This window comes from Ruditapes philippinarum, unplaced genomic scaffold, assembly GCF_026571515.1.
Source record: "Ruditapes philippinarum isolate M1 unplaced genomic scaffold, ASM2657151v2 ctg104_1_1_1_1, whole genome shotgun sequence".
In the NCBI taxonomy this organism is placed as follows: domain Eukaryota; kingdom Metazoa; phylum Mollusca; class Bivalvia; order Venerida; family Veneridae; genus Ruditapes; species Ruditapes philippinarum.
The window spans coordinates 926-145,104 of record NW_026855603.1 but is presented as its reverse complement, the minus strand read 5'-3'; the positions used below and the strand labels follow the sequence as shown (position 1 = coordinate 145,104).

Genomic DNA, 144,179 nt, shown 5'->3' with positions numbered 1-144,179 from the left:
ATGTGTAAAAACATTATTGGTTGCTAAGGCTAAAGAAGAAGAAGACCCTCGGGGCGTGGCCAGTTTTGACCCCAGGACTTTTATTTGAACACTCACAAGAAGATATTTCATGCTAAATATCTAAGCTCTAGCACTTTGTTTAAAAAAATACTATTCAAGTTATTACTTTATACATATATGGAAAATAATTTACCACCTTGGGCGGGGCCAAGTTTGAGTTAGGAATTGTCGCGAATATCGCGAAATAGGATGTTATTTTTTTAATTGTGATATTACTCCGGAGATAATGCTATTGTTAAAGTTGCGCCGGTAAATTGAAGTTTCTTAATTACTCCGGAATTTATTATTAATAACTTATACTCCTACTTATATAAGCAAATTTCTGTCACGATTTTCTTACATTTTATATATATCACGTGTTATTTGGCGGGAATCCATTCTATAAAAGATGTTACACTTTACTATTGATTAGAGTTCTGATAAAAGTCGTTCAGTGATACATGATTTTCTTTTCTGGATGTTAAATTGGATTTATTGTGAAAGTGAATTACTTTAAAATGTCTTATTTCTGTATTATGTGCTGATATTTAGAATTATTAAATATTCATCATCATTTGGACTTGTTCAATTCTTAAAACAAAACTATCATAAAATCTTCAGTGTTTGGCGGAGTTAAAGCACACAAAGATGATCAGGGCAAATAGAAATATTCTCCGCCACAGGGATTTAATACAAAATTGGTAGACAATCACTAGAAGATGTTTCATACTCAATATCTAAGCTCTAGCTCTTTGGTTTTTTTTAAAAAGATTTTTTTTGTTTTTACTTTATACATATAAGGAAAATCACTGACCTCCCGGGGCGGGGCCAATTTTGACCCTAGTGCTTTTATTTGATTAAACTCGGTAGACATCCTTGGAAGATGTCTATGCTAAATATCTAAGCTCTAGCTCTTTGGGTTTTTTTAACAGAAGATTTTTTAAGTGTTTACTACATGCATAAATAGAAAATCAATGCTCCCCCCCTGGGGCAGCGCCAATTCTGACCCAAGGGCTTTTATTTGAACGAGCTTGGTAGACACCAACAGAAGATGTTTCATAATAAATATGTAAGCTCCAGCTCTTTGGTTTTTATATACATATAAGGAAAATCAATGATTCCCGGGGCGGGACCAATTTTGGCCCAAGGGCTTTTATTTGAACACATTTTATAGACACTTACGAAAATATGTTTCGTTTCGTGCCAAATATATTTTAAAATGACTTGTTTTAAGTTTTTTTTTTTCATTTGCAATGGCAACCAGAGTTCTTCATGGAATTAAAGTATTTGAACAATTTTTAAAGATAAACACCAAAGAAACATTCCTGTGAAGTTTGAATTAAACTGGCTGGACGTTATGAGGAGATTTTGTGAACATAAAAAGTTTACAGACGGACAAACGGACGCCAGACGAATTGTGATTAAAAAAGCTTACCTTGTCACTTGAGGGGTTACGCTCGTCACGAATGACTGGTATGTCAACACTCGAAAAGTTACATGCGTCGCGAATGACTGGTTTATCACACTCGAGGAGTTACGGTCGTCACGAATGACTGGTGTATCAACACTCGAGGATCGAGTTACTTGGGTCACGAAGGACTGGTGTATCAACACTCGAGGGATTATTTGCGTCACGAATGACTGGTGAATCACACCCGAACAGTTGCGCTCGTCACGAATGACTGATGTATCAACACTCGAAGAGTTACTTGCGTCACGAATGACTGGTGTATCAACACTCGAGGAGATACGCTCGTCACGAATGACTGGTGTATCAACACTCGAAGAGTTACTTGCGTCACGAATGACTGATGTATCAACACTCGAGGAGATACGATCGTCACGAATGACTGGTGTATCAACACTCGATTAGTTACTTGCGTCACGAATGACTGATGTATCAACACTCGAGGAGTTACGATCGTCACGAATGACTGGTGTTTCAACACTCGAGGAGTTACTTGGGTCACGAAGGACTGGTGTATCAACACTCGAGAGATTACTTGCGTCACAAATGACTGGTAAATTACACCCGAGCAGTTATGCTCGACACGGATGACTGGTGTATCAACACTCAAGGAGTTACGGTCATCAAGAATGACTGATGTATCAACACTCGATGAGTTACTTGCGTCTCGAATGACTGATGTATCAACACTCAAGGAGTTACGCTCGTCAAGAATGACTGGTGTATCAACACTCGATGAGTTACTTGCGTCACGAATGGCTCATGTATCAACACTCGAGGAGTTACGGTCGTCACGAATGACTGATGTATCAACACTCGAGGAGTTACGGTCGTCACGAATAACTGGTGTATCAACACTCGAGGGATTACTTGCGTCACAAATTACTCGTGAATCACACCGAGCAGTTACTTGCGTCACAAATGACTGGTGTATCAACACTCGAGGAGTTACTTGCGTCACGAATGACTGATGTATCAACACTCGAGGAGTTACGCTCGTCACGAATGACTTGTGTATCAACACTCGAGGAGTAACGCTCGTCACGAATAACTGGTGTATCAACACTCGAGGAGTTACGCTCGTCACGAATGACTGATGTATCAACACTCGAGGAGTTACACTAGTCACGAATAACGAGTGAAGATGAATGACGATAAAGTTTGCAGAATAAACATAGTTTAAATGGAATTAAAATCATAGATTATAGCGAAGTAATATATTCTGTCTCTAGTGCTTTACGTGGGCCGTCCGTGGCAGCGTGGTTTAAGTTGTTGTATTAAAACGAACTGCACCTCTCTGCCAGGGACTTAAGATTATTTCATGTGTGGAATCTAACAAGCTGCTCGTGTCTGAACTAACACACGTAGCATTCTCAAACAGTAAAGCTGGAAGAGTGCCATATGACAATTTAGTGTCGGTGATTTAAAATATATCTATTACTTTAGTGTGTTACCTATATAGCAATATCGAATGTGTTTAACAGATGATAATTCCTACAATAAATGAACAAAATGATATACATGTATTATGTTAAATGGTATTGACTAAGATAATTTAAAATATATTTTATTCTTTCTGTAAGTAATACTTGTACATTTCTAATTTGTTTTCTTAAGAATTAAGAAACCCTTTGTTTATTCAATACATCGTTTATTTTACCATACCGTTGATATCCCTTATGTAAAATGTCCAATACTTTATTGAGTATTAAAATAGGTTGTTCGTACTAGTATGTTAAATTCAATGTGATTGTCAAATTTCATCTTTCTTTTTCAGTAGGCCTACCGGCATGTCATTTATTAGATCCTTTAAATAAGGTTGACTACATTTAGAATCGTCATAGTTTATATATCGTGTGAATTTAATGTAACGGAGATAATTACTGATTTGACAAAAGTTATCTGCATTTTTTTTTAGTGGTGTTGTCTCCCTTTATGCATACATCATGTACATGGAAAATACAAAAAATAATAATACATTTAGTCATTTATATGAACAGCTGTTTAAGAGATAGCGAAAGTACACGAATAATAAACATTTCAGTAATCAATACTTTTACATGTATATTTAAACACCGAGAAATGTTGGATAAAGTTTTAGAAAGTTACGTAAGTTAAATATATATAGCTTAATAGGTTTTTCATTAAATGTCAATTTATTTTCCTTATAGGATTTATTTTAAGTGTGAGGTTTTAAAAAACCCAACTTATTTAACTCAATGACAAAACAGACGATTGAAGTTAAACTGTCTTAAATTCCTTATTTAAAGTAAATAGTCTTTGCATATGTATTGTATATTTTCATATACATGTATATGAAACAAATAGCATTATTGTTTAATTCAGTTTCAATTTCATTTTCCGAGATATCTGCTCTAGTTATTTTATCTGTTTGTGTAAAACGGTATTAATCATAAATAATACATGACTAACATTACATTGTTACATGAAACTGTTTAAGGTGTACTATTACACTACTGTATATCACAACACTAATATTTGTCATCTGATACATTGATAAAAATAAACCGTGCAGTTTTAAAATATTTACTTCCTTTTTAGCGTTCATTAGACAATCTAACCAATGTAAAACACAGCTAAATGTGAACGCGATCTGATATGGAATGTTTACGTATGTACCACATAGCTCCGTAAAACGTATTACAAGTAGAGATGTCCGGACAATGGCACCAGTAAACTGTTTAAAGTGTAAGCAGCTGTGTGTCAAACCACTACAACTTCCGGGATGTGGTCATGTTTTCTGCAAGAAGTGTTTAAACGAGTATTTCAACTCCCTGAGTTCATGGACGGACGAGCCTGACTATTTTCCGTGTCCAGAATGTGGAGGAAAAGTCGTCAAGCCAGATTTACCTATTTCTAAATGGACTAAACAGTTTAGAATTTATAAGACAGCAAGATTTTTTACAAATGGTTCTGACGCATTACAAGATGAGGATAAAGAAACCGGAAGTGATTCTGTTACGTCGAGGAATATCCGAATGACAACAGGACATAGAGATGTAAAGAAATCTACATTTTATACCAGATCTAAATCTTTATGTTCCCAGGGACAGGTTTCGAGTAAACAGGAGGACGAAGATAAAGGAAGCGACGATGTTAGAATCAGAACCGCATCCAGTTTTAAACATCGGAGTTTTCACAGGACAGCTATGAGATTATCAATGTTCAGTTTCGAGAAAGCTTTTGAGAGCAAGATTAGCTCGGACAAGAATGATTGTGTTTATTTTGGTGGAGATACAATGCATAACGGGAACCTGTTGTTGTCTGATTGGCTAAATTTAACTGTCAAAATGTTCGAACCTTCGGGTCAATTTGTGTGCAAAATAAAGGTAAGTGCCCTACATTAGTTCTGGCATCCAAAACTTTATAAGCCACTTTTCCTGTCACAGTATAAAAACGGGTACGCTGAAGACCTTAAGCTATCCCTACATATACTTCATAAAAAATTCATCTTCTTAAGCTTAGATCTGAACATCCTCATTCTTTCAAAGTACATACATCTACATGTTCGGTGACGGCATGGCCGAGTGGTTAACGCGTCAGACTAGTATTGCTGCGTGGGTTCAAACCCGTCTGGGGCAAGTCTTCCATGACTCATTGTTTAGTACTGGTTGGTTCCAGGAACGGATTCGAGAGAATAAGCTTATAATTTCCAACACAATCGAACTAAAATAAAAGGGAACTATAAGCTAATTCATTGGTCAGTCATTGTTGCAGAGTTTAAATTGTTGTTTTTTTTGAAGTCTTAAGTTTGATATGTCATAAAATACTGCTGATGTAAATTAAAAAAAAATATGTTAAAAATAATTATATTCCTTTATAATCATTATGATACTTGACAACTTTAATACGCTGTGATGTGTTTGAACTACATTCAATTAATATACGTTAAATACATAGCTTGACGAGGCGCCATTAGATGTGACAGATGCTGGTAAAGACATGATTGTGGTCAGTTTTGGAAGTAGGTCAAATATGGTGTTATTTCTAAAATATAAAGAGTCAGAGGAGGAAAAACTGAAGCTAATGGGTGGGAACAAACTCCCGGGATATTTATACAGCACGACAAGGTAATGAATAAAGATCACACGTTTGTTTCCTTCTTGAATAGTTCTTAGAAAATTTCGCGGCTTTCTACTGTTTTTAAATATACCAATTGTTTTAATGCCATGTGAAATCCGTCTTTCAAATGCCAAGCTATGAGAATGCCACGGGTATTCGTGTTTTGGCCACGTGATATTAAATGAAATGATTTGTGTATGATGTGACTAATCTGTCATACTAAATGAGTTCTACTGAGGTCAAAAAGCCTAAAATATTCTTACACACTTAAAATGGAAAAAGCTGCAAAGGATAATAACTAAATATACTCAGCTTTAATTGAATATCGATTTTTAGGCCTATGCTTGATTCGAGTGAAAGTGTTACAACGCTTTCATTTTGGATGATCTGAAAATGTGCACATATGTTATTGGTGCAAACCTACATTAAAGGGTGCACAAATCTCGGAAGAGAAGGTTACCTAAGAGATTCATTAACATGATTTTGAATATCACTTTGATTAACAACGAACGGTTGTGCTTCCAAAATAATTCGCATACCAAATATCCAAATTATGTCCTCTCACATCGTAGTTAAATCGTACAATTGGTTTGTGTTTTAACTACAGAAGTTGCCTTAATGGTGTCGCGTATAAGTGAGCAATTTAATATTTTAAACGTTGAAAGAGGAGCGGGATAAATGAATAAATTAATGTATGCTTAAAAATGTCTTTATAGTATCTCAAGTTTCTTAATCATAGTTGAGAAATATTGTTCTGGATAAACACCGTGTATATTCAGTAACGCAGGATTATGTAAATAACGCAGTAACGCAGGATTATGTAAATAACGCAGGAAAAGTGCAAAAGTAACGCAGAATTGTGCAATTAAGAATTATGTGGTCGAAACGAGCACCACGGAAAGTTAATGAACCAATAATTTTGTGTATATCAAATTGAAAGAAATCAATAAGGCATACGGTTGCTTTACCTTATATTTTAACCTTATATTTTAAACCGCATCAAAATGTTTCCATGAAAGCGACTTTTGTATGTGATTCTTTTGTGAACTAAATATATTCCGTATGCGCTAAATCATTTCTTTTTATTTTGTTTATGATAAATATTTTGGTCCCTTTACTTACCTATTACTCGTTTTACCAATGATAACGATTTACGTTATTTGCACATTCCCGCGTTACTAGATCATGTAGATATACACTGTGATAAGTTTAATTTAAGTACTGAATTTCACTTTTCAAAAATAATTATCTTATAAAAAGTTCAAGGAAGTGGTTGTAAATTGAGGTTAGAATTGATACAGAAAATTATATATTTTACATTCAGTCAATGTTTATCTACTTTAAAAAAAGGTACGAGGGCACGTGCATAGGAATATTTGAAAAAGATGGGTGTAAAAGTTGTTCCATTGTTGAAGTTACCATAGGAAAATCTGGTAAAAAACCAGGCGCTCCAAGAGAAAGTGTGAAAGATTTTATAAATCCCGAGAAGAACTTTGAACTGTCATCAGAAAGTGGAATTTGTTACAATCACAATGACAGGCGACTGTATGTCACTAGTAGAAGAAAACTCCTATGCTTCCGAAAAGGTCATTTGATTTACATGTGTATATGATTAGTTACGTTGTCATACTTATATACCGGTTTTTATAAAGGCTCATATATTAAACATTTTGTTTACATTGTAATGTATTTTATTATGTTGAATTTTTTTTTTAAGTTTTTTGTACATGTATCAACACTTTCACAACGATGGCTACTTATGAAATAAATTGATTCAAATTTCGATATTTCTTAATCAAATATAAACTGATCTGAACCTAAAGCCGAAGTCAAAACCATAGCATACGTTTTCTAACTTATTTTCTATTTTTATTCTTTTTGTATTCAGACAGAAGACTTATATTTAGAGAAAGTTATCACAGAACAGAAACAGATTTGTATATTCTAGGATCAGTGACATGTGATGAAAGGGGCGTGGTCTATATAGCTTCTGACTCATGTATCTTACGTGTATCTAAAGATGGCGCCCTGATATCAGTGTTAGAATCGCCAGAAGATCCCTACCATATACTTACCAGACATGATCAACGTAAACTTGTTGTTCTTAGCAAACAAAGCGAAGTCTTATTCTTTAATATCGAAAAGAAGAAAAAAATTACATTGAGCTCATAGTAGAATCGCTATGGTACAATTCTTCACAAACATTCTATAATGAAAATGGAGTAATTTAAATGTATTTCATCCATGACAAACCTAGTGATACAAATTTGAACAGGAAAACAAAACGTTTTGTAAAGAAGCGAAGTGAATTTTTATGTGTCGATAAAAGAACGAAACGTATGCTACTGTCAAATATGTTCATGCTTATTGATAAACTTAAACGTTTAGATTATATTCAGGTTAATATATTTGCTTGATAACACGCTATATTGCTAGGTATTCAGTTATAAATATTGTTGTTTGATATTACATAAAATAATTAAGAGATAATACACTTGATATCATCATATTACATCCAAGGTATACTTCAGTACATAGATAAAAGCATGTGTGCGTGGAGGTATTAATTGGACTTTATTTGAAGTTAATTAAGAACCCAACCCATGTATCTGCTTTTTGCAACAATATAATGACATCTAATTTATACATAGAGTTTTCTAGTGTCAACAAGCAATATAGTTTTCGTTATTCCTGATCACTCATACATGTTGTATGAAATAAACATGCAAATGTAATGATATTATTCAGGCAGTATTAAGCATATTTCTAAAGTAAAGTTTAACCATTTTATCATAGCAATTAAAAGGCTGTCGTGAGAACGTATATAACGTTGTCAGTTAACAAAAATGCCTTTGTATCCCGTACGAATGTTTCATTTAGAATTTGGGCGTTTTTAAATAAAATCACATAAAATTGTCAAAAGATTCTACAAAATTGCATTTTATATGTAAAACATGTATATAGAAAATATATTTACAATTGGACTGTAGTCTATTTATAAAAACATAATTATGTCATAAATAGTTATATACATAAGTGCATGACTTTCTTTATCAATAAAACATAATTTTTCCACCTTAAAATGACATTGACAAGGAACAATTACTATCTTTCAAGTTCTGATTTGTCATGTATATTGTTCATATAAATCAGGGGATATTATGTTATTAATCGGACGAAAGTTCAGATTGATCTTATGTTAAATTGTTACGTTATTTTGTACAACCTAATCTATATAGACAATCAACATGCATATACAATGTATTTACAAGTATCGTTCTTGTGTAGATAACGTGGTTACTCTCATTTAACGTTAAGACATAAGGGGATAATGGGCAGCACGCAGATTTTAATATTGAACAGAATTAACGAAATTGTAGAGTCAAAACTTTCGCAATATTGTATTGTGTAACAATCGACCAAACATTCATAATGAAATTTGCAATTAGAATTATGAGCTATTAGAATGCTCTCAGGAACATCTAACATAAAGTGTTTTATAGTTATGCTCACTGTCGAGGCCATGCTATCCACTAGTGGCGTGATTGGTAATCAAACAACTAGACGACAAAGATAAACAATATGACAAGACGAAAGATGTGTTGATAATAAAGCTTTCCGTATAAGAGCACTGACGACTACCGACCTTCAACAATTTTTCGGCAAGTTTATTGATCAATGTCCCGAACTAGGGACAATATCTATTCGCCTTCACTCCAACAGTCTGAAAGATTCACGTCCTCAAAAGGTCTTGCCGTTGTCAATAAGGCATATTTATTACTGTTGGACATGCTGCAGGAAGTTGTGACGGTAGATAACCAGTGATCTCAAGTGATTTTCAGTGACTAATCCAGATTCAGCTTATACACTTTCATGATTGTTAAGTGTTTGAAGTTTTTACAGACGCTGCTTTGGGTTGTCAACGACCGATAAAGGGATGGGTCCGGTACGGCATCAATATGACTACCTGAACACAGCTATATATCAGCCTTGGCAGAGTGGCTAGCCAGTATTACCATGACAACATGTTTGTTCCGCTTGTTGTCCAGTTTCCTCAATGCCATGGCCAAGGCTTCATCTTTCAGGCTGATAACGCTAGGGCCAATAGTGCAAGACTTGTCACCGAGTCTCCAGAAGAACAATATATCCGTACTTTACCATGACCGGAGATGGGCTCGGTCATAAATATTGAACATTAATTGCATCTTCTCAGTCCTTTTCGTCAAACTTCGGATAAAAATACACAGAACAGATACGGCATTTCGGTCTAACGTACACTTGTTAAAAAAAAGTAATTTAATGCTTCGAGTTGTCCAATATATCGAGTAAAAGTTAATCTAAATTAAGTAAATTTATAGATATAAAAGTAAACCGCACAATATTTTTATAGTTGTAGAGAAGAGGTACAGCGCCATTGACAATTGAAAGGATTATATGATCAATCACAACGGTGACCTTCCCGTCCTGAAATCGAACCCGGGTCGCCTGATCCACATTCCAACGCTTAACCCATTGAGCTGAACGGACCGTTTCTCTACCACTGTGTTAAGTGTTAAAAATTTTCTTTCAATACTTTATATATTATAAAGTGAGATAATTCAAAACCTGATTAATGTAGTTATTGTTCTACAACACTGCATTTCCTCCCCTTATGTCTATAGGAGGATGAGCTATACTCCATACTGATTGAAGGAGGGATAAGTTGTAATTATATATATATATTTGCTTTGTTTTTGTTTTTTTTGGGGGGGGGGGGCGCATTAAAATCAAAGAAAGGGAAACTAGTCCATGAAAGTGGTTAACATATTTTGTATAACTGATCCCCTGCTGCATAAGTTAGTTCAAGAAGAGAGCCATATTCCATTGCGTAAGTCCATAATTAATCAATAGATAATTGGGTCATATTCAATGATATAAGAAGTTTTAATTTTACAACTTTAAGAGTAAAAGAGTTAACAGTTAAGGGAAGTTTGCCGTGAAGCAAAAAATACTATTGCTTCAAATGGATTTGGACTTTTAAAGCAAAATCTTAATAAATGCGAGATCTGCACAAGCAAAATATAGGAGTATAATGAATTAACTAATGTGTATGTATCAATATAGAAACTCATTGGAACAGTTTTTATCACTGATGTCTATGACATGTTGTCTTGCTATGGTGAACATTTGTGCCAAATTATTTCAATATCCCCTTGGACTAGACATGAAATACACCCCAATCAGAGCTCACTAATCATCAAATATCAATGTTCAATACAATGTATGCTCCCATGCAATATCTACCAAAGATGCATTGGGTTTTTACTTCATTCATCAAAATCTATTGGCATTGTAATTTCTGGGAAGAGGGTTTTTCAAAAATAACATATTTATTGACTTATTTAAGCTCTCACGTTAACTTCTCTTGTTTCGGACAAGAAATTCTACATAACAAGAAACCAACAAAGAACAATATGCCATCACAAAAACTCGCATGGGAGTACAATGTGCTCAGGTGAGCTAAAAAAAGTTTGAACCAAAGTCCAAAAAAATAAATAGAAGGAAGTAATTATTGATAACAAGATATGTTTCTAAAGCACGTATGCCCCCCCCCCCCCCTATCGGCAGCCAATAAGTCATGTGACCAGGTTACTGTGACTAACTTTTGACCTAGTGACCAAAAAAATCGATAGGGATTACTGGTCATGACTAATCACTGGGTCATTGTGACCGTGAAGGCTGTGTGCAGCAATTTTATGACAAAGTTATCACAAATCTTGCCAAATAATATATGCATAAACTGTATGAATCATGTAAGTCTCCTTAATGTCAGCCAATTTGTTATATTACATTTAACCTTGGAATGTGTATATCCAAAGCGTTTTTAGTATTAATAAAACATATCACCCAAGGCAACTTCAGTTGTTAAGTTATTGATCAGAAATCATTTTCACGTACAAGGTCAATGTGACTTTGACCCTTAAATCAGTAGGGGTTATCTACTGGCCAAGACAATGCACCTGTGGTTTGAAGGTAAAAGACACACGAGTTGTCGAGATATTAATCAGAAACCGTATTTCCCTTTAAGGTCAATGTCATCTGGACTTCTAACTCTAAAAAATCAACTGAGGTCATCTTCTGACCAAAAGCAATGCATTTGTATAGTTTGAAGGTCAATGGTCTATGGGCTGTCGAGTCATTGATAGGAAACTGTTCTGATTTACAGTCAATGTGACTTTAACCTTTGACCCCAAAATAAATAGGGGTCATCTACTGGCCAAGACCAATGCACATATGCAATTGGAGGGCCAAGGCCCATGGGTTGTCAAGTTATTGATTGAAAACCATTTTTACCTACAACGTCAAAATGGCCTGTACTCTTGACCGCAAAATCATAGTGGTCATCTTCTTGCCAAGGCAATACACCTACAAAGTTGGATACCCAACAGCACATAGGTTGTCAAGTTATTGATCAGAAATAGTTTTTACCATCAACGTCAATATGACCTTGACCCCAAAATCAATAGGGGTCATCTACTGGCCAAGTCCAATTTAGTTGAGGACGAAGGGCCCATGGGTTGACAAGTTATTGATCGCAGTTTTTACCTACAAGGTCAATTTGACCTTGACCCCGTGACTCCATAATAGATAGGGGTCATTCACTTGCCAAGATCAATGCAAGGTCAAAGTCCCATGAGTTGTTGATCTTTTAATTGGATCCCATTTTGACATTCCTTGAGCGTAAGACCCCAAAAAACAATAGGGGTCATCTTCAGGTCATGAACAATCCCCATACCAAGTTTGAGGTTCCTAGGCCTAAGCGTTCTTTAGTTATTGATTGGAAACCAACTGACCAAAAGACTGACAGACAAATGCAAAGCAAAATACACCATTTCTGGGGGGGGGGGGGGGGATTTTTAAACGTTAAGTTTAAATGAAAAATTAAATATGAAGAAAATTCAAAGTGCTTAACCACTTTATCAGGGTATGGCCCATTCTTTTGGCCCAACCTTTTTGTATATTGTGAAATTATGTTGAAGTAAAAGATTATATGTATATTTATACAATAATTATGCAATATAATGTAATAAACTTTAACATAGGGCTTTTTAATGGAAACAGGTAAAAATACACAACAAATAGCTTTATGTATTTTTGTGTTTTAATGACATAAAACTATAAATGCATGTACATATTTACAACATTTTTTTTTCAGAGAAATCAATAGACATTATATTAACTTATTGAAACACAAGTACCAGACATGAAATATTTCTTAGCCCCAAAGCAGTGGGGAAAACAAACAACAATATGCAACTTGTTTACAAAGCCACAAAATCAATGGAGCGAAATATCATATATTTCATAGCAAGTTATACAAATTATTAGTTGCCATCGTTATGAAATGAGCTTACATATTTAGGAAACAGATAAAAAAAACCATATTAAATCACATCAGGTAGAAAATGTCAACAAAATGCATGTACATCCTTCAATCATCAACATAATTACGGTAATTACCTCATGATTATAAGACATTCTTTAATTCAGAAACAATGTTTCATATCTTTCTTACAGATAAAAGTTAACATAAAGTAAAAACATATTTAAAATATGTTAGATACAACAAACAAAATATAAAATTGACACACTGATGTGTGAACTGGAAATATTTTTTAAGAATGTCCAAAAATGTATTGTTTAATGCCTTAAACTCAAAAAAAAAATAAAAAAAAATAAATAAAAACAAGAGGGCCATGATGGCCCTGAGGTCGCTCACCTGTATATAGGCCCCCCCACCCCCCCCCCCCCAAACGTTGCAGGGCCAATTTAACCCAAGGGCTTTTATTTGCACAAACTTGGTAGAATAATAAGATGTTTTATGCTAAACATCTAAGCTCTTGCTCATTGGACTTTTTAAAAGAAGATTTTTTTTAAAGTTTTTACTATACACATATAGTTAAAAACAATGACACCCCTGGGGCCGGGCCAGTTTTGACCCCAGGGCTTTTATTTGAACAAACTTTAGAGACACTTACTAGAAGATGTTTCATGCTAAATATCTAAACTCTAGCTATTTGGGTTTTTTCAAAGAAGATTTTAAGTTTTTGCTATACACATATAAAGAAAATCAATGCACATATAAAGAAAATCAATGACCCCCGGCGCTGGGCCAATTTTGACCCCAGGTCTTTTATTTGAACAAACTTTGTAGACACTCACTAAAAGATGTTTCATGCTTAATATCTTAACTCTAGCTATTTGGGTTTTTTCAAAGAAGATTTTTTAAGTTTTTGCTATACACATATAAGGAAAATCAATGACCCCCGGGGCGGTGCCAATTTTGACCCCAGGGCTTTTATTTGAACAAACTTGGTAGACACCTATTAGAACATGTTTGATGCTAAATATCTTAGCCATAGCTCTTTGAGTTCTTTAAAAGAAGATTTAAAAGAAGATTTTTTAAGTTTTTACTATATGCATATAGGGAAAATCAATGACCCCCCGGGGCGGGGCCAATTTTGACCCCGGGGCGGGGCCAATTTTGACCCCGGGGCGGGGCCAATTTTGACCCCAGGTCTTTTATTTGAACAAACTTGGTAGACACCATTAGAACATTTTTGATGCTCAATATCTTAGCTATAGCTCTTTGAGTTCTTTAAAAGAAGATTTTTTAAGTTTTTACTATATGCATATAGGGAAAATCAATGACCCCCCGGGGCGGGGCCAATTTTGACCCCAGGGCTTTTATTTGAACAAACTTGGTAGACACTCACTAGAAGATGTTTCATGCCATATATCTAAGCTCTAGCTCTTATGATTTTTTAAAAGAAGATATTTAAAGTTTTTTCTTTTGGTTGCCATGGCAACCAGAGTTCTGCAGGGAATTAAATTCTTTGAACAATTTTTAAAGGTGACCACCAAAGGAACATTCCTGTGAAGTTTGGATGAAATTGGCTTAGTGGTTTATGAGGAGATGTCATTTAAAGTAAAAGTTTACGGACGGACGGACGCCGGACAGACGCCGGACGAAAAGCGATCACAAAAGCTCACCCTGTCACTTTGTGACAGGTGAGCTAAAAATTAAATAAAAAAAACAACAACAAATGTTAGTAAAGTGGACTACAGAGAAACACTGTAAATTAATATTTTTATTATGTTCAATAAGCCTTCTGTTCATCAGGAAATATAGACTGAAGTATTAGACCAAAGTAGACCAAATATTTAATGTAAAAAGAGAAAAAAATAAATAAGAAAAGCAACAACTTATAAGAAACCTCTAGTATCGGATTATCAACATCGATAGGACCTGTTCATCATTTATACCATGAATTAAACAATTATACACTCGTTGATTTTACTTCTTAATAATTTAATACCGAGATAATCTAGTATTTGAAAAGACAATCTATTCATGTCCTTAATGTAAGGAAATAATTTATGACATGATTGTATCATCTACAAACTGAAGCAGTTAGTCTTTTATTTTCACTCCTAGTAAAACCAAGATAAAACACAGTGATAGAATTCACTTTATTTTGAGAATATCTTTATAATGTAGATTGTTTCCAGCAAGACTGATTATGTTCAAGGAATATCATAAAACACCAACGCCATGTATGTACTCAATTGCTAGTACATGTATATATCATATATTTTTGATGAACTATTGTCTCTTTAGTTCTGAAAAACAAAAATAAAGGAAAATTAGTATCACTGATAGTGAAAATAAGGCATGAATAGGCAGCAGTGTAGAACCACTGATTTATGTTAATTGCTCAAACATTAATATTAATGTTTTAAAGTGTATAAAGCTATAAATCTGTTGTCTGTACCTTACAAAGTTATTGATTGCATTTTTTTTTTACAAATTATAATTCAAGAATAACTGTATGAGAAGAAATGTGATTGTGAACTTCTCTTATTAAAAGCAAATGGCGTTCCAACATGTTGAACAAAGTCATTGCTAAACGGTGAAAAAAACTACTTATAATAGCAGCATAATATTTTGTTCTGTAACATTTTCATCTGTTAACATACCATAACATATTCATGTGTATTAAATAATAGAGTCATTCATTTTACAGATTTATCGAGAATCAACTATAACTTTATGGAAACAACATATCTACATGTACCTTCTACAAATGATTTAAAAATAGTTCATCATGTACAGCTAAACACGTTTAAAGTGACTTAAGCTATATCTCTGCTGAATGCAGTTTAGAAAAGTCTTGTTGGAGTTTTTTCTAAAAAAAAAGTTAATTCTAAAATATATGTTTGAAAGAAATAATTATGTTGGAAATTTTTTTTAGAGTGAATGGCGCATGCACAAAATCATTGCTGAGTGGTTCAAATCATTAAAACATCAGCATCATAAGTTTCATATGAGCCGCATCACAACAAAATCAACATAGTGCATTTGCGACCAGCATTGATTCAGACCAGCCTGCGCATCCGCGCAGTCTGATCAGGATCCATGCTGTTCGTTATCAGTTTCTCTACTTGTAATAGAGTTGGTAAGCGAACAGCATGGATCCTGATCAGACTGTGCGGATGCGCAGGCTGGTCTGGATCAATGCTGGTCGCAAAAGCACTATGTTGGTTTGGACGTGACGCAGCTCATATTTTGTTCCATAACATAATAATTCTGTTTACATACAATTACAGTATAATTATAATGTGTGTTAAATAACAGAGACATTCTTCTTCATATGAAAAGAAAACTGTATCAACTTGCTTGTGATTTTCATGTACATTTTAGGTATGGGGGCAGGATAGAACAAAGTGATTCCTATATGTAGCAACCCTATAACTATAGGAGTATAACAAAACCAGCTTACTTCCTGTTATTACTTTTTTCACATCAATTTTGACTGGCCTGTTCCTCTTCTAACCTTGCCTGTTCCTTTTCTAACCTTTTTTCTGTAAATGATAAAAAATAGCTGATGATTTTATATGAATATACATATGTATTCTGTTTTAAAGTCAGAGGAAAATAAAACATCAATTTGCCTAGATAGTCTTCATTTCAACTATGTATAAGGCTTGATTTGTGGTTGTTTTATTTGGTTATCAAACAAATTTATACATAATTACATAATTATCCATTTCCCCACTTAAACTTTTTACAATTAGTCATTAACATGTGTTTGTAAGTGCCGCCAACTCAGTACTTCACAATTATTGCCTTGTTTCACCTTGCAATTAATCTGTTTATCTTAAAATTCTCATCAATCTTTCTACAACTGTCTGAAAGCTGTGGATTATTGAATTTTACTGGACAATTTTCTAAAATAAACAAACAAACAAGAGCTGTCAATAGGACAACAGTTTGACTCTTGTCAGTGCTTGGTAGTAAAACAAAGAACCTGAATAATGCAAGAATAAACAAAGAGGAAAATTTCGTTCACAAATATACAAATAATGAACATGACAGTTATGAGTTTTGAATATTGACCAAAGAATTTATGTTCACCGAGGGCCTTATTCAATTCAAAATCTATGCCAGAGTAAGTTATGGGTCTTGGAAAATGACCTTGTATTGTAATTCTAAAATCAATTAGTAATTCTTTTGAAAGATTAGTGCTGCAAGCTAAACTTAAGCCGTATATTATCTAAATTCAAAAAGGGCCATAATTGAGTCAAAATCCATGTCAGAGTTATGGGGCTTGGACAATGACCTCCAATTATGATTCCAAAGAGGTATATCTAGAATTATGTGAAAACATTCAATTGTTACGAAGATTGATGTTGCAAGAAAACTTGAACAAGGGCCATAATCATGTCAAAATCAATGTAGGAGTTATGGACCTTGGATATTAATGACCTCCAATTATGATCCTGCAGACACATATTACGTTTTAAGTCATTTCTAAGATTAATGTTTCAAACAACATTTTAACCAAGAATGTCCCAATTTCAAAATGGGACTTAAATTTATTCAAAATAATAAAAAAAACTACAGCCGGAAATTGACCCAAAAGCCTTCTGATGCAATAATGACACAGGTGCACTGCATGTTTTAATGGTGAGCCAGGGGCAAAAAATCCTTCCTTGTAGAGGCCGAATATAGGCAGCTTCTCAACCAAACTAGCCTCTTTTTCCCACAGTTTGGTCCTCAAAATTCCCCAGTCTTCAAATTTCCCATAGAATTTAGAACAAAATTAAATGATGGTGTTGAATTAAGGTTGTTTATTATTAGTATTTCCCAGTGCTTTTTGCTTTCCTATTTGAATAACTTGTTAAAATTTTGTGTTAAATTTTAGTCCCCCTTTCCCAAAGTATGCCAAAATGCCTGCAGGACAGTGCGGACCGTGAGACAGGGCGGACCGTGACTCGAGACTAGGCGGACCATATTTTGGGACAGGGCGGACCGTCACTCGAGACGAGGCGGACCTTGATTTAAAAAAGTATTTATATGTGGGTTAATGTAATAAAAGTATTAAATTATTGATGTTTTTGTTCTTCGTATTAATATTTCAATGCAAATATAAAAGTAAAAATATAAAATAAGTTTTAAAAGTTCATGTGTAATTGTATATTAATTTGCTGAATGGACGATGTCACTCGAGACGAGGCGGACCGTGATTTAAAAAAGTATTTAAAGTATTTAATTGTGGATGATTTTGGTATTCTTTATAATATTTCAATCTAAACCTTTCTATGTAACATATGTAACATATACTGAACCAAAAAGAAACTTTCGCAAAGTATGTGCCAGTTGTTCAAGGGTATCACTTAGATCTACACACTTGTATACATGTAGTAGCTTGTAAACTCGTTTTGTTTGCAAAATCGGTCAGCTTATCCCCGTATAAAAGCCCGCTATGTTTATTCAACGTCAAAATCGAGTTTCAAAAGGATTGAAAAACTGTACTAACATATCTACATTAAAACTTGGAGAAAGTTTCTTTTTTGTTTCAGTATATTAGAGTAGTTTAATACTTTTTTCTCAAGAAAATTATTTGTAACTGTGTCGACTTACGCAGGTGATAATTGACCAATTATTGGGATATACAATGTTATTGTTTGTATAAGGCGCTAACGCTGCTAAAATTGATAATCTTTATTAAACAATTAGACACATAAAAAAACATATATTTTGTTGTACAATACACGGAATAGTTAACAATGATAACGAAACGAATTACATCACATTAAAATTATTTGCAATACAACACAATAACAAAAAAAAAATGAAGTGACATATTTAAAGAACAAAACTATTTTATTAAAATTTACATAATAAGCACAGACACATGAAATAAAAAGAACACTGAAATAGAATTTATTAAACAATAAGACACATCAAAGGACTTTTAAAACTTACTGTATTTAATATTTTTACTTTTATATTTGCATTGAAATATTAATACGAAGAACAAAAACATCAATAATTTAATACTTTATTACATTAGTCCACATATAAATACTTTTTTAGATCACGGTCCGCCTCGTCTCGAGTGACGGTCCGCCCTGTTCCAAAATATGGTCCGCATAGTCTCGAGTCACGGTCCGCCCTGGTACGGTCTGCCCCGTGTCTCACGGTCCGCCCTGTCCGTAATTCGCCAAAATCACGCATATTTTCCCCAAGGATAAGGCTGAGGCCCCTTCCCCAAAAATGGTGTTTTTGCTTAATTTACTTAATTTTAAAAGAAACATGCATTAATTGTTGATAAAAAAAGGGTCTGACAACCACTGAACAAAGAAAATACTAAATTAAGCCACAGATACTTGGGGTTTGGAGCTCAAAACGCCTTTAAAATCCAAATAAAATGCATATTTGTCAATCCCAGGACATGTACTGATCATATATATCAAAAAAATCTTAATATATGCCGTTTTGAAAAAAAATCATATTTCAACAACTATAATTATATTATAGTTGTTGAAATATGATTTTTTTTCAAAACGGCATATATTAAGATTTTTTTGATATATATGATCAGTACATGTCCTGGGATTGACAAATATGCATTTTATTTGGATTTTAAAGGCGTTTTGAGCTCCAAACCCCAAGTATCTGTGAATTAAGCATTTTCAGGGCCGTCCGGGTTTGGTGGTTGACCGGTTTTGGTGGTCCCCAACCAGTATACTCGGTTCCTATGATATCAAGGGTTCTATGATATCAAGGTATTTAAATTTTCTGTGACTGCTAGTAAAAGCAACACATGATGATGCTAATATTTGTAAAACTTGTAAACTAGATTCATTTTCATCTGCCAATAAGTTTAATTTGGTGAATAATGAATGTATTTGTGGCAAGAAAACTATTTTATAAAACCTTCATAATCATATTTGACTACCATTTTCCTTGATGTTTTTTACACAGTCAATTAAAATATGTTATAAACACATATACTGACATAGATAGTCTGTTCATATAGTTTTAATTTTATAGCAAGTTAAGTGTTGGAAGTTTTTCTCAACTTAACGTGAAAGTTTTGACCCATCTATCCTATCATACTTGCTTTTTTGGGGATTACCTTGATACCGTAGTCACCTCCTCTGAAATTACCAAAAATGGCAGACATTGAAAATATTCTAAAAAATGTCATTTTTATTGGTTCTTTTGAAAAAATTTTTTGACAAACAGTTCAGAAAAAGGTTCAATTATAAGATGGAAGAAAAATCTCATTAATTTATGATATTTATATTTAAACATTTTCTGATAAACGTTAAGTACCGTGATATCATAGAACCCCGGGCTACACAAGTTTATAGAATCTATATTCGTGATTGTTTTTGGTTTATTTCAAAAATGCTGTACAGCTAGTGCGTACAGGGTTATAGGCTAGTCGTATGTGACTCACGTATGGCTATAACTTTTGGCTATCAATACGGGCCCGTACAGCTATGGTTAAGTACATTTATGGAAGATTGAACTAGTGGGGTTCAGTCTTATGTAACAGAATGAGATTAAAATTAGCTCTATCATATGTGATTCAAATCCTCGGTAGTGGTCTTCGACATTCTCAATCCACACAGACATTTAAAGTTTTGGAAGCCAGAACTAAACATTATCAAGTATTCAGTATTCCTTGTGGTTCATGTGGTTATTCAACTTCAAATTATTCAAGGACAAACTTAAACTCACGAAAACTTACTTCTCCTTTCAATTTCCATAGGTCTATAACTCGTAAAATACGTCCAGGCAGCTGTCACCCCCATTAAAGCAAACGTTATATACCAAGCTTTTCGGGTTCCTTCTTTCGCTCCATCTCGTACATCGAATACCATGTAAGTTGGCTCTGCTTTCTTTTTTCTCCACAATTTCTGCATTTTTGTTTAATTCAGTGATTATCTCCCTTAGCAGTGTTTTAGGTTGAATGCTACTATTGAAAGAAAACCACTAAATATTTTCCTTCTCCATGATATCTGTATGCGTCTAATATGCTATTTGTTTCTCTTGTGTGTATATGAAATGACGATGAGAAATAAGAAAACCATCTATTATCATGTTCAATGCTTTTTTATTTAAGTGACTAAAATCTAAAATGCTCTAAATCCATTAAATATATATGCAAGTTGATAAATGTGATATCATTGTATGTGTTTATGACTATCCCCTGAATAAATCGATACGAATGTTTCCACTTTCATAAACAAGAGGGCCATGATGGCCCTGAAATTGCTCACCCCTGGGGCAGGGCCAATTTTAACCCAGAGGCTTTTATTTGAAAAAACATGGTGAAACACATTTGAAGACGTTTCATGATAAATATCTAAGCTCTAGCTGTAAGAAGATTTTTTAAGCTTTTACTATACACATATAGGGAAAAACAATGACCCCTCTTAGTAGACACCAACTTGAAGATGTCTCATGCTTAATATCTAAGCTCTTGCTATTTGGCCTTTTTAAAAGAAGATTTTTTAAGTTTTTACTTTATACAAATAAGGAAATTCAATGACCCCCGGTAGGGGTGTGGATCGTCGAATAAGTGACGATCCGATCCGAACCACGATTCAGCACTTACGATTCACAAATCGAACCACAGATCTTTTGTTATCAAGACACCCATAAAAACATGTACATTAGTTATAAAAACATGTTTATTTAAAAAAAAACAACAATACTAATCATTAAACATATAAACTATGTTTATGTTTTTATTCTTTGGATGAGTATTTTTGTTTTGTTTTTTTGAAACCAATTACTTCCTAGCTCTGCATCATGGTACATGGTCTTTAACCGGCAAATTGTATTAAGGTATCGATTTTAAGAGTGTTAGAAACAGTGAATGTATATAAAAAAAAATAGATCGCGATCCACGATCTCTGGGATTGCGAATATTCAAAGTCGAAGTTTTGCTTTGATTCGTGATTATCTCGGATACCCGCCCCAGCCCTACCCCCCGGGGGGTCCAATTTTGACACCAGGGCATTTATTTGAACAAACTTGGTAGACACTGACTAGATGTATTTCATGCCAAATATTTAAGCTCTAGTTGGTTTTCTATAGTAAGATATTTTAAGTTTTTTCTTTTGGTTGCCATGGCAACCAGTTCTGCTTAGAATTAAATTCTTTGATCACTCCTGGTTAGGGCCAATTTTGACCCAAGGGCTTTTATTTTGAATAAACTTGGTAGACTCTCACTAGAAGATAGTTCATGCTTAGTATCGAAACTCTAGCTCTTTGGGTTTTCTAAAAGATTTTTTAAGTTTTTACTATACACATACATGTATAAGGATAATCAATTGGCCCCGGGGCGGGGCCAATTTTAATCAAGGGGCCCTTATATGAACAAACTTGGTAGACACCCATTTGAAGATATTTCATGCTATATAGCTAAGCTTTTTCAAGTTTTTACTATTTGTATACATAAATGGAAAAACAATGACCCCTGGGGCAGGGCCAATTTTTACCAAGGGCTTTTATTTGAAGAAACTTGGTAGACACCCACTGGAAGATGTTTCATGCTTAATATCTAAGCTCTAGCTGTAGCTATTTCGGTTTTTCAAAAGCAGTTTTTTCTATATACAAATAAGGAAAGTCAATGACCCCCCGGCGCAGGGCCAACTTTGACCCCAGGGCATTTATTTAAACAAACTTGGTAGACACTGACTAGACAATGTTTCATGCCAAATACTTAGCTCTAGCTACTAGAGCTCTTTCGGTTTAATATAAGATTTTTTAACTTTTTTTCTTTCGGTTACCATGGCAACCAGAGTTCTGCATGGAATAAAATTTTTTGAAAAATTTTTAAAGTTGACTACCAAAGGAATATTCCTGTGAAGTTTGGATAAAATTAGCTTAGCGGTTTATGAGAAGATGTCGTTTAAATTAAAAGTTTAAGAATGGACGCCGGACAAATTTAAAAGAGATCACGAAATGATTTTGAGTATTAAGTGACCTTTAAATTCATCAGATAATGATGAGAATATACAAGTATCGATGCAGAATTGTTTTATTCCAATAATTCATGTTAACACACATTTATAATTTTATACAAAATCACAAAATAACAAATAACTGTTTTCTTAGAAAACAATTTAAACACTAAGGGCTAAAAATAAGATAATATGTATCACTATTTGATAAAGGGAAAAAACCTTGTCCCCAATTTGAAATCTTTGTTTGGGGTAAATTTTTTATGTTTACAAATCTATAAATATCTTTTAATTTAAGTGGGCCATTATTAATAATTTTTTACTTAAAATTATTAAATGTTTTTTTTACATTCCCTTTATCTTGCTAAAAAAGATAAAGGGTTTAACTGTTATTTAAATTTTTAAATGTTTTAAAAAACAATCTTGAAGGAAAGGGCCCCAAAACCATCCTTTGATTTTTAAAAAATTTTTCTTTTATCAGTTTTTTTAAAATTATAACCAGGTCCCGGATTTTATATAGTGTTATATACGTAACCATATAAAAACATATTAAAAGCAAAAACTGTAACCTATTTTAAATTTTAGCACTCATGATTTGTTAAATTACATGGACTTAAATGTTATTTGGGGTGTTTTAATTAAAAATTTTTAATTTCCCTCCCCACAAAAAGGAACCTTTTATTTCTATTTTTATTTAAAATATTTTCCAATCGGGGGGGGGTTTAAAAAAATTGTCCGGGCATTTGTCAGGGGAAAATACTCCCCCAGAAAAAAAACCATCCCTATTTGGGTTTTGGGAATTTAAATTACCTTTTTCCCAAAAACTTTTTTAAAATTTTATATGTTTTGGCCTTTTTTAGAAAAAAAAACCAGAAAATGTTTAAATTTAACCCAATTTTCGATTGAAATTTTTTTTCCAATTTGTTTATTGATGGTTTTATTGTTTGAAACCCGAAAAATTTGAAAACGGGGTTTTAAATTGTTTTAGGTTTTAACTTTTTTTTAAAAAAATTTTTGTATTCTTTTGTTTTTTGGGGAAAGTAAATTTTTGAAAAACCCATTTCCCCTTGTTTTTTGATTTTTTTTCCCAAAAGGGAAATTTTTCTTTTAGACATGTATTTTTACATGGGGGACTTGTGTATAAAATTTAAATATCCACACAAAAATTTGTCTTGCTAAATTATAGATAAATCATTTTTATTTCTAAGTTAAAATCATGAACCCCCAATTTTTTATATCATCCCCCACAATTTTCATTAAATAAAAATTTGTTTTAAAGCCAAAAATTTTTCCCCTATTTTGTCATTATCCTTGCCCTTTTAAATACGGATTTTTTCCAAACCCTTTCCCATTTTAAAATTTAGAAATATTGTGTTCATTTAAATTTTAAAAAATTTTAAAATTTAATTTTCCAGGGGATATTTTGGCTGTTTTTTGGGCCCAAACATTGGGAATATTAATTTTTTAAAATTTAAATACTTTGAAAAAATCTCCCCAATCTGTTTTGTGAAGAATTCAAACTGTACCCATCTTTAAAAAAAATAAGTAGAGTCTACATAAAATTTCAATTTTTTATATTAAAATTTTACAATATTCACCTCCCTAAATGCCAAAAGTGACAGCCATTTTTGGGGTCAATATTCTATATAAATGACATAGTATGAAAAAAGGCATTATACCCCGTTAAACAGCTGATTTACATAAATTTTCAAGGTGAAGTCTGTTTACCAAATTTTTTTTAAATGACCTTCAAAATGGTGGCCAGGGGGGTATAATAGATGTACTGATACTGTAAGAAAAGCATTTACAGTCTTATTAAGCCTAACATACTTTATATTAAAGGCACATTATGCTTCAGAAATCCATTTTTTTTATTCTTTAGAAATGTCAAACAATCATATAGCAAATTATTTTTTTTTTTTTGAAACTGTAACAAGATACCAAAACTAAAAGGATTTTGAGAAATAAAAATGATAGCATTTTCGAGCATATTTGGAGATGAGAATTTTTGTCTATTTATGCAAAATTGTTATCTCATATTATTCCCATTAAAAACAAGAACATGTTTGTTAAACACAAATGCCCCCGGCTCAGATTCTTGTCAGTAGCAATATTTCAAAAAATGTTTACCCATTCACTCAGTTATGGACAGAAAAATTGCCAAAAAATTGTAAACACAAGTTATATAGCTTGACAAAGTCATGGCATTTTGTAATTGTAAAAAATATAAGTTGCCAAGTCATTGCTCTGACTTGTGAAGTTGAAAAATATTCAACTTCAGCCAAGTTATTTTCCTACCAAATATGAAATACATCTGTCATTAAATAAAGGCTGTATGGGCAAAAGTGTAAAAATCTATTTTGAGCACTGGTGACCTTGACCAAACTGACCCCTTACTCAATCCAATAGAAGAACACCATGTAAGTTATCTTCCTACCAAATATGAAATACATCTGTCAATAAATAAAGGCTGTATGAGCAAAAGTGTAAAAATCTATTTTTAGCACTGGTGACCTTGACCCAACTGACCCCCTTACTCCATCAAAAGGAAGAATACCATGCCAGTTATCTTTCTACCAAATATGAAATACATCTGTCAATAAATAAAAGCTGTATGGGCAAAAGTGTAAAAATCTATTTTTAGCACAAGTGACCTTGACCCACTGATCCCTACCCCAATCAAAAGGATGAATACTATGCAAGTTATCTTCCTACCAAAATATAAAATATATCTGTCACTTAATAAAGGCTGTATGAGCAAATGTGTAAAAATCTATTTTTTAGCTCTGGTGACCTTGACCCAACTGACCACTAACTCCATCAAAGTTTATGTTTCTATCAAATTATAAATAACATCTGTCTATAGAATAAGTCAATACATCTGTAAAAATGTAAAAATCTATTTTTAACATTGGTGACCTTGACATGGTAACATTGACCTTGACGCAAATTCCCCTTACTACACCCAAAGAAGGAGGACCTCCTTGCATGTTTGTATTTAAAACTAAGACATCAACTAAAAAATAAAGGCTGTATGAGCAAAAATGTTTATATTTATTTTTTAAACCAGTGACCTTGACCCTAGAGACCGCTTACTCCACAAAAAATTAGAGGACCATCAAAGGTATCCACCTACTAAATATGAAAGATATCATTAAAGAAATTTAGCAATTTGGAGAAATTTTAGATAAATCCAACTTGCAGAAATAGGTTAACCAGACAAGGCCCTATTTTCAAAGTGAACAAGGGTGCCATAGTCACAAAATACGCCCGTTCACGAAAGCTTTAGATTGAGATGGGGGCATTATGGATAAGTGTTATCTAGCAAGCAAGTTTTTATCCTTGGCACTGTGTTGTTAAATGAACCTTAAAACAAATCAGTAGGGAAGATATGCACAGGATGTGTGACCTTGACCTTGGTCGCAGGGACCTGAATAATGCACGGCACTCAGCCTCACAATGATGAACATTTGTGCCAAATTATATTGAAATCTCTCTATGCATGTAGAAGTTTTGCTCCAGACAAGCGTTTTGCTATGAGCTCTAACTGTGACCTTCACCTTTGACCTAGAGACTTGGTTCATGTGCAGGGCACTCATCTCATGGTGGTGAACAATTCTATAAAGTAACATTAAAATTCCTCCATGCATGTAGAAAATATGCTCTGGACAACATCTGGATATTTAATCATCTCCAGTGACCTTGACCTTGCAAATATTAACCTAAATTAAATGTGTCACACATGTAGTCATGATAGTTACCATTTGTGCTACAATCCATCAATAAATGATGGCTAAATGGTCTCTATACACATCTTCAAATTTTTATCTAAACTTTGACCTCTATTGTGTGGCCTTGACCTTGACTGCAGGGACCTGTATTTTGTGCGCAACACTCCGCCTCACAATGGTGAACATTTGTGCCAAGTTATATTGAAATCCCTCTATGCATGTGGAAGTTCTGCTCCGGACAAGCATTTTTCAATGAGCTCTAAGTGTGACCTTGACCTTTGACCTAGAGACCTAGTTCATGTGCGTGACATGGCTTCTCATAATGGTGAACATTTCTATGAAATTTCATTAAAATCCCTCCATGCGTGTAGGAGATATGCTCCGGACAAAATCTGGTTATTTCATCATCTTTAGTGACCTTGACCTTGTATATATTGACCTAAATTATATGTATCACAGCCATAGTCTTGATAATGACCATTTGTGTTACAATCCCTCAATAAATGATGACTAAATGGTCCATATACACATCACCATATTTTTATCTGAACTTTGACCTCTATGTGTGACCTTGACCTTGGCCGAAAGGACCTGAATCTTGCGCACGACACTCCGCCTCACAATGGTGAACATTTGTGTCAAGTAATATTGAAATCCCTCTATACATGTGGAAGTTTTACTCCGGACAAGCATTTTTCAATGAGCTCTAAGTGTGACCTTGACCTTTGACCTAGAGACCTGGTTCATGTGCGCGACACTGCTCCTCATAGTGGTGAACATTTCTATGAAGTTTCATTAAAATCCCTCCATACATGTAGGAGATATGCTCCGGACAAAATCTGGATATTTCATCATCTTTAGTGACCTTGTATATATTGACCTAAATTATATGTATCACAGCCATAGTCTTGACAATGACCATTTGTGTTACAATCCCTCAATAAATGATGACTAAATGGTCCATATACACATCTTCATATTTTTATTCTGAACTTTGACCTCTATGTGTGACCTTGACCTTGGCCGCAAGGACCTGAATCTTGCGCGCGACACTCCGCCTCACAATGGTGAACATTGTGCCAAGTAATATTGAAATCCCTCTATACATGTGGAAGTTTTTGCTCCGGACAAGCATTTTTCAATGAGCTCTAAGTGTGACCTTGACCTTTGACCTAGAGACCTGGTTCATGTGCGCGACACTGCTCCTCATAGTGGTGAACATTTCTATGAAGTTTCATTAAAATCCCTCCATACATGTAGGAGATATGCTCCGGCAAAAATTGGACGCCGCCCGCCCGCCCGCCCGCCAGGGCGTTCCCATAATACATCCCGTTTTTCAAAGGGGCGTATAAAAAAGGGAATAAGTGGGGAAATATGGATGACACAATTATATAACTTGGCAATATCATGTACTTTGTATTGATAAGTGTGGAAATTATAAAGCCATTAATATAGATAGAACTTAAGATATTTCCAACTTGCCGTTTTCACGGTGCATATCCATATCGGTGCCCTCTTTGCGAAATCTGCTGAAACGGTACCCTCTCTGAACATACACAGGCCATTCTCTGCTAAAAACAAACCAGCAATGGATACCAATCCAGTAAAATTTCATTGTAATAAGGAAAGGAGGTATGTCACGTAGAAAAGATGTATACCACGGAACACTAGGATGTTTTATTTATGTGCTGATTTGTCATGTGCCCGATTTTCCTGTACTGCAACTTCACAATAAGCTACAAAAAATCGACGTGTCTTGATTCGCCCATCACCTGGACATATTTTTCGGGCTGAAATGAACCTGTGGTTTGATTATATATGCATCATACATATTTAATATGTTCATATACATATCATCTTCGGACAAATGGCAGTATATTGTCAAAAATAAATGTAAAATTCATAAAAACACCCTACTTTCGGTTTTGCAGCGGCACGGGCTACCTCTCTTCAATTGAATTTTTATATCACAGGTACCCTCTCATTATTGAACACATGGGTACCCTCAAAGCACGACATATGCTTTTATTTGCGTTTATCGTTAAGTATGTAATATTTACATAAAAGTAAAAAGTATTACATACACACTTAACGATTAACGCAAATAAAAGCATATGTCATGCTTTGAGGGTACCCAGGAGTTCAATAATGAGAGGGTACCTGTGATATAAAAATTCAATTGAAGAGAGGTAGCCCGTGCCGCTGCAAAGCCGAAAGTAAGGTGTTTTTATGAATATTACATTTATTTTTGACAATATACTGCCATTTGTCCGAAGATGATATGTATATGAACATATTAAACATGTATGATGCATATATAATCAAGCCACATGTTCATTTAAGCCCGAAAAATATGTCGAGGTGATGGGCGAAGCAAGACACGTCGATTTTTTGTAGCTTATTGTGAAGTTGCAGTACATGAAAATCGGGCACATGACAAATCAGCACATAAATAAAACATCCTAGTGTTCCGTGGTATACATCTTTTCTACGTGACATACCTCCTTTCCTTATTACAATGAAATTTTACTGGATTGGTATCCATCGCTGGTTTGTTTTTAGCAGAGAATGGCCTGTGCATGTTCAGAGAGGGTACCGTTTCAGCAGATTTCGCAAAGAGGGTACCGATATGGATATGCACCGTGGTTTTAGGTTAACCATTATTCATTTTCTAAGTGCTAAAAAGGGCAAAAAAGTTGGTAAATATGAAAGCCAGAGTTATGAAACTTGCCCAGATCATGTACTTTGTATTGATTAGTAATTGTGTAAACTTAGAAGCCATTGGTACAGGTAGAACTTAAGAAAAATCCAACTTGCCGTTCTAGGTTAACCTTGTACGGACAGACGGACGGACAGACGGACGGACAGACGGATGGACGGTTCAATTACTATATGCCCGGGGGCATAAAAAAAAACCCCAGAAAATATGATTAATGTCAGACAGCCTATATATACCACAGGAACTTGAAATTCTATCAAATAACCAATATTTATTATAATATCCAGATATACCCCCTATATACTATAAAAAAACATAGTATATAGGGGGTATATTTTGCATATTATCGTTAATAGTTATAGAATTTCAAGTTCCTGTGCAGGGTTGCCAGCATCATAGATGAATAAAATTCCCTGACTTTTTCCTGACTTTTCACTGACCAAATTAGGTTTTTCACTGACTAAAACTACCAAACTTAAACGGTCTCCACCTCCCCTACAGCCGTCCAATTCACCCCGGGGCTTTTTTGCTTCTATAGCAGGGGCCATTATAGGACTGTTTCCCCCCCAAAAAATCTTTAAAATCATGCAGTTTTCCCACAAAATATAATTTACAGCAAGTTTTTTCTTCCCCTTTTGCAAATATACCATTAATATATCCCCAAAATTAAGGGCAGGGCTGCTTCCCCAGCCTGTGAAAAAAAAGCCCTGCACCCGTAAGTTTTTTTGTTGGTTTTTTTTTTAATGCTTTAACAAACAATATGGTCAATTAAAACATGCTTTATACATCTAAGTTTGGTATTTTGTGTTCAATAAAATGTTTTTGATAAGATCAAGTCTGAAGCAAAACTATTATCTTGAGCTACAGAGTACTGCCATAGCAAATATAATTAATAACAAAGAGGGTTTATGATGGCCCTGAAATTACTCATCTGAATATAAAAACTCTCCATGAACAAGAATAATTTTGACCCCAGGGCTTTGATTTGAACAAAGTTGGTAAACACCCACTGGAAAATGTTCATGCCAATATCTAAGCTCTAGCTCTTTTGTTTTTTAAAAGAGACTTTTTAGTTTTTACTATATATAACATATAAGGAAAATTAATGACCCCCATGACTGGACCAGTTTTGACCCCAGAGCTTTTATTTAACAAACTTGGTAAAGACACTTACTAAAAGATGTTTCATGCCAAATATCATAGCTCTACCTCTTTGGGTTTTTCAAAGAAGAAATTGTTATTTTTTTTTACTATGTACATAAAAGGAAAATCAGTAACCCCCTGGGGTTGGGCTTATTTTGACCCACGGACTTTTATTTGAACAAACTTGGTAGACACACTAGAAAATGTTTCATGCTTAATAACTGAACTCTAGCTCTTTTGGGTTTGTTAAACATATAAGGAAAATCAATGACCCCCTTGACTAGGCAAATTTTGACCCAAAGGCTTTTATTTGTACAAAATTGGTAGACCCTCACTGAAATGTTACATGCTTAATATCTAAGCTCTAGCTCTTAAAAGAGGTGAACATGTTTTTTTTCCAGTTTTTACTTTATACATATAAGGAAAATTCTTCAAAATTATTTTTCCCTGACTTTTCTCTGACTTTTTAGGATTTTTATTCTTCACTGACCAATTTTCAAAATTCCCTGACAATTCCCTGACCTTGAAAAAATATCAGATTTCCCTGACTTTTCAAGTCTGCTGGCAACCCTGCTGTGTATATACACTACTGGTTACAGGTAGCTCAATTTTACCATTTTTACCAAATTCAAAACAGGGCAAATCTATTAAACAAATTCAACACATAAAAGATATGTCATGGTGAAGTTTCATATATGAAAATATCTACATTATTGCTACAAATTGAAACATGCAAATCAGTTTACACAAAATGAATAAATAGTGTCAATGAAACAAGAGCTTTCCATAAGACAAAATGCATGAATAATCAGTGCTTGACAGTTAGAAAAGAGGCATAACTCTGTAATAAATGTAACTCAGAATTTAGGACCAGTGCCCATTATGTAATACAAACATAGACAGCAAATGTGTAGACTCTATGATGGATAGTTCGTAAAGCCCTTTGGGACTGAATTGTCTTAATGTTCGTCTTCTGCCTTGCTTCGTCGGGCCCTTGTAGGTGATTTTCTTGTTGCTCTGTCTTCCTTTAGGACATTGAGTACTTTTGTCATGGTCATTGGGTTTACTTTTATATGTTTCTACATGATCATTTTAGTGTTTTACTTATTTAACCTTTTGTAACCATTACAACTGTTAGAAATTCACTTGGCGGGGATTCATTTTATTTACACTGTCTCGTTTATAGGAACATGGTGGGGCTAAGAGCGAGGTTTGGTGCACCATTAACCGGTTTAAACTCCCCAGCAGTCATTATTATGCTGCTGACCGTTCCAAGGCGGCGCCCCACTGTGTTCCTCAGATGTATGTCTATGTTGTTTCATACTGTTTTGGTGACACTTTTGCTTGTGTCCCTTGTTGTTTTCTCGTCTACGGTAAGTATCTTCCCCATTGCCTCTAGTTTTTTTATTTCTTTGATTACCCCCCCCCCCCCCCTTTCCCCCGGTCTCCTGTCCCCTTCCCCTTTGTGGGCCTATTATTATTTTCTTTGAATTCCTAATCAGTTACAAATTATTTATCATTTAATGATTAACATGTCGTTGCCCTGTCCTTTTTATGTTTGGGGTCCACCTGGGCTCCTTGCCATTGGTTCTTGTTGCTGGGTCATATGGGGGGTTGCGTTCATTGAGCGCCGCCTTTCCTTGTTGATCTTGTTTTTTCATATTTTAATCCCGTTTCTTTTTTTTTTTTTTTTTTTTTTGAGAACATGCACACAAACTTAACTAAAATGTGAATACTTCAGTGATATTAACATCAGAAGCAGTACAATATCTCTCCATGTTTTTCAAATAAAATCTGAAACTTTGTTAATAAAGTGGACCAATTTAAGATGTTCTGTATTTGGGAATTATTTATGCAGCTTACAAAATATAGTGTGTGAATAACTTTCATCACATTTTACATATCGAGTTAGAATTTCCTAGATTTCAAGTAATTTCTACAACTGAAGTATTTCATTCAAAGATGAGCATAGTATATTCAGGGACACAGCTGTCTTATTTAAAGGAAACCAATGATGGCACTTTTTTATGATTTATGTAATGATTGAAAGTAGCATACCTCCTGGCTGTATTTTACTCTGGTCAATGCCTTTTCTGGTTACTTCCTGAATTGCTTCTGAAATGACAAACATTTCTATAGTGATTAACAAGTGCCACTGTGGAATGTTCAAAGTTAGTTTCTCATATTGCCAATTGGTGCAGTTGATAATGACAATTTCAACAGTTAAAGATAATTCAAGAACTTTACTGAATGAGAAGATATAACAAGAGCTCTCACCCAAGTCACAAATGCCCCCAGCATGCAGGTATTATGAAAAGAAAAGAGAATGAAAGTCACTAATAATTATTGCTGAATATTGTTCTTTGTATTATTGTACCTGTAATCTCTAAATGTGATAGCATAAACCTTCAAAATATAAGTGTGACCTTGACCTTTGAAGAAGGGAGGTGGTTCCTGGATGCGACAAAATGTTGTTACGAGTTAGACATTTGTGCCAAATTATTTCACACGAACATGAGCCTTAGCCACGACACATTGTCTTGATGTTTTAGACATTTGTGCCAAGTTATTTTAAAATCCTTCCATGCATGACAAAGTTATTGTCCAGAAATGAATGTGTACCTTCAAACTATAAGTGTGACCTTGACGGTAGGAACATGGGTCTTTGTCGGGACATGTCGTCTTGATGTGGTAGACATTTATACCTAGTTATTTTAAAATCCTTCCATGTACCTATAAACTCTAATTGTGATAAAGTGAACTTCAAAATGGTAGTGTGACCTTGACCTTTGAGGTAGAGAGGTAATTCTTGGACACAACACATCATGTAGACATTTATGCAAAGTTACTTTAAAATCCTTCCATGCATGACAAAGTTACAGCCCAGAAACGATTGTGTGTACCTATTAATTCTAATTGCAATAATGTGAAACTTCAAAATGTAAGTGTGATCTTGACCTTTGAGGTAGAGACATAATTCTTGGACACAACACATCATCTTAATGTGGTAGACATTAATGCCTAGTTATTTTAAAATCATTTGATGCATGACAAAGTTACAGTCCGGACACAATGTGTGTATGAGGGCTGTGAGGTAGAGACATAATTCTTGGACACAACACATCATCTTAATGTGGTAGACATTAATGCCTAGTTATTTTAAAATCATTTGATGCATGACAAAGTTACAGTCCGGACACAATGTGTGTATGAGGGCTGTCCAAAAAGTTCGTGCACTGCAGTTATTGTCGTGAGAGTTATTGATAGAAAAACATGAATTATATATCACTTGAAGGGGAGATCTGTCTCAATTGAGAAAACAACAGAAAAAAACGTGTAATCGGCATGTCGTGAAAACGAATCGTCATACAGTTACCTTGGTAACGTAATACCGGCTCACGACAAAAAATTATGTTAGTTCATTACTTTGATGCATCATGGTATTCTTTAAACACTACATATAAACGTTTAAATTCAGGGGAAAATATGTGTACGTATTCCTACCGTCACTAGAAAATTTGATGTCATTTGCCCTATTGTAACAGTCGTAAACAAACATTTGTGTGAGGTCGTCAATATTGTAATTACGTGAAAATGTCAGTCGCTAAACGTCTGGAAATATGGACGATCATTAAAGTTTGTGCAAATATTGGTAAAACACACACAGATACCTACAAAGAACTTAAAAGGGCAAGCGGGGACTAGATCCGTATTACGAAGACTGGTTTTTTAATGGCACAAAGGCTCTGTAGAAGGGCGAGAGTCGTTAGACGATGACAACCGGTCAGGCAGACATCTGTCTGTAATGCCGGACTATGTGACGAGGGTTGTCCAATATATTCGTTCACTGGTGGGATATGTTACATGTCCGTTGCATAAAAACAATAAAAACTACAAAATACTTTGCATCAATCATTCCTCTTTAGACAGTAAAACAAATTATAACATAAAAAGCAAATGCCACTTTACAAGCAACAAATAATTAATACAATTACAATAATGAAATAACCCAATTTTTGTTGTGCGCCGGTATTACGTTACTAAGGTAACTTAATGACCATTCTTTTACACGACGCGCCGGTTAGCCGGCTTTTTCTTTTGTTTTTTTTATTTGAGACAGATTTCCTCTTCAATTGATATATAATTCATATGGTTTTATTAAAAACTCTCACGACAATAACTGCAGTGCACGAATTTTTTGAACAACCCTCGTACATATTTACTCTAATTGCGATAATGTGAAACTTCAAAATGATAGTGTGACCTTAACATGGTTCTTGGACGCGACACATCGTCTTGATGTGGTAGACATTTGTGCCAAGTCCGGACACAAATGAAGTGGGACAGACGGACGAACAGACGGTGCGATTATATTATGCCTCGCTTCAGGGACATAAAAAGTCATACTTAAAAGCCTTTTTACATGTACTAAAAACGAAGATATTCCAGCTATAATATCATTAATTAAGTCCACTCATTCAGTCCATCTAAAAAGAATTTATAATTACTCTTTAATTACTCATGTAAATTGTTAACACTGTTATATGATACAAAGTTGACAGAAAAAATGTAAATTGGCATGTTGCCATTTCTAGCTGTAAAATTAGAAATTATTTAATTTGTGAATAAAGGTCAATCAAACATACATAACAAAATACCTTGACCACGAACAAAGTGACAATGTGAGGTTCTTATTAAGGTATGGCCATCCTAATCATAAATGCATGTCAAATGTGGCTAAAAACTCCGACCAAAATAACAGAATGGTGAGAACCTACGATGTATTCAACAACATTTTTTTTTGGTTGGGTTTTAGGTCATACCAACACAGTATAGGTCATCATTATGGCGACTTTCCAACTTTACAGGTGGAGAAATTTGCAGGTGCCACTCGATCTGTACATTATTTCAGGCCTGAGTAGAAACATCGAGAAAGTGGATCAAGATCACAACATTGACCCAATGCAGTGACCTTTTTGACCAAACCACCACTAAAGGAATGTTTCTATTCAGAAAGGTATTTATCTAGTCTGTTAATAAAACCTATTTATATAGAGCAAAAGTGTAAAAAAAGTATTTTAGCGGGGAAGTCAAAAGCTGGGTCTGTGAAGTCAGGGCACAGGCTTTGGATTGCCCAGCTATACTAGACTACACATGTATATCTAAAAGGACAATTAAAACATATATAGATTTCTATTCCTATCAGTGAAATTTTCAGTTTCATAATTAACTTGTTGGGAGCCCCAATTTTCAATGAAACTAAATGATAATAGATGGGGTATTCCGATAACGGAACAATCACTACTTTTCCACTCAATGATAATCATCGTAGAGTTTCAGTAAAACGTAAGAGGTGCATAAAATACTGAATAACGCTTTTAAAACAGAAAATGTAAAATGAACAATTATTTTAACCGACTTCCCCATTCATAGGTTTTGCCTAATTTTATATTAATGTGAAAAAAATAGGTTCTTATTAAGGTATGAACATCCCAAAGTAAGTCAAATGACAAGTTCACAAATGCTGTCAACTTATTGAAACTGAGGGTTGTGTGTTCAAACCCCAGTAGGACCAACTTTCATTCTTTTATCATTGGTCATTTTATGTATCATTGAGAACCATTTTTGAAAGAAAATAAGTGTTTAATTTTAATTAAATTTTTCATGTATTTAATGGCTAAGTAATGCTAGATTACAATTTAATTTATGTGGTACCTTATATTTCAAAGTCCGTCCATGGTAAAATGATTTTGCACAAACTTACTTAAGTTCTTTTTTAGATAAAAATTAGCAAAAAAAGAACTGAAAGTTAAAGTGATCTCTCTTGACACTTACTATACTTCTCTGGTTCAATAAATAATGGCTTGATAATTGCAAAATACGTAGCCAAACCAAGTCCAGTTAAAATCGTTCCAACAAAAACTGACCCTTTGATAGATTTGAACCTTAAATGATCTCTTTGGTCGAACTCCATTTTGTTTGTTTATATAATAGTAGTCTCCCTTGATAGTAGTGCTTGATTATTTTTCTCAAATTTGACAGATGGTAAGAACTATTCTTTTCAGGCGATTCTACTTATTTGCGGAAACGTCACTTTCTGCAATAATAGAAAAAAATATAACGAATCCACCGTCTGAAAACTTTTGTGAGCACAGATACCTAGCTCTGAGACGAGTATACTCGGTTCCTATATCACGGGTTCTACGATATCACGGTTTTTACATTTTCTGGTAGGCCTACTGCTATTAAAAGCAACACAGTTCAAAAATTAAATGGAGAAATAAATTCTGGGAATACAGGGTCTTGCATTTTATAACTCTTATCCATATGACAAGAAGTTACAGTAAAAAATAACATTTTTTAACATAAATTCCAAGTTCAAGGGGGAATAATTTTGGAAATAGTCACACTAGAGTTATGAACCTTGTCACAAAACATGTGTGTAATGATAAGAAATATATATATATTTGAAGTTGGAAGTAGATACTTAAAGCGTTTTTCAATGGCCTCTAAGTGTGACCTTGACCTTAGACCTGGATACCTAGTTCAAACATGTATGCATGAACAGCTTTTCAAAGTGGTGAACATTTGTATGAAGTTTAATTAGAATCCCTCCATATATGTAGGAGATATGCTCTGGACAAAATCTTCATATTTCATTATCTTTAGTGACCTTGACTATCATCTTTAGTGACCTATAGTGATGCCAGCACAATTAAGTGTTGAGAATTGAGTACTGCTCAAGCCAATGCTAGGGGACGTGAGGGATGTTGCACTTCTTCATTATCCCTCATGTACAGACTCAATAAAACCTGGGTCTGTAATTTTCATGTAATTTTGTTGTGATTAATGCTTCCGAGGGATCACTTTGTTTCCAGATTTTTCACACTGGATATATTAACCTAAATCACATTTTTCACACCAGTAGTCATGACAATGACCATTTGTGTATTCGTTTGACAAGAAGATCACATGTTGAAAATTCTATTTTACACAAATTTATTGAAAGTTATTTTACAGAATTGTTCCACATATGTTGGTATTTTATTTGATTTATGGACTGGTGTATTATTCATCAGGATTTTATAGTGCATACCAAGAGGAGTTTTCGTATTCAGTAAATAATATTTCGTTGAATACGAATAAACTTTATTTCGGTACTTCGTGCCGCGTAAGCTGTTTGTATTTTGGGACTAACATGGCGTCCAAGGAACTGGAGAAGAAAAAAATATTACCTTCTAGAGGTAAAAGAGTGGACTATAAATTGTTAAATGACGGATTCGGAGATGAAGACCAGGAATCCTTCTGGACAGAGGAACACATGGAAGATATTAAATTGTTTTCCGAGGAAACTACACAAGCGACCTTGTTGCCAACTTCCGCTTCCGCTAAAAATGTCAGTTTTCACGAGGATGATGAATTTTCTGGGGATACAGACTTGAATAGAAAAAGTCGTCAGACTGATTTTCTGGTATCATTCAGATGAAGAAGGAGCTGAGCGCCTTACAACAAGAAGAACGTGTTCTTAAGGAACAGTTATCCGAAGCAGACGTATTGAGAAAACAAATTGAACAGAAGAAACAGGACGTTAAAAAATTAAGAGGTGAGATCGTACGAGGTATCAATTTGTATTCTAGTAAAAAAAACCAGTTATTGATGATTCAAGTAAAAATGTAGATATTGAGCATGTTACGCTTAATGACTTGAGAAAAAACACAGATCTACGAAGGAAAGCAAAGTCGAAAATTAGTAAAATTGGTTTGGATATTTTTTCTCATTCAGATTCAGACACTTGCAGTGATGAAAGTTTGAATAAGATATCAAAGAATATGAAGAAAAAGGTGTCTAATTGTTTAAGTTCATCAGAAGATTCTGATGTTGATACTTTTCATTATTCTAAGAATAAAATTAGGTCTGGTATTTTGGCTAAGGCTGGGGATAAAGTAGTCAGTAGACAACAATATCCTCAATCCAGTCTAAGATTTGAATATGTCACTAGCTCAATTACATTTGACAAATTAGAATGGAATTTGTTTGTTGCAGGGGAATTAGAAATTATTTCATCCCCGTCTATGCAAGCTTCTGAACGTAAGGCTAGACTTGAGTTATTAAAGAAACTTATGTATCTTTGTTCTTCCTATGACTTTGTAGTTGTTAAGAATTTGTATGCAGCTGTTTTAAGAGAGATTGAACTAGGCCATCTTAAATGGGGAGATTCGTATCAATATGTTGAATCGGCAATTTTATCTAGTCATGTGAGTAATGTTAACAAAAAATCAATGAATGTTCGTCATAAGACTGAAAAAAGTAGATCAGATACTAGTGTTACTACAGAAAGAGTTTGGTTCTGTAGTCAATTTCAAAGAAATAAATGTCAGCAAAAAGCGCCTCATATTACTGTTGTTAAGGGCATTGCAAGATTATCTCAACATATCTGTGCATCTTGTTGGATAAAAGATAAGGTCAAGTTGGAACATCCAGAATGTTCAAGTTCATGCCCGTATTCCACAAATTGACTTGTGGATAGATATGATCATCTTAAAAAAAATGTGACAATTAATGAAAATGTTGTAGATCTATTTTTTCCAAAATTTTGTAAAACACAGGGTAATAATATTGTTGATTCAGCAGTTATTGAAAATACTATTTGTAAACATTCAGTTAAATGTAACATTTGTAATGTCACTAAAAAAGATTTGATGTTTATTTATGATAAAGTTTTTATTCATGAGAAGGTATGCCAATCTGGTCTTTATAATTATGAAGGTTGCAAAATTCAGGTTAATGATAAAATCAATACTGAATTTATGAGACGTATGTTAGGTACGGATTATAGGGATTTGTTAGTTTGTGATCTTTTGAAATATGGTTTTCCGATTGGTTTTATTGATAAAGGTTTCCATTTTGATCATTTGGATTCTTGGAAGTACAAGAATCATTCTGGCGCTAATGATTATCCAAATGATATTAATAATTATTTAGGTAAAGAAAGTGCTGATTCATGTATTATAGGCCCTTTTAAGAAAAATCCCTTTACTTCTGAGTTAAAAATTTCTCCATTGAATTCAGTTCCAGTTAAAATCCACCAATGAAAAAGAGTTTTTAAAAAGGTCAAATTCATTCAACCTTATAATTAAGTTATTTTAGTTCAAAATAAACAAAATTATAAGTTATCATTTAAAAGAAAACACAAGAGAAATTTTGATCTTGATATCATATTATTAGGTAATTCGAGATCACATGTTTCACATTCATATTAAATGATTATATTATTCAATACAAATAGAAATTGTTTCATCATGAAACTCAATCAAAATGTCTTTGTCTATCCACATGACAATCCATTAATCATTACAGAAGTAATATTCATAATCCAGCCGCACCCATGGCCATGAAAAATACAAACAAAAAACATTACAAATACAAAACATCAGCAAATATAAGTTCAGATACATACAAATCTACTAAGAGGCTTTCATACCACCTCCTTAGTAGCATAATCTCCAAGTCTGGTCATTACCAGCTTACGAGACTGAGCCTTTCTTGAGAAACAGTGTGTCTCAAGCAAAGGCATAAAGTACATATATCAACTAATGCATATATTTGAATATAAAACATTAAATTCAATATCCTGAAACACTCTAGAACAAGTGTATACACAATAACAAAAACACTAAGAGGCATTCTTTTAACCTCCTTAGTAGAAAGTAATCTTCAATACTAGCCATTTGCCAGTTTGTAAGATTTAATCTTTCTTGAGTAACCAAGTTGCCTCAAGCAAAGACATAATGACATTAGAACATGACACTATCTTACGAATGTATATTCTAAAGATTATAATAATTACGAATTACATATTTACTTAACAAGCTGTCTAGAAATACAAATATTTGAAACTTGCAGTAAACATGTAGCGCTCATCCAACACTAAGATGTAATTACTTTTAAGTGAGCAATGGTATTAATGAAAAATTCTTTCAAACGCCTTGTACCTTCTAGATTAAGATGTAAACCCACCGTCTTTTATAGCATAATACTCACGACGGGGCAAGCCACATTTAAGAAAGGTTTGAAAGTTCTAATGAAAATAACATTTTCTAGATTTGCATAGTAGAACCAATTTATTGTTTTAAATTTTTAACTCTATTACCAGTAGTATCAAAATCTATAGGGCGTGGAATAATTGCAGATACAATAATGCTTCCAGAAGATTGTTGACGAACATTGGAAATCAAATCGTTAAAAGATGAGATAATCTCATCTTCTGAACGAGGGCCAGTTACATCGTTGGTACCAACATGTAATATGACATAAGCAGATCTAAGATCAACTTGACCTTGTGAAATACGAAAACTTAACCTTGAAATATTAAATTCCAGGAAAGGCTGTTATTTGAGTATCCCAAATACCTGACACATTTTTGGCAATGGAGTCTGAGACAATTGTACACTTGGTGGATGAGCTACATGTTCTGAAAACATACAAAGAACAGTTTTATTAAAGACTATATTTAAATCAAACATAAAAAACATGAGAAATATCCTTCATAATTTTACACTTATCTTCAATATATAGTGAAATATAACGTTTATAAACGTCAGAATGCCAATCTCCAAGAATTTGAATTTCATCTGAAACTAATATTATTCTTAAAGGCAAGGTAGCAAAACCACGCCTAAATGAATGAGAGGAATATAATGATGAGTCAAACCCAAGATCATTTAAAACCTGACGCAATTTATTTTGAAATAAATAATAAGTTACCGGTTTTACCATTAGGTAAAAGAAATAAAGCATCTGCAGATTTCCCAGGAATGACCTTTAACATGTTATCATATGCAGTAACCGGACACAAACAAGAGCCTGGTAACTTTAATAGAGGAGTCTGTAAAAGACGTTTCTCCAAACTGAATTGTTTTGGTCCAATTCATAGTAAATATTAAGTCACCATGAAAACGAGTAACATCAGACCTAATCAAACATTTATGATTAATTAAATCTTTAAGTGTAGTTGGAACTAATTTGACTTTCGTGCCACAGAAAAAATGCAAATAAAAATAAACACCAAAAAACTAAGTTTTCTGGATCTTTAAAATTTCAACGTCAAGTAAATCTTAGAAAGAATAAAAGGAGTTATAGGTTGAGCTTGTTTTACACAATGACATTTCAATCGGGGAAATTCCACGAAGAGTGAAATTTATCAAAACGTATTCATTTCATTCAAATTATAACCCAATAACTGATGAACAGTTCTTACAACCACTTAAATAATTTCGAATACTAGCCACAGATTTAAAAGATCTACTAAGAAATTGGGAATATAACTGAATTGTTTCAGTTGAAGCAGGTAAATAACAGAAATTGAAATACAAACAAAATAATATAAATGATTCCATTGAATTTTTAAATTTTTTCTACTATTTTCTGCATATGCTGAAATATTAGACAGTTTTAAATCTGTCTTGAGAGTCTTCAATTGCAGATCTGCAAAATAAACCAGAGACAAAAAGAATTACCAGTCATTAACAAAAGCAAAATCTTGCTGTAACACCTCATAATGATCTAAATGAAAACCAGATGTTAACCGAAAAAATTCATCTTGAAATTTTTTGTGTTGATACCAACGAGATAAGCAATCAGATATACGATTGTCCGTACTAGATAAATGTACAGCTCTTATCTCACATTCAGCTTTGGCCGTCAAAAAAAACAAAATTCTCTTAAACCATCTTGCAAAATAGGGCATCTAGCTTTGCCAGAATTTAAAACTGAACAAACAACCTCATTATCACAATTAACAATTATTTTCTTACCCTTGAATTCAGGAGACCACAGTCTTAGGGCCAGAATAATACCAAGTAACTCGAGAACAGCTATTGAGTAATTTTGACCTAGTATGTTATCAGGGAAATTTGAGTGAAAATACTTCCCTTTGAAAAAACCACCACAGCCTGTAAGACAGGAATCCGTCGAAAAAATTGCATCAGGTCTTGACCAATTTTCATATATCAAAATAGACACTCCATTATATTCTTGTAAAAATTTATGCCACCATAAAATATCTTTTTTTAACTTCTGATGGAATTATAACATAAACATGAGGAAGATAATTATACAATTCTTTAAGCCAATTTATGAGTCTACTTATAAAAATTCTGCTTGACCGCACACAAGAAGCCACAAAATTTAATTTACCAATAAGAGACTGTATTTCTCTTAGCGTTGCCTCTGTTTTAATTAACCATACTTTAATTAAATTTTTGATTTCAATTAAACGCTCCGGTGTTACTTCCATTGTCATAGAATTTGTATTAAATAGAACACCCAAGAAGGTCATTACTTCTGAAGGTGTACAAGCTTTATTCACAGATTCAATAAAACCACATTTACTAAGAATTTGTCCTAAACAATCATATGCAAAAGGAGCATTATTTTTCGTTTCAGCCCCTGCTAAATCATCAAGATAATTGAGAATACAAAAACCTATCTTATACATAATAAAGGCTATTGCATTCGTAACCCTTTGACATATCTGAGCAGCTGATCTAAGCCCCATGCTTAGAACAGTGTCACAAAAAATATGTTTTTTTCCAACTAAAAGCCACCAGATTATAGTTGCTAGGACAAATACTGATTTGTCTATAAGCTTTTCTCAAATCCTTTTTAAACAAAAGACAACCTTGACCTTTTGATTTTATTAAATGAACAAAATCATCAATTCGAGGAAAAACTAAATCAACACGTTCACCCAAATAACAATCTTTATTAATAAAACCATTCACAGCCTGACCTTTGGGCATACTTAAATCTAAAATAATCCTTCTTTCTTCAGTATCCTTTTTTGGAACTGAATTCAATGGAGAAATTTTTAACTCAGAAGTAAAGGGATTTTTCTTAAAAGGGCCTATAATACATGAATCAGCACTTTCTTTACCTAAATAATTATTAATATCATTTAGATAATCATTAGCGCCAGAATGATTCTTGTATTTCCAAGAATCCAGATGATCAAAATGGAAACCTTTATCAATAAAACCCATCGGAAAACCATATTTCAAAAGATCACAAACTAACAAATCCCTATAATCCGTACCTAACATACGTCTCATAAATTCAGTATTGATTTTATCATTAACCTGAATTTTGCAACCTTCATAATTATAAAGACCAGATTGGCATACCTTCTCATGAATAAAAACTTTATCATAAATAAACATCAAATCTTTTTTAGTGACATTACAAATGTTACATTTAACTGAATGTTTACAAATAGTATTTTCAATAACTGCTGAATCAACAATATTATTACCCTGTGTTTTACAAAATTTTGGAAAAAAATAGATCTACAACATTTTCATTAATTGTCACATTTTTTTTTAAGATGATCATATCTATCCACAAGTCAATTGTGTGGAATACGGGCATGAACTTGAACATTCTGGATGTTCCAACTTGACCTTATCTTTTATCCAACAAGATGAACAGATATGTTGAGATAATCTTGCAATGCCCTTAACAACAGTAATATGAGGCGCTTTTTGCTGACATTTATTTCTTTGAAATTGACTACAGAACCAAACTCTTTCTGTAGTAACACTAGTATCTGATCTACTTTTTTCAGTCTTATGACGAACATTCATTGATTTTTTGTTAACATTACTCACATGACTAGATAAAATTGCCGATTCAACATATTGATACGAATCTCCCCATTTAAGATGGCCTAGTTCAATCTCTCTTAAAACAGCTGCATACAAATTCTTAACAACTACAAAGTCATAGGAAGAACAAAGATACATAAGTTTCTTTAATAACTCAAGTCTAGCCTTACGTTCAGAAGCTTGCATAGACGGGGATGAAATAATTTCTAATTCCCCTGCAACAAACAAATTCCATTCTAATTTGTCAAATGTAATTGAGCTAGTGACATATTCAAATCTTAGACTGGATTGAGGATATTGTTGTCTACTGACTACTTTATCCCCAGCCTTAGCCAAAATACCAGACCTAATTTTATTCTTAGAATAATGAAAAGTATCAACATCAGAATCTTCTGATGAACTTAAACAATTAGACACCTTTTTCTTCATATTCTTTGATATCTTATTCAAACTTTCATCACTGCAAGTGTCTGAATCTGAATGAGAAAAAATATCCAAACCAATTTTACTAATTTTCGACTTTGCTTTCCTTCGTAGATCTGTGTTTTTTCTCAAGTCATTAAGCGTAACATGCTCAATATCTACATTTTTACTTGAATCATCAATAACTGGTTTTTTACTAGAATACAAATTGATACCTCGTACGATCTCACCTCTTAATTTTTTAACGTCCTGTTTCTTCTGTTCAATTTGTTTTCTCAATACGTCTGCTTCGGATAACTGTTCCTTAAGAACACGTTCTTCTTGTTGTAAGGCGCTCAGCTCCTTCTTCATCTGAATGATACCAGAATCAGTCTGACGACTTTTTCTATTCAAGTCTGTATCCCCAGAAAATTCATCATCCTCGTGAAAACTGACATTTTTAGCGGAAGCGGAAGTTGGCAACAAGGTCGCTTGTGTAGTTTCCTCGGAAAACAATTTAATATCTTCCATGTGTTCCTCTGTCCAGAAGGATTCCTGGTCTTCATCTCCGAATCCGTCATTTAACAATTTATAGTCCACTCTTTTACCTCTAGAAGGTAATATTTTTTTCTTCTCCAGTTCCTTGGACGCCATGTTAGTCCCAAAATACAAACAGCTTACGCGGCACGAAGTACCGAAATAAAGTTTATTCGTATTCAACGAAATATTATATTTACTGAATACGAAAACTCCTCTTGGTATGCACTATAAAATCCTGATGAATAATACACAAGTCCATAAATCAAATAAAATACCAACATATGTGGAACAATTCTGTAAAATTTGTGTAAAATAGAATTTTCAACATGTGATCTTCTTGTCAAACGAATACAGAATGAACCAAAAAGGCAGAAGCGCAAGAGACAAAAAAGTTTACCGCCAAAAATATAGGCGACCAATAGAAAGTTGTTTACTGCCTACGTAATGCATAAATTAAAATCCACCAATGAAAAAGAGTTTTTAAAAAGGTCAAATTCATTCAACCTTATAATTAAGTTATTTTAGTTCAAAATAAACAACATGTACAGACTCAATAAAACCTGGGTCTGTAATTTTCATGTAATTTTGTTGTGATTAATGCTTCCGAAGGATCACTTTGTTTCCAGATTTTTCACACTGGATATATTAACCTAAATCACATTTTTCACACCAGTAGTCATGACAATGACCATTTGTGTTTCAATGTCTCAATAAATGATAACTAAATAGTTCGAAATACACATTTTCATATTTTAATCTGAACTTTGACACCTATGTTTGACCTTGACCTTAGCCACGACATAAATTTTGCACAGGACACTGCCTTATATTGGTGAACATTTCTGACAAGTAATATTGAAATCTCTGTTTACATGTCTACAGACGTTGCTCTGGGCAAGTGTTTTTCTATGACCTCTAGGTTAAGTGTGAATTTGACCTTTGACATAGAGACCTATTCCATGCGCATAACACTGCTTCTCATATAGTAGAATATTTGTATGAAGTTTCATTTGAATCCCTATAATATATGTAGGAAATATGCTCTGGACAAAATCTCTATATTTTATCAATTTTAGTGACCTCCGGACAAATGTTTATTTCAATGACCTATTGACCTCTATGTATGACCTAGACCTTTGACATGGTTCATGTGTGCGACACAGCTTCTCATAATGGTGAACATATGTATTGAGTTTCATTAGAATTCCTCCATGCATGTAGGAGCTATGCTATGGACACATATTGGACGCGCTCACACACCCACCCGTAGGAAACTATAATACAACCCGTTTTTAAACTCTGGCGTATAAAAATTATGATGACTGTTAAAGTTTGTGGATGGCAATGGCAACATGCGAGGCAACGGGAACGCCACCATGATTGTGACAATAACTTTTCTTTGCCTTTGAGAAAAAGTTGAGCTAAAAAAATATCATTGATTCATACTGCAATACATATTACCTCAAAGCAATCATGTATTTACCTATTTTATCTAGAACTGCCACTGTCTTGGCGTGAATACCCACGCATACCACTTTGTCAGAATCAACCTCCCTGCCAAATCTGAGGTAAGTAAGCCAGTGCATTGCTAAGTTATGTATTCTAAATGCGTAAAATGTCAAAATCAATACACTGCAGACAGGCATTCTTGTAAAAGCCCGTGACCTTGACCTTTGACACAGTCTTCAAAAAATCAATAGGGGTCATCTACTAGTCATAAACAACCTCAATGCCCTATATGAAGACCGTTGACCAAAGCATTCTTAAGAAATTGAGCAGACAAGCTTTTTATAGTCAAGGCCCTTGGGACAATGACCTTTGACCCAGTAGCCGCAAATTCAATAGGGGTCACTTAATGGTCATGATCTCCATGCTAAATATGAAGACTGTTGGTCAAAGTTTGTTTGTTTGTTTCATTTTACGCCTTTTTCCAACAGTATTTCAGTCATATCGGCAGGTAGTTTCCTAACCATCTTTCCTGGAGAGTTACACCAGTACTAGAATACCTTCCTCCGCGCCAAACTACCAAAGCATCTCCCGGGGATTCTTAAGTTATTGGGCGGACAAACTTTTTGAAGTTAAGTTAATCAATATTAATAGTGGTCATCTAATTATCACGATTAACCTCCATGCCAAATATAAAGTCTGTGGGTCATAGGATTCTTAAGTTATTGGGCGGACAAGCCTTTTTTTAGTCAAGGCCCTTTGACCTTGACCTATGACCTAGTGACTTCAAAATCATTGGGGTCATCTATTAATCATAACCAACCTCAATGCCAAATATGAATACTGTTGACTGAAGCAATCTTAAGCAATTGAGTGGACAAGCTTTTTGAACTTTAGGCCCTGTGACCTAGACCTTTGGCCCAGTGACCTCAAAGTCTATAGGGGTCATCTGCTAATCTTGACTAACCTCCATGCCAAATATGAAGACTATGGGTCAAAGGAATCTTAAGTTATCGGACGGACAAGCTTTTTTTAGTCAAGGCCCCTGTGACCTTGAACTTTGACCCAGTGACTTCAAAATCAATAAGGTTCATCTACAAATCATGACTAACAACCATGCCAAATATGAAGACAGTGGGTCAAAGGAATCTTAAGTTATTGGGCAGACAAGCTTTTTTTAGTCAAGGCCCCTGTGACCTTGACCTTGAACGGACGGCCGGATAGACAAGCTGATTCCAGTATACCACCCTTACAACTTTGTTGTACAAGGGTATAACTAGAAGGATGCTGGTGATGTGCACAGCTAGGGATGGTACTGATCACTCCTGTAAAGTTTGGTTGAAATCCTACCAGTAGTTTGACCTGTGAAGGCCGGACAAGATTTTCCTCTGACTGCCATTTTGTGCAGTGAAGCGGAACATGCCAGTGATGTGCACAACAAGGGATTGTACTGATCACTCCTGTAAAGTTTGGTTGAAATCCAACCAGTAGTTTGACCTGTGAAGGTCAGACAAACTTAAAGTTGCCAGACAAGCTTAAAACGGACAGACATTCCAACATTTTGGGTTTAGGGGCTATTTTCTTTGTTAATTTCTTTTGTCTGCTTAAGGGCTACTAGCCCATAAACACTTTGATCACATAATGAACTTATTGCTCTCTTTACCGTTATAAAGCCCCTAAACCCAAAATGTTTGCTTGGACGGACAGACAGCAAATGCAAAAATAATACATATCCCAAAAAATTTGGGGGACATAATTAAATTGTATTAACAAGATTCATCATTGATAGTTGGCCACCTAAATTTTGCTAAATAAACATTTTTTTTATAAACAATAATTGCGAAGTTTTCCCTTTACACATATAGGGTAATAAGATCGCATTTGCCAGAAGCCAGCTTTTAACCTAATTAAATTGATTTGAACCAACAGTTTTTGATGAGAACAAATTTTTAAATTCTTTTCCTGTGATCTGCATGGAATGGAATGAAACTTTGATAATATATTATTGACACAAAGGTTTAAGAGATATTGTTTACACAAGTATTTGTCTACACAAGTATGGGCAATAGCCAGCCAGACAGACAGACAAACAAACAGAGACAGTGATTGATCGCAATAGCTCAGTGGATATTGACTGCTCTGGTGAGCTAAAATAACACAAATCTTACATTTGTTGTTTTCATACATTTTCTTATTTCTATCTCATTAAAATAAAATATTCACAAATACAAAATATTAATTCTATTTATTAGAACATTATGTGCATATAATTTCTCCTTGCTCCTGTCAATTAACAAATTATCACACTGTTCCAGTCAAATATTTACAGATATTTACATTTTAAAACTTCAAACCAATGTATAAAACAATGCCCACTATAAGTCAAAGTTCAATGAAGATAAGTCTAAAACTTAATTTCACACTTCATTCTCCATCCATTCATCCATAGTTGATGTTTTCCTTGCAATGATCTGAATAAAAAGAAAAAGGAAAGCTTGGTTAATTTTCTGCAACCATACAAATAAACATACGAATATATAATCTACTATTTAGTCTAGAAGCTATTTTCATTACGACCTTGACATTTGACCTGATGATAATGAAATAAGTCAATGTGTAGTAACAATGGACAACAATGCTTAGGTAATCAGGACAACCAGTGTTGCTATAGCAAGTTAGTGGATGTTATGGAAAGTCACTGGGTGCTAAAGTAATCTATGGTTGCTATGTGAGTCACTGGTAACTATGGAAAGTGTCACTGGTTGCTATGGATGTCATGGGTTGCTAAGGAAGTAAATGGCTGCTATGATAGTCAGTGGTTGCTTTAGGAATTTACTGGTTGTCATTGATGTCTAGGGTTGCTATGAAGAGTCACTTGTTGCTATGGAAGTAAATGGTTGTTTGGAAAGGCACTACATGTAGCTGCTATGGAAAGTTAATGGTTGCTATGACAAGTCTGTAGATTAAAGAATTATATTGTTGCTATGGAAAGTTACTGGTTGCTATGAAAGTCAATGGTTGCTATAGAAAGACACTTGTTGCAATACTGGATACTGGTTGCTATGGGAATTCAATGGTTGCCATGGAAAGGCACTAGTTGCTATGGAAAGTTAATGGTTGCTATGGCAAGTCATTCAGGGTTTGAGAAGTCTATTGTTTCTATAGAAAGTCACTGGTTGCTATGGAAGGCTATGGTTGTTATGGAAAGTCACTGGTTGCTATGGAAAGTCAATGGTTGCGATATTGCTTACTGGTTGCTATAGAAAGTCATTTGTTACCATGGAAAGGCACTAGTTGCTATGGAAAGTTAATGGTTGCTATGGCAAGTCCTTTAATGTAAAAGAAGTCTGTGGTTGCTATGGGAAGTCACTGGTTGCTACAGAAGTCTATGTTGCAAAAGAAAGTCACTGGGTGCTAAGGAAATCAATGGTTGCTATGGAAACTCACTGGTTGCTATGGAAAATCAATGGTTGCTAAGGAAGTCACTGGTTGCTATTGAAAGGCACTGGTTGCTATGGAAAGATACTGGTTGCTATTGGAGTCACTGGTTGCTATGGAAAGTCAATGACTGCTTTTGAAATGTCTGGCTGCTATGGAAAGTCAATGGTTGTTACAAGAGTCAATGGTTATAATGGAAAGTCACTTGTTGCTATGAGAAGTTACATTTAAGGAAAATCTATGTTCCCTGGAGTGGGGTCAATTTTGACTCCAGCGCTATAATTTAAATAATTTTTGTTGTCGAGGTTCACCCTAGTTTCAATCACTGTGACAAATTTTATCCCATATTTTGACCTAACTATCGTATAACACTAAAACAGTTTATAGACCTAAAAATCCAGAAAAAGGGAAATCCCCTCATAAGCATTGTGAAAACTACAAAATTAAATGAAAATTGGTTTGATTCTGTTCATGAGATATATATTGTAAAAGTGCAACTTATTTCATGCCCCTTAGGTCTTGCCTAGACATTTTAAAAAAATTGGAAAAAGATGTGATCTCTTGGAAGCAATGAAAACAAAAAACTTAAATGTCAATTGCAGACTCCATTTGAATCTGTTCATGTCATAGGGATAATGGCAAGTATAGGTTCATATATATATATATATGATTTCTATCACGTTGATTTGGAAGAATTTGAATTAAATTGTGGATAATGATACACTTTGAATATCAGAGCATTAAACTTACATACCTTCTTATTGCCTACTTCTTTCCTCCTCTACCAGACCGGATTGAAATTCAATTTTCTGAAAATATATGTGAAAAAGGAATAAATTATTTTTTTGTTGTATTTTTTTTTCATTGTAATAATTATTTCAAACATAGCAATCATTTATTTAAAACAAGATTTGGGGTGTGACTCCTGTCTGAAGTGATTATGATACAAACAAGAGATAGAGATACAAACAAAATTTGGTGATCATCCATTAATTAGTTCTGTAGAAAGAGACGTTTAAAGTTATTTCTGTTTTTAGCTTTAGCTAAATCAATATGAGCAAACTGGATAAAAGACTACCCAAGAATGCTACAGACAAAGTTTAATGATCATCCATGAATTGGTTCTGTAGAAGAAGATGTTTAAAGGTTTTTCTATTTTTAGCACTGTTGACCTCTAAAAGGGGCCAATTGAAATGACATGAGCAAATTTAAGTGTGACTGTCACAAGGATGCTACAGACCAAATTTGAGGTAAAATGCCCAGCAGTTTCTGAGAAGAAGATCAATATTCGGTGATTGTTGACGCATGACGACGGACGACAGACGCTGAAGCATCCCCCTTTGATACTAATAGCTCACCCTGAACCTTTGGTTCTGGTGAGCTAATAAAAACCTCATAATTTATAACAAAATTAGGGCAGTCATTGATTCACACTGAATCATTCAGTGTAAAGCATAAAGGCTATGATTATATTGAAATAAAATGACAAATATCAATGATACACCGATATATTGATAATTACCTATAGTGACTAACACTTGTTATAAATTCACTATCACACCTGTTTAAATGATTTCAATAAAAAGTATAATTATTCTGTTCATATAATTATGACGTGTCTTGTTCACAAAATGCCAATTTCAGGATTTGTTTTCTCATCATGTAACATACTAGTAAGCATAGTTAAAAGCATAAATACATCAATCTGCTTCTGTATTTGTTTTGGGTGATTTTTTTTATGATTTCTAGACATTTAATATTAGTTAGTCAAATGAAAATGATCAAATATTGATCAACAGAAAAATATGGACCATGCATCTACATGTATATCTTTTCTATTTAATGACAGAAGCTGGCTCTAAACAAAATGCTGCTTTATAAGTTTATTATACAGATCTTTTAAATACTATCTCCTGCAAAGTAGTAACAATCATAAATAACTTAACACAGGAGGAATATACATATTTATCATGTTTATAATGACACTGCTCCATTTTACTTATGAATAAACAAACTAATCAATTCATTTAAAGCTCAGCCCTAAATTTTTTTTAATTAACTCTAGATGAACCACTCTTCTGGATATTGATGAATGCTCTCTCTTTATCTAAAATTCTAACCAAAGGCAGACTATTTTTGCATTATTGAGGTGTTCCACACAATTTTCTGACATAACAGTGGACCATCTAGGAATGCTACAGACCACAAATGCAGGATAATTGACATGCCTTAATAAAAATTTGTTTGAGTAATCAAAACTAATTTTTCAATAAGGGACTATTCACAAAACTTGGCCAAGAAAAGTTATATTTTAGTCATGTTTCGGACACTAATTAACCCCAAGGTGGGGCCATTCTTTACCCTACATGTACTTTTGTAGGGTCATGATTCATGAAAAATTCAACTTTACATCTAAAACTGCTCTTTGTCCAAATTTCATAGCTGTACATCTGGACAAGAAAGTAGGTCACAAAGTCAAAATCTAGGTCAGCTGTTATCAAAGTTCAATTTTATATCTTAAACTGTGTACATGGTCCAAATGTCTTAGTTAAAGGATAAAATAAGCGAATTGCAATAATTTGACCTAACGGTCAATTAAAGGTCAAGGTCTCATATGAATTATTGGACATGTTTGTTTGGTAGCAAGTCTTGTTTTATCCTAAGTATAAATCGAATCTGCAACCAAAATTCAATAATTTGACCTTCACAATCAAGGTCATTTAGAGGTCACGGTCAGTTCAACCTTATCCAAAATGATGATTTGTTTAAGTATGAAGATTATAAATCCATATATTCATTACCATGTTACAGCAAGAGGGATCTGTATAGTGATCACATGTGTCCCCTCATGCAACCTTAAAACCTGTGTAATATGTACAAGAACTTGAGCTACCGATCAATCCTGTAAAGATTCATTGAAATTGCGTATGTGGTATTAGAGGAGTAGTCCGTACAAATTTTAAAATTATTAAAGGGCAAAAACTCTAACCAAAAAATGTTGATAAGATGCATAACGAGACAAGCAGGGTTTTCATTTTTATCTGAGGCACCAGTTGCTCCAAAGAAAATCCCACTGAATTGAAATTTTCTTTAAAATCATGCAGTTTTCCCAAAAATCTGAACTTAAACCAGCTTTTTTACTTCCCAAATCAGCAATTTAAGCGATAATTTTTCCCAACATCAAGAGCCATGAAGAGGCTAAGTCCTCTTTCCAATTAAGTGAGAAAAATCGCTGGACATATTGTTATGGAAGCTCGAAATATCCAATTATACTCAAATGTATCAATATTCATTTTTGTTTGTATAAAATACAGATTATTATGAGAAAATGAATTAATATTTGCAAAATAATATGACTTAGCCGACTATAACTTTCATTCATTCCGTTGAAATGGGCAGTTCAGATGTTGCAAGACACTTGCTTATCTATAGGTTCGTTTATTAATATACTTGCAATTTAAGAAAAAGATATGATGATATTTGTTGTCTACATTTAAATTTTAAGGAAATCTTTACACAACTGTCCATCTTATTATCATTTTTTAAAAATTTAATATCCTTTTAATGGAGTATACTGTATTTGGGTATATTTTGGTTCAAAACACAATGATAGGAAAATGTATAATTGGGTACACAAAAAAATGTACATGTATGTTTGATATTTTCTTGCATCTCAGGTAGGATAATCTACCGTTTACACTGGGTGCTAGAAAACTATGTTATACACCCCAAATTGCCATATATAAGACAAGTCGCGTACTTTAAATGACTTCATTGATGCGCATCTTTTATGAATGAATCGCGTTCTTAGGATGACATCATTTTTCCATTATGAATGAAGTTGTAAGTTCATACGCTTAGAAAAAAGTGCGTAATGAGAATATCAGTTTTCATAATTTCTGTTCCGAAAATAATTGATATGTAATATGCAAGAAAAAGAATCAAACACCGGCTATTGGTACAGAAGGGAATATACACTTTCACTAAGATTATAAGAATCTTACACTGGCTGCCGGTACAGACCAGAATATCTCGCTCGAGGGTAACTGTTTAGGGCGGTAAGGAGGCTCTGCCAAGTTTCCGCTAAACAGTTACCCAAGAGCTAGATATTCCCTTCTATACAGTATTGTAATTCATAGTTTTAGTATATTTGTGAAATATTTGTGTGTATTTGGGCAATGTGTGGGTATATTTCGTGCTGCCCGTTTTGACAAGTTTTGTTACGGACGGAAAGACAGGCGGACAGACGACGGAGAAGTGATCCACAAAAATCAGTGAAAAATCAATAAGTTAAGTAAACTGAAAGTAGAAAATCGTAAAACATGGTAAACATTCCTTACATCCAGATGAAAATAGGTATCCCAATTACCTATCACATCAACTAATAGCCCACCAGTGACTCCGAGAACAATAGAACTAATTATAAATCCAAGATACGGTATACCAGCTTTTTTAGGCACTGGGATGTAAGAGTATTTCCACCACATTATTTTTGGAAAGTCAACAATTGACCTAATTTCAAGTTCAATAAACTTGATTCCTGACTTGTTCAAGATTTTTATTCAGTAATTTAATCGAACAATATTGTTCTATTTAACGGGGCAGATGTGTTCCGCGGAAAAAATCCCGAGGAAACCGCGGGAAATTTTTTTTAGATTTCCCGGAAATTGTTTTAATGTTTTTGCATAAGCATTATGATCTTACAGTTTCACTCCCAAGATATTTCATTATTGAGACGTTTTGACACTCCTAAGACATTTCATACCCAGACGCTTTTTATTTCACATGTTTTCTTTAATTTCATATGAAAATAAGATTAAGTGTTTCATGTTTTTTTTTTCAATTTAAAGGGTTGTGATTTTGAAAGGTACTGCACTATGTGTGTCTGAATTATCTAGCATTGACAGGTTACCTTCTTTCAAAGTATCTGGTTACGAAGTAACTGTGATAGACCGTTTGTAATTAATATTCAATACTTTTTATTCATGAGCTTTTAAATTTACACGATGTTGATTTCTGGTTATAGGAATCGTTTTAACCCATTTCGTTTATCATTTTTATGACAGTTAATATGCAATGTCGGGCTATATGCAATGATACACTTCTTTTAGGCTAAGTAAGTAACACTCGTTTTTAATTAAATTCTTATTCTAATTTTTTGGTATCTTGACATACGTTTTAGCAATAGGTTTAAGTTTTTGACTGTGATTTAATAAATTCTACTATTGAATAGAATCGTATCTATCTATCTATTTTATGAAAGTTTGTCTTCAGACAAAATAATTAATGCTTATTAATTTTATCATTTGCTTCAAAGTCTTTTTTTTTAACTTGAATAGTGTGATACAATGCTGTAATTTTAGTTAAAATTATTGAAATATATGATAATACGCGGGAAGTCCGAGCGGGACCTAAGGCCCCGCGAGGGCTGTAGCGCTCTTAGATAACATGTATGACGCGTATCAATTGGAATTAAATCAAATTAAAACTAAATGAAAATTTCAAAAAAATATATATCCTATACCTAATGAGCTGTGAAATAAAGTTTCCTTTTAAAAGGAAAGGCTTGCACAGTTGTGCCTTCATCCCAACCCTTTGAAATTGTTCTTTTTTTTGGGGTTTCAATTCATTTTCACTTTTTTTTTGAATTACGGTATTTGTATATCATAAAGGGTTTATTTAGTTTTTTTGCTTTTTTGGAAAACCGAATATTTTTTTGTCAAAACGATTTAGATCTATTCTTTATTGTATAAAACTAATAAAGAAAATGCTCAATCGTAAAAATATTAACGTGATACTGAAGGAAAACAAGTGTGCACATCTCATTTCCCCTTAATTTTTCGCAGCGAAATCATTCCTTTGCTTTATAGACAAGTAAATGCACTAAAATACTTCGTTACGTGGCATGTTTCAACTATGATACATAGATCAGCACGTGGCAAGGTTAATGTTATGCATGGGCTATTTTTAGATTACCTCACCAAGAAGTTGAATTGCGTTCAGTAGATCTAAATATAACTCGATCATGCGTGATTTGGTAAGCAGGACCACCCTTTGAAGACGGAATAATACTACAGTCACCATTCTATATTGTATAAAACTAATACAGACAAAAAACAATTATAAAAGAAACTGACTTTTGCGTCTTGAAAAACAAATAAAACGGAACAATTTCGTTTATAATTTATTATGGTTTAAACCGATAAATCAAGTAAAAATAGAAATCCTATTTATATACACAAACTGGGATTACCGAAGTAACTAAAATAGCTTAGATTTCCGTAATTTTACTCCCAAGTATGACGGATTCGCCCGAATTGTCACGATTACATCGGCTATTATCATTAATCCGAAGACTGACGGAAAAGGCCGAAAAGTTTCGATTGGCACGATTGCAGCTTGTTTCCCGTTCAATCATGCACCAACAGATGTAAGCAGGAAACCACCTAACCGGAACAAGTTTTCCAGATGAAATCAAAAATCCTTAGTTAACTGGGCGCCGCCATTTTGAAATCCTTTTGAGCTAAATATAGATATCAGAGCGCTTTTAATGAGCGTCTCCATAATTCAGACTATTGCTAGCAGACGCATGCTAAGTAACACTTCCGGTAAAAGAATTATGTACAAAATCAGAAAATAAAGCTACATTTCATTGATAAGAATTATAGTAACGATTATAAATATAAAAAGTTACTTTTGATAAATAAGCACATTAAAAATAACGTTAAAACCAAAACTGTTATTAGAGATTAACAAAAATGGCGGACGGGATTTTCCAAACGCCGACGCATGCGCAGTGGTCCCCCTTTACGTTCGGAGATTTGCGGAAGATTCCGATCCCTCCAATGACAGGTTGAACACCACCAAATTATTCGTTTTGTATATGGTACAAAATACCTGCAAGAAAGATCTGGTTTACATGTACACTAAACATGTTATGCTAAAATCATAATTCATAAGATCTTTCCGCGCCATAGGTAGCACCTAATTTCATATTATTTAATTGAAACTATTTATATATATTTTGTTCTCTGTGTCATGCCTCCAACATGGGGGTCTATCTGTCCGGCTGTTTGTTTGTCTGTCTGTCTTTCTCTCCGTCCGTCTGTAGAAAATTTGAATAATCAATCAAGACGAAATAAAAGTTATTACTTGAAAAATGATCATATTTTGTACAATTTGAATACCACCAAAATTAGAAAAGTAATGTTTGATAAATACAGGGAAACATTTGTCAAATGCTACAAAGAAATGAATTGAACAACTAAACATTCTATACGCCCAAGCTCATATTTTAGAGGAGATTTTTATCACGTATGAATAAAACACGGTTTTATGTAAACTTTCGATCTTTTTTGTGGAGTCAATATTTCCAGGTATGTTTTTTCATTTTTTTTCTCCCGAAAAGTCAAGTAATGTTATTTGTTCTGCTGGATAGGAAGTTAAACACAAAGGGTTTCTAATATCAACGCTTTAATATCATTTGAACATTTGTTTATTTGATAAAAAGAAACAAACAAACAACTTAAAGAGAACTTGCATTTATTCAATATAAATACATGGGGCTTTAAATTATTTTGATTTACGATTTATTGTAACTCCTTGCAATCAGTGCATACTTTACATACAATGTCAGGTAGTGCATTTGGTTTATAGCATTGAAGTTGTAGGTATAAATGTAACATGAATACAATAGATACAAAGAAGATATTATTTGTTTTGTTATTTGTACCAGATAAGCGTTCAATACGGAAATAATTTAATCGGCAGTCAATCGTTTAAATCAGAGTTGCAATATTTATTTTTCTGCAAATATATTTTATCAAACGTTAATTTTCTTTATTGTTTTCTATCATTTATAGTCATTTTTTATTACCCCATAAAGTCTACTGATCCTTTAGTAATTGTCCCATTTTTCACATCTGTCACCTCAATGTGTAATTCAGTGCCTCCAAATATCATTTTAACCTTTAATTTTGACCAAATATCCCCTTGAGGATCAATGTCTACCTTAATTAATCCAACAAACTCACATCCGAATTCATCAATGAACATTGGGTCCCTTTGTTTTGACTTGTACACCTCTAACACAGCCTGCCTCTGGTTAGCAACTGACGGAAAATATTCGTGTTCTTTGAATTTATCTGGATCATGCAAACTTACTTCAGTTCCTACCTCTATATGCTTACTGAAAGCATCATCACAATATACATGCTTGCCAATATAAACTCGCTTGAATTCAGGATGCAATTTATGATTAAAAGTCCCCTTTTTGAAAATCCCAAGGGGGTACCGCATTCCGATCTATGGCCCTTTTTTCGTGTCCGTAGATAAGCACCTTTCAAAAGGGCTGCAGCCGGCCCCTTTTTGGGAAAATTTAATTTGTAAAACCTTTTCCGCTTACCTTTTCAGTAAACAGATTTGAAACCCAAAAACTAGTAATACACAATTTTCGGTACATTTTGATAATTTCATCGGTTTTTCAATTATACCTTTGAAAAGCTGTGCTAACATCTTTTTTACAAGCGATTCAGTTAAAAAATACTTTCCCCTTTTAAATTTCTATTCTTTTGCAAATTTTGATTGAAAAGGGTTTTTCTTTTTACAGTTTCCGAAAAATGACTGTGAAGTTAAAAGTACTGATTGGGAAATTTTAGAACCCCCTTTCCCTTTCCCTTCAAATGTTCGTTTCTTAACCGAAATTTTTCATTAGCTCCAGTATCCATTCATGCATTGTTGTTTGAATTGTTTAATGATATCTGCACCAAATATGCGAACCAGCACGTTCATAAAGGCGTTATCTACATTAGTGCCGCCAAAGTCACCACCAGTTGGCGGATGTAATTCCTTCAGCGTTCCATCAGTGTTGACTTCATGGCATGTAATGTCTGCTGTACCTCCTTTATATACAAAATAAATAACAGGAAATAAATTATTTAAACAGTTATATTGACTCAGTCATAATGGTATTGAATTTTACAATACATTTTTGTTATAAATGTACATAATAGCATTGCTGTTGACAAGAGACGATTTTGCATATCCTTGTCAAAATATGGAGATGCATTATACAATTAGATATCTAAGATAATAAAGATCGATATGAAGGTTTTATTATTTTTTGCATTATCATAGACATGCATATATAAATTGTGATTGACGGCCGAAATGTTGACATTGAAGTTCCTATTTAGACTGCAGTCGTCATTACTGTTTTCGACAATAAAAGGATTGTGATCATCGGAAAACTTATTAAACACAACCTTAAATTGAAGCTAATCGTTTGTCTTATTTTGTAATGAGATGTTTGACATATACTTGTCTCACCTCCTAGATCTAGTACCAGATATCGACAACCGATTGGTATTGTATCAGTCCCTAATTCTCTCTTACAGTACAGAGAAGCTGCTTCTGGTTCCAAAGCTAGCAATAACATGTGGTCAGGGATGCCAGCCTGAAAAAGTTTCATTATAAAGATTTTATAAATTGCTCTTAAAATAACCATTCTATATCATTGATCATATCACTATTAGAAACGTATTTTAAAAATGATACTAATGAAACAGATATATAATTACGAGCACTTACTCTTATATGGTATTCATACTGAACTTTATCGAAATAACAAAGAAAAAAATGAAATAAAATAAACAGATGAATAAATTAAAAATGAAATAAAATAAAACAAATTCAATTTGCACGATTTAAAGCTATACATAAATAAAAATGTTCGGTGTCGATGTGAAAGGATTATACATTATTTACGTTAGCTGCTGCCTCTCTCATAAACTTCTTTGATAAGTCATTCCATATGGCAGGTACTGTGAGGACCCAGCGAATGTCAGTATCCGGTTTGACTGACAATTGATCTTCCCTATCTGGATCATTTAATACATTCAACAAATGCTCCTTTATATATCGTATTGCTCCAGAGAAGATGTCGATTGCTTTCATTGGTTTCCCGAGTATATCTTCAATTTCCATATCTTTATGCAGTGGCTAAAAGAAATCAATACTGTATCATATTGCATACTGACACTTAAAGAGAAAAAAATTGGAATGACTGGACATTTAAATGTAGAGCATAGTAACTCAATGATTCGTTTTTAAATACATTTGACGTTTATTTCTCTTATTCCTGCCAACAACTGATACGTAATTAGAAATCTTCATAAACAAAAACCACAAGACTCACCAACCCTTTCACAAATAGTTTCATTTTGAATCGTTCGAACAAGTACCATTCTTTTGGGGTTTCCTTTTTTTTTATCGCCCCCTTTATATTTTTTTGCTGCTTCCTCCCCAAATGAAGAAATTTCCCTTTTTGGACCATCAGACAATGTAGGGGTCGTAATTATAAAAAGGAAACAAAATTTTTTACAAGAAATGTTATTCAGAAAAACTATGGGGACAATTTACACGGCTATTTACAATGAAATTACAAATGAAATTACAATTGCTTAAAACTGCATCCCAACCCAAGATGAGCTAAACTTTTCAAGAAAAAAAACTTGTATTAAGATTTTGAGAAAATTTAAAGATGCAAGTTTCACGTAATCATGTATATATTTTTAGGTAATTTACGTGAATTGTAGTACCGTGCACGCATGGTATAAATAACTTTTTTTATTCACTTCAATATCATGAACGTGGAGGTATTCTGCTTTAAAAGAAACTGTAGTTATAGCTGACTAAATACTTTAAGAGAAATTATAGAAACAGTTTAATTAATTCCGCTTGGTATTGCAAAATTTTTATTTTGATCCTACAGTTAATTGCAATTAAATGTACAACCATTGTCTATAAGCATATCTGTTTTCTACGAAAGTTTATAAATACATGTACGTAACTATTATGACTATTATATAACTGATTACAATGTTAATGTTGATTTCCAACAATAGATAAAATCATATCCCGTTAACAGAATGTGTTCGTTCTATATTTGATTTGTTTACCTTAATTGATACTCTATTCCAGTATGTTGCTAAGATATTGTCTGGCTTCGTGTTAAAAGAATAAGCATAGCCACTGTATGTTGTTCCAAAGTCTACTGCTGCTACAAGCAATGCATTGCTTTTAGACTGTTGGATAACCTAAGACAATGTTCATAATGCATATTTAAATGATTTGAATCAATAATCTATATGAAATAGATTAAAATTATTCGAATCTTACAATGAGGTTATACTTCATGTGTGAAAACATCGAAAACAAATAAATATTAAAGTTATTATGCTGAGCTCATTTTTAATAAAAGCAGTATTCTTCACTGACATTGGATACTTCATAACTGACTTGCTATACAGAAATATGAAAAGAAGAGTACTTTATTTATCTTAATACCTGTTCAAAAACCATTGTAATCATTAAGAGAAAAACAAAATATAAGATAAGGTACCGTTTGTTTCCATTGCTTTTGTTTCGGATATGTCCCTGTAAAAGAAAAACATAATTTTCTTGAATAATGTAATAGTTCCAATCAGCTGTTAAAACATTTAAATTAAAGTTCCACAAGGAAAAGCAAATTTAACGGAATACAGTATGACAATATATAGACATGACGGATCTCTGGAAATACTAACAATAACGAACAGGATCGGGTAAATTGAGAAAAAGGAAGTCACATGGAGCAAGTCATGACAGAGAACACTAAGACACGTACACTAGATGCCTTGAAGGATGAGGCATTGTCATGCGGCAATCTGGCATTAGCCAAACCTGATAAGGGTCTTATAAACTACTACTTGAGTTCTGTAAAACTTCGCACTGACATACATCAACCATGGCTTTTGAGTTTTGTAAAAAAGAAAAAAGAAACAAACAAATAAAAAACAACCGACATAATTATATAACTCGCTTGAAATTGATGGTCCGCATTGGTATTTATGTTATAGCTCATATTGTTGTGTCATACATGAATTGAGTATAAAAAAACTGGAACTTTGACATATTGTGTTGCCCAGTAATTGTCCTGTGTCTGGAACGTTAAGTAGCAAAATACAACTCGACTTATACACCCCAAGCTCAGCCATGTAACATAAAACGAAACAGAGCAATTGCAAAAGATTCCGCAAAACGACTTCTAACGATTGTAAGGATTAATGCAAAATATCCTAAACATATACGCCGTATAAAATACGTAACTCAGGAATTATAACAAAAATATACCACCATGGCAAGGACAACAAAAAACGTCTACAAATACCGGCGGAAAAACATATAATTAAGGCACATTATGTATGAGAAACGAATATATTTTTCTTTAGAGGGAAACATGAGTATTATAACGTTCAGGTACTGGTTTTAGTGCATGTTAGCTGCTTGTTATCCGAAAGAACAAGTACTTCATTTGAAATTATTTGTCATATAAGTAACAAAATGTAAACAAAGTAATATTTTGACTTCCATACAAAATATTAAATCACTAAAGTTGTTTTGCCAGAAAGCAACATGTGAAAAAAATACACTTCAAGTGATTGGCCAAAAAAGAACCTTCTGGAAACAATGAAAGTAAACGAAGATTAAAAGCTGTTGTGAAATAGAAATAAAAGTGTTTTTTTCTGAATCATAATGGGCCTTAAATTTCCAACAGGATATTTACTTTATTTCAGGTTTTCAGTATTGAAAAATGTGAGAAGTATTTTTCAACTTACAATGTTTAGCAGGTGTTGCTCTTTTACCACTAACCTCTCCATCCAGAGATTCTAAACAAAGAAATAAATAATATAATCATTTCTTCGCAATTTATCTTCTAACGTTATTTTCATTTTTTTATTTTGATGTAAATTATTTTCAGATGTTTTGTGAAGCGATTGACTAATCACATTAAAAATATTATATACATATTTCATTATACATGTAATAGTCATTTAGATATTCAATCTTGATACTAATATGAATCAAAATTTATCAATGCATTTAAAGAAGTACACAATAATAATAAATTAACGCATGCATTCAAAATAAAGCTATATTTACCTTCAACAGGTTTCGAAGCTCCAGATCCCATTTCCAGTCACATATGTTACAACTTTACAATAAATGGCAGCACTCATAATAATACAAAACGTTCTCTAATTATTTGTTTATATTCTTTTTACAACGCCGTACATAACCCTTACACATGCTTACACAGCGACAATGCTCGACTACAATGAAACTGAAAAAGAATTTCATGAACTAGGAAGTCGACAATTGTCCAAGCCTGCATTAATACATGTGATTTTACTTTTCTTTCTCTAAAGTTATCAAATCAAATCGTTTTGAAGTAGTTTTTAAAGTAAAGGCACTTCAGTAACTTGAGATCTCCATTTATGAAACAAGTTTTACCTCTATTTTGATATTGATTATTTCATCTTGTATTTCAATCTCGAACGATGTGATTATAAAATTCTGCAAGCAATTTATTAAATACTATAAACTTTGTTCTTCCTGCTGGATAGTTTTATTTAATTTTTCTTTTCATAATATTTTAACCATATCTGAACAATATAGTATTGTTATTGATATATAATTGTGTAATTTATATCTACATCTATCTCATTGTTTTATAAAAAATAGTTTAAAACAGAAAACGAATAGATGATAAAAATGTTAAAACATAATCCTGAAGATGAAGAGATGTAAATAAAGTTACTAATAAATGTTTAAATTCCATTTTTATACATACACATCCCCGAAATATATTTCTGATTTTCTCTTCCGCCTTGAGACTCGTACAATGATTAATAATACAATGTGATCAGTCAAGAGTGGCAACTTATCTAACTTAATACACAATACTTGTTGAAATTACTTGTTTGTCGTTTACCGGTATAGTTTATATTTAGGTACGTTTTATACCCAGGTATGGTCTGTCAATTGCATACTAATTATACGGTCAATGCACAGTTAAGTTTCCTGAGATGTACGCAGATGTGATCAAATTTATGTCAACTGAGCGTTACAGCGCAAATATTCTACGTGTCAGATCGAAATCTCGTATGTCCATGTTTTTCTTATGTATATTGTCAACACTATTGAAGCTATGATTTTGCTATGTGTTTCGGTTGTTTGTTGTTTGTTGTTTGTTTTTAATTTGCTTTACTTTGCTTTGTGTGTGTATGTGTTGTTGGTGTTGTTTTTGTTGTTGTTATTTTTCCCCCAACTATTTTGCACTTATTTTGGTCATGTCCATACTCTTTTTAAACAACTTGGTTTAAGAATTAATATTTGAAATTCATTCGGATATAAACCAATTAATGTCATGTCAATGCCGCAAAATTCGATACAAAACGAGACAAAACAGTGTTTTTAATTTGCATCATATCTTTATAGATGATTTTACATGCGGTTATACGTTATTTTAAAGGGTAAGTAAATACATCCCAAATTCAGTGGTCCTATAAGTGCTCATCAAGATGGGCTGGAAGCAACTGATAATTCAGCAAAGGGGCTCTGAAAAATAATGTATTCATTTAATCTATTTTTTTCGTTTTCATTTCATTGATTGTTGTTTTGTACATTATTTTGCAACCTACACATTTATAATAAACAAACCAAGGTGTTACTAGATTAGGCTTTTTGTTAAGGCCTGCAGGTTCAATAACATATGAGACACACCATCAATAAATGTTGTAGCTTATTGAAAATTATGGGTAATCAGAAAGAAAGTTTTGAAAGTTGACCAGAGTGTATTTCCTCATTATTTCTAGACCCGGTATGTTTATAGGTTGGATATCTAGCACACAAAATACCTTCGGCGTCCTTATAATCATCACTGCTCACGTTCTAGAACCTTGGTCAGCTTGATCATTTCGTAATAAAATTTGATTAGCATATTTTTTGAAGATAATTTGGCCAAGTAAAAACATTGGACATCTTTGATCAAACAAGGTAACACTAATGATACAGATTTATTGATATATCATGGAAGTCATTATTTAAAGGCACGTACAGTACGTATGCCTCAGAAATCAATAATTGTTTAATTCTTTAGAAAGGGCTGATATGTTTATAATAATATTTTGTTAATGATTTTGGAGTCTGTCTCTTAGATGTAAAGTAGCGTGGATTGTGCAGTAATGTGTTGTAAAGGTAGCGTAATGTAAACAAAATAGTATTTTGACTTCCATAGAGAATACTTATATAACTCACTATAATTACACACATAGCCAAAATGAAAATAAGCAAAAGTTCATCTATATGGCCAATAAGTAATTATTTGGCAACTATGATAAGATACAAAAAGCGATGTTGAGAAATAAAACTGATTTCGAGAGGCTTAATGGGTTTATAACGTCATTTATCATGATTCGAAAACGTTTTTATTTATGATTTACAGTATATACCTCGTATTAAAACAATGGCATTTGCTAAATTGTGTTAAATCTCTAGAAACCAGCAATATTTGTATTGTAAGTGGACACTCATTGTTAATTTCGGATATCTTATACACCAAAGTAGATATAATATAGACCGAATCATGATACACTCAGAGGCACTAATAGACAGACACTTTTTTCGGTATAAATTGGTTATTTGTGGACGTATTTTGTTCAAATTTGGGTCATACTAGATTCAACATATCAGTCTTTCTTGTTAGAACTTTATTTACTATGTATTGACAAAAAAAAAATATATGAAAAAATAACAAATTTAAAGCAAATAGGCTATTGAAAAATGAAAATCAATGAATGGCTGTAAAAATCGTATTAAAATGAACCCCTCTGAATCCCACTAAATCTGTATGTTAACCAGTTCTAATACTTTGTGTCCTCCCGTGGCTTTAACAACAAGAAAGTGACCAGTAGCCAGAGCTACTTGTCGCTAGTTCTTTTTGATTTTTGCTAGATCGTTTGGGGGTTGCGTTCATTGAACGCCGCCTTTCCTTGTTGATCTTGTTTATCATATTTCACGAGAAACTACGTCATTTCAATGAGACAATGATTGTTTTGATATAAAGATTACATTTGTATAATCCGATCAATTCTATGATATAGCGGTATTGATGCATGGTACTGTTTAAAAAGTGCTCATATATGGAACAAAAAAGACAACATTAATTAACAGATTAGCCGGTGTTCCGTACATTACGCTACGTTCTAACGTAGGGCAAAAGAAAGAGAACTAAGACTTCACAAGTAATATATGACTGAAATACTGAAGAACAAAACATAATATTCTAACATCTTTTTCACCAACAATGATGTAATGGAAACAAAACAGACACGATGTTTCAAAAGTATGTTGAGAGTTAAGCGAAAATCATTATTCACCATTAAGTGCACTAAAGATTACTACAGTCCAACCCCGGTTATTCGACAACCCTTTATTCGAATACCCGGCATTATCCGAAGTAGATCGGCGGTCCCGTTTTTATCTCTATATAAATCAATATAAATACGAGCGTATTATTCGAAATGCATTATCCGAATACCTCCTATTTTTCGAAGTAAAATTTCGGTCCCGATTATACAATTATAAAAGAATTTCACACCTATTATTCGAAGCCAGCCTAATTATCACTCGAAGTCAGACTATTTTGCGCAGATCCACTCGCTGACCGGTCGACTTGTGAAAAATATCAACAGTCATGCGTGTATTTAGACAATCGTGATAATAACTCTTTGTATGTTCTTTAATCAACTTTTATTACCGAAAATGAAAAGCAATGCACCGTGTCCGATTTTATGACTGTTATTGCTTGAAGATGACAGCAATAATTTTCATACATACCGTATAGGTAAATTTGTCAAAACATCCAAAACATTTTTTTCATTAATTGTAACGCTACATGAGAGCCTTTTTCCTAATCTAAAATGCCAGAGTTTAGCTGTAAATACCGTAGTGACAACACGGCCATTATCAAGGCTTTGCGCGAAACGAAACGATACATAATCTGGAATAAAATGCAAGTATTTATGTGTTCAATGTCAATACAATAATTTTACGCATCTTTTCTTTAATATTTATTTTTCTCAATTGATTACAGGAAGTAAGTGTGTTGTAAACGGTAGTTTTGCTATGATTGGTCAAAGTGGAGTAGTGTTCGTCTATCACAATATTCCGATTTCGATTATTCGAACCCATCGATTATTCGAAGTAAATATTCAGTCCCAGGCACTTCGAATAAACGGGGTTGGACTGTATAACAAATAAAAAGCTGAGATTTAAACCTTATAAAACAAAATATAGTTACGTTATGCAAATGTCCTTACGTACTTAGTTAAGGGGGAGGCAAACACGATACATACCAAATTTGTTACAATCACATTGATGGGATATATGTTAAATAATATCCACCTTAAATGTTGATATATGACTTTTTAATGTTGTTATATTTGTATTACGGCATTGTGAACAACGACATTAATAACAATACTTTTAGTTATGCCATGTTTTAATGTGTCAAGGGCTTGTGACTTATATCACGGATGTTGAGTTGAGAATTGAGTTGATAAGGTGCTATTTGAAAATGTTTATCCCAAAACAATTGTTGAACAGAACCACATATCATTTATAAAGTATGAAATTAAATTTACACATGTCATTTATGGTGATAATGCATATTTGCAACCTAAGAAATGAAATAACACCCTAGGAGCCGAGGGTGGAAGTTCAGTTCAAGGGTTGCTAATATGCTCTATTACACTCAATGAGAGACATGTGTTATTTTTACTATAACGAATCAACATTTTAATATTGTAAAACAGTTTGCTATAATATTACGTCAGCAGAGCGACCAGGGGAGAAAACTCATTATCTCGATATGGAACATATTTTTCTAGCAACGGAATTTTTTATTAAATGATCATTCAACATTTCTGTAAATTGGTAAATTATAATGTCAAATAACGTACATTTTTCATCTAACACGAGTAAATATCTCTGATTATTTCGCGATGTGCTTTAAAAGCAATATAAACTCGAGAATTTAGAAAAGAAATCTGTTTGTGTGTTAGTTTGTTGTTTCTTTTTATGGAAAACTGGCTGTAAGTTTAAAAAATGGAGCATATTTATTATCAACTTTTGCAGAAAAAAAACGCATTTTTATCCCTATGTTCGGCTAACATAGATTACAATCAAGTCTAGTTTTTCTGTACAGAATAAATCAAATTATAGTAATACACACATCTGTTAAAGGCTTGTTCTCCCATATTAAATCTTGCATGTTGTAAATTACCAGAACATAGATATCTCATGAACAAATCAAATTCTTGCTGATAATGAGCAGGGATTACCAATGGTTGTTGATGCTCATTACCGTACGTTGCTTGCGCGGAAGTTTGCATGCTAGGAGCTTGACCGACACCAGTGTTTGACACCTGTTGAAGAAACTGCTGCTGCTGCTGCTGCTGCTGCTGCTGCTGTTGTTGTTGATGATGATGCTGTTGTTGTTGTTGCTGCTGCTGTTGTTGTTGATGATGTTGTTGCTGTTGCTGTTGTTGATGATGATAATGCTGCTGTTGTTGATGCTGCTGCTCCGAAATACCTGTGTTTGATTGGTACTGTTTGAATGTTCCACAATGTGGTTGAGAAACGTTTTCGTTGTTTGGAAAATTATTATGGAAGTTGTTCGGTTGTATCTGCCTGACGTTACCGGCATGCGGTTGATACTGTTGAAAACTAGCAGCTTTGAATTGAGTTTGTGGAGAACGATCCTCATGTCTCTGAAATTCATGGACGTAATCGGAAGCTGTCTCATTTTGATGGATATTTTCGGAAGATTTCTGCATATCATTGACAACTTCACCGGTTGCTTGTTTTGAGTCCCGGGATATTTGCTGATTTTCTTTACATTGGCTGTCTGTCGGTATAAGCTGATGAGAGCTCTTCATAGTTGAGTGCTGGTTATGTAATTGCTCATTTTCCATTGGTTTCTCAGTACTGTCAGTTTGCAACCTAAGTTTCACATTTATTTCACTGTGGACCTTCTCCGTTTTAGCTGTCTGGTCTCGTTTCATATTATGTCCATGATTTTGATTTAATTCAGATTGCGCCTTAGTCTGCCGCAGGTCTGCTACACCACCTTGTGCTACTGTATTCGTTAATCGTAAAGAACCAGATGGTACATCCATTCCAGTGGCAGTAACCTTTTTGGACCTTGTTCTCACAGATTGTGAGCCTTGAAGTAATTTTACGCATTGAACAACACCTTTTGAAAGAACAGATCCATTTTCGCAAAGCAGGAGAGCAGGCCAAACGACGAAGTCAACAACTGTTCCAGTCGTTGTATAGTGTTTATACATACTGCCATCAAACTTATCACCATCACGTACATTTAGATGAAGTACAACAGGGGGGTTTTGATTGACCATATGCCAGCATAAATTAACGCATTCGTTCACAAAATCCCTGGAATTTTCGGTAAACTGTCCAATTTTGTTTGTCTTGTCGCAGTTTCCAAGATATTTCTGTAAAAATGAGATTGTTGTCCGTAAAATAATGAAATATTTAAGACAATATTGCGAAATTTGAATTTTTTCCCCATTAGATATTGTGAAAACTATCTTTAAACATATCAGGGGAACTGTCTTTAAGGCAAACCTCTTTTTGCAACTATTTTAAACATTATATCTAATTAAGTGGTATAAATGTCACACTGAGGTCGAAATGATAGATAATCAAATCTGATAAGAGTTCTAAAGTGTTCAATCACAAATTTACGATACTTATTTACAACCATGGGTGCATAATTTGGTGCTGTTGCTAAGGCTGGTTTACTTTTATAGTTACTTAAAAATGAAAATATACCCGCTTATCACGCGTACTATGGTGTAGTTTCAATTTAAAACTGAATCAATACAATATTTTAAACTAGACATCATTCTTTGCAATTTCAGTCTATAGTATATATTTCGACAATGTGAAGTTGAATAAAATGTGTGTTATACCTAACATTAGCATTTTCACAGTTGATATCGTTTAAACAATGATTTGTATCGCTTGTGTGTGAACAGTTTAAATATATGCAAATCTTTATATTAAACACAATTTTGTATCACCTCAAGCAGATTTTCCGTAGACTTTGACACTGCATACCGTTTCAGTTCTTTAATTTTTGTTTGTATGTTTTCTGGTATTGCAGAGCTTAACTGTAAAATAATTAAATAGCTGGATAAAAGACAATGTGTAAAAGTTTGCTTTCGCACATTAATTTAATAAGCTCATTTTATAAACCTAGCTAGTGAAATACTAGTAAATGTTGTCAACTTGACTTAAGGGAAGCACTGTGAATTTCATGAGTGGCGATAGCTACGAGTAAAATATGATAATGTCCATATAAGATGATGAAAAAAAATCATGTATTTGTAGTGAAATAAAAAAAAACAACTTGAATTTTCGGCATATTATATACATTTTTCTGATTTTTTTACCTCTTTCGTTTTGTGTGTTCTAAACATTGCCGCCATAAAGTCTGTATCTTGATTCACGACCTCATCTTTACAGAATTTATACACATGCTGGAATTGAACATAAATAGAATAACTTACTAGCTTGCATTGTCAATATCCTATGGCGTATGATAGGAATAATACAGTCATGTCATTTAAACATTCCTATTCGTCACGATTGTCAAATAAAATAAAAAAGAATAATAGAAAAAAACAAGGAAAGCGCAAAACTGCAGAATTGGAAATGCTGCATGCTCAGTTTGATTGAGCTTGCTCATTTACGATATTTGTAATTGCAATTAACCGTCCACACACCCTCGCACGGCTTATGCAGAATGTGACACGTTCGTGCCATTCCATGAAAATCAGTGCACAGTCCCCAAATAAATGTATGTGTGTTATATAATCTTTGATGACTGGCAACAGATCTCAACTCACAGTCTCTCAAAGAATTTGAGAACTTGAATAAAGCCATTTGTTCCATGCAGTTTACATAACACACATGTGAAAAACATTATATAGACGTCGACTTTTCAATGAAATATTATCAGTTGTTCACCATTTTCTTTTTTATATACTTGGTAAGTAAAGGCTTAAAATGAAATAAGATTTATACCTGTAATATTTTATATAAAACAGTAATTCTTGTTTTTTCCTTCTCATTCAAGAAAAACTCCTCAGCCTTTTCAAAAGCATCTGTCCACTGATTATCATATAGCTCCTGATATTTCTCGGCAAGTTTTGTTGGTCTAAAGTCATCGCTTAGATCTGCAATATCGGGATTGTTTTTGGATAGTTTGTCACCCATCAGTTTACTCAACCTCAAAAGTAAAATAAAACACGAAAGTACTACATTGACAATATGTACATAATTATATATTGTAAGGTAGACCTTTGTTATTTTCTATTCTATTTAAATAAGCATAAATGCAACATGCATGTATTTACCTTTCCGATACAATCTAGTGTTAAAATGTAAGCAAAATGTCAAACAGTACCTGGATTTTGTTTCTGAAAGCTCTTTTTCTGCGTTGCTTTTCTCTACCTTCAACTGTTTTGAAGATTCGTTCAATCTTGTGATTTCTTCCACTTTGCCTCTTATTAAAGCATTTGCATTTTCTACCAGTTCATCTTTGGATCTTTTCAATTCATTGGCTTGTGTTGCCTTTTCTTTCAGCCGCTTCTCTAAATCATAATTAACGTCTTTGTATGCATCAACTTCTTCCTTATGATTAGCTTTCAGTTCATCCTTCTGTGCTGTCAAACTTCGGATTGACGATTCAAGATTTTGTATTGTTGCATTAGCACTATCTAGATCTGTTGATTTCGTCTTGTATGACTTTCGAATCTTTTCAAGTTGTTCGGCAAGCTTTGAAATCTTTTCCTGAGCCACATGAAGTTTTCTTTGCAAATCAAAGATTTCACTGCTATCATGTTGCGACTTAAAATAAATATAAGTTGGTAAAAAGATTTAAAATTCTTAAATTTAAAAGATGCATTGCTGTTTTGAAACAGTTACGAAAACGATTAACTTAACACCAATTTTGGTTTCGATTATTACATTGTATTACTAATTTATTATTTCTTTTAAGAAATCATAGTTCAGTATCTTACCTTATTTTCTTGTAGATAATTTGGTGCATTTTTAAGTTTAGTAAGTTCGCCCCTTGCAGGATCTACTAGTTCGATGATTCGATGAATCTCTGTTATTAAATGATCAGTGGCTGTTCTCGTATCTGTTTCCATCGGGGTTGTGTCTCTCCTGCCTTCATTATTCGATGACCTTGCATCATAACACTCCGCCATTATAATCTATATGGATAAGAGTTTAAATTTTACATGTACCGATAAAAACCGTAAAAAGTCAAAAGCGAATAGTCACTGTTTGCGTAGAAAGATTAAGTTACGTATCTGATAACATTTTCATAATACAGTAAATTAGAAAATAAACAAGTCCACACATTTAAATGTTTTCATGTAGAAATCCCATTAACGGTAAAAGAATTTTTATACTTAAATGATTAACTATACACTCCTTATATACAAGTATACGGACATTTTACAACTCTCTTCAATTCAAACATTTCCCTTCAATTAACTTCCTGTTTTGATTTCAGCGAAGCATTAAAACGATATTTATGGACGAAAAAAAACTAGAGTGTACAATAATTCGTTTTCATCGTATATTTTACTAAAAACATCCAGTAATACGAAACATATACAGTGTATAAATCACAGAATGCTTTTTATATATTACTATAAACACATTCTTCTTACCTTGTCAATGACGAGCTGTTTCTGTATTAGTTAGTGGAAATATTTGATCTTCCTGGTAATTTACTTCTCGTTTCGTTTTAAGTATTCATTATCAATCTGGAGTACCATGCCAAGATCACTCGAATAGTGTGTAAACTTTATCGGAAAAGATAGAGAATAAATATTTACAAAACTTTAACTTGATATACTTTAACTGAATACTTAATAGCTTGATCAGATGTAAATATCTCGTTTAAATCAATTATTTCAATTTATACGATCTTTAATAACCGCCTTGGAAATCAGGTTGCAGTTCGAATATGAATACTTTCATGCTGCCAGAAAACGGTTGAAATCTTTAAAAGAGGAGAGCAGTATTTCTTTTAGCTTCCAATTTGAGTTAGTGTTTTTTTCTAATTTATTGTTTATATACGACTATTCCTAAATTGATCTTTGGAAACTCAAGCAGTTTGAATTGTCATTACTATTATAATAATGGTTCAATACTGAACAACGGGTGGTTAAATACATTATTTTGATATTCACAATAAACGATAGAAAAGTTGAATTTACGTTTACATTTGGTGTCTATTGCTATTATGCATATCATATGTCGGTTGACCTCTTATTTTCTTGTGTATAATTCATACAAGGATATTGATGGTTCTGCAGGGACACGTTTATATCATTAGTATGAATTTCAGTAGCATTTATACATTTCATACAATATGTAAGCCATTAAGCATATAAATTTAATATACATTAACACAGTTTCAAAATTTTAATAAATATCACACATGTACAAGAACAACACACTTATTAAACCACACTTTCCTTCACTGAAGGGAATACATCATGGCATCATTACATCAGTGACATATTTATAAGAGTTACAGTGCAAAAACGTGATAAGTTATAAAATATAACCGACTTCAACAGTACAATGTATACAATAAAGAACATCATCCCCGTAGATTCAATTATTCGTAATATAAGGTTAATTAATAATGAATGTGTCTATGTCAAAATATTATTAGTGATAGTTTGCCTGCTTTCAAAATATTACATGTGTATAATGTTCAACCTTTCACCTCCTCGATCAGCCAGATTCAAAGGTATCCCCTAATCTGTGAATATCCTATGCAGAAAGATATCAGAAAACAAGATAAAAAAATTAAACAAGATAAAAAAATGAATATTCAACTGACACATACGTTATATTTCTTCGCATCAGCTGCCTTAACAAAACCTTACATGACGAAACGAGTCGCTAAAGTGACTAAAGGGTAAGCGATAGCGACGATACCAAAACTAGATCTGAATATCGTGCCTTCTCATCATGTCGCCTCTCTGTTGCATTGTCTTACCACCTTGTTGCATCGGTGTATCATTTCATTGCTTCGGCTCAACTTTTTGCTACTTTTTTCATTGGTCACTCTATTTCTACTGCCGTTTGTAATGTCAAAATTATTGTCCTTGTTCACTGTGTGAAAACATTGAAAATAAATGAATAACAAAGTTGTATATGGTGACCTCAGTTACAATGAAACCATATTGTACATAACTTACAGCGGATACTTCATAACTGACTTGCTATACAGACATATGAAAAGAGGAGTACATTATATGTCTTTAAACCTGTTCAGAGAACGCAAAATATAAGATATTCCATTGCTGTTGTTGCGGATATGTCCCTGTAAAAGAAAAACATAATGTTCTTGAATAACGGAATAGTTCAAGTCAGCTGCTGTAAAACATTTAAATTAAAGTTCCACAAGGAAGAACAACATTAACGGAATACAGTAAATCAATATAAAAACATAACGGATCTCCGGAAAGACTACCAGTAACGGACAGGAACGGGTTGGGATTGAACAATGAAAATATTGCTCTTTAAAGTTCCTCAATGTTTTATGAAATAAATATTTAAAACATAATACACGAATAGATTATATGAATTATTCTGTAGACGATTTTGAACCGAACACATGCCCGATTTTCTCTTCCGCATTGAGACTGGGGCATTGATCGATAATACAATGTGATCAGTCAAGAATGGCAACTGATCAGAACTTAATATACTTGTTGAAATTACTTGTTTATCATTTAACTGATTTAGCATATTTAAGTTGACAGTTTGTATACAATTTTATACTCCAGGTAGTATGTTTATGTTAATATGATATATTCACCTCTTACATATTTCACTATTTTTGGGTACTTATTATTATTGTTATGTGTTTCTGAGTGTGTTTTGTTTTGTTTTTTAATTGTTTTGATATTATGTTTTTTGGTGTTAAGTCTCACCAACAAAGTTATTCATTATTTCAGGCACCTTGACTATAACTTGAGTAAATATTAATTTGGCAAAAAGCTCATAAATTCATATAATTTTCAAGCTCACAATTTTCAGTTATTGCTTCATAATCCATGATCTGACCAGCGATTTCTTTTTTGTATCATCCGAAAAATATGGTATTTTTTTATTTATTTATATTGCATTGATTGTTTTAATATAACGCATTTTACAATCTACACATCTATTATTCGTAAATAATATATAAATTATGCGTTATTAGGAAGACATTTTTGAAACTTGACCATAGTGTATTTCCTAATAATTTCTAGACCAAGTATGTATATACCTTTGACAATTTTTAAATCATCATTGCTCACATTCTAGAGACCTTGGTCTGTTTGACAATGTCGTAATAACATTTATAGCTATATGGTACTTATGTAGTGAACTATGATATAACATTGCATGCAGAATAATGTATATTTATGCTTTCCCGCTGTTAAAGAAGAGAGTTGCCGGCTAGTTTTAAGTGACTTCCTTCTACTGTTGTAGATTTGTAAAATATATCATACTAGTTTAAACCCATCTTCACCATCTGGAATGAATATTAACTTTAACAGCTGTGCTATATTTCAATCTCTTACATGCATCATTGTGGAAACTGCGAGAAGTGTAGTGTATCGGCAACGGTTACTTCCCTTGGTCAGTAAGAGTGGTTAGTGTAGCAGACGTAAAATACTTAAAGAAACCGTCGACTTTATACATGTATTTAGGGTGTAATAGAAGGTCTGAGTAGAATTAGAAAACAATGCACAACTTTTTATTACCTAAAGCATACCTTTGGGTCTATATTGCGGCAATGTAAAACTATCGGTTCGATATTACATGTAATTCATTAATGGGTATAGATCAATTTCTATACACACCATACTAGTTTGTAAAATGAGCATTATCATGGGACAAAAACATAGTTTAAAAAGATGTTTCATTTTGTTGTAGTCTCGACGGACATGTCGGACTCCGACCACGTAGACCCACCTGCTGGAAGTTTTTGTCTTAAATTTTCGTAAAACAGTTTCCTCTCCAACATTATCTTGACTTTCTCGCCGAGGTAGTTCGCATGGTCCCAAACTTGGCCATTGTATGCTTTTGAATTCATATTTATGTCGCCTGTCAGAAATATTGTTTCCACTAATCGTTTCTCTACTACAAAAAGACGTTTAATTAAAATTTAACTAACCGTTGAAAATGACCCCTGATCAGAATGTAACGATTGGTCATTTTTCAACGACTTTTTATTTTAATTAAAATTCAATGTTGAATTATTGTTAACGTTGCAAAATGATCCAGGTACAGGTCTCAACATTGAAAAGTAACACATGCGTCATGTTCAACGGAACCAAAATTTGATGTTACACCATTTATTGTATATTAATGTGTCAAGGGCTGATGGCCTATATCACATAAGGGTTTAGTTGAGTGTTGCGTTGATAAGGTACTTTTTGAAGATATATTTCCCGAAACAATTTTTTTAATCAAACCACTGATCATTTACTTAACATAAACATTACGTTAAATTACGCGACAAATATAAATTGATATTTACAGTAATAAGTTGCAATAAAGAGTATACACAAACCATATAAGAGTTTAGTTTAAACATATTTGTTTCCCGAATATTTACATGATATACATAATACAATACAATCAGAATACAAATATGTAATATATTCAAAGGAAAGGATGAGAACGAAAGACTAAGTCTTATAAAATTCTTCTCCTTTTAGTGTAACTTTATAATGAGTCGATTTTATAATATTTTGTACAATTATCAAAAAAGTTGAATGTAAATATTTGTGACGAAGTAAACGTTATATTTATAAGTAATCATCGGGATAAGAATTAGAAATTATAATACCGAAAAAAGAATAAAGGAAAACAAATAATACAATAGGAAGAAAAAAGAAAGAAAGAGAAAAGAAAGATTTTATAAAGAGTTTATATAGCATTGCAATTATATTGATAAACACATTATCTTGCTAATAAACATATTTATTCACAATATAAAAAAGATAACTTTATGATATAATAAGCGGAATAAATATGTACAGAAAATATTTATACACATTTTGCTAATTTTATTGTAGTTTTATGATAAATGATAATTCAACATTTCTGTGGATTGGTCATATAAAGTCAAATAACGTATATTTTTATCTAACACGCATAAATACATCGCTGGTTATTTGAGAATATGTCTGTCTTCAAAGCAATTTTAACTCTAGAATTTAAAAAAAAATCTGGTAACGCATACTTAAACCAAACACGTAGGGATTTCATGATTGTTTGTTTGATTGTTGTTTTTGTTAAGGTAAACTAGCTGTAGTTTAAAGATTGAGCACATTTATTAATGAATGTGGCAGAAAGACGCATTTCATCCCTACATTTGGTCAACATAGATTACAATCAAGTCTGGTTTTTATGTACAGAAGAAAGCGATTTCCGAGTCTGCAACATTTCCAATGTGCCATTTTGGCCTTTCTTTGGGGACTTCTAGTATCTGTATTTATAGTGCATGTAGTTCTTTAATCTGTCAACGACTTTGTCTCCCAAACACAATCTTGCATGGGCTTCACTTCTAGTGCGTAGCATTCTGATAAAAAAGTCAAATTCTTGCTGATTAGGAGGATCGTCGATTACCAACGGTTGTTGATGCTTATTCCCGTACATTGCTTGCGCAGACGTTCGTTCGCAAGGAGCTTGGCCGACACCAGTGTTTGACTGCTGTGGAAGAAAATGTTGTTGTTGCTGCTGCTGTTGTTGTTGTTGTTGTTGATAATGACGATGCTGTTGTTGTTGTTGCCTCTGCTGATGCTGTTGTTGTTGCTGCAGTTTTTGTTGTTGATGATGGTGCTGTTGTTGTTGCTGCTGCTGTTGTTGCTGCTGCTGCTCCGATATACCTGTGTTTGATTGAAAGTGTTTGAATGTTCCACAATTTGGTCGAGAAACGTTTCCGTTATTAGGAAAATAATTATGGTAGTTGTTTGGTTGTATCTGCCTGACGTCACCAGCATGCGGTTGATACTGTTGACAATTAGCAGCATTGATCTGAGTTTGTTGAGAACGATCCTTTTGTCCGTGAAATTGATGGACGTAATCGGAAGCTGTCTCATGATGATGGATATTTCCTGATGATTTCTGCATATCATTGACAACTTCATCGGTTGCTTGCTTTGGACAGGAGTTCCGGGAAATTTGCTGTTTATCTTGACGTTGGCTGTCTGTCGGTATAAGCTGATGGACATCTCCTTGAGAGCTCTTCACAGTCGAGTGCTGGGTATGTAATTGCGCATTTTTCATTGGCTTCTTAGAACAATCAGTTGGCAATGTTAGTTTAACGTTGAATTCACTGTGGACCTTCTCCGTTTTCGAGTTCTGGTCACGTTTCATATTCTGACCATGATTTTGATTTAATTCAGATTGCGCCTTAGTCTGCGTCAGGTCTGCTACATTACCGTGTGCTACAGTACTCGTTAATCGTGAGGAACCAGATGGTATACCATTTTTAGTGGAAGTAACCTGTTTGGACATGGCTCTCACAGATTGTGAGTCTTGAGATAACTTCACGCATTGAACAACGCCTTTTGAGAGAACAGATCCATATTCAAAAAGCAGGAGTGCAGGCCAAACGACGAAGTCAACAACTGTTCCAGTCATTGTATAGTGTTTATACATACTGCCATTAAACGTATCACCGCTGTTAACACCTAGATGGAGTACAACTGGAGGATTTTGATTGACCATATGCCAGCATAGATTTATACATTCGAGCACGTAATCCTTGCAATGTTCCGTAAACCGTCCAATTTGGTTTGTTTTGTCACAAGACATAAGATATTTCTGTAAAATAATAGTTGTTCGATAATCCTACTTTTACAATTTTATGAAATAAGATAAAACTGCATTTACCGTTGGTACATGAATAATAACATTTATCTGAATATACAAATGAATTAAAACTCAAGATATCTTAGTACTCATATAGTAAATACCATCTTGTCCATTGTAATTCAAGAACATTTGACTGTGCAGAAGTTACCTAAGTCATGAAGTATGATCGTGCTTTTACCTCTATTTTTACTAAAATTTTCATGGTTCAGTTTGATGTGAACTGATTTGATCAATGCATTTTGTGGATTGGACTTGATCAATGCATTTTGTGGATGTGACTTGATTACGTATTTTGTGGATGTGATTGATCACAATAATTTGAGGTTGTGACTTGATCACTTTATTTTGCACAGTTCTTTATTGACTTTGACTTGAGTGGATGTTTGGTACTCTTTATTAAAATGTTGTGCCACTGTTCATTTGTGTTAACTAGCAGTGTTCTATTACTCTTTTTACATGTTTTAGCTGTGTCTTGCCAACTACTTTTTTATAAGTTGACTGTTGTTTTCCTTATTTCTCGAATGATTTAGTGTCACTAAACTGCTTGTTCTTTAATAACGTTGGTGTAACTGAATTTGTGGATGTGTAGATGTACATGTTCGTATCAAAATTGTCTTTCTTAATAATGTCCATTTAATTCATACATGACATAACGTTAAACATATGCATCAAGGCAAACGAGTACTATTTACCGAAATCATCTGAATTATTCATTAATAAGTCAAAGGTAATTATGTTGTCCCTATAGAGATAATAATTATTAATAATAAGAACGATTGAATAACATACTTTGCATTGTCCATAGAAATATATGTGAAACTTTAAGCTCAAAACAATATTTGATATTTTACCTCAAGAAGATATTCCGTAGACTTTGTCACTGCGAACCGTTTCAATTCATTTAGCTTTATTCGGATGTTTTCTGGTATTGCAGAGTGTAACTAAAACAAGATGTAGTAAGTTAAACAAACACTGTCTGACAACGAGAGTGACAACGATTTATTCGTAAACTATTTATTAACTTTTATTTTATAACAACCAGTGTTCTGGTTATTGTTAGTAAATTGTATTATTTACAATATAATCATGTAAATAGATAACAACGTTTTAAACAGTAAATATAAAAATTTACCTGTCCAACGTATGGTTATAAAGAAGCGAATACAAAGTGAACCATTTCTATTCACCATAATACAATTTTCGAACAAAATCGAATTAACCTGACGCAGTTTACCTCTTTCGTGTCGCTTATTCTAAACATTGCCTTCATAAAGTCTTTTTCCTGCTCGGCGACCTCTTCATTACAGAATTGATAGACATTCTGAAATTAAATATTTAATGTCAGATGGGGCATGTACGAAATCAATGCCAGTCAGTTAAAACCTTAATCTAAATGACAGCATAATATTCTTATCTGTATTATTATATTCTGTTTTATTACAAATTTAACTTGTATTAATGTAGAGAATTTCTATGCTACAACTCACTTGAAAGTTGACGACGACATCATTTTTATCGTAACGATATATTCCATTCCATTAGACCTTTAACGTTTAAGCTCTATTAATATGTTACAGGTATTCATGGCTTGGTTAAATTTTTAGTGTAAGGAAAAAAAAATGATTCGAGTTCAATATTTCCTAAAAAGTTACCAATCTGTTAATCAGGCAACGTGTAATAAGTAATTTTGCAGAGGATAGCATGCACGTGAAGACAGATCTCATAAATTGGTAATGTTAATTATTTGACAAAGTAACAAATATGATAATTAGGCAAGCGTAATAAGGAAGTTTGCAGAGCAATATTAAATGATAAAATACCATGCACACATAAATATGTATATTTAGCATAGGAGTTGGCATAAATACCTGCAATATTTGCTGCAAAGCAGTTATTATTGTTTTTTCCGTCTCATTCAAGAAAAACTCCTCAGCCATTTCAAAAGCATTTGTCCGCTGGTTATCATATAGCTCTTGGTATTTCTCAACAAGTTTTGTTGGTCTATATTCATCGCTTAGATCTGCAATGTCGGGGTTGTTGTTGGATAATTGGTCACCTATCAGTGTACTCAACCTCATAAATAAATAAATCACTATTACATTGACAATTTGTACACAATTCTATATTTCAAGTAGACCTTTGTTTCCAGAGAATTTTGTTCTACCAAAATTTGAATCGACATAAATGCAACATGCATGTTTACCTATTTCGATACAATAAATTTTTAGTGTTAAAAGTTTACCTGGATTTTGTTTCTGAAAGCTCCTTTTCTGCGTTGCCTTTCTCTACATTTAATTGTTTTAAAGATTCGCTCAACCTTGTGATTTCTTCCGCTAAAGCCTTTGCTTTCTCTACCAGGTCATCTTTGGAGCTTTCCAATTCCTTGACACGTGTCGACAGTTTTTTCAGCAGCTTCTCTAAATCATAATTAGCATCTTTGTATGCAATAACTTCTTCCATATGATTAGCTTTTAGTTCATCTTCCTGTGCTCTCAAACTTCGGACTGACGCTTCAAGATCTTGTATTTTTGTAGTAGCAGCATCTAGATCTGTTGATTTTAATTTGTATGAATTTTGAATCTTTCCAAGCTTTTCAGCAAGCTTTGAATTGTTTTCCTGAGCCACACGGAGCTCTCGTTGCAAATCAAAGGTATCACTGCTTTCATGTTGCAACTTAAAAATAAATAACGGTTGATAAGTAAGATTTATATTCTTAAATTGGAAAGCTGTCTAATTTTTTAATCAGTTTCGAAAACGATTAACTTAAAAAAAGTTATGTTTCTATCATTACTAATTTTTTACTCATTTAAAGAAATCATGTTTCAGTATCTCACATAATTGTCTTGTCTATTTTGGAGAGCAATTTTATGTTTAGTTAGTTAACATAGTTAGTTAGTTAGTTAGTTAAGTCAGTTATGTTTCATCTCTTACAGGCTCTGCTAGATGAAGCTCTGCTTTTTCCATCGGAGCTGTATCACTCCTGCCTCCATAATTCGATAAAGTTTCATCATAGCCCTCCGCCATTACAAACTACATGAATGGAAGTTTACATTTTTACATGAATAAATAGAAATAGATAGAAACCGTAGTCAAACGCGAATAGTCAATGTTTACATAGTAAGATTAAGTCACGTATTTTATTACATTATCATAATACACTAAATTAGAAAATGATCTGGCGTAGTCATACCATTTACAGTAAAATAATTTTTATGCTTGATTAATTAAATATACAATCCTAAAATACAAGTACAGTAAATAATTATACTGACATTTTACAATTCGTGACCATTCCATTCATTGAACTTCCTCTATTGATTTCAGCAAATCGTTAAAAAGATATTAATTAACATAAAATCTTATTTGTACATTAATTCGTTTTCATCGTATATTGCACTTAAACAGTCAGTAATACGAAACATATACAGTTTATAAATCACAGTATATTTTTTATATATTACTATAAATACATTTTTCTTACCTTGTCAATAATGAGCTGCGTCTCTATAAGATAGTGGAAATGGTTATTTACGTTGTAAGTTTCAAAAGATTTAAACAATATCTATCTAAAGTACCATGTCATAATTAGTCAAATTGAATACTATGTAAACTTTATGAATAGATGTTTACAAAACTGTAATTTGATATACTTTAACTTGATACTTAATTATGGAACGCCATGACTGTCTTATGTAATCAATGTTTTTGTTGTCTTGTGAAACGACGTTTGAGCATGTTAACATGTGCAATTTACATCATGTCTTGTCAAAGGACCATGCTGACTTGTACAAACAGCATGTTAACATGTCCAATTATTATGATGACATGTGCAGACAAAATGCTAACTTGTAAGTATCGTGATGACTTGTGCAAACAACATGTTAACTTGTCAAAGTATAATGATGACTTGTGCAAATGACATGTTAACTTGTCAAAATGTAATGATGACTTGTGCAAACGACATGTTAACTTGTCGAATTATAATGATGACATGTGCAAACAGCATGTTAACTTGTCAAAGTGTCATGATGACTTGTGTAAACGCCATGTTAACTTGTAAAAGTATAATGATGACTTGTGCAAACGACATGTTAACTTGTCGAATTATCGTGATGACATGTGCAAACAGCATGTTTACTTGTCAAAGTATCATGATGACTTGTGCAAACAGCATGTTAACATGTCGAATTATCATGATGACTTGTGAAGACAACATGTGAACTTGTCAAAGAATCGTGATGACTTGTGCAAATGACATGTTATCTCTTATCATGCTGACATGTCAAAACGTATTGTTAACTTGTCAAAGTATTATGATAACTTGTGCAAATGCCATGCTAACATGTCAATATTCCATGATGACATGTGTAAACAGCATGTTAACTTGTCGAATTATCGTTATGACATGCGCATACGGCATGTAAACTTGTCCAAGTATAATGATGCCATGTGCAAATGCCATGCTAACTTGTCAAAATGTCATGACGACATGTGCAAACAGTATGTTGACTTGTCAAATCATCGTGATAACATGTGCAAACAACATGCCAACTTGTCCAAGTATCATGGTGACTTGTGAAAGCGACATGTTAACTTGTCAAAATTTCATGATGACATGTGCAAACAGCATGTTAACTTGTCAAGGTATCGTGATGACTTGTGCAAATTACATTCTAACTTGTCAATGTATCATGATGACTTGTGCAAATTCTATGTGAACTTGTCAAATTATCATGATGACTTGTGCAAATGTCATGTTAACTTGTCAAATTAACATGATGACTTGTGCAGACAACATGTAAATTTGGCAAAGAACCGTGTTAACTTGCTAAGGTATTATGCGCATGTCATCATGATAATTCGACAAGTTAACATGCTGTTTGCACAGGTCATCATGAAATTTTGACAAGTTAACATGTCGTTTGCACAAGTCACCATGATATTTCGACAAGTTAACATGTCGCTTGCACAAGTCATCACGATTCTTTGACAAGTTAGCATGTTGTCAGCACATGTCATCATAATAATTGGACAAGTTAACATGCTGTTTGTACAAGTCAGCATGTTCCTTTGACAAGACATGATGTAAATTGCACATGTTAACATGCTCAAACGACAAAATAATATCATCGTTTCACAAAATAACAAAAACGTCGATTACATAAGACAGTCACGGCGTTCCATACTTAATAGCCTGATCAAACGTTATTATCTCGTTTACTATCAATAACATTTGTATCACAATTTATACAGGTTGCAATTCGAACTGATGAAAACTGTAACTTGATATAGATCTACTTTAAATTGATAATCAAGGTCTGATCAAACGTTAATATCTCGTATTATATATTTATACAGGTTGCAACTCGAATATGAATACGATCACTGTGCAAGAAAACGGTTAAAATCGTTGAAAAAGAAATATTTATTTCAGTTGCCAACTTAATCTGATATTATCTCTAACTTATTATTTATATACGACTATTCCTAAATTTAGTTTTAGAAACTCGAGCAGTTTAAATTATCATTACCGTTATAATGGTTCAATATTTAACAACGGGTGGTTAAATAAATCTTATATTCACAATAAACGATAGAAAAGAAGAAATTACGTTTAAATTTGGTGTCTATTGTAATTATGAATCATGTATGTGGTTTGACGTTTTATTTCACTGTGTGTTATTCATACAAGGATATTGTTGGCTCTGCTGAGACATGTATATGCTATCAGTATGTATTTCAGTTAGCATTTATACATTTTATACCATACAGAAGTCATTACGCATATAAATTTAACATACATTTACACAGTTTCTAAATTTTAATATATAAAACACGTGTACAAAAACAACACACTTATTGAACCATACGAAAGACTGGTGGGGACATTTAAGCTTTATGATTTCCCTATTTCATCTACATGAAATCCTGATTCCAACTTCGTGAATTCCCGATTTCAACTTCATGAATTCACGATTTCAACTTCACGAATTCAACGTCGTAAATTCAAGTTGAAGTTGAAATCGTGAATTCATGAAGTTAAAATCGTGAATACATGGAGTTGAAATCGTGAATTCATGAAATTAAATTCGTGAAGTTAAAATCGTGATATCATGAAGTTGAAATCTTAATATCATGAAGTTGAACTCATAAATTCGTGAAGTTGAAATCGTAAATTCGTGAAGTTCAAATCGTGATTTCATGAAGTTGAATTCGTAGATTTGAAATCGTGAATTCATGAAGTTTAAATCGTGAATTCATGAAGCTGAAATCGTGATATCATTAAGAAAAAAATCACGAGTGAACTCTTGAGATTGAAATTGTGAATTCGTGAAGTTGAAATCGTGAATATACGAAGTTGAATGCATGAAGTTGAAATCGTGTATCCATGAAATTGAAATCAGAAATTCATGAAGTTTAAATCGTGATATCATGAAGTTGAAATAGGGAATTCATGAGGTTGAAACCGTATATTAGTGAAGTAAAAATCTTGAATTGTCGTAGTTGAAGCGTGAATTCATGAAGATGAATTCGTAAAGTTAAAATCGTAACATCATGAAGTTGAAACCGTCAATCCATGAAGTTGAAGTCATGAATTCATGTGGTTGAAATCGTGAATTCACGAAGATGAATTCGTGAAGTTAAAATTGTGATATCATGAAGTTGAAATCTTGATATCATTAAGCTGAACTCATGAATTCGTGAAGTTGAAATCGCGAATTCACGAAGATGAATTCGTGAAGTTGAAATCGTGAATTATCATAGTTGAAACGTGAAGTTGAACTCATAAATTTGTAATTCATAAAGTTGATAGTTGAAGTTGAAATCGTGAAATCATGATGTTGATATCGTGAAAGCATAAAGTTGAAATCGTGAATTCGTGATTTCCGTATGTTAAAAGCGAGAATTCACGAAGTTGTAATTGTGAATTTATGATGATGAAATTGGGAATTTATGGAGTTGAAATGGCACTACCGGTCTTTCGTAGAACCACACTTTCCTTCACTGAAAGGAAAACATGCATCATTTAATCATTACACCATTGACTTAAGTTACAGTGAAAAAACGTGATAGGTATAAAATATAATCGACTCCTACAGTACAATATATACAATAAAGAGCACTTAAACACTATCTCTGTTGATTCAATTATTTCCTCTAAAGGCAGCCCCCTTTTTTTTTGGGAACATCCTGATAATATCAGAAGCAATTAAACAAGAGTAAGAGAAAATGAAAATTGAAATGACACATACGGTTCTGTTTCGTCGAATCAGCGGATCTTAAAAAAACTTAAACGTCGAAACTGTAAAGCGACGAAACGATACGCTGAAGCGATGATACAAAACAAGATATAAATATTGTGCCTTTGTATCCTCTCGCCATTCGGTATGCATTATCTTGTCGCTTCGGTGTAACGTTTCTCCGCTTTTGGCTTATCTTTATGCAACTTTTATCACTGATCACCCTACTTCTACTGCATCACGAACGCAGTGCGGGCGATTTTGTATATTCTGACATCCTTTCGGTAATTTACGATGAATGTAAGTACCGTTTGCAGTTTTTACCTTCACAATTCATTGTATTTTACTTTTAAATACATTCGCAAATTTTTCATGATAATTAGCATAGGTCATTTGGTTTGCTGCTTTAAAATATCTTATCGTGTTATCGTCTCACTGCGTTGGTAAATCGTTTGGTCGCGTTGGCATCTCTAGTCGCTCTAGCCGAACTTCTTGTTATGTCTTCTCGTGCATGTGTAATGTTCCAGATAACATACGATCGATGTTGATCTTGATTCATATGTAAGGGAAATATTTTACTCCTGTTTTAATTTTAATTGCAAAGTTATCAAGTTGTCAACATGGGTGTATCAATTTGGATACGCATGTGCATGAGTGAAAGGTGTAGTCGCCACAGAAATGATTGCTTCAATGGAACATGGAAGACACAAGTGCATTTTAAGGTATTCACCATTTTGGAAACAGTACGACCCTGTCGGTCAAAAAATTTACTCAACCTAATTATTGGTCTGGCTTTGGGTGTGGGGCGAATCCACAAACACAAAAGAAAATAACCAAGAATAAAAAGAAAGACAGGGGAAATAACACCCGTGATATCATATCTGCTCTTTTTGCCGCCGTTTGTCCGTCAGTCCCACTCTTGTTAAATGGTTTCTGAAATATAAGAAATTATGTTAATTTTGTTTTAACTTCAGTATGATATGAATACATATATATATTCTGTCTTGATACTAACTTTTGGACAGAAATTAATGAATTAATGATCTAGAAGTTCAGTTATATCAATTGTCATCTTCATATTTTTGCCTTGATTTGACTTTATCAAAAGTAAATTGCGAAAATCATATTTATAAAGAACCTGATTTCTATCTATTATTAATATTTTTTCCAAAATATTATTCGCATTATATCATCGTGTTTTTACCGGATGTTCTCGCAATTTTCGAATTTTGATTCTCGTAGACAAATAACGTAATATCATCTTTTTAATAATGAAGTAATGTATACATAGTTTGAATCGTTTTTGAATAGTATCATATATTGCTACATTACATACCTAAATTCAAGACGAAATATGACAAATTGACTTTTAGTATTTACACCGTTTCTCCCCTACAAACAACTTTGATAACAAGATACAACAGCAGTTTCATTTGTATGTAAAAAAAGAAATACCGTCAAGAATGCTATCCATGCATTCGTTTTCGGTTTAGGCTCGTCCTGTCTTTTTTGTTTGCCATCCTGAAAGAAACAGTTATTTACTATATCCTCGTTATCAATATGGTACCTTTTTAAATAATACAAAATAAAAGGATAAAAATGATGGTAAACAGTCAAACACATTTATTTTACACGCTAAATAAACATACCATATCATTCTCTTCATTACTGACTTCAGATCTTGTTGTTTTCTTTGACTTTGCCCGCTGTAGAACATTCACATACGCAAATTCAAGTAACGCAGCAAACACAAAGAGTAGACACACGAACATCCAAATATCTATTGCCTTGACGTAAGACACTGGCGGAAGTGACTGTCGTATACCGGAACTTTGTGTTGTCATGGTAAGCACGCAGGTTACTCCTAGAGAAACTCGAGCAGGTACAGCATTTGGATCAACCCAGAACGACACCCAAGACAAAACAACAAGTAAGATACTTGGTACAAACACTTGTAGAAAATAGAAACCGACTTTTCTCGTCATCACAAGATTTGCTTTTAACGCCGAGAACGTTCCGGCTAAAAATTTATAAAAAAGTAAATGGATTAATATTATTGATATATATTTTAATTATGTTGTAAGTGATCTGCGTTGCATAGTTCTAAAATGTAGTTTTTCTAGATACCTCCTTTGACGTGTATAAACATCATACATTATTAAAACTATAACTACGACTTTAGTTCTTATCTTTAAGACAGTTTGTATTTTCAGTTTTTGAATTGATTGTATCTTAAGATAATATTCAAGGTATTTTTTATCGTATTTTATTACATTGTTGGCCTAATCGTGTGCCAAAGTGACAATATAGTGTTTAATTCATATAGAACTGAACGAGCATAACTTATTTATCACACTAAATAACATATATGTTTCCCCATGTAAACGTATATTCCACATAACTATAGATAATTTTTTGACAAGACAATAGTTTGTTTCTAGAAATCTAAATTGAAGTAGCAGCATTTGTGAAAGCTAGTTCCTTTGGCAGTTATGAGTATAATTGTGCATTCTCTTTTTTTTTGTCGTGTCATATTATTCTTATCACGAGAGAACGTTGAAAGATTTATTTTTTGTTAAAACATCATACACCAGGAGAACTTACTTGCCGAGTAACGATATTCATAGTCATTGGTAACTATTTCATCTTCTAGTAACGTAAACTGTGGCATCTCAAGATGATCTGTGATAATACCCTGTCTCTCGTGCCAGTGTAACTTTATGTTGTCATTCGTGTAGCCAACTGAATATAAAATATCAACAACACACAACTACCTCCTTGTTATTATGTAAATCATAGCATTACGTTATATTAATTTACAAAACATAAAACTTTTTACTATAAAGATGTAAAAATCTGTATTATGATTTAACAACAATTCATACAATACATTTTATGAATTATTAAGAGTGTAAATTCAAGTGTTGTTCTCAGCCACACTTAATATTTAAGTATGACATTTATCTTATTTCACGGTAATTATTTTTTTAACTCATAACGAACAAAAGAAGATATTATTTCATATTTTTGTTATATTCAAGAAATCATGCTACCTTACGAATTATTAACTAAAATACGGCATAGCGTAGAACATGTAGAATAATATAGAACAGTTACTCTGGTGTACTATGGGAGTAAACTTACAGCTCTGTATATCAATAGAGCATTGCTGGCTATCAAATGGGTAGTACTGTAACAACATTGTACATCCCAGGGACAAAGACAATCTGCAACAAAATGTTGCTTATATTACCTTTTAAACAATTCAACAATGTTGAAAAGTCAGTACTCATGTTTATTTTCAAGCATTTAGTTTTAGTTTTTATATTCTCTAAACATAATAAATTTATAATATTTTCTTTGCAATTTAAACATACCTTTTAAAGTGAAAGTATGCCAATCAAAAGGTATATAGTGAGTGAACAGGGGAGAGTCCAAATAAATTTTCATTTTGCCATAATTCCTTTTGATTTAATAATTTACTTCGCATAAACAATAAATAACCCTCATACCATCTAGAATTTACCTGTAACGTTCAATTTATAATACGAGTGGGACAGTCTTTTAATATTTTAGGCAGATTTTGAATTTTATAATAAACATTTCCAATATAAACTGTTGGTCAAACACCAATCAAACAGTCAATCTTTTGAAAAATAAAGTTAATTCAGCTCAACTTGACTATAAAAATATGAGCATAATGTCACTTTAAAATAGTGTAAAACAATTGGTTTCAACAAAATGAAAAAAGTGATAGATACTTGAGACGCATAAGAATGTCTGCATTTCAAGAGACGGTAATGATGACCCATTTATGAAAGTATAAAGAAAGCAATACAAAAATGGAAGACCGGATACCTGACGCTGTATACCACGGTTCCATTCCGGAAGATATGCATCAATTTGTTTGTTGACGTCACGGTATGTACATATGCTCTCTTTTCATTTGGGAAGAAGATATCCGGTTGCCATACATTGTCGGTATTCTTTGAGTCAAGTTCGAGTTTAGTATCACTTGTCGTGTTTGCAGTAAAATCTAGACGCGGATCTCGCCACCACATACGTAGATACACGTCTATAGAATATTCCTGGTGATAAAATATCAAATAAATAGAGGAAAGGTACTTCTACAGGTGACTCAACAAACATAGATGAAAGACTGTTTAAAAACGTAATCATTTTAACCTGCTTAAAATATTTACGGTTCTTCACATAAAACGTTTTAAGGACACTTGGAAAAACAATGAAAATCGGAAAGTTGCACCCATTCATTTAACATTTCTGGTTTCTGTGTATCTATAGCAGACATATATGATTTCAAAAAGTTTTATTCAAACAATATAAGGTGCTAGAAACGAAAAGTATAAAGAATAGCATGTGGTTACTCGCATTTTGCACGAAAAATTACCCTGAATATTTTTAACTTCTATGATTGAAACATAAAATAAACTAGAATAGAGGATCTTTGTTGCAGCAGTAATACAAATCTTAAAATAAATCATGTTTTGTTAATTACCATTTTTGCTTCACTGATAGAATGCATATCGTGAATAGTGATTTGTATGGTAACATTTGTTGGAAATTCTGAAATGATCAAATAAAAAAAATCATAACAACAATCGAGTACAGATACGGTCGAAATTATCATTCGGATTATTTGTATCTTTTAAATTGTATTTTGTATTACAATAAAAATTGAAATCGTTTTAAGATAATATGACTGGTACGAAAATCATTCTACTTTATGTCAGTAACATACAATATGTTCATCTTAAATCCGTTGAGAAGATGACTTCTTGTTTTAAGAGATAAACTAAACAGTTGTTTACTATCATTTTATGGTTTTAAACACTTTGAACGATTTCTAACGCTAATGTAAAGTATGTTAATCCATTACCCCGGATAACCTTGTACGATTTTAGTCATGCAGATGCTTCTCTGTTCCGTGTGTGATCAATAGCTCTGTCGGACAAATATTCAATTAAATACAATGGCTTAATGCGTAAATATTTAACGAATGTAAATTAGTTGCTTTTAGACGTTGTCAGTGAAATACATTATGTAATGAAATATTCATGAAAGTTTGCTGGAAATACCATATCACATACCTTCATCAAAGTCAGGAACAATATTAGCATCATATCTAGAGGCGTTTAACAAATATGAAGTGATCTCTCGTCTGTAAATATTGAATTATGATTAATTTCTAACTCTATCAACTTGAAAATATATGTTCTTGTTAAAACACAAATGACAAAAATGACATTTAAGATCCACTTTAAGTCTGTATTAGACGCCGTAGTGGAGAGTCTCCTATTTTTGGTTTGTTTCCTTAAGAGTACTCTGCTAGTGTGGCTGGGTTGTGTTGGGTCTGCGTTTTGTAAACGTCGCCTTACCTTATTGATCTTAGTTTTCATTTTTGTATTTTTCAAACGACTTTTATCATCCATATCTTGTGATTTATTCATAATAATGAGAATTATTTCAAGCGAGGAAGCTGTTTATTTATGAGATAAATTGTTTGTGACATGTAAATACATCTATGTTAATCCTCAGAAGATGCTACTTTACCTTCACAGTTTTTATAAGGAAGAATGCTAAAGAAAAATACAACAGTTGTTCTCTTAAGCTTCGGTGAAAAATATTATCCAACATTTGCTGATGTATTTCACCTACCCTTCATCTAATGAAATATCTTAATGCTAGTTTTTTGTTTGTTTTGTTTTTGTTTTCATTATACCTCTTAAATTTAGATGAGTAGAGCATGCTTCTTTACCTTGACAAAGCCTCGCATCTGGTTGATGAGATAAGAATTCCAGAAAACACGATGATTGAAGTATATATACTTATATACATCTTCTTATATTTACATCAATTTAAACTAATCTGGAATGAAACAAAGATCATTACAATAACACACAAATAAATCCTCTATTTTTTTTAACAACAATGACATGAGTTGTCCATCGCTGAGCGGTGAGGGGCAAGTGATTTGAAGTCAATGACCACTCGGTCATGAAAACCCCTAAAAAGTCATTTCTAAAATAGATTAAGAATATTCAGATCCTTTCCTGTACAAAAAATATAAACAAGTTCTAAAGTGATGAATACGTCATTAAATAACCAAATAAAAACATTGAAAAATATAGGAACTCCACAGAGATCTAAAAATTTGAATTTTTTACATAGATCAACTAGGGGACTTCAAACACGAAAATAAGCTATAGATAATCTAGAAATTACCAAGGAATAATTTAGAAATCGTCATTTTGTGATATTCATAGATATTGGAGCGAAAGGTGTTGCTACGCTTTTCATTTTATGCGTCATTTTTCACAATAAGCATAATTATTCTTGGAAAAATGAGTGATCTGAAAATTTGCGCGCTAATTCTTAGTCTAGACTTACATCAAATGGGACATAAGTCCTCGGAAAAAATATTTTTAGTCCTGTCAGGTAAAAAAAAAACTCAGTGAAGACCTTTAAATTCAATTTACTAAAAGTATGTTAGAGTTAATTAATTGATGTTTTATCATTTAAAGGGAAATATAACTTTTGTCAATATTTCAAAAGCAGATATATTCTAAACCTCAATAAATGTATAATCCTTAACACTGAATACATATACTACATGAAACTATAAAACTGATGCAGCCCCTTTTCTTTTTCAAATCTTATTACTTATGACATTTTTTTATTCCAACCATCTTAAGTTATCAAAGAAAGCCGGTTTGACTGATCAACAGCCGGGATATGACAAAAACTGTATTAATCAGCTTACAAATCAGACAATTATACCTCAGATATGTTTATATTAATTATTATTGATAATCATATCGGACATTCATTTATCTGGTTTAAAGTTTGATTTGTACTCAAAATGAATTGTATTTTTTCGTTTTTGAAATATTGAACGTTTGTTCCTAAGATGTTTTACATTCATAAAAAGGCTTTTTAGAAATATAAACTAATAAAACAGCATTGTCGATTGTTATCTATTATAACTTTTTAATTTTACTGGTTTGGTATGCGTGGTTGCACATTTCTAAACTCTTTTCTTTGGTACAAGTAAATGGTTAAATGTCTATATAGATCAATACAAATGGATTGATAAAACATGCTTGCATCAACTTAATATTTGTTGTGATAGACAATACATTTGTAATAGTTATTTTCAACATTTTTACACAAACATTGATTTCAAGTTTAAAGTTTAGGAAATAAAAAACATGTATTTAAGATCACTAATATTTAAGAGAATCAGTGTAAATTTTCAAGAAATAACTGAGTAATGCAGGGTCAATTAATGTAATGCAATAAAAACGACGTCATTTATTCCATAATGAATCTTATCTAAACTTAACACTTTGAACGCAATGCAACGCCGCCTTGTTTATCATATTTTAAGTTAGTACTGGAATATAATAACAAGAAAAAAAAATCTTATTCTCTTATTACAAAATTCTGTTACATATATTTCAGTATTAATCTTGCTATAAATCTTTACTTACATCAACTATCCAAGGTACTCCATATTGTAATAAATACAGGTTGATGAAAATTAGTATTACATGTAAACTGCATGTGGAAAAAGCATAACTACAACAATTCCGATAGATAAAGATATAACATTCCCCAATGATGCTAGTCGCACTACAGTACGTTAATTACTTCATTAATAATTACCTTACCGTTAGTACATATGTTTTTGTAATAAAATATCGTAGCTTACCAACTTTTCAATTCTTCTGAAATATAACGATATGATATTGATGTTTAAAAAAGGAATGTTTGTTAATATGAATTTCGAATGAGTGTGTTTTATAAATACATATGTTCAGAAGATGCTGTCTGAAACAATAAATTGTCAATGTTCTTTTTATGTGACTGTTTAACAAATTGTTCCATTTATACATGTAGATTATTTGAAGTACTATAAATGCTTTGTTTCAATTCAACCTCTTCAACAAAACGAAACATATTTATTTTCTAAGCGTTAACATGTTAACGAATAATGGCAACAACAACAACAACAACAAATGAAAAAGGGGACTAATGCTGATCAATAGAATCAAACACACAAAAGCTCATAACTAAAAATAAACACAAATAATGCGTAGTAACTGTATGCATGTATTAATACAACATTATATAATTGTGTATAGTTTACAATGAAAATGCTGCACACAGCACATGCACACATTAAGACTGCCACATGTGAAACAATGAACAAATATTATTGATTTATTTTCTAAAAAGTATATATAAACAGAAATAGAATCCACAATATATACATGCTTAACTGGCAAATGATAACAAAAATGTAGGTATATAATTACCAGATGTTAGCTTTTGTCCAGCGTTGCGTCGAATAATTAATACAGCTCCAACGCTTGCAATATTTTCATTTCGGCAGCTTTCTTTAAGGGTTTTATTTCTCTCTATTTTATCGTTACATCAGCGTTGTTCGTGCCGTGTGGATGCCGTAAAAAGTTGCCCCAAACATTCAATTAAAGATGTTTTATAATTCAGATCCTTGTAGATCGTTCAACACGACATTTTTGTTTTGTTCATGGTTTCTTTAGTATTGCTTACTTGAATGATATTTAATCGCCATTAGGATATGTTGCCTGCTTTTTAATTTTGTCTCTTGGCAGCTTTTCTGTGATATTCAGGCTTCCTAACCTCTGATGATTCTGATCCCGTTTCAAAATTCAGTTATATTTAGTTCCGCCTATTGTTTCCTGTTGGGTGCACACGCATTCTTTTACTCGGGGATCATACGCCGATTTTCATTGAATGAATCTAAATAGTCACATTGAAGGTTCTGTAATTACCGCGATTTACACACATCTGCGGATATTTCAAAATTCAAAATGATTATCATTTCATATTAAATGCAGAATAATGCTTAAAGCGGTAATATAGGTGGCCGGTAGCTTGCAATTACCACTACCGTCCATGAACAGGCTTAACAAAACAGAGCCTGCAATATTTTCAATCCTTATCAGGCTTTCTTTTTATCCATTTCAGACAGCGCATGGTTCACTGACCGATAAGAAGGAAAAATTATAAAAATAATATACTGAAATAAATGAACCAAAATAATATATTTTCATATTGTAATGTTTCAAAACTTTCAACGAATGACTTTTAGCAATGAATATGAAAATATATTCTACCGAGTAATATTTTGGCTTTATTAGGTCAGTTAAATATTCATACAATACACGTCTTCTTTTATATTCTTCGTGTTCATAAAAGAGTGTTTGTTTCATTTTCATAAATTTAAATGAAATAATAATCGGCATCAGATACCATATAAAATATTTATTTTGAAAATATTTTGAGTCAAACGACATTTATATTTGTATGTCTTTAATATTGTTTTTGTAGTACTGAATGGACATAAATATAAATTATAGACCTAAGGTAACAATGATGTTAATAACGACATGGCTGAAATGTCCACTAATAAATTTAGAGCGGTATTTCGCCGTGATTTGGAGGATAAACTACAAACATCCGTCGTCCTGCTTTATCATTTAACAATAAACACCGCATGTCACAACCTTTATTCACATAAATGTTTGCATGTCTCTAGAGTCGTAAGTTTTGGTTAATATTTATATTCAAAACACATAGAAACATAGAAAATCTTGGCTTAAAGTCTTCGTGCATTTCATTTTTGACAAATTTTGAAGGTATTTACTTTACATTTACATTTACTGTTCACAAACTGTCAAGGGACTCTACTACGAGTAACTACAGCATGAGTTTTGACTAAATTCTATCTTTTTGTTAATATAAAAAACCTCCTACATTACTAGTGTATATGCTGTTGTTTAATTATCGAGTATCGTTCTGTTCGGATGACAGTCATGCTGTACACTTGTTTTTAATTATGTTTGCTCATATACAAGACAACTAGCATACCTTGACATAATATGCTACTAATGGAATGCTTTATATGTATGCGTGTAATACATTGTTCCATATTGTCACTTGACATTAGGCACCACCTTAAACCACATTGAATACATTAATATGTATATAGACGATGCATTTGACCGTCTAGAATGATACTACATATCTTAAAACATTGATGGGTGATGGGCTGATTAATAACGTGAAATGACTAAAAATTAGTCAACTTCGATTAACAATTCATTTTGTAAATGCACGATTTTTACAGTGTTGTTTTATTTCATAAGTGCGCATTAAATTATAGTTTGAAGACATATCTAATTAACAATATATATATTACTTTGTTGTGTATTGATGCATACGAAAAATACTCGGGCATGCTTTACTCACGTTATCAATTAAAATAGTAAACAATTTAATTTTATATTTGTCCCGAGTGTATTGTATATCTAACATACACATTTTACAGTTCATTTATTATTGACAGTTCATTATTGCCGGTCACAGACCGAAACTTATTTTGATCTATCCGATTATCTACATGGACATATTTTGCCAATTTATATGTTAACATGTTTTTCTTTCACCAGTGCTTCATAGTCACATTTGCAATATGTAAACAAAGTAGTATGTTAATCAGTATATTTTTATTGTCACCACCTAACGTTCCTAAATGCTGCACCTTCATCACGTTGTATAGAAAAAAATCGATTTTTTTTATTTTGTGATTATCATACTAAATTGGTTTGTAAAATTGGTCTTTTTTGACAGCTTATCAGTGATATGCAGGCTTCATAACCGCTGATCCCCTTTCAAAATTAAATTCTATTTTGTTTTGTTCCGCCCATTGTTTTCTCGTTGAGGGCACAAATAGTTTTTTTACTTGGGGACCTTACGCCGCTTTTCATGGTGTTACATTGAAGGTTCCATTATCACCGCCGTATGAACACATCTGCGTATGTTTCTTAATTCAAAATTTTATCATTACATGTTTAAATGTTGAATACTGCTTAAGCCGGAGCTTGGGTGTGACCTGTAACTTGCACTTTCCAGTACCGTCAATGAATAGATTCAATCAAACTGAGCTTGCAACGTTTTCAATTTTGTCGTTTTTGACTTTATTCTTTATGGATTCTATTTCTCTCTTTTTTCTAGCAGGGTAGAAGAAGCTATGGTTCTGGAGTCGGTATAAAAAGACTGATTTTACCTCAAAGTGGTATTACCCACCAATCTCTATGCATCGACTCCGAATATCAAAGTCTTGTAGTAAAGAGAAGGTGTTCGTCTGTAGTGTAGAACGTCTGTTGTTTCTCTTTGTATATTTCGTCATACCTAAATCATTTTCAGATAAGAACATGGTATATAAAGTATATTGCATTAAATTCTAGCTTATATAAATGCTAACAGACATACATAGGATACCAAGGTGTTATAAATCAAGACAAGGGAGTTGATAATCATGATATTTACAGATCTGGTTGATATTAGTTCCATTAATCATTACTGTTGTTTCTACGATGTGCTGCATTATGGTACATTATATAACGCTATCTCAGAGAGGCAGATGCAGTACGTGCATATTCTCTATTTTATACAAGTGACAGAAGTGCAATCATTTAAATGTTATCTTTTCCCTTATCAGTCACTCACAAATAAAAAGTGGAATTTCATCAAACTGCTCTCTTTAGCAAACTGAATATGTTTTTAGAATTTCAGTTTATACAACTTTATTTGTTCGATTATGCTAGAAGCTATAAGCTTATTAAAACACTTAAACCAACCAGTACTAAGCAATGAATGTAAAGTTTATTGCTCAAGGAAACAACGACTTGCCCGTGACTGTGTTTGAACCCACGCGGTCAGCAATCCTTAGGTTACTAGTTCGACGCGTTTACCATTCGGCCACTCTTAGAATTTTAAAATATGAAAATAAACAAATTATTAAAATCATTAGGTTTGATCTATAAATTATATCATATTTTATCAATAAACGTATCATTTTTTCAAACAACCATATCTAAACGTTGATAATTTTAAGGTTATTTTCATGACAACAATTTCATAAATATCTATTTAAAATTAATTTGGATTGACATTTTGTTTAACCATTCATTTTGTTCTAAGAATAAATGTTGAAAGCTTCCTGCAAAAAAATCATTCTCCGATAGCTGACAGCTTTTTAAATCTATAAAGTATGTTTGCAACAGCAGTCCAGGGTCACTTCTAAAGCTGAAAATTATATCAAATATAAAAAGTTAAAATTAAATAGATGTAAATAGGTATTAACAAAACACTTGAGTTAACAATAAAAAGAAGAAAAGCAAAAAAAGAATATTGATTAATCTTTAGGGAACAACACCATGCACAAATACTTGCCATTTACACAATCTGAAATAATCTGTAATTATAAATTACTGGTGTGTATATTTGTTTTAGAACCTACGTACACATCTGCATTCCACTGCGCTCTCGTGAAGATTTTTTCATAAACTGCTTTCATAGGAACTAATACTTATCTTCTTGTTCAGTGTAAAGTTTGACAAGTATTTAAGCTGTACAATGAACTTTACTTAATTAATGATCACTGCATCATTCAAAGCTCATAATTAAGATGTTCTACTGATTAATACTTAAAAAATACCCCTGAATAGGATGTGTAATTGTAGTAAATATTAATTTACTTATTTTATCAATTTATATAGAGGGGTTGTCCTTCCTTGTCGTTATAACGGCTGGCGGGTGAAAACAAAATAATCCAGGGAAGTGGTGATGTTAATAAAGAAAACTACTGCCTTTAGTTCTATACATACACCTATTAGACATATTATACCACTATCGAATAAGCATATTTCTTAGATGAATATTTCACTACCGGTTCAAAAATTTACTCATCAAAATATAGGTTTCCGCAGTAAGTTACTAAATAAAAAAATAAGTCGATAGTGTTTAACAAACATTAAGGAAGTAGTTAATATCCTATCATTTTTGTCAGTAAATTAAGCGTTTTGGTCTGGTTAAATAAGTCATAAGTTATTGGAAGAATGTCGATTTAGTATTCGCTATCCTTAAACTGCTTTGATTAATACATCTGTCTGGGAAGATATTTATTAAAATACTAATATTTTGAAAATTGAAAAGGTCCTCTTTTCAAAAATGTAAACAACTATTTACAGTCAAACTATCGACCACTTACTTTGATTAGCTTTATTGATAATGTTGTGGAAAGGGTAAATATTAAAAAACATATGTACATGTAGTAACTAAATATATCTACTATAAACAGGCATTCTTCCCATTTAATATATTTGTGAATGATTTGAAGATAGAAAGCATTCGATTAAAACATAAGTAGGATGATAGGAAGGTTAACTCACCTTCTTCGTGTTTGTGGATCTGGAGAAGCATTAGAAATTTTACACATGTTAATGCACGAAAACAATATGGATCATCAGCGCTATTCAAGTATATAATTTACATTTGATACGGTATGTCAGCGTTTATTTTTGTTTTTAGTAAGCATAAAAACATTATAGTTATGTTTTTTGCCAAATTCCTTTTTATCGATACATTGTTTGATGTTGTAGATCATCACAAACACATAGGTCTAATTATTATACCATCCATGAAAATGTGAGTAACGTTTATTTAACATCGTTTGGAGTTTTGATGCGTATGAATTGACCACAAAGGTCGTAGGGCTGAGTGGTTAATTTTTTCGCATCAAGACGACAAAACCGGTGAAAAATAGCCGATAAACACCGCTAAGACCGATATTATTACGATTTTCACACGATAAAATAAGGAAGATCACTAATGTAATTTTTCAAGCGGAAATAATTTCCGGTGCCGATTTTCGTAAAACGTTGTTCGGGTTTCGCACCCTACTGTTGCTAAGATATAGAAATTATAAAACAAAAGTAATAATAATAAAAACGTTATTTTATCAAGTTATCAACAATAAAAACTTACGTCTTAGAATGGGGTGTATTGTTTTTACATCAGTGTCCCAATTATCATTCTTGTATGTTTTAAATGACCTCAGCGTTTATGAATGAGTTGTATATTTAGGATGACGTCACTAAGGATTGGTGCCGTTTTGTCAAAATGTTTATAAACCACCACGGGTAAGCAACTTTGGTCACGTGACCACAAAAGTCAACGTACACGGCAAAAATAGCTCGGCTGAGGTTTTTTTTCTATCGAGCCAATTCAAATTATGCTACATAGCCTACCGACCGCGGCAGTTCCGATGCTTTCTTAAAATGTATTTTGTGTCGTCCAACATTTTGTATTTTATGAGATCATTCAAACAATGTTTTCAAATTGTCGATGACAACGTACATACTATTGTATAAAAGTGTTGATGATAACTTGATAAACGATACGCATGTCAGACAGCAGGAAACCAGTTCTTTTTTCATTAAAACATTCTCCTATATATTTTAAGACCTGAAATTTTACTCAGAACTGACATGCGTATCGTTTATTAAGTTTTCATCAACACTTTTACACAATAGTGTGTACGTTGTCATCGACAGTTTGCAAATATTGATTGATTGTTCTCATTAAATACAATACGTTAGACGAAACAAAGTACATTTTAGAAAGCATCGGAACTGCTGCGGTCGGTAGGCTTTGTAGCATAATTTAAATCGACTGGACAGAAAAATAATCACTAAAAAACCTACCTCCGCCGAGCTATTTTGGCCGTGAACGTTGACTTTTGTGGTCACATGACCAAAGTTGCTTACCCACGGTGACAAACTGATAAGGATCAAATATGTGGCGTTAGTGTATGTGATATATTATTTCGGTATTGTATGTAAGAAAATATCATAAGAACTGAAAATATAAATAAAAATGCTTTTTTATCGTTGCTTTAAACAATATGATAGAGGGTCAAAACATAACAGCCGCATATACAAGTAGTCCCTAACCAGTGTTTATTGGCAGTTTAACACCTGTTTTATTTCTTCTTTGACTATAGTGACACAATCACGTGGAGTGTAAGAATATAACACAACAGCGGCGTAGCTTTTTATTTGTTGTTGATTTTCACACTATAGTCTGTCCCACCAAATTTGAATATTTCATTTTTAATTGAATATTATAGAAAAATCATTTTACTAATTGTCATGCTAAATCTAACGTCATTACCTCTAGGCATGTTTTTCTTTTTTTTAAATCAATACAATGACCTGTTAATTAACTTAAATTTTGTACAGTTTGAATTGTGTCTATTAATATATATCAAGTATTTTCAAAAATAATTAAAATCATCAGGTCCGATGAATTAAAAATCTGAAAACAAAGTAATCCCTTGGAATAAAATTACATGAAAATAACTCGGTTTGAATGTGTCTGTACATGAGGGATTATGAATATGTGCAACATCCCTCACGGCCCCTATCCTTCTTATTTTGGGCGCGATGTTCGTCCGCTAAAACTATTTGTAAGTTTCAACTTTCAAAACAGAAACTGACTTAATGCTTAACATGTCAAATACATTATAAAATTGTAAATTTCTAACAGTTTAATCAATACTTATGTTCATATTATGAATATGATTTATAATGTCCAACATTAATACATTATAGGCGTAAATACGCATGGAATTTGTAAAACTTTTCTTCTTAATAAAAAAGTTTTTCATGAAACGCAAAAATAATTCACTTCTTTCATGTCTTTGGGGAAATTGATTCACAATTAACCTCCAAGATTGGTTGGATTGTTTTAAACAGTAAACGTGTTAACAATGTCTTATGAAATCGGTTAAGGTGTTTTTAGTAAAATTGAAATCCACCCTGAAATCTTTGATTTATATTTTTTTCCCTCTTAATATCACTTTATTGTTATCCATTATGTCGGAGTTCAAGTGCAAGTGTTTTTTTTAATGTTTGTTTTGTTGAAGTCATATCGACACTGTAGAGGTAATATGCATTATGATAACTTTTCAAACCTACCGGTGGACGGACACCCCAGATATGAGCGGGGATTGTATCACAGAATTGCTCTTATATGCGTACGTACGTAAAGCTGTTATTAATCCAGCCAGAGAATGTAAAAACAAAGTATCTGAAAAATATGATATCCCGCCAGTGAATAGTCAGATTTTGTTTCAAAATTGAATCGTATGCCTTCAAAAATGCTCCTTCAAAGAGAGTAAAGTACAAAGTTATTTTGCAAATGGTTAACCCGGTGCTGGAGGGTATGAGAGACAATAGCAACTTTCATGATCCGTCATACCTCAGACAATCATACCAAGTTGCATTGTTCCCGATCTCAATTATCTCTCATTTGTATTGTTAATACTACTCTTTATGCACTGACCTACTTACCGTTCATGCACAAAGGCAGTCAGTTACAGTTTACACATGAATACACAGGTTGAGCTAAATCAAAATGTAAATTTTCACAATATTAGTTTTTCATGTGTGCACACGTTTCCAGCTAGCTGAAGTATTTCAGGAAATTCAACTGGAGTAAGAGCATTAAAATTTGTCACCACTTCATGTACAGTAAGACTCAGCCTGGTCCTCCAACCATTTATTGTTTTGGTTGAGCGTGTGGGGCGAATCCACAAACACAAAAGAAAATAACCAGGAATAAGATGAAAGACAGTGGAAATAACACCCGTGATATCATATCAGCTCTTTTTGCCACCGTTTGTCCGTCAGTTCCTCTCTTATTAAAAGTTTTCTGAAATGTATGATATTATATTCATTTTTCAATATAATCTATATATGGAAACGCATATTCTGTCTCAAATCTAACTATCAAACATAAGTTTGGAATATCTCTAAAATTTGATAAAGAAGATCAACAAGGAAAGGCGGCGTCCAATCCATTATAACGAATTTGTTTCTATTGCCTTTTTTAATTGAAAAATGTATCCCATTATCCAGATATTTTCCAATTTTGATCTTTGTAAAGAGTTTTAATCGTGTTCTTTTTTCAATAACGAATAGTAAGTCATAATAAGCTTCGTAAATAACATCCTGTATGTGATAATACATCTGATAAACAGCAACAATAACACATTCCAGACAGTTTGCCGAGCAAATATATAAACACTACTTTTGAATATATTATATGTTTATATACCAAATCAAGGAACTTTATTCAGTTCAATTAGATTACTGGAAATATTAAATGCTTAAATTTGAAATTCAACCAAAACATACGGAAACGTTTTATTTGACTAATGGGGACATGTTTTGCATTTGTTATTCCAATGTCATAATTTTTTATCGAAAGATTTATCTTTTAAACATAATTTTCAAAAGATTCTTCCAGATCTTATCAACCTTGTGTTATACAATTGACAACGTGATTGTTTTATTTTCAAAGAATATGGAAATAGGAAATACCGTCAAACATTCTAAGCATGCATTCGTTTTTGATTCAGCCTCGTCCTGTCCTCTTTGTTTGTCATCCTAAAACATGTAAAGGAAAGATTATTACCCTTGTAATCAGAATGTCAAAGTTTTTAACAATACAAGTACTAACAACAATGGTATCGGTAATCAGAAAACGCATAATTTACACGAGTTTGTGAAATGTACCGTATCATTTCCTTCATTGATGTCTGCAGGGTTTGTTGTTTTCTTTGGCTTCTTTCGCTTGAGAACATTCACATAGGCAAACTCAAGTAACGCAGCAAACACAAAGAGTAGACACACGAGCATCCAAATATCTATTGCCTTGACGTAAGATACTGGCGGAAGTGACTGTCGTATACCAGAACTTTGTGTTGTCATGGTAAGCACGCAGGTTACTCCTAGAGAAACTCGAGCGGGAACGGCATTCGGATCAACCCAGAACGACACCCAAGACAAAACAACAAGTAAGATACTTGGTACAAACACTTGTAGAAAATAGAAACCGACTTTTCTCGTCATCACAAGATCTGCTTTTAACGCCGAGAAAGTTCCGACTGAAAAAAAAAAGCAATTTTAATCAAAGTTTATGGTTTAACTGTAAGCGTTTTCTTATTGGTCAAATACCATTGCTGCTACTGGGTAATTAATTTGCAGTTTGTTCTTCTTGGTTATCTTGAATATATTGAATTACTTTTGTTGAAGGCAGCCAATACCTGCATTGGCTTAGTAAGATGGTCCATCTGTTTATCTCCCCTGAAGTTTAAAAACATCATTCTTAAATCTATAGTCTATAGCAAACTAACTTTTTCATGTTTTGTATTTTTTCATATTTTTGGCTGGTCAGATTATGGTTTTCATTTTTTTTAATTAAATCTTTGAATAAATCATATGTGTTTGATATCTATTATTTAATATGAATTTGGTAAAATAGGGAAGCTTTAAACTAAAAATTATTCCTGATGGTTGAACTCTTTCATCTTTTGCACAAATGTTCAAAATTGTGTCTACATAATAATTATGCGATATTGAAGATGCCCAATTAATAAACAACTTTTACAGGTTTTCTGAACTCGCTTTCTTTCCATTCCATCAAAACTGACAGATACTTGTTCCAGTTAACCACATAAATAATATATGTTACTGTTATAGTATTGTTAAAATATGATTAACAAGATCAACAAGAAAAGGCGGCGTTCAAGTTTTCGATAAAATTGAACTATTGTTAATTATACATCACATCAAATTATCGTATGTGTTCTATTATTGGCTTGATCATAAGTTTAAGGAGCGTCCGATAGGTTAATGCCGTTGACATAAAACCAATTGCCCTTCACGGCCTTAGGTTCGTGTTCCGCAAGAGACTAGGGTACCGACGTTTTCAAGGAGGCATCTCTCTGTGTTCCTGCACAAGTGCGTGTTTGTTACATGTATTGAATGTTTGCACGGTTTGTGGTGTCCTATCTTGTTACATTGTCGTTATTTACCAAGATACTATTACACTTGGCCAAATATAAACAAATTTAAAAGTATAATGACTGCTTCTTCTAAAAACGTTATTATAAAATTAGCTAAATATATTCACTTATCATTTGAAAAAAGAAATACTGTCTAGTTTTCTGTTAATATTTTTTTCTTTATTTACAAACAATATTAATTGGAAATTCAATGTTAATCTTTGTGTTTCACTGTTATTTGCCTGTAATTATATAGCTATGTTAAATCCATCACCATACTGTTCTTTACTTAAATATTATGTATGTTTTGTACATGTATTTATTCCAAAATTTGTAATTGTATATGCAATGTTTTATGTTAAATTATAAACCGCCATTCATATAACTTGGCGATGAACGTGTAAAATGTTTATGCCAATAAACTATTTGACTTGACTTGACTTGTTAACGGTAAGCATAAGCATTTACCTCCCATGTCCCCTCTTGTCCTGCTTTTATGCCCTTCTTCCCCTCCCCCTTTTTGCTATACACACCCTGTCCCAATAATTCCCTTATCGGCCCCTTTTTGATCTTATCATTTTACTTCTTACTTATCCATCCCCTCCTTTCATCGCCCTTGTTTCCTCTCCCTATTTTTAGATCGGTGCTCTGCTGGTGTGATTGGATTGTGTCGGGGCCTGCGTTCCGTGAACGTCGCCATGCCTTGTTGATCTTATTTATCACTTTTCAGTGGTATATAATTCAAATAGACGTTGAAAGAGCACTACATATAAAACACACTAACAGACATATATTCTATATTCTGTTTTCCCATGTAAAAATATGTTCCATATATCTGAAGATAACTTTATGACAATACAATACTTTGTTTCGAGAAATCTAAATCGAATTAACAGCATCAGTATAATACTGCATTTTCTATGTTATGTCTAATTATGCTTATAATGAGGGAATGATGAAAGAATTCATGTTTGTGATAAAGTCCTGCACCAGGAGAACTTACTTGCTGAGTATTGATATTCGTAGTCATTGGTAACTATTTCATCTTCTAGTAACGTAAACTGTGGCATCTCAAGATGATCTGTGATAATACCCTGTCTCTCGTGCCAGTGTAACTTTATGTTGTCATTCGTGTAGCCAACTGAATATAAAATATCAACACGCAAATGTGCTGTTTTGCAACATATTTGCCGCCTTACTTATGTAAATCATATCATAACAAAGTACTGTAGAAAGCATTGAACTAGTTCCTATAAAAATTATGACTACCATAGAATGCTGTCATAACCATTTATACTATGAATAATAAAGAATTCCCAATCCATGTGTAGTTGTTCTCAGCAACACGTTAAACTTATGTATAATTGGTTGGTGATAATTTCAATCTTATAATGAACAATAGAACGATATTACTTCCTTTCTAAACTGTATTCTATACAGGTATATTCTAAATCGCAAACAAATAATCGTTCCTAAGCTTAAATGTAACGAGTTTACAATCAAAAGTGAAGTCTTTATGTTCCATGAATTAAGACATATATAGTGATTACCAAAATACGAAATAGTATGGAATGACAAAAAAAAGTTACAGCGATTCTTAAAGGAATCAAACTTACAACTCTGTATAGTAATAGAGCAATGCTGGTTATCGAATGGATAGTACTGTAACAACATTGTACATCCCAGGGACAAAGACAATCTGAAAAAGAAATGTTGCTCTTGAAACTTGAATAATCATGATCATTTTCAGCCATTTGTTGTTTTAAGTTAATTAATTACAATAACCTTTACGTTGAACTTCTCTGTTTTCTTTCTAATTTTATTTAACTTTGTTTTTTAAATTATGTACCAAGCTGGTTTTAAGATGATATAATACTTGTTTGAAAGAGTTTCATGTTTTTAAGCGACTGTAATGATGACATATATAAATTTGTTAGTTCACCATGAATGTACGTATAAATTTAGCAATACATGTACAAAAATGGACGACAGGACACCTGATGCTGTATACTACGGTTCCATTCCGGAATATATGCATCAATTTGTTTGTTGACGTCACGGTATGTACATATGCTCTCTTTTCATTTGGGAAGAAGATATCCGGTTGCCATACATTGTCGATATTCTTTGAATCAAGTTCGAGTTTAGTAGCACTTGTGGCGTTGCCAGTAAAATCTAGACGCGGATCTAGCCACCACATAAGTAGGTACACGTCTATAGAATATTCCTGTCGTAAAAATAATATCGGCAGTAAACGGTTACTCCTACAGAACGCACAACAGAAATATATGAAGTCATTGAAAAATCGGAATAGTTTCAAAAATTCTACGTCGGTGGTTTTAGAACTTCAGATATCCATCTTGACTGAGAAAATGTAACCCTAAATACTTAGCAGTTAAAATCAGAATAAAAAACAATCAGGCTGAACGTTGTCAGGATAATTTCGTCATAATTAATTACTGTATTGACTTTTTGTGTTTCTTTAGTAGACAAATGTGTTTTAGAAACGTTTCATTCAAACGATAAAATATTCTGTAAAGATGAACATTGTCATGATTATTATATGCTTACTGACATATTTCAAAGAGATAATTTGACCCCGTTAAACATTTTCATATTTATAATGTATATGTATTTCTTCTGTTTGCTTTTGCTTGGAAATGGGAGGCAAAACAATACGATACATTGCCTTGAAAGTATCGCGGACATTTACAATTAACATTTTTATTAAGTTTGAGAGATAACACTATCATCCAACACTTATGACGACTTTCAACTTCTTTGACTCAAATAAGAAATCAAGTCAGATGTAAGTTTTATATTTCGGCGGTGATATAAATCTTAAAATAAATGATGTTTTGTTAATTACCATTTTCTCTTCGCTGATAGAATGCATGTCGTGAATAGTGATTTGTATTGTAACATTTGTTGGAAATTCTGAAATAATCAAATAATTACAAGATAACAAAGATTTTCGACTATTGTTGATTTTTGATATTCAAAATTATAATCTAGACTACTTTGATATATTTAAAATTTTTTTCTTGATAGACATACTGTAGTACTAAATAATGTAGACTTTTTTTATCCATTACCCCAGATAGCCTTGTACGTATTGAAGCATGCAGATGCTCTTCCGTATTAAATCAATAACTTTACTGGATCATTATTCAATAAAATACAATAACTTAATGTGTGAATATTTAACATCTGAAAATTAAATAGATTTTATTTTAGCTTTGTCTGTGAAATGCATTATATGATGAAATATTCATGAAGGTTTGCAAATAAAGCATATCACATACCTTAGAGTTTTGAAGATATAAATAAGAAAATAATATACTCAGTAACAATCAAAAATGTTTAATCATTTGTATTTTTGATTTTATCTAGTATTTTTAAAGTTGTATAACGATAGTCTCCTATAAATCTGCGATAGATTGGCCATGCTTTTTATATATGTATTATGTAAATGTTTTGTACTATGTAAATATGCATGGATGAGACGTAAATAAACAAATAAACTAAACTACCTTCATCAAAGTCAGGAACAATATTAGCATCATATCTAGAGCCGTTTAACAAATAAGCAGTAATCTCTCGTCTGCAAATATTGAATCATTAATTCATAATTCTATTAACGTAAAAGTATATCCGCATGTTAAACAAGTATAAAAATTGCATGGAATAACAAAGCGGAAGTTTTGATATATTACATTCACATACAAATATTTAAGGCTGCATTAGTCGCTGTGAAGGAGTTACTTTTATTCAAGACTTCAGACGATTTTTATCACCCATATTTTATGACATAATTCAAAAGAGGGGACACTTTAAATCTAGAAGTCTATAGATCTATTTTTCGAATTGTTCGGGACACGAAACCACAGTTATTTTAGTCCTGTGAATTTAAGCCCAATTATGTTATTTCACCTTAACAGACTGTTAAGCACGTGAATTTAAAAGAAATGAAAAACTAAAAGATTTTTCTTAAGATTTAGTGAAAAGAAAATAACCTGCTCATTTGAAATTTTCTGACGTATTTAACCAATGAATTTTCCAATAAAATGTTAATTTTATTAATGAAAAACACAACATATTTAGAAGAGTATAACATTTTTCTTTACCTTGACAAATCCTCACATCTGCTGGTTGAGAGAAGTATTCCAGAAAACACAATAATTGACGTAATTTGATTTGTATTCATTTTTCTAACTTTACATAATTAGTAATTAAAAATGACTGAGAGAATGAAACAAAGACCATTACACCTCACAAATTAAGAACATTAAGCAGTGTGTAACAAAGGGATATCGTAATTGGTCTCACGCGCATCAAGGACATTCCAACATATATAGTAAGAATCAATATGTCAAGCAACATTTGTCACCAATAGAAATAAGCCTCTAAATGACGTTTATTATTGGAATGTTTTTCAAAACAAAATGCCTCCTTTCTCGTATTTGGGCCCAAGACTCTTTATTTTTTTTAATTCTTATTGAATTCCAATCATGTCAACCTTAAAAATGTTCTATCCAAAACCATTATTTCATAGAGAAATGTATTTGGCAGATTTATGTAGAAAAGCATTTCCTTAATACTTTTCTCTCGCTGTACAAATAAAGAAAACAACGTCTCAAGTGCTAAAAACGTCTTTAATTGATATGACGTACAAAAAAGAAATTGAAGTTCAATGATTTCATTTGGAATATCAAAGTTACAAGTAAGCATTTTTTACTAGGTAAAAAGGTTAGAAATGAAATAAACCAATCAATATATAATGTTATAGTTTATGAAGTGAAACAGGATTTCGGTTACTACATATATGCAGATAGATCTAAACTTATATTACAGAATGACGCTCATACTGGGGTTACAGGGAATCCAGATAATTGTTAATCGCAAAATGATCAAACTGATGTAGCCTGCATTTTTTAATTGGGGACCACACGCCGCTTTTCATAGAATAGCACTAACGTGTCACTTTAAAGGTTTCTTGAGAACCGCCGTATGAACACATATGCGCAAAATTTCACCATTTTCATGTTTAAATGTTGAATTCTGCTTAAAGCGGTGCTAAATGGCGTGAACGGTAGTTTGCACTTGACAGTACCGTCCATGAACAGGCTGAATAAAACCGAGCCTGCAACATTTTAAATCTTGCCATTTTAGACTTTAGGGATTCCTATTTTCTCTGATTTCTCTATTTTGTATAATAAACACCCTTTTTCATAAAGTATGTAACATCTAACGCAAACTGTGTGTCTAACGAAAAATAAGGAACGAAAATAGATACATTGTGTATATAATCATATTGTTTCTATTTTAACGAATATAATTTTCTGAGTATGAAAATGTATACTACCGAACAATAACTGGGCTATACATTAAAATAAAATAATATTTAGCATAAAATAATTTACTAACCCAGTTATCATTAAATTCAATGTTGAAAGAAAATATCAAACAATCTCAAACGATGATAATTGTTGTAACTATCTTTTATGGATTGTTCAGGACAATTAAATGGCTATAAATTTAAAGCTACATGCCTCCAGACGAGTGAAAACATTTCAAGAAAATTTAAAATTGAGACCAATGTACTAAGATTTCAAGAAAAGTGAACATATATACAATTCAAGAAAATTTACTTGTTTTGTGCGATTTAGGACTGATTTTGCAATATTCAGCACCATATGACTAAAGCGTTACTAGCGCAGTAAGGACTACTTTTCCTTACTTTGACCCTTTTCCGTAATTTACGTGGATTGCAAGCGCTGTTTACAATGTAAAACCTTTTTTTATTTGTTCAATTCACTTCACAATATTCTATTATTTTAATACATTTTAAATAAAAAAGTCCGTGTAATCCCGTAGTGAACATAATTTAGTAATAATGCCAATATTAGAAAATAACCAAGAATGTATAATATACAATAACAAACAGACTGACTTTATAATCATTACCAAAGTCATCGTCACAGGCACTAGCATGGATTATATTATTATTGTCGTTTTGGGCGTTCTTAAGTGAGACGGTTTTTCACTTTTTTCAATGTTATAAATATTTCTTACTTGTACAAAACCAATAGAATTGATGTATCTAGACACTACAATTCTAAAACAATAATAAGCTGACATAAATATTTACACCGCTGTTTAGTTTCATCAGTGCGTGACAATTATTGATCGGTCACATATATTATTTACAACCAATATATTACTTTTTAGCGTTTCGATGCAGACGAGAAAAAAAACACAAGGATATATATCGCATTTGTGAAATAAATTTATCATAAGTTTCATGTGTTTTGTTTATTCATCATTAATATTTCACAGTTCATTTATGTCAAACTCATTATAACCTGTCACAGATCGTCAAACCATTTGATCGACGCGATATTTCCATCACGGGTATGTCTAATCAGCTTACTTTTTCAGTTTACTAATGTTTTAAAAAAATGTGAGAAAGAAATTAAGTAAACGTTTTTATTGATTTTTTATTCTTCCATTCATAAATAATTGGAAAGCAAAATAAATAACATAAAATGTCAAATTCGTGTGATTATGAACAAAACCTGTATTTATAGATAATTAACTAGTGTCAAGGATCTACCAGAATAAATCTATCGAAACTTTATATACCAATTCTTTATATGTCTTATCTTCAATTGTAAGATCTCTATGTTTGATGTATACAGATTGTGTAAACGTCCTTAACCTAAATGTTGCACCAAATATAGTGTCACAACCTAAACGTTGACCCAAACAAAGTGTCAGCTACAATCCTCGGCCCTAGTACGGCTTATGCAGTATTCATTATTAAACCATGCCCACCGTGCTTATCCAGTAAGGCAGGAATGTGCAAATAACGTAAAAGTAACGCCGAATCTGTGCAAATGTATTGCCAAAACGAATTACACAGTAAGTAAGCAAACCAAAATATTTTATTCTAAATCAAATTCATAGTAATTAATCAGCGCATACGGCTGCCACGACATTATACTTTAACTAGCATTAATGATTTTTTTCCAGGAATATGTTTATTTCTTTAGATCATGCGGGAGATAGACAATCTGATTACCGTTTTGAAGGTGACTTCGTCAAATAAATATGTTTATTTAACACATTTTAAACATTAAATTTTCATAGTCTGTATACCAAAGACATTCGTTAAACTACAAGTGTCGCATAACAATCGAAGGAAACTGGTCAAATAAGATTGAGCTTCTTTGAATGAGATACATCCACGAATTCGGCGTTACCTCGTAAAAATGGTATCTATTATGTTTTATCTGCTAAATTAAATGTAATATGACATGAGTAGATTGGAAAATGTCCCGGGTTCACCCAATCGTAAAGTAATATGTATGTTATTGTATTTAAAGATATCAACAAAACTAAAATCGCCATTAATACGCGAATCAGGTCGTCATTTTCACGAATGGTCCTGAAAAAATGAACATCTTCATGGAAATATTTTGATGAGGTTTAAAGTATAATGTCTCAGCAACCGTATGCGCTAAATGATTTCTTCCAGTTTTGTGTACAATAAAAAATATTGGTCCATTTACTTATCGCAGCGCTCGTTTTGGCCATTAAATTGCACAATGCTCCATTACTTTTGTACAATTTCTGCGTTATTTGCACATTCCTGCGCCACTGGATATACTCGTTGATGCCATTGTTGAAATTTTGAATGTGTAAACATCCACAAAAATGTTCATGAGACGGTGGTCACGGAAGCTTCAATGTGACACGTCCACGACGTTCCATGAAAAGTGTCGTATTGTGCTAAAGTAAAAAAGAATGCATTTGGCCGGAATGGAAAAACATCAAGGTAACGAAATAAAATGGAATTTGGAAAAATGATCGAAGGTTGTGTAGTCTGCATGTTACAGACATAAGTGCAGGCAATATATCGTAAAGAAAATATAACCTATTCAAGAAGGAATACTGCAATCACACAAAAAAACTTGAATATTCTTATATAATATTGCTAGAAAAGAAAATGTCGATAAATTTCTAAGTGATTTGAACATTTATATGATGAATTATAATACATTTTTGTATTTTGTTCTTGAACATTATATCATTGCCTATAAAATATATATATCGGGTTGTCTATCTCACACTAACCAACCATATCTATATATAATCATTTAGTGATTTGTTGTTATGTTTGATACTAAAAACTATCAAATAATTTGTCGTATTAAAAACCTACCATAATAGACCAATTCACTAATTCTTAAGTACTGGTCAGTTGTTGCAAAATAAGTACCAATACCAGTACTTACATATATTTGTCATATTTTGCATAAAGTGTAACTGTTTTTACCCAGATTCTTTTGTCAAATTAGTTTCCAACAGAAAGTACAAATAATCAAGTATAATGTTCAATTCTGCATTTATTTTCTTAAAAATTGTCTAATTTTTAAACTAAAGTCAGGAAATTAACATCTGAAAAACTTAACAACGATATAATTCTTTATTCTGCCTTACTAACAAGCCACATTTTAAAGTATTAAAAATGACAACGAGTTTTAGCTTTTTAAGATTTAAAAAATAGTGGCCAAACAATGAACTATTTCCCTTATTTTCAACTAGAAATGGCTAAGTTCTAACAACAGGTAAGATGTACCATGCATGTGTCTGTAAACCAGCAGCTAAAGTGAGCGTTTCCGTTCAATTTATACCCTTTTCATACCAAAATGCATGACAATTCCATGCACAAATTTAACGCATATTGAGGGTGTTTACAAAAGTAGCTACTGATTTAAATGATAACAAACAATATTATAAACCTACACAAAATGTTTTTTTTTTACAGTTTATGAGTTATAGATGTAAGGTTTCTTGTTGCTCTGTCTTTCTTTAGGACATTGAGTACTTTTGTTATGGTCATTGGGTTTACTTTCATATGTTTCTACATGATCATTTTAGTGTTTTACTTATTTCACCTTTTGTAACCATGACAACTGTTAGAATTTCACTTGGCGGGGATTCATTTTATTTACACTGTCTCGTTTATAGGAACATGGTGGGGCTAAGAGCGAGGTTTGGTGCACCATTAACCGGTTTAAACTCCCCAGCAGTCATTATTATGCTGCTGACCGTTCCAAGGCGGCGCCCCACTGTGTTCCTCAGATGTATGTCTATGTTGTTTCATACTGTTTTGGTGACACTTTTGCTTGTGTCCCTTGTTGTTTTCTCGTCTACGGTAAGTATCTTCCCCTTTGCCTCTAGTTTTTATTTCTTTGATTACCCCCCCCCCCCTTCCCCCGGTCTCCTGTCCCCTTCCCCTTTGTGGGCCTATTATTATTTTTTTTTGAATTCCTAATCAGTTACAAATTATTTATCATTTAATGATTAACCTGTCCGTGCTCTGTCTTTGCCCTGTCCTGTTTTTGTTTGGGGTCCGCCTGGGCTCCTTGCCATTGGTTCTTGTTGCTGAGTCATATGGGGGTTGCGTTCATTGAACGCCGTCTTTCCTTGTTGATCTTGTTTATCATATTTTAATTAGTTGTGACATAGTTTAGCACGATTATTTTGTGCTCACTGAACTTGAAGTGTAAATGTAATTAACAGGCGGATTGATACGCCACTCGAGGACTTCGCATTGTACTGTACAGGTCGTATTGCCCATCCACCAATCCCTTTAACCGTTGTCAGTCTTAGACAATTTATTCTGACTTAGAATAGCCATTGTTTTATTTAGTTACATCGAGATAGGCCAAATGTTTGAATGTAACTGTAGTCAGCGAATTAAGCACGTTTTTAAATTTTTGGTTGTTGTTATTCGTAGATATCGACATGTTAATAATCAAGATAATAGTTTATTTTACAGGCTGTGAGCTAATTCAAAGGTTCATCTTCCGAAGACATAAAGTGTTATATATTTTGTAGCGATGTGTATTAAATGATATTGAAACAATGCGAAAGCCTTGGTCCTTTTATTTCAGTGTTGTTGTTTATTCAGTCCTAGACTAAAGGTTTTATAGCACTTATTAGGTGATAAATGATTTATTTTCGTTTAAGCGAAGCGAATTAGAAAATAAATGAATACAATACGTATTGAACAACTGACTGTGTGTTATTAAGATGCTTGAATGGTTTCAACATGTAATTTAGTACCGTAGTAAAGAGATAAATTTGTAAAATAGTTTACGTTCGTATCAAGTCTAAAATGAAGATTTATGAAAGATATGAAAGTCATTCCTGCCACAAAAGTACACCGTCAGACGGCAAATGAATAATCATTACATTATACATTAACTATGTACAGTTTTTGTATACTTTCTTTTCAACAAGATAATTAAAGTATTACTAGAAAAAAAAACATGCTGGTCATTCAATTGAAAGAATGCACAACAGGCCTGTTCAGCCAAAAAATTATATATATATATATATATATATATATATATATATATATATATAATATATATATATATATATATATATATATATATATATATATATATACGTTGAACGTTAACCATATTAACTTCTGACAAGAAATACTTAACAATAGAACTATATGGAATATTTTCAGTGGTCTGAGGTTTTCACATGACCAATGAAAATATTCCGTACTAAAATGATCTGTTACTTTCATTTTGGATTGAGACTTTGACAAACCGGAAAAAACGGTTCGTAATAGTTTCATTTGATATTTGATTGAACAGTTATTGCAAACAGTAATATAATTATATCATATTTAAATGCGCAATACAATAAAATGTTCAATCATTTTGAATAAACTACCGTTCAGTCGGGTAAATTTCACAAAAACCCAGCAGTCAGGTCTCTGTCGACTTACACTTGCGTTGACTTGGAGTTGCCATATCTTCTTATAACTTGAAAGGATTGTAATGACAGCTTTATTTCCTTTAAGAGTAATCAATTTCCTACCATTTGGTACCGAGATTTTGAAAATTGGTGAAAAAGATGTTGGAGTTATGTAGTTCATATTATGATGAGTGCTGAAAAATGTGCGGCGAGTTGCATACCTTTACTAAATACTCGTTTATAGGTATCGATTTTTTAATTTTATGTAGGAAATGACAGAAATTGAATTACAATCATATATCAAATATTAAAACATATTTCAAATGAAAAATACTGCAGTTTACATGGATTTGGAGAAGTAGGAGGGTTGTAGAGTGGGTAAGGGGGAATAGTGACCAATCAACACGTGAAAACCTGTGGTCTTATTAGTTGATACAATAAGAATTTCACCACAACATTCTGTTAACAAAAGAGCACATGTCAATGTTTGTAGTTAAATTTATTGTTATCCAAATAAAAGGTCAGGGTAGGGATTTTTCAATTACAGAGAACAGCATTTGTCTCCCTTTACTCCTTCAAATACAATAATACTTCCTTCTATAATACTTCCATTCACACCTTATTTTATATTGGTAAGTCCCTTTATCATTCTTTTAATATATATTTGCAGATACAAATGCAAATTGTAAATATACAAAAAAAAAAAATTCAATTCAATTCTGTTTTCCCAAAAGCTGTATAAGTATATATAGTACAATTCCTCATATAAACTTCCATGACATGGTTTTCTTAAGCAAGGTGCACGTTTTTTTCATAAATAAGCATAATCACATATGAGATGAGAGTTATCGTTTTTCAAAATTTAAAAAAAAGATCAAAGTACGGTCTTGTTTCTGCAATACAAGTACTTGTTTTGAACGGTAATGCAGTACCAGTAACAGAAGGAGAACACACTTGTGTGATTCAGTTTAAGGTATGATCAGCCTAATGATTTACCAATTCAAAAATTCGACTTTTAAAGTGACATTATGCCCATCCAAGTGTATAAAGTGAGTGAACGGGTGAAGATCAAAATAAGTTTTCATTTTGCCATAATTTCTTTTAATTTAATAATTAAGTTCGCATAAACAATAAATAATGCACAGATTTTTCTGAAAATATCTATCAGAATTTACCTATAACGCTTAGTTTATAACAAAAAGTGGGGCAGTCTTTTTAAATGTTAGGAAAATTTATAATTTTATCCTTAACATTTTTCAATATCAACTGTTGGTCAAACACCATTTTGTCTGTCAATCTTCTGAAATATAAAGTCAATGCAGCTCAGCTTGACTTCCAAATTTTGAGCATAATGTCACTTTAAATAACTGTTAACTGCATTGAAACTTAGGGCGAGAGTTCCAACCACAGAAGGGTCATCTTTTTTTTTCTTTTCTCTTTTTCTTTAAACATTTTTAAACATTATTTACGTATCTCGGAAAGAATTTTGATTATATAACAGATTTGCAATCTGTGATTGTATATAATTTGTCATTAAGAGAGTTGTTTCCCCTGGACCAGTGTTATTCTATTGGTCGGTGGTTATATGCCAGTTTGATCACGTGACAGGGCCCTTCTCACGTTCGATAGTGGTCACGACTCGTTTACCGTTTGGTAAATTTTGTTTAAATTGAACATACAGGTGACCTTTATTTCAGTTCCCTATAGTGCCCGTTAGGGTGGTCAATTTAAGTTATTTTAAATTACATCATAAATTCACACTGATTAATAATATCCTTACGCAGAATATTCCTATTAGATCAAGGATGTGTAACTGTCGCAACTGATATGGCAATTTATATGCAGGAATAATCATTCCTTGTTACTCACCTACAAAGTTTCTATTTAATACCTAAACTGTGAAGTTAACGCTACATGCTGTTCAAAATGCATACATATATTACACAAGGACTAAGACGTATACACAGTGTATATATTAAAATAATTATTTAAATAGTAATCGAAACAGTGAGTAAAAAGAGTTTAGTAGATAAAGAAATTTATAAACCATGCAAGCTAAATGTTTCGGAGGTATCAGATAAATAACAGTAACGCTGCATCCGATCGCTTGACAATTCAAGATCCTGTATGTTGTAATTAAGGATGTTACCGTTACCACACTTAATTAAAGTTTTATAAATGTATTTAATTATTCTTCTTAAACAATTGTTCAACGTCCAAGAATAAGTTAAATATGTACTGAAAATGTTACCACGCATTTTATGTATGCATTTATTTCTTATTGAGTAATTTGGCTTAGACTTTATTTAAAAAAAATTACGACGTCCCTTTATTAACATGAAATGTAAATTCGGTAATAACTTAATAGATAATGCTTCTTACAATATTGATAAATCTTCATTTGAGCATTATATTCATGATGTTAAACCATAAATAATTGGAGGTACAGGAATTTAAAATTTATTTTGTTCACCAGTTGTTTGAGGTAGGCAGATATATATTCTTCCAATTTTCAATTTCCCCTTATCATTTTGTTTTTGTTTTTTATGTCTGGTCCTTAGAGATCATAAACTTAGTCTTGCAATGGGTTTTCTTAATCAGTTGTAAATTGTTTTCATTGAATGGTAGGAACCATCTCTGTACCTCCCATTGCGCTTTCTGTCTTTATTCGGTGTCTTTATGGTGATTATGTGCTGCTGGATGTTTTTGCATCTGCGTTTTCTGAGCATCGTTCGAAATTGACAATCTTTCAATGTTGCGGTTTAGTGTTGACTTAGGCAATGCTCGGTGTTGTGAGTTTCTTAACAATGGACAAAAACAAACATACGTTTATTTATCCATTTTGCTTTTCTTGCTTACAGGGGATACCTACCTCTTTTGTAAATATGTACAAAGACTTCATTTTTATGAATTTGATAAAAAAATAAGTAAAACTAAATACTGCAAGGCTATCTGAATAGAGTGTATTTTTGCCCAAACGTTTACATAAATACATAATATGATTTGTTGATTTGCAAAATTTATTCATAACTTTAAATGATAAACTACAATGTAACCTCATTAATAAAAGTAGTTATGTCGTAATAAATCGTAATGATTGTATGTATGTGTACAAGTTTTTTATAAAAAAATGAAACGTTCATGTACAGCTAAATGTATTTCGAAAAGTAAACACTGTTCAACCGGGTGTTTAAATAGTAACAAATGAAATTAAATGAAGCAATTGAAGCGAAAACAAAACAAAAAAATGTTCAATAAAACAGTTTGCTCAACACACATAAAAATTATATAATTCGTCAAAATTGTATGACAAAAACAAAAAAGGAAAGTTAAAGTCAGATTATGCCTTTAATAGCATCAACCTCATTTGTTATCACAGTTACCTGCTGTATGAAATAATCGCTTTATTTGGCGACCTTTAATGAAAAGTCAAGAGACTTTAAACAGATTTTATTCAAAATGTTAATATAGATTTGAATTACAAATTGACATCTGTCCGTTATTCAAACAATGGAAAATGGATGATACCTAGCACTGACATTATAACAATGGGTGCTAGATTTGTTTTTGAGTATATCTAAACTAGTGCTGTGTCAAACATGACTCAATGCAACTATTTGATTATCAAAGTTATTAGCTAAAGAATGATTAGTTGTGTCACCATTAATGAATTTTGATTTAATCATCCAACTCTCATGCACATATCAATCACAAAAAATGATACAACCTCATCCTATGTATAAAGTCAATATTATGCAAGTTATTTTCAATAAAATGCCAAGTTTTGTTCTTGCAATCAGCTTTCGCGTTTGATTGCGACATTTTTGTTCGAATTTGTTCATTGAAAATGCCACGTTTTGTTCTTGCAATAAGCTTTCGCGTTTGATTGCGATTCTTGTTAGAATTTGCTCATTTATCCTAAAAAGTCAACAGCTTCTGTTGTTATAGTTCCATTTTTCACATCTTTTACTTGAATTTTAAGCTCTGTTCCTCCAAAGATAAGTTTTACCAGAAGTTTGGACCAAATGTCTCCCTTTGGATCTATATCAACTTTAATCAATCCGACAAATTCGCTTCCTTCCTCATCGATAAACATCGGATTCTTCTTTGGAGATTTGTAAACCTCTAATACAGCTTGTTTCATGTAAGCACTTGATGGAAAGTACTCATGTTCCTTGGCTGTGTCAGCTGAATGTACATGAACTTCAGTTCCGACCTCTATATGTTTGTTAAACGCGTCATCACAATATGTAAAGTCGCCCATGTTTACTTTCTTTTTATCGGGATGTTTTCCGGGTTCAAACTTAATCATTCGAGCTATACCATACGTATATGTACATTTCCTTGATGAAATCGCTGTAGTGTGGTGGCCATACTTTTTATTTGCTCCTCTAACACAGCCCCGGGAAGGGTTCTTTTGGAAGTTTTTGCTAATTGTGGGGAAAATTCTTTTTCATTTCTTTTTTGCAAAACATTTGACTCTAAAACCCCTCCAAGGGGAAGAATATGTTAAAATTTTTTTAAAATTTCAATGAGAAATTTTGGGCCAGTTTTGCTTTTATCTTTTTCATTTTCCCTGAAATTAAAAATGTCTTTTCTGGGGTTTTTTTAAAAAACCCATCTTCCCCTTTTTTAAATTTCTACTTTCTTTAGACCTTTTGGTCAAGAAAGGCCTCTCCCAAACATTTAAAGATCAGTTCTTTTTTCATAAATTTCCAACAAACAAAAACGGGGGAATTTTCAAGAAAAACCCCTACCTTTTCCATAAAATTTTACGTTTTTTCAGTTCAAAGTCAGACATAAGTTCCCAATACTCACTTGTATATTTTGTCTTGAAGCGCTTTATTAAAGGACCACCAAAAATGCTGCTAAGAACTTGTAGAAATCTATTATCTACTGTTGTTCCACCAAAGTCTCCTCCGGTAGGCGGAATCAATTCTTTCAACGTTTCATCGCTGTTTACTTCATGGCATGTAATGTCCGCAGTGCCACCTAAAATGATTTTTATTATTGTTTCCTTATTTTTATTTTCTTCATGTTCTTTTTATTAAAGCAGTATATAAGTAAGTAAGTAAGTAAGTAAATTCTTTATTATAGTGACATGTGTTATACGTATATACATACACATAAATACACAAAGATAAACACCCGGCCCATAGGACCTATAAGTCACCTTAACAAAATAACATATTCTGAGCATGTGTTATAGTTTTTAACATGTTATTAACATAATAGTAAAATTCATATCATACATGTTATGCATTTACGGACAGTTCAATTTAATTAATCATGATCTATTATACAATAAATCTCTCCTTAACAGATATGCTTGTACAATAAATTTTTAATAACTTTATTTTGATTGGTTGTTTACGAGGTAAAACTAGTTTTTCATTTGTCTGCCATTGTATTAAATAAATTTTGGAAATAACATTTCCAAAAACAACAGTTCTTAATATCATTGTAAATGGGACACACAACAAGGAAAATGAGCTTCGTCCCTCAATTTGTTGATTTGTTTGGCACAAATTTACAAAGTCTTTGATTAGGCAATTCTCCGCTATAATCTACCGGTTTCTATTCTTAATGGTAGGATACCACATCTAAAACTGCGCGTATAATGAGCGTTCATTTCTTTTTAAATTTAATAATAAATAATTTTTCACATGTGAAGGATGTCCTTAAATAATGTGGAAGTTCTCAGTTTTTGGTACGTTTTTCACAATCAGTAGTCCATATGTCTGCGTAATATTGAATCATTTTTTGAATTGGCACAGTCCATATTGATGGCCAATTTATTTTCAAAATGATCACTGAGGTCTAATTTCGGTCATTATATTCTTCACTTCACTGCCACCAATTATTTATTGTATCACTTTTCTCATAGTCACAGTTGAACATGCCTGTTTCGTAATCCTATAATTAGGTAACTTCACAAGTCTATTCCAATAACGGATCATGCACAACCAACGTCTGTAAATTTACACGGTATCCAACCTGTTTCACCTGAAAGCCGCAAGTTTTGGAGTAAATTGCTATGAACTCCCAAGAAATAAGCGAATGGCCCGGTTTTTGTGTGTTATCTTGACGATTGAAAAAGTTTTCTATAACCCCAAACAGAAAGCCACAATAGTCCAAAATGACGGTATCACGCAGAGGAATTGTTTAGTTTCTGAAATGTTTTAAATCCACAGTTTTTTGAAATAATGTATTTTTGATATAATTCCACCAAGAGCACGACCAGCACTCTTTGATAAAGCTTCACAGTTATATGTAAAGTCATGTTTATCGTGGAGGATAACACCTAAGTATTATATCTGTCTACTGTCTCTAAAGAATTATCACCTATTTTTAAATATGTGATCACATTGCTTGTTGTTCGTCCTTTCCGGAAATGCATAACCTTTTTGACTTTTCACAGTTAATCAACACCCTCCACGCTTGCCCCAGTTATGGCGAATGGTATTAAGCATTATCTGTAGATTTTCGGAGTTATTACTGATGAGAACTTTTATATCATCCGCATAAAGTAGCATTGAGATTGATTGATGTTTCATTCATTTTAATTCCAAGGTGAAGGTCATTAATTTCCTGAACAAGGTCATTTACGAAGATGGCAAAAAGTGTCGGCGACAAATTACACCCCTGCTTCACTCCTTTCGGGCAAATGAACCAGTCTGTGAGCCTGTTATTAATGCGTACACATGAAGTAGAACTACTGTATTATATTTTTTATCGAGTTGTATATTTTACCGTCAATCTTGTTTGATAGTAGTTTGGTAGAGCATCAATGTCTCTGTCAATGAAATTCAAAACACTTTTTTAGATCAATGAATGCTGCCATAACGGATGGTATTGTTTTCTTGTGATACTGTCCTAAAGTTGAAAATGTGATCTTCGCACGAGCGATCTTTGCGGAATCCATTTTGCTCGTCCCGCGAGCATTATCGTGCTGGTTTAAATACGTAGTTATCTTTTGTTAATAAAAAGGCACTATTACAGTTTACTGATGCATGAAAGTAAACTAACCCCTCGATAGTTTCATTAGGTAATCTTGCATCTGTAGTAGCGTCTTTTTCAAAATAGGGCATATAATAGATTTTCTCCACCGGTGTTGGTATTAAACTTGTATCCAATATCAGGTTGAAAAAAGTTCCGCGAAGTACTGATATGACATTGGGAAATTTTAAAAACATCGTATGGTATTTTTTGATCATATCCGGATGATGATTTTGATTTAGCCTTCATGACAATAGCTGACAATTCCTCTAATGTGATATCATTGTTCAAGTATGGAATTTTGCACGTATAATTGGTCAAGAAATGTCGGACTCAATTGCCCGTTTTTCACTTTTTTTCAGATTGTAAAATTCTTCATCAAAATTTTCATCAACTTCGCCATTATAAAGTTCTCAAAATCACGTTTCCATGTCTCAAGTACCGATTTCATCTGTAATTATTTGTTCCGTTTTTATAATCTCCAAGGGAATTGATTTTATTTTGTCTTGGTCCTAACCGTTCGGGATTTTTTTCCCAAAAATCGTTAGGATTTTTGATGATAAATCCTCAATTTTAAGTGTTATTGAATCACGGTATCTCTCGCTCCGATTGTCTTAGTTTTTTATCAAAAAACAGTCCTAGCGTTCTATTATATTCCGTTCGTTAACGCGTTACGCACTGGCCTATTGTCTTTACACTTTAAAAACTTTTCTCTCTTATCTGACATATCTTTCCACAGTTGTGACAGTGTTTCGTCCCCAAAAGGGCTTTTTATTTTTAAAGCGTTTGCCGCTGAACGTTTTGTGTGGCTGGCTGTATTTCGGGATGGTATTATTTCATTTCAGTAATTTAGTGTATCGCATAATAATCCGTAAATTGAATCCATGTCAGACTGTGTCTCGCCGGCTTATTTCAATGCGGACTTAATAATCTCTATTTAATGCCCTCCTGGAAAGTTTCACTACACATGAAGTCTTCCCGGTATTCTATTAAAGATTTATAGCGTAACGGAATATCGCTCTCATATGTACGAGAATTGTCATCATAATCCAACACGTTAAATTCCGTTATACAAGCAGACAATGATCTGGTAATCTTGACCTTTCACCTAGAAGTCCGTGTAATCCGAATTGATCAACAATGGATTGTACAGTTAAAACAACTGAAGTTCTTACACATATTTAAAACGTCATGTGGGACAAAAATTATAATCAACTACACAGATTTCCCTTTGCGTGATATTTGATGTGAAATTGTCGTCTGAATCAAACAAATCTACCGTTTTAATACACAATATTTGGCCTCGCATAGGGGAATTCTAAGAAACTCATGTTTCCGTGCTGGTTCACTGTTTTATCAAGAATATGTCTACAACGTAAGAAATCACGCGCACTAATTACATCCGATAAATGAACCAATGCGAGAGTTGAAAATCTCCAGCCAAAAAAAGTGAATTCACTTTCACTGGGTTAAGGTATATTTGTGCTAATAAATGTGAATAAAATCCCTCCCGCGTCTCTGCCCCTTGTCGAGTTTCTGCTGGAGGTAGATAGCACGAGCAGACGACAAATTCATATGCACTTTTCTTATTTACAAATTCATTGATAAGTATGCCGTCATATGTTTTATCTACAATATAAGTGTTCGTACGCTTCGCATAATTGTATTTTTCACCAAGTAAACCTACACCTCGCTGATGCCTTTGGAGCGTTTCTGTGGTAAATCGAGTCTATTTTGAATCCAAACCACTTATAATCTGTTACATTTATAACATCGTTTCCATTTAAATGTGTCTCACATAATGATTACTATGTTCGGCGTTTGTTGATTTTATTTAAGCTAGCTTTCCTAAGTTCACTATTTCTCCCTTGTCCATCCGGCAAAACATTGAGGTGTACGAGCTTAATAGTACCACTGAGACGGGGCGGTTCATCCTAACTTCTCGTATTTACTTATCTTGGTCTTTGCGCCACGACGCATAATTCGTTACCATTTGCGTTGACACGTTTAATCCAGTTCCTTGTTTGGTAATTCCTCTGAGGGATCGCACGTGCATTCATTTCTATAAAGTCTTTCCTACACGTGATTTGGGAAACTTCTTAATGTAGACGTCTTTGTTTTATCATGTAAATTTGAGTTCTTTGAGAGTCCCAATTTTTTCCTAAGTACCAGAACTTTCTCCTTCGGTGAAACATTTTTGAAAAACTTATTTTTTAAGTAATGGTGGGCGATTTGAAAACCGGAGTTGGGGAGTCGGCCTCACCGCACCTGTGATTAGAACATTTGATGAGACGTCGCTCCCCTAACGTGTTTATTCAAGTCGTTTGCAACTGCCATTAAATCCTTCCCTTCGGGTGTATTTTAATTTATCCGCTCGCCGTTATAGTAATATCTGGGTCATCGACGGGTAATTCGTTATGTTGATGAATCCGTGATGGTCATTGTGACTGAGAAACTGTCTGTCTGACGGTGAAAAGGGTCGTCTGCTCAAATGTGTCAATCCGGGATTGCATGCCTTGAAACAGTTTTCGCTACCTGTTCAATCCGACTACTCTCTCGCGCGATATCGACTGACAACTCGTCACGCAAGGCCCGTACTTTACAGTCAATGTTTTCCATGAGGTCCGATCGAAGCTTATCAAGTTTAGATTCGAACATTCGTTTCATGCTATCTTGATTCTTTTTTATATCCAGAACTGTTTCAAGTAACAAGTCCAATTTATTGTTGTCATTTTTTGTTCATTTACTTTAAAGAACTCTTATTCACTCCTTGTTTGAGGTGATAAGGCTGATCTTTTAGTGTTTGTGCCGTCGTACGAGGCCATTGTTTTCAATGTCTGTGTTATTCACTAACTCTATGATGAACATTGGTGTTTTTTAGTTGTAATATCTGAATAGTCTTGTATCGCAATCATATAAGATTGCACGTGTTTCACATAATAATTCACTCACATTCGATGTATCCGTTTTATTCCCAGACGGCCCTTTTTCTTTGTTTATTTTTTCTTGGATTTAAAAGTTCCTTCTACCGATTCACTACCACTACTCCACTTATTTTCCGTTTTCTTGTCATAGCCATTTATATAAATTGACAAATCTGTATATTTAAATATCAAATTTTCTGTATTAATACTGTTTATATTCCAGAAATATCATAAATTTTCCAGAGCAAAAATTTAAACGTGACCACTGTCCGCCATATTTAATTACCTTTTTACTTTTCCGCAGTGCCACCTAAAATGATTTTTATTATTTTTTATTCTTATTTTTGTTTTCTTAATCTTCTTTTTATTAAAGCAGTATATATTTGGTGAAAAATATGTTTGTTTGCTTAATTGGTAATGAACTGTCAGACTGAAATGTTATAGGCTTTGTAAAGTTAAACGAAATAAAATGTATAATTTCACTGCTTCATTTAACATACCTTATTACATATCTATTACTTATTCAAATATATATATATATACAAATCAAGGAACTTGGAACTTTGATTATGCAATATTGACCGACGAAGATAAGATGTAACAGCTATACTGTATGAACTGGAATTACAAACATGTTACCCAAAAGGATTTGGTAGATATGTGATAACTTTAATGACGGCACTTACAGCCGCATTGTGTATTTGTTATGAATGATGTAAAGGAAATGCACATTAGTATGGAACGCCATTACTGCCTGATTATGCGTATCTTTCGCTATGGTAGTAATCATTATGTTGAGCATTCATTAATATATTATGTACATTTTAGTTATGTTATATGTTTTCTTTATGATATTATTAAAATTCTTTTAATAATTGTTATTCTATTATTATTATTATTGCTATTATCATAATTATATGAATTATTATAAAATAATGTGTATTCTATAATATGTATATTATTTATTAATCAAGATGCACAAAATATAATTAAGATGTACTTTGTATGATACAGTAGGTACATAATACATTACACTATGCACACAATATATTAAAGTATGTAAAAAAGGTAAATAAAGAATACCCAGAAAATAAGTAAGAATGCCTATCCTATAACAAGAATGTACACAATATAAATGTAGGCACACAACAAAATGATCAATTTACATTATAGAAGAAAGATATAATTATGCAATAAAGGTGTTCCAAAAAACGTTTTTTACATGAAAAATAAAAAAAGCCTGTCATTTATTTACCTACCTCCAAGATCTAGAACTAAATATCTGCAGCCAACAGGAACTTTCTGAATGCCTAATTCATTCTTGCAGAAAACGGACGCTGCTTCTGGCTCCAACGCAAGTGAAAGCATTTCATCAGGAATACCAGCCTGTGTGACAAAAAATGATGTTAAACTCTTCAGAATCACTGATTTCAGTTGTCTTATTATTGAGAATTGAATGCACGATTTAGCTGGCCTAAGGGTACAGAAGGTTGTTGCACAACCAATTATATCTCATGAACAGATTTATTTAATTAAGGCTTGAATATATAACAACTACGTCTAGTTTTCATTAAGGTGACAACAGACACTTTCCGTGGTACTCACATAAATGTCATTTAAACCAACTAATTATAGTAATAATTGTTATTTATTTAATTTTTGTGCATTAAATGTCGTTGATCAACATAAAAAAATAACATATTTGAAAGAAATGCCTTTGTAAATGATTGATTTTTAATAAAAATCCTAAAATATTAAATCGTCATATAAAAGTCATTTTTTATTTTTTTTGTCATCAAACTTTTGGAAAATAAACATACTAATAATATCTGGAAAACCATGTCTCAAATTTTTTCTATCTTTTCTCAAAAAAATATTACGTAACGTCAAACATTTTATGTGACTTTTTTCACCATACATATTACGTAATTAAAGATAATTAAGTCGCTGATTGAGCAAACAAAAATCCCTGACACGGTTCCCCCCGAAATGAATTCCCTTTCATGTGTCTTAAACCGTATGTTAATTGCTTGATTATTAAAAAAGTTATGCCGATTCAAAGTTAGTCCGACCCGCATCAAACGAAGTGTCATAAATCGGCTGTTCTCTCTCGGACCCCTACGTTTCACGCTAAATAATTTGCATAATACACAAATATCGCCACCAGAGAGGGTCACAAGTTGCAGTAACATACTCTTACAACATTTTATGACCCAGTGACATCTGACCAATTTAAAAAAGTTGCAGATTAATATCAGTTTATAACAGAACAGAAATTTCTTCAAATCTTAACGTTGGATTTACCGTTCGTCTGGTACCGGTCGCACAAATGTCACGTGACTTTCGGGTAAAATTTGAGGCACTCGGTGGGGGGAATGGAACGTATATAACTGCGCACCGCTAGCGGGTATTTAACTGTTTTCACTTTTGGAAGTTTTTATATTATCATCACATTATTATTATATTATTACCTAGTGTCCCATCTTTTATTCGTTTTATGAAATTCCGTTAAAAATAAAAATAACAAAAAACTGAGCCTTCTGAGGTCTTTTAAACCGTCCATGGTAGATGTACAAATAAGAACGGATATTTATATTTTTTCCTCCAACTTGATATAAATCTTCACATATTTTAATAGAAATAAAATGTATCACTCGATCATTATGATCTGACCTTCTTACTTCTATTAACAAGAATATACATCTATGCATCTAAGCACGCATAGAGATCCACGTTTTCTACTGGGGATATACAATAAATTCCATAACTTGTCCCAGTTATTAGTACTTGTGTTTGATTTAATGGCGAACAATCTTATTCAAAGCATCACTGATAATATATTTTATTATCTTTTTTTTTATGGATTCATAGAGAAAGTAAATCAATACCTAGACAACCAAAAAATATGGTTAGAAAATTTGTCAGGGACAGCTTAACCACAATATCATCAGCTTTCACACTTAAAAATTGTTTGTCTGTTTTTGTTGTTTATTTTAACTTGAAATTGTTAGAAAAACGAGGTTAGAAATGTAAAGCAAGCCCTTGAATCCATATAAAAGTCCATTAACTCGATGTAATATCTATCAGATTAACGGGACAGACAAATTATTTTTCACAATTATGATATATTTAGCAACTATATTTTTAATCAACCCCGTGGTCGTGCGATTTGCCGCTATGCTTAATCATTTATGTTTCATACATTATGTTACGTGCATTGGCCGACAATTTCTTATTTTCTAAAAAAGGCTAAATAAAAGGTTAACGATATTCGGTATTTGTACGATACATGTATTACGAGTAGTATGGACCAGTATGGACCGGTAATTCACGCATATGGAACTACCGATTTCCCTCATTGATGCCTCAACAGGGGGCGGAGCGTTATCGATTATTGACAGGTTACGCGAATAGCAGATAAAAATGGTAGAGGTACCGTTTTAAAACGTTGAAAAACACATTTTTTGGTCTAAATGCTTCCAAAATTAAATCACGAATGTGTTCAGAAAAGATGGATAAATCTACTAAGCAAAAAAAGCTCATTTTAGGTATTTTCAGTGATAATTGACTCCGTTGTCACCATAAGTTTTGGATATATAACTACTAAGTCTAGTTTTCAATGCCCTAAACACTTATCTTGTCTATGTAAACAATATGTAAAACTAGCTGTTCAACTAAAATGTGGTGCCAACCATTCAATGAAAATAATTAACAACTGATTTATAAAACCCATTGCAAGAAGAGTTTTAACTGAAACGGAAACAAAGATGTAAAAACATGGATCAACGTCCTAAATATGATAATCTACTTCCAAAACTATTTAATACATTTTCTACCAATAACCATACGTTTTTAGCTGCTTCTCTCATAAACTTCTTTGATAAATCGTTCCATATTGCAGGCACTGTTAACACCCAGTGTATGTCCGTCTCTTTCTCTATTTGCACCTGTTCTTCTCTGTTAGGATCGTCCAAAACACCAAGCAGATGTTTTCTTATATATCTTATAGCTTCAGAAAAAATGGTGATTGCCTTCATAGGTTTACCAAGGATGTCTTCAATTTCCATATCCTTCTGGAGAGGCTGTAAAATAAATAAATTTTATAGTGTATGTGCTACCACAAATCAATAATTAGATAATTAAATACATTCTTTGGTAAAATGAAGTATCATTTAGTATGTAAAAAGTATTTTAACATGTATAATGATAAAATATAGCACAAAATCAATGTGATAAAATGTGTGAAAACTCAAAAACAGAATTTCTTCCTTACTACGTTCAAATAAAAAAATGATAACTTGCACTCACGAATCTACACCAAGAATGACAATTATCATAGTACACACACACAAACAATTTTACCCAAACATTTTGATATTCACTAACTGTATTATATAGGTTTATGACAGCGCTGTGTCCGCATACCCTTTTTGGTTTTATTTAATGTCAAAACAAAAACGACTTTTTGATTTGTTCCAATAGAAGTATGATATAGAATTATTACTAGTATTTAGTATACATTTTATTTCCAGTATAAAATACCTAAGTGTGTGTCGTATTTTTCTTTTAAAATGTTTTTTCATATTTTTATTAGATAAAAATCATTTTTAGAGTGTTGGTGATACTCGGAGCCGGATCCTACACGTGATTGACGCTCGCTTTAACAACTGCACTAATATGCCACTTCTAAAAAAAAACCAAAAATTACATTGCTTTTTTAAGATTAATACAATGAGTTAAGACTAAGGAAATATATATCAATTTGAGTTCATTGTTTAAGACTAATGCACGGTCTGAGTTCAAATGCGCAGGAATACAATAACGAAGGTCCATAGGCCTGCGTGGCTATTTACAAATCATTTGAACGATAAAATGTCCATTAATATACTAAAGGGCAAAAAATTGATATCTATTTACATTTTAACATGCCAATAAAAAAGAATTGATAAAAATATGCTGAATTGCTTTGAGTATAGAGGAAATTGTCATGTTTGACGTCATATAGTATTGCGTATAATCATTCATATTTTGTGCTGTGCATAAATTGTGTAATAATGCACTTGGCAATCGTATCTGTTTGAAAGGGGAATAGTGTGAAATGGATAGACTGTAAAACATTTCTCCATTTATAGTTACATATTTAGCTAATTCATTTTTCTTGGCTTATTTCTTTGTATTTAAATGAAAATCATAACTTCCCTTTGCCCACTGTTTTCTTTTTAAATTATGCCGCCCCCCCCCCCCCCAAATCGGCCTTGGGTGAACTAAAAAAGATGTTTATTGTACATTTATATTGAGAATGTATAGAAATAGTTAATTGTCATATCTAGAGGTTTAGCAAATTTATATCTTTTCTTATAAATCAATGATGACCTGATAAGTAATTAATCAATAAACGAACTTACACCATCTTGTACAAACAACTTCATTTTGAATCTCTCAAACAGATACCATTTTTGATGTTCCTCTTTTTTCATGAGTTCTTCATATTTTGTTCTGGCTTCCTGGCCAAATGAATGAAATTGTTTGTGATCGTCCAATAATACAACTGTTGGAGTCTGAATTAAACGATAAAAAACGATGACATTAATGTTTTATAATTTATGAATTATACATTAGGCTATAACGTTTATATTCCTAAAATGAAAATTTTTAATTTTGCAGTTTTATATGTTCTTCATCCAACTGTAAATGGTGAGCGCACCGGTAAAAGTTAAGATAACTTTTTTCATAATTGTATTCAATTTTACATTTCAGTATACAAAAATAATCAATAACCTACGTGACAAACTTTATGAAAATTTTATCGGTATCGTTTATTTTCTTAAAAGAGCGGGGAGTCTTTTTAAAAGTTAGTTTTAATACTTCATCCTAACATTTTGATTATCAATTATAAGTCAATCAGCATGATAAAATTGGACCTTTGAAATATTTAGTAATTCAAGTTCCAACTTGACAATGAAAACAGGACAAAGTTACTTTTTTATGTAAAGGTTAGAGTGCATATTGGGTGTTCTTAGTAAATAAGAAAGCTAAAAAGGAGCGGAGCTTGCGAAGCGACTGTAGCTTTCTTATTTACGAAGAACATCCAATATGCACTCTACCCGGCTTAGTGCTCCGCCCACTTGCGTTTTATAATATAAAACGTCCAGTTTATATAAAATCTGTTCTATTAAGAATTGAATCCTGAAAATTTGAAAAATCCTCGTCGGTGATTGGCTTAAAAAAATGGCGAGCACTAACAATTTTTCTATAAACAATAATATAATAATAATGATAATAATAAAAGTGATATTAATAAAAGAAGTGATTTCTTGAGGGAAAAAAATAAACAAATGACCTAATAGATACAAAAGTTAAATAAACCAGAGGAGTACGTAACATATATATTTCAACATTCCGAATTAAATAAAGTAAAAGGTATTAAAAACAAAAATGTACAATCCGAAGATAAGATGCTCTAATCTTATTATTAAAGATAGATAGCATAATTGCATGGATTTCAACTTTTCAGTATATCTAAACTAATATTATACCTTTATAGCACTTTTCTCCCAATAGTTTGTAAAGATTTTGTTTGGGTTTTCACGAAAGGAGTAAGCATAACCGCTGTATGTAGTACCAAAGTCTATAGCGGCTACAAGGATCGTACTACTTTTCTTCGACTTGACCACCTGTGATATGTATACATTCCAATAAATACACGAGACAAGTTTTTATATGTCTTGTTATGAAAAAAGGTATACAGAAGTATATGTCTTGTTATGAAAAAAGGTATACAGAAGGATCAATATTAAAAGTTGTAGAGTCTAAGTAAAATAGGTTGCCAAAGCAGAAATAAATCAAACTCAAACGCTACTATGAATTAATTGCTATTTAGATAAACATAATAGCGAAATAATAATAAATTGCATACGGTGTGTTTCATTTCACTTGAATAACGTGCCTTCAAAAGGGAGCGTCTTGTTCCTGTAATGCAAAAACACTATCAGATGAAGTCATAACAAGTTATTTAAATAGTTTGTATATAGTTGTATGTACCATTTTTACATTACTTCTTTAATTTTATATAATTTCTATAAATCTTTTTACATTACTTCTATTATTTCTATTTACTTCTATCTTTTTAACATAACTTCTATTATTTTTTAATTTACTTCACATGTTTACAGAATTTCTTTGTCAAACTGAAGGATGATTTCAGTAATCATGTAGAATCGTTATTTAGAAATGGTTCTGTAAAATTAAAATTTGTATATGGAAAGGCAAAAAAAAACGTACCAAAACCTCTTGAATACGATGTAAATGGTCGATCCTGTTTACTTTCTCTTTCCAGCCGCATTTTCGTGATAAGGTCATCAAGAGATAAATCATCTGCAATGCATACCAAATAAGCCTAACATAAATTTGATTTGTCATATCATTTTTCATAGTTGTATCTAATAATATATTAGAACATTATACGTTTGAAAGATTCAGTCAATAACATGTTCCAATTATAGTTCCGACATAATTTGCCATTAAATCAGGTTTAGCCCTTTCTTGTTCTATAAACATTGCTTTCATACCTCTAGTAAATAAGTCCTCGTCAGAACATGCCGCTGTTTTCGATTTCTTTGCTTCTGAAAGTAAGATAATTTATGTTATATATACACATGCAAGCATTTTCTGCGATATAAATTGCATTAAGGGGAGGGTATCAATAAGGTTGCTGTACCTTTTGGCCAACCCTTTTGTATATTTTCATTTACTTATTAATGTATAAATATGTGTTATTGTGAAATTTATGTATGTATGTATATATAAACTAAATATTTTTTTATTTATTTATTTGCATAATCAGGCCTTCGGCCCATGCACATATATACACAGCATTAATATTTACATTTAGATATGTAGTATGAAGTCAAATTTGTGTGCCCTACACTATCGTAATGAACATTTCATAGCAAAGTTTTTACATATCTATTTCTTGGTAAATCAAGCAAACGTAACCAATACTTAATAAATCGTTTTGCTGAACAAATCAAGTATTCAAGTGAGGAATACTGGAACCACCCAACAAGGAAATAGCCGAAGCTTAATAGCCGAAGCTTCTACATAAAAAGCAATACGCTTAGTAATAATTGAAATATATATTTTTCTAAATACATTTAGCAAGGCTATACCTCTATAATTATTTCGGTATATAAATTGCGAACGGAGACATACGAAGTTTACATACCATCAATTGTTGTATTTGAACGTTGAAGAGTCTGTCCGCCGATAGCCCCATCTAAAAATACATTTACTAAAGTTAATTTAGCAATACAGTGTAAAATGATATAAATATTAGGACATTTATGACATAATTCCTTAGAATTTTTCATACCGTTTGGTCCAGCCCCTTTGTATATGTACATTTACTTATTTATGTATGATTGTGTATTATTGTGAAATTGTATGTATATATTTTATATATAAACTTAATATAAATCACATTTAGCCATACGATACATAATGTATACTAATAATGATATGTTCATTTATATATTAGATCTAGAAAATTGAGAGTCAAGGATCATAACTCTACCGCGTTCATGGGTATAAAAGCTGTCTTATTAGTCTCTGTTTTTTAAAATGTTCGTTATCAATAAAACCTCCATAGAAAGGATTAAAAACGAATTATTTGTTGAAATGAAATTTAAATAGACATAGATTGCGAGATCAAAATTCGGAACAGAGACATACAAAGCTTACATACCATCAATTGTTGTATTTGGACGTTGAAGAGTCCGTCCGCCTGTAGCCCCATCTAAAATGCATTAACTAAAGTGAATATAGCAATACTGTGTAAAATTTAATACATTTTAAGTCAAGTCATTAATGAAATTATTTCTTAGCAATTGTCATACCATTGGTCATTGTCAAATGTTATTTCTATGGTATCGAGCAGGTGATATTTTTTATAAAGAAATGATTGATGTATATTTGCATACTTACCTGTAGGCCTTAATTCTTTTTTTACCTGTGCTTTTACAGGCGGCGGTTTTGCCTCTGAAAATACATTTAACTTATTTAGAAATGATACAAATCAAGCTTTTTTCTAGTTTTGTATTATACGTAAAATAGGCCTTATGTGAAATATATTATAACAAACATCTCTAAAAGAACTATGCCCGATTTTCTCCTTATTGATTATGTAGATGTCATAGTTAACATAGGTAATATATATAGTTTATATGAATTACCTTCCTTTGGTTCTTCTTTTGATGCTTTGCCTCCCATTGTCACAAAGTTTGCATTTTATTGGAACAATTCTGTAATAAATGTAGAGAAAAAGAATGCTCTCGGTTTTAATGTTTCAATTTGATAAGAGTAAGATTTGATTCAGGTTCTGGCTGATGTTTGAAATTTCCCGCATTTCCCGCTCTGTCACCCTGTTTTAGAACCATCATATTTCTACTATTTTCGAAACTGAAACCAGAATGAGTTATTGATGATGATGTGTTTTTGAGGCACTGCCGCCACGTTTTTCGAACATATGGAATAAGCGCGTCCAGGATAAATGAAACAGCTCAGTTAAATACAAGGAAAAATCAAACAATTTATTTAATATTGGTTTAATCACTGTCACTTAATGTAAATTTACTGGTTTTGTCCTGAGCAGTATAACATATATAAAATATCTTATAAATAAAATCTTATTCGGGATTTGTACATACGATTTGTAAAATAAACATATAGATATTCTAATCAGTATTTGATACACATATATAAGTTCTGAATTGTTTATATGTGTAGTATCCAAAACGAAACACTTTTGCTCGTACATAATTCATTAACAAATTGATGTCTTTCATGTTTAGAAGGGATGTACCGATGGTACTTATCTACCTTTGGGTGGAGTAAGGGGTCAAAATCACCATTCATTTACAGACTGATGTTTTTCACATTTGCCATTTGGTAGGAGCATAACTTTCCCCCCTTTCCTCTCCCTTCTTTGGTGGAGATAGGGGTCAAGTCGAAGGTGCTTAAACTAGATTTTCTAAAAAATTTGTTCATACAGGCTTTATTTAGTGAAAGATGTATTTTCATATTAACAAGGATCATACCTTTGACTGTCAATAGTCACAAGATCAAGGTCACCTAGTTTTTACAATATTTCCGTAAATACAGGTTATTATATAACTATTATCGTCATATCTTATATATTTAATATAATCACTTATTTCCGATATACAATGCAATATTATTTAGTCTTAGATTTCAAGTTTAGACAATCGTTTTGTGCAGAATAAACTGTTATGATCTGATTCCTATATCCAACTTTACATTAACATTTAAAACATCAATGCATTTCTAATACTTTGTGGATAGATCATTGGTGAATTTATTGATCGTTCTAAATTCTTTTGTCAAAAAATCATTTTGAAATGTAATGTGTATGAAATAAAAATAATTTCATTATGGTAATGTTAAACTAAAATTCATTTAAAAGAATAAACTTCTTTTCTCAAAAATATATTTGGTTTTATTTGGTTAGATTTTCTCATAAATGTCAATAAATAGTTATAATTATCGCGGATGTCGTGATAAAAATACAGCCTGTGTTTATTTGAGTGGTGTAAATATATATCATATCACATACTGTATATTTACCGTTAAGAGATAGGAATGATAAAGTGCACTGGTAAATATAGACCTTAAAGTTCAAGTTTAAAATGAAAAGATATCTTTATACATGTAAGGCCGCGTCTACACCTATTCAAGTTTCTTACATGTCACATTTAGATAAGCTAAATAAACGGCCCTTACAACATGTAATCAGACACAATTTTTACTGCAATGTCTTATTTAGATTGCCAAGGATTTATACTTTTGTCTTTGCAACACTACATGTTACATGTTTCTGTAAAATGTGTGAATAAGAACAGCGGGAAAATGATGCAATTAGCTAAACAATGGAGTAAATGAAATGCGTGCATTCTTTTAAAAATGGAAAATGTTAGAAAAAAATACATTTTAATGCAAATTCCTTATTTGATGAAAATTATTCACTAAATAAATAAGATCTTTTAAAATCCATTTTGACTCCATTTGAAAAACAGATTTTTTTAAATTCATCAACTAATTTATTTATTTTTGCTCTTCTGTGTATCAGTGTATTGATTTGTTCCTTTGACAAACATTTACTGAAATTCACAGGTCAGGTTCATTGAATCAGCAACAAAAAAGTCAGAAAATAATAACATCACACCTTCAGGCACATGTTTTGTGTCAAACTGGTGTTATCAATGTTTTGACAGCCATAAACTTGTAGAAAGATAGAACCTGATATAACACTACATGACATAGAATAAACCTATTAAGATAACTCTCTCTAAATGTTTGAACTTTAACAAAGTACACATTGTTACACTCTTCCTATTTCCGTCTCAACAATAACCTTTACAAGTTTGTAATTACCCTTCCTGGCAAAACTGGAACTCCTATAAACTATTGTTAGACTAGTAGATATGCATTAGTCGGAAAATTTTAGACTTGATTTTGTGCATTTCTTTTGTTTTATCAAAATCATATTGTTTTCAAATTTTCTACTAAAAATAGCTTTTCTGATGTACAACATGTCACAGAGCTTTAAGGGATTAAAATGAACGTTTAACTGAAGTGATAGTGTCATGTTTGAATATCATATTCTTTTTATTATTACCTAATTTTATCTACCTAATAAATAACGTGCCAATGAGCCAGTCTTTAGTCGATCGTTCTAAAGCTTAACCGTTGAGAGAGGTAACAACTGAAGCAGTGTCACTCACTTCATTTGCTCCGTCTCTGTTGAAGTTCGTCTCCGCCTTAAAGTGTCGCCAAATTCAATATGCTAGCATTAAGTCTTCGCTGACTGGGGTGGGGGGAGGAAACCAGGACAATTATGATCAATATAAGTTACAAAGCATAAACCACGCCTACTATCAGAGAGGCGGTTCTCCCTTAACCCTTAGTTCAACACAGACCCGTTTATAGTCTAATGACGGGCAGAGAACAAGAGGTGTCACTAAAATACGTAACGGAGATTATTTTGTCCATACGAATATGCAATCTTTATTTATTCAAGTAGTTTAATCTTTTATAAATAAGTACACACTACGTAAGAAAGAATTGATTATATCTATCAATTGATTCATGACTATTATTTGATATTACAGACATATTTTTGCTATTTGTAAAATAACAGACAGTTAGTCCTCAAAATCATTCGAACATAATGCAAGTCGAACCAATATTTAAATGACCATATTCTTGGCACATATTGTCTTGAATTTCTTTTAATTTTACCAATCATTTCAATTTCACTTGTTATCCAAATTATTTTGCTTCGACCAGGCGTTTCAATCTTTGTTACAACAAACAAACATTTCAGAATTTCAGACACATACTAAGAACAAGGAGAAAAAATTAATTAGTGCTTTGGGTATTCAGCTGTAATATAGAACGATTTTCAGTTCTGATTTTGTACATAAGCTGTGACTGTTCACATCATTTGGTGGCGTCTTTGATGTGCAGCATACACATTTAACTTCTATCAATCTATTATTCTATTATTGTCCTCATAAGAGTAGTTCAAATTGAAAATTATGACGAATTTTTGTAAATATCCTGTAAAGTTATGTGTCCTATAATACATGGTTAAAGTCACGTGCCGAAGATAACGATTCTATACAATTACATCTAGTTTGTAAATTAGAACATAAATATGAAATTTAAATAGAAACATTCCTCAAATCATGGAAATCATCATACAAGTATTGTCTATACTGAAAACACTTTATTGTCGCCGCGTAGATATCGGCCACTCAAAACATGTGTGTTATGCGGTTGCGTGTATCAAGCATTTTTGTCATACTTTGCGTTGTCTTAACTAACGATTTACGGAAATTGTGAAGACATTGACTTAAAAATAATATTGAGATTCAGAATACCTATTTGTTTTACCTTCACGAAAACGTTTCAGTACTTTCAAGGGGTATATTAATCACTTCTCCCAATATTCAAAGGCCATGGTCCTTATATACATTAGTTTACGGACCTCTTATGTACTTGAATATTTTCTTAATTTTATACGAGATTAGTTGATGACGTTACTATCTCTTGAAATATTTTATTAAATATCGACATTACGAAAATGAATAGACAACCATAAGAATGTATTGATAAATTAGTGGCATAAACAATAATTTCACTTAAAAATAATGCATTGAAACATAGAATACATTGGTTTCATTGCATTTACATAGTATGAAATTTACGATGTAAATGTAGATTGCATGCATATTAACTACAAGTTCAACCATTAATTCTATGCACTTATCTTCTTTTGTGTTAGCAACAGTTAACATATATCTGTGATCTAAAACCACTAAATATGTTCGCATAGTCGGAAGTAATATTTGCACCTGCTTTTTAAATTCACCTCTTCATGAAAAATCTCATAACACTAGAAATGTGTCATCATGCCACGGATGCCCCCGCATGCAGCCAAAATTTCAGATGGTGCATTAATTATTTTTTTCATTTTAAGTTCAAAGCCCTTAAAACTTTTCAATGTTAACACAAACCATTTTCATACAATGTTCAAGGCACTGAAATTATTCAGTCTTAACCTTTTAAAAATAGCATATTGCATTTTTGTAGCCAAAATAATGGCTAAAAGTATGAGTGCTGAAACTGACAGTTCAAATTTTTTCCAACATTCAGGAAAGATAAGTTTGTCTAAAATCATTGAACCACGACCAAATTCAAACTTAAACTGCTTATTCCTAAGATGTATCTATATCATTTTCAAAGTGAAAGGGACATAACTCTATCAAAAAATCATCAAACCATGACCAAATTCCAACTTGACCTGCCCATTCCTTTGACATATCAATATGTCAAATTTAAGTTGAATATATAACACTGTTGGGTAGATAATGAACAGAAACTGTAAATTTCATATTATTTTCAAAGTGAAAGAGGCATTACTCTGCCAAAAATCATTGAACCATGACCAAATTCGAACTTGGCCTGGGCAATCCAAAAACATATCCATATGTCAAATTTGAGTTGAATGTGTTGTACCATTGGGGAGATAATAAACGGAAACTGAAAATTTCATATTACTTTCAAAGTAAAAGGGGCATAACTCTGCCAAAAATCATTGAACCATGACCAAATTTGAACTTGACCTGCGCGTTCCTTTGACGCATCCATATGTCAAGTTTGAGTTGAATGTGTTGTACCATTGGGGAGATAATGAACGGAAACTGAAAATTTCATATTGTTTTCAAAGTAAAAGGGGCATAACTCTGCCAAAAATCATCGAACCATGACCATATTCAAACTTGACTTGTATTTTTTTCATGACATATCCATATGTCAAGTTTGAGTTGAATGTGTTGTACCTTTGGGGAGATAATGAACGGAAACTGAAAATTTCATATTATATTCAAAGAAAAAGGGGCATGACTCTGCCAAAAGTCATTGAACCATAAATAAATTCGAACTTGACCTGTATTTTCTCATAACATATCCATATGTCAAGTTTGAGTTGAATGTGTTGTACCGTTGGGGAGATAATGAACGGAAACTGAAAATTTCATATTATTTTCAAAGTAAAAGGGGCATAACTCTGCCAAAAATCATCGAACCATGACCAAATTCGCACTTGACCTGTACCTTCTCATGGCATATCCATATGTCAAATTTGAGTTGAATGTGTGCAACCGTTCTTAAGATAATGGACAGAAACTGATGATGACGGAATGACAGAATGACGGAAGGACGGAAGGATGGAAGGACGGAAGGACGGAACAGGGTAACACTATATGCCCCGGCCATTACATGGCGGGGGCATAAAAAACGTTCGGCGACTTAGATATTCTTTGTATCAAGGATAGTCTTGTGACCTTATCTTATATAATACATCTAGTCAAAATGCCCCGTGTACATGTCACAAGCCTACCCATTTTGAAGCAGGATTGGTGATGATTTTCCTCAGTGCAATATCCACATAGCATAACAAAAGAAATGCGATTAGCAATAGAAGGCCACTTTAAAGATATCTAACAGCAACTAAACGTACAGTAACCTGTGTCAATAACGAAGCAGATAACCCCGAATAAGGGTTGTTAGTAACAAGCAAAGGGCTGTTAGTCAGGCCGACACTGCGTATTAGACGCTCATGTACACTTGTTTCCTTCCTAGCCAGCTGGTTCGAAGATGTACAAGATCGGCTGAGATCTGTCTCTTTATAAAGTCAATAACTGGGCCTCTAGCCCCTACCTTAATGTTTTTATACAAAGTTTAGACTAAGTTTACCAAAATTAAGTTATAATATATATTTCTATTGTGTCGTTGATTTCCCCTTATCAATCACGTGTGGTTGATAATAAAGTTCACATAGTTTGCGTTTTTTTCTTAACCAGGAAGAGGAACTATAAAACACTTGTTTACATTACAACAAATATTAAATAGGTATTGGTTTTATATATCAAAAGGGACTTTAATATACGAGTATTCCACGAAATAAATCAACCCGGAAGTTTAAAAAATAACAACCGGAACGCCTACTTTTAGGTTAAATTCCGGCTTGTTACTAAAATAAATATATGAATTTAAACTTAATGAAACCGTTTTATGTTAAACTGATCAATCTTAGTCAATACTGACACGGTAGTCTACTTACCCTGGGGTTATTTCTACCATTTAGGCTACTTTCGTTTTCGTAAACAAAGTATGTCAATGCTATTATTCATTGAATAATTCAGTATTTTAACAAATTTATAATGCTTTTCAAAATATTAAATGAATTTAAAGTGTAATAGCAGAATTAAAGTAAAACGTAAGCTACGGTGCTGCTACTGAGATACGTTGAAATCGAAAGTTAAAAACAAAATAAACTTTTATAAATCATATAAACATACTGTTTATATATTAATAATGAACTGTTGTACACAAAACAATATCATTATATATTAATTGTTTGTTTACCTTTATTTGTACGAGAAAAACATTCTGTTCCAAAATAACATTGTCGTCTGAATAACAAATAAACACACGTACAGGTAACACGTGATATGTATATTTGTAGTAAATACAAACGATATAGTTTAGATTAAAGTAGGAAAGATAACTGTTAAAATTAAAATTCTCTTTAGATAACACACTGAGCTCCGTTGTTATGTGGTTTGATATAAAACCATACTTCTACATGTATTTACCATTTGCAAAATATCACAAATTACAGTAAGTAGTACATCTTAGAAATAAATATACATTCTTAAATATACTATTATCATATAACAGGTGCTTGCTATACACAACATTATATAAAGAAAAATTATAACAATGAACATGCAGTATCTTTATTTCATTATTACATACAGTACAACAGGAACATAGACTGTAGAAAAATAAATATATATAATGTCTCTGGTTACATATACATTTCAAAAACATTCGACAACAACAGGTGTTAAATTTTTTCAGTATTACGTAAAGACATTATAAAAAGAAGTATGTCACACCCTAACTATAGGGATCCTTATAATTAGAACTGTAAAGAGTGTTCTATTTGTAGTTGTTGAGCTTTTTAGGGTTTTTTATGCCGATGAAATCCTCTTAAATGGAGTGAGCAGCTGTATTCATAATCAATGTTGAAGGGCCTCAAGATTCAATATATGCTATTTCCTGTACGCTATGAATCCTTCATGTAACCACTGAACTGACGTACATGTGTACGGACGGCACAGACACTCTGAAATTAATCAATGATTTTCAGCATAATCATTGGTTTAGGTTTCCAAACTTAATGAGAGCTCTATTCTATATCGCGCATGCTTTTCGACATATAGTAAGGGCATCGGTGAACAGAGCGCCACGTTGTTGCTCTCTTACATATGTGTAACACCGCACTTTGTTGTAAAACGAACGTCAGGTTCAAAATCGAGAAATGAACCACCAGAGTGCGTTGATAGGATAAATATAAACGTAATTTGGATTCCAATTCGACATCTTTAGACTTAAAATGAAATATTACACTAATGAAATTTTATGTATACGTTAATTTACAGCACGAGATTATTCTGAATTAAAGCAATTTCAGGGTTTGTAAAGATTATTGTAGGGTTATATAAAATGCATCAAAAACGCTGTCATTTTTAAATGATCCCCATATCAGAAAAGAGATGAATTTCATATTTTTCTAAAAATTCTCTTAATTTCTGTCGTAAATGGGCGTGAATTTCATCTAAATATGCACAAATAATCTTGATCAGTGTGTTGAATTCTTTTAGTTTGGCATCTATATCGGAAGCCATTTTAAATGTTACATTGACAGGATGGCACACTTCCCTTAAATATAAATTGTAATAGGAAAAATCCATGTTTAAATGGGTCCTCGTTAGATCCTAAGATATAAGAATCTGGATTTTTATCACATTGAAATATATATGTCACACAACCTTTGCGTACAACCCCTTAGCAATCCCTTAGATGTAACAACATATTAAAATAAACTATCGTTTGCTAGTGTTATCCATTTAAATACACTGCGCTTTCTTCATTCCTTATTTTTAATTTACAATCGGCATTACTAGTAACTTCAAATGCCGCTAAAATTCATTTAATTTATTTGATGTTAATGGCCGACCCAAAAGTGCGTGTTTTGTGCTAGGAAATTACAAATGTACCTGTGTGCCTCACTATGACCCAAAGGTGCGTTTTTTCCAAAGTGCGTTGTTATAAAGGTGGAACATAATTTGGTGCGTAAAATAACGACAAACACAACACTATTGCTCTATCTCTTAATCTATACGTTTTATGGACAATATTGTGTTTTAGATCATGAGGCGTAACACCGTATTTCACAACATGTGCTCGTACTGTAGAGGAAAATGATATCTTATATGAATGTCTTGATTGACAAATTGTATCTGATCCAGAAATTTCATCCAAACGCCAGTATTGAACAGATGCAAGTATAACACCCTCGTGGTGATGTTATCCAGTTATTGAAACACAATTGTACTCTCTAGACACAACTATTTCTTCATTTATTTCATATGGGGTGTATATTTCTCAATTAATTAGATTTTCTAGGGAGTGCAGTCGTGTTGATGATTTTCATGAGCGCAATTTATTTATTACTAACAAACTTCTTAAACAAGGTAATCGCTATCATAAATTGCGTAAATATTTTTCAAAGTTTTGTCATCGTAATTCAGACTTAAGTTTTGAAATTTAATTGTAATTTAAAAACTCTTTTACGACTAGGTATAAGCAAACCTGTCTTCTATGGAGATGTGGTTTACAAACTTCGTAGGATTTATGGGTAATAGTAATTTTTCTGCCGTCTTCACTAAAATTATCAAACGGTTTATTAAAAGAGGTTATGACCCAATTATTTTTAAGACATACCGCATGCTTGGTGTTCAAACCTTTTAACAGTTGGACGCTACGCTTTTCCTCTTTTAATTACATCTGACGGACTAAGTGGGAGACTGTATGATGGACAGTTCTTTAAGCCCTTTGGGACTGAATTGTCTTAATGTTCGTCTTTTGTCTTGCTTCGTCGGG

General features: G+C 32.6%; 8 protein-coding genes and 2 long non-coding RNA genes across 13 annotated transcripts; 1 reads left to right on the top strand and 9 right to left on the bottom strand.

Moving 5' to 3' along the window:
* Positions 1-3,486: 3,486 nt before the first annotated feature.
* Positions 3,487-8,574, top strand: LOC132743855 (uncharacterized). Of its 2 annotated transcripts, XM_060732429.1 has the most exons (5): positions 3,487-3,616; positions 4,070-4,857; positions 5,429-5,598; positions 6,941-7,176; positions 7,479-8,574. In XM_060732429.1, the coding sequence occupies exons 2-5, from the start codon at positions 4,132-4,134 to the stop codon at positions 7,760-7,762; spliced, it is 1,416 nt and encodes a 471-aa protein (XP_060588412.1). In that variant the 5' UTR covers positions 3,487-3,616; positions 4,070-4,131; the 3' UTR covers positions 7,763-8,574. The 2 variants fall into 2 exon arrangements, with proteins under 2 accessions (XP_060588412.1, XP_060588411.1); XM_060732428.1 differs by lacking the exon at positions 3,487-3,616 and having other exon boundaries at positions 3,898-4,857.
* A 23,980-nt stretch (positions 8,575-32,554) lies between these two features.
* On the bottom strand, positions 32,555-37,421 carry LOC132743854 (uncharacterized). Its single transcript, XR_009627627.1, has 2 exons — positions 36,332-37,421; positions 32,555-32,611 (listed from the first exon to the last, which is right to left on the bottom strand). It is a non-coding gene; the product is annotated as an uncharacterized LOC132743854 (long non-coding RNA).
* Positions 37,422-48,775: 11,354 nt separating this feature from the next.
* Positions 48,776-54,529, bottom strand: LOC132743853 (uncharacterized). Its single transcript, XR_009627626.1, has 3 exons — positions 54,324-54,529; positions 50,738-50,792; positions 48,776-49,016 (listed from the first exon to the last, which is right to left on the bottom strand). It is a non-coding gene; the product is annotated as an uncharacterized LOC132743853 (long non-coding RNA).
* Positions 54,530-58,686: 4,157 nt separating this feature from the next.
* LOC132743845 (heat shock 70 kDa protein 12A-like) lies at positions 58,687-60,227 on the bottom strand. The gene is made up of 4 exons (XM_060732418.1): positions 60,179-60,227; positions 59,749-59,982; positions 59,311-59,437; positions 58,687-58,883 (listed from the first exon to the last, which is right to left on the bottom strand). Exons 1-4 carry the CDS (start codon positions 60,200-60,202, stop codon positions 58,693-58,695), a joined length of 576 nt encoding a protein of 191 aa, XP_060588401.1. The 5' UTR covers positions 60,203-60,227; the 3' UTR covers positions 58,687-58,692.
* Positions 60,228-60,878: 651 nt separating this feature from the next.
* Positions 60,879-63,810, bottom strand: LOC132743844 (uncharacterized). Its single transcript, XM_060732417.1, has 5 exons — positions 63,656-63,810; positions 62,965-63,145; positions 62,640-62,690; positions 61,385-61,419; positions 60,879-61,079 (listed from the first exon to the last, which is right to left on the bottom strand). Exons 2-5 carry the CDS (start codon positions 62,993-62,995, stop codon positions 60,894-60,896), a joined length of 303 nt encoding a protein of 100 aa, XP_060588400.1. The 5' UTR covers positions 62,996-63,145; positions 63,656-63,810; the 3' UTR covers positions 60,879-60,893.
* Positions 63,811-67,119: 3,309 nt separating this feature from the next.
* Positions 67,120-72,903, bottom strand: LOC132743852 (uncharacterized). Its single transcript, XM_060732427.1, has 7 exons — positions 72,639-72,903; positions 71,976-72,173; positions 71,360-71,802; positions 70,978-71,182; positions 70,344-70,430; positions 69,972-70,061; positions 67,120-69,380 (listed from the first exon to the last, which is right to left on the bottom strand). Exons 2-7 carry the CDS (start codon positions 72,165-72,167, stop codon positions 68,055-68,057), a joined length of 2,343 nt encoding a protein of 780 aa, XP_060588410.1. The 5' UTR covers positions 72,168-72,173; positions 72,639-72,903; the 3' UTR covers positions 67,120-68,054.
* Positions 72,904-76,706: 3,803 nt separating this feature from the next.
* On the bottom strand, positions 76,707-82,524 carry LOC132743851 (uncharacterized). 2 transcript variants are annotated; one of them, XM_060732426.1, is made up of 7 exons: positions 82,349-82,524; positions 81,799-81,897; positions 81,110-81,540; positions 80,736-80,940; positions 80,102-80,188; positions 79,719-79,808; positions 76,707-78,816 (listed from the first exon to the last, which is right to left on the bottom strand). In XM_060732426.1, exons 2-7 carry the CDS (start codon positions 81,889-81,891, stop codon positions 77,470-77,472), a joined length of 2,253 nt encoding a protein of 750 aa, XP_060588409.1. In that variant the 5' UTR covers positions 81,892-81,897; positions 82,349-82,524; the 3' UTR covers positions 76,707-77,469. The 2 variants fall into 2 exon arrangements, with proteins under 2 accessions (XP_060588409.1, XP_060588408.1); XM_060732425.1 differs by lacking the exon at positions 82,349-82,524 and having other exon boundaries at positions 81,799-82,339.
* Positions 82,525-86,769: 4,245 nt separating this feature from the next.
* Positions 86,770-93,779, bottom strand: LOC132743850 (glycine receptor subunit alpha-2-like). 2 transcript variants are annotated; one of them, XM_060732423.1, is made up of 10 exons: positions 93,620-93,778; positions 91,885-91,994; positions 91,217-91,287; positions 90,625-90,692; positions 89,967-90,196; positions 89,253-89,335; positions 88,713-88,850; positions 87,758-88,128; positions 87,564-87,629; positions 86,770-87,041 (listed from the first exon to the last, which is right to left on the bottom strand). In XM_060732423.1, the coding sequence occupies exons 2-10, from the start codon at positions 91,962-91,964 to the stop codon at positions 86,889-86,891; spliced, it is 1,260 nt and encodes a 419-aa protein (XP_060588406.1). In that variant the 5' UTR covers positions 91,965-91,994; positions 93,620-93,778; the 3' UTR covers positions 86,770-86,888. The 2 variants fall into 2 exon arrangements, with proteins under 2 accessions (XP_060588406.1, XP_060588407.1); XM_060732424.1 differs by lacking the exon at positions 87,564-87,629 and having other exon boundaries at positions 93,620-93,779.
* Positions 93,780-101,167: 7,388 nt separating this feature from the next.
* On the bottom strand, positions 101,168-109,175 carry LOC132743849 (glycine receptor subunit alpha-2-like). The gene is made up of 9 exons (XM_060732421.1): positions 108,999-109,175; positions 108,405-108,475; positions 107,741-107,808; positions 106,869-107,098; positions 106,488-106,570; positions 105,875-106,012; positions 103,601-103,971; positions 103,406-103,471; positions 101,168-102,734 (listed from the first exon to the last, which is right to left on the bottom strand). The coding sequence occupies exons 1-9, from the start codon at positions 109,076-109,078 to the stop codon at positions 102,582-102,584; spliced, it is 1,260 nt and encodes a 419-aa protein (XP_060588404.1). The 5' UTR covers positions 109,079-109,175; the 3' UTR covers positions 101,168-102,581.
* Positions 109,176-119,575: 10,400 nt separating this feature from the next.
* Positions 119,576-141,744, bottom strand: LOC132743861 (heat shock 70 kDa protein 12A-like). The gene is made up of 14 exons (XM_060732437.1): positions 141,594-141,744; positions 134,816-134,884; positions 134,568-134,621; positions 134,329-134,379; positions 133,810-133,860; positions 133,154-133,207; positions 132,867-132,959; positions 132,502-132,554; positions 132,122-132,259; positions 130,991-131,143; positions 129,434-129,667; positions 126,845-126,971; positions 120,420-120,654; positions 119,576-120,092 (listed from the first exon to the last, which is right to left on the bottom strand). Exons 2-14 carry the CDS (start codon positions 134,850-134,852, stop codon positions 119,576-119,578), a joined length of 1,797 nt encoding a protein of 598 aa, XP_060588420.1. The 5' UTR covers positions 134,853-134,884; positions 141,594-141,744.
* Positions 141,745-144,179: the final 2,435 nt, after the last annotated feature.

Excerpts from the sequence above, each read along its gene's own strand:
- LOC132743855 (XM_060732429.1), top strand. The coding sequence starts at position 4,132 with ATGTTTACGTATGTACCACATAGCTCCGTAAAACGTATTACAAGTAGA. Across the intron at positions 5,599-6,940 it reads TATTTATACAGCACGACAAG|GTACGAGGGCACGTGCATAG; the intron begins GTAATGAATAAA and ends CTTTAAAAAAAG. Across the intron at positions 7,177-7,478 it reads ACTCCTATGCTTCCGAAAAG|ACAGAAGACTTATATTTAGA; the intron begins GTCATTTGATTT and ends TTTTGTATTCAG.
- LOC132743845 (XM_060732418.1), bottom strand. The coding sequence starts at position 60,202 with ATGAAACTATTTGTGAAAGGGTTG. Across the intron at positions 59,983-60,178 it reads AACTATTTGTGAAAGGGTTG|CCACTGCATAAAGATATGGA; the intron begins GTGAGTCTTGTG and ends GATTTCTTTTAG. Across the intron at positions 58,884-59,310 it reads TCTGGTACTAGATCTAGGAG|GAGGTACAGCAGACATTACA; the intron begins GTGAGACAAGTA and ends TTGTATATAAAG.
- LOC132743844 (XM_060732417.1), bottom strand. The coding sequence starts at position 62,995 with ATGGGATCTGGAGCTTCGAAACCTGTTGAAG. Across the intron at positions 62,691-62,964 it reads AGCTTCGAAACCTGTTGAAG|AATCTCTGGATGGAGAGGTT; the intron begins GTAAATATAGCT and ends TTCTTTGTTTAG. Across the intron at positions 61,080-61,384 it reads AAAAGCAATGGAAACAAACG|GTTATCCAACAGTCTAAAAG; the intron begins GTACCTTATCTT and ends ACATTGTCTTAG.
- LOC132743852 (XM_060732427.1), bottom strand. The coding sequence starts at position 72,167 with ATGGCGGAGTGTTATGATGCAAGGTCATCGAATAATGAAGGCAGGAGA. Across the intron at positions 71,803-71,975 it reads ATTATCTACAAGAAAATAAG|TCGCAACATGATAGCAGTGA; the intron begins GTAAGATACTGA and ends ATTTATTTTAAG. Across the intron at positions 71,183-71,359 it reads CTTTCAGAAACAAAATCCAG|GTTGAGTAAACTGATGGGTG; the intron begins GTACTGTTTGAC and ends TTTACTTTTGAG.
- LOC132743851 (XM_060732426.1), bottom strand. The coding sequence starts at position 81,891 with ATGGCGGAGGGCTATGATGAAACTTTATCGAATTATGGAGGCAGGAGT. Across the intron at positions 81,541-81,798 it reads AGCTTCATCTAGCAGAGCCT|TTGCAACATGAAAGCAGTGA; the intron begins GTAAGAGATGAA and ends TTTATTTTTAAG. Across the intron at positions 80,941-81,109 it reads CTTTCAGAAACAAAATCCAG|GTTGAGTACACTGATAGGTG; the intron begins GTAAACTTTTAA and ends TTTATTTATGAG.
- LOC132743850 (XM_060732423.1), bottom strand. The coding sequence starts at position 91,964 with ATGTATATAAGTATATATACTTCAATCATCGTGTTTTCTGGAATTCTT. Across the intron at positions 91,288-91,884 it reads AGATGCGAGGCTTTGTCAAG|ACGAGAGATCACTTCATATT; the intron begins GTAAAGAAGCAT and ends CAATATTTACAG. Across the intron at positions 90,693-91,216 it reads TGTTCCTGACTTTGATGAAG|AATTTCCAACAAATGTTACC; the intron begins GTATGTGATATG and ends TGATCATTTCAG.
- LOC132743849 (XM_060732421.1), bottom strand. The coding sequence starts at position 109,078 with ATGAATACAAATCAAATTACGTCAATTATTGTGTTTTCTGGAATACTT. Across the intron at positions 106,013-106,487 it reads CTCTATTACTATACAGAGTT|TTGGCTACACGAATGACAAC; the intron begins GTAAGTTTGATT and ends TTTTATATTCAG. Across the intron at positions 103,972-105,874 it reads CGAATATCAATACTCAGCAA|TCGGAACTTTCTCGGCGTTA; the intron begins GTAAGTTCTCCT and ends TTTTTTTTTCAG.
- LOC132743861 (XM_060732437.1), bottom strand. The coding sequence starts at position 134,852 with ATGGGAGGCAAAGCATCAAAAGAAGAACCAAAGGAAG. Across the intron at positions 134,622-134,815 it reads AAAAGAAGAACCAAAGGAAG|AGGCAAAACCGCCGCCTGTA; the intron begins GTAATTCATATA and ends ATGTATTTTCAG. Across the intron at positions 132,960-133,153 it reads CGAGGACTTATTTACTAGAG|ATGATTTATCTCTTGATGAC; the intron begins GTATGAAAGCAA and ends TATGCATTGCAG.